The 144,179-nt window shown below is 36.7% G+C and overlaps 3 protein-coding genes and 1 long non-coding RNA gene across 16 annotated transcripts; 1 reads left to right on the top strand and 3 right to left on the bottom strand.

Annotated features, from left to right (window-relative positions):
- Positions 1-63,777: 63,777 nt before the first annotated feature.
- LOC117664434 (uncharacterized) lies at positions 63,778-68,701 on the bottom strand. The gene is made up of 2 exons (XR_004591053.3): positions 65,145-68,701; positions 63,778-63,989 (listed from the first exon to the last, which is right to left on the bottom strand). It is a non-coding gene; the product is annotated as an uncharacterized LOC117664434 (long non-coding RNA).
- Positions 68,702-71,277: 2,576 nt separating this feature from the next.
- NSUN3 (NOP2/Sun RNA methyltransferase 3) lies at positions 71,278-95,428 on the bottom strand. The gene is made up of 6 exons (XM_034413641.3): positions 95,243-95,428; positions 94,258-94,367; positions 88,584-88,927; positions 87,904-88,058; positions 82,394-82,515; positions 71,278-71,548 (listed from the first exon to the last, which is right to left on the bottom strand). The coding sequence occupies exons 1-6, from the start codon at positions 95,333-95,335 to the stop codon at positions 71,287-71,289; spliced, it is 1,086 nt and encodes a 361-aa protein (XP_034269532.2). The 5' UTR covers positions 95,336-95,428; the 3' UTR covers positions 71,278-71,286.
- A 1,939-nt stretch (positions 95,429-97,367) lies between these two features.
- Positions 97,368-141,387, bottom strand: ARL13B (ARF like GTPase 13B). 12 transcript variants are annotated; one of them, XM_087894952.1, is made up of 13 exons: positions 141,184-141,387; positions 139,887-139,995; positions 139,116-139,279; positions 135,451-135,521; positions 133,915-134,164; positions 116,090-116,195; positions 113,094-113,296; positions 110,576-110,690; positions 106,153-106,408; positions 105,445-105,561; positions 104,182-104,250; positions 102,835-102,877; positions 97,368-99,655 (listed from the first exon to the last, which is right to left on the bottom strand). In XM_087894952.1, the coding sequence occupies exons 3-12, from the start codon at positions 139,172-139,174 to the stop codon at positions 102,870-102,872; spliced, it is 1,254 nt and encodes a 417-aa protein (XP_087751078.1). In that variant the 5' UTR covers positions 139,175-139,279; positions 139,887-139,995; positions 141,184-141,387; the 3' UTR covers positions 97,368-99,655; positions 102,835-102,869. The 12 variants fall into 12 exon arrangements, with proteins under 12 accessions (XP_087751078.1, XP_034269484.1, XP_087751077.1 ...); XM_034413593.3 differs by lacking the exon at positions 102,835-102,877; XM_087894951.1 differs by lacking the exon at positions 139,887-139,995 and having other exon boundaries at positions 141,184-141,323.
- STX19 (syntaxin 19) lies at positions 118,383-128,857 on the top strand. Of its 2 annotated transcripts, none has more exons than XM_034413620.2 (2): positions 118,383-118,673; positions 124,906-128,857. In XM_034413620.2, exon 2 carries the CDS (start codon positions 124,962-124,964, stop codon positions 125,841-125,843), a length of 882 nt encoding a protein of 293 aa, XP_034269511.1. In that variant the 5' UTR covers positions 118,383-118,673; positions 124,906-124,961; the 3' UTR covers positions 125,844-128,857. The 2 variants fall into 2 exon arrangements, with proteins under 2 accessions (XP_034269511.1, XP_034269520.1); XM_034413629.2 differs by having other exon boundaries at positions 118,450-118,673; positions 124,959-127,594.
- Positions 141,388-144,179: the final 2,792 nt, after the last annotated feature.

Here is a 144,179-nt window from a genome sequence, read left to right as displayed (position 1 = left end):
AATATTAGAATTATTTTTGTTAGAATAAGTTTCAACAAGTTGCAGATTCATATAGAGTGGACATTCTGGTCTTGGCCCTCACAAGACTTCTTATTTCATTCCCATATACTCTCCTGAGAGTACAGAAAAGCATGACAAATCATCTAAAAATAAAGGCTTAAGGTTTGTTTGTTTGTTTTTTCAATACATCAGTATAGAAACTGCCAGAACAGGCCTTCTGCACAAATCCAAAAATCAATGTTTAGTATTAATGTAGTGCCAGCATCACTGCTCCTTGTATTAATCTGCTAGAAAGGGCTGTCAGAAGACCACATCTAGTAGGAGAAGCCCTCAAGCCATAAAACTGTGTTCTACTACGGTTATGTTTTTGTCATCTGCCTGTTTCCCAGCTGACTACATTGTAGAAGCAAGACTGACAACACGATTATTAAAGAGACTGGCTTGATATAGCTACACATAGATTTTGATTGCCTTCCAATCACAGTTTGCCATTTCTCACATAAATAGAAATGTAAGCATACAAGGCTAATTAATGTTTGTTTAAATAACTATCTAGGGGTTTTTAAAATAAATCACGACCATGTTTAACAAGAAATTATTAATTTATTACAACAAGCCCTTCCTTAAACTTTTATATTCTCATCAATCCAAATTCTAAAATTTCTCCTCCAAGATGGCATTATCATGTATGCAGCAGAGGTGGTATTCAGCAGGTTCTGACCAGTTCTGGAGAACCGTTAGTGGAAATTTTGAATAGTTTGGAGAACCGGTAAATACCTCTTCTGACTGGCCTTGCCCCCATCTATTCTCTGCCTCCCGAATCCCAGGTGATCGGGAGGAAATGAGGATTTTGCAATAACCTTCTTCTGGAGTATGGTGGGAATGGAGATTTTACAGTATCCTTCCCCTGCCAGCCCACCAATCCATGCCATGCCCACCAAACCCAACCCACAGAACCGGTAGTAAAAAAATTTGAAACCCACCACTGGTGTGCAGGTGAAGTTTTCCGTCTACTACCCAACATCAAAGGAAACTTATTCATTTTGTGGGAACAAGACACAATGAGTGCTACTAGCTATGATATATAATCAGAATAGGAGCAAAGACTCAAGGCCAGCTCAGAGATGTACATTATCACCTCCATTCTCCAAGACCATCAGATTTTTGGAATAAAAAACTGCTAAACTGTAACATTAATTGGCAGCTATATAACCAAGCCTCCAACAGACCTACTACTATCCTACTACTTTGTAATCTTATTAGGTGTTGTGTCAATCATTCTTTAAGAATCTGTTCCAGCATGGTTTATCATAAAATAGCTCTCCTAGTTTATGTACGAAGCACTAAGCTTTCTGCATTATCTCATGGTTGTTCTTCTCTTAAGTTTTATACCAACTCAGTGTTAACGGCAATGGAATATAAAATCCATAAAATACCAAGACCATAAAAACACGATAAAATATATCAGTAAAATTCATACAACTAATAAAACCAACAATATGTTAATCTCGTTATAGCATGATTACCATATGTGTTAGACCTCAGTTAATGAGAACAAAGATCTGACGGAATAAAAATGATTTGGCTGGGCAAGATGGATTTTCAGGCTGGGCTTTTTGCTATAAAGATGGTCTCAGGTAAAACAAGGCTACAAATTCATTCAGCTATTAAGAGCTACTGATCTTGTTGGCTATCTATGATATCCTTCATCAGAGCAATATATCATAAAAATATAAGCTGCTTGGAAGCATCAACACAAAGTTACCTATGCCATTTGATTGACCACTATACAATAAGATAAAACTTGCTGGACTAAGTGGGCCCTTCACCGTGTGCAGCAGGACAGTTCTTGTATTCAGCATGTCTTTTAGAAAGCCAAATTATTAATACTAATACCAAACTTTTTCTTCCTTTCAAAGTGCATTATACTGCTCAAAGATAAGATATCATAATTATAATCAACAGATCCTTTGCTCAGAAGGAAATTGCTGAACTGCCAAAAGTAAATGAATATTTACTCCCATTCTTGCAATCTGATAGAGGGAAATAAAACTGCAGCAAGACAGAAAATTTTGAGCGAAAATACCAAACCAAGAAAAGAGTTTTGCAGTAACAACTAATTTATTATCACACTAACTAGTATGGTCTACCAGCCACGGTTTGTAAAAGGGAAATGCCATTATCCAGAGTATTGTAGATAATTAATGATATGTTTAAGTGGATTTTGTTGGACTTTGTATGATAATAAGTGATATTCTGTTATATTCACTTCTAGGTCTATCTGAAGATATCTCTTCCAATCTTCCAATAGTTTTTTCCTTCTTCACATTAGATGTATCAAAAAATGATGCTGCATCTGGACTTCACTTCACACATCTTATTCAATAGATTGAAATGTGTCAAAGAGGATTATCATAACATAATTATTATTTTTAAAAAAACGATAGGGCTAAGGTCCTAGGACAGGCTTGTTTCTACAGGTTTTCTCTTCATTTTTCTCTTCAATTTTAAAAAGAATTTCCAAATAATTTTATATTTTAAAAAAATAAATGGATACCAAACTAAATTCTGATACAAGCTGTGATTTGTTATTATTTTTGCCTTCAGTTGGTTGCATCACCAATGCAAAATTTTGCCTAATTAAACAGAACATTTTTATTTTCTGTAGTGCTAAAAACCAGACACCTTTATTAGCTGGTGGAAAGTTGTGCATGCCAGTTTATTTATGGCACTGACTTTGTCCCTGCTGATAGTTATTGTGAAGACTGAAAGGTTAACAAGAGATGGCTGGAATCAAGCCATTTGCCAGGTGTTATTCTCTGTGATGGATGGAGTGAAGCCAGCTGAAAATTATCTCTGTAATACAACTCTTCTTTTCAGCACAATGACATTATTTGTGACAATAAAGTTCTCCCACCACCCAATTTCCCCTATTGTAACTACAATTATTTAGAATAACTGCAGCAATAGCTACCCACAAATTACTATACCTTCCTGACAACTAGAAGCAGCATTCTTTCTAATGGTCTTATATAGACAACATTTAGAGAAACACTTTTTTAAAAAATTCCGTTGGTTGTTTTGGATAGCAAAACAGAAAGTTTTATATTTCCAGTGGAGATTTAAATGAACATATCTGAGTGTATCAGTGGTGGGTTCCTCCCGGTTTGGCCCGGTTCAGCCGAGCCGATAGCAGTGACGATATGACATCACCGAACCGGTTCTGTTTGTTTGGGAGCTGGCCCTCACACCCCCCTGCGTTATTCTTACCTTTTATTTGGCCCCGCCTCCAATCTATTGCTGCTTCCCGAGTCCCAGCTGATCGGCTAGAAGGAAAAATCTGTTTAAACTCTTGCCGCGGGGCTTCAAAGGGCCGCCCTACAGCTGATCAGTGTTAAAAGGCAGTGTGAGGTAGACCAGTGCCCCAAAAACAAATGAGTAGACTGGTGCCTCCAAAAACAAATGAGTAGACCGGTACAGCTCTGCAAGCGGTTAAAATCCTGCCAGACCAGTACCTCTGCTAAACCCTAAAGAATTGTCACATGACCATCAAGCCACACCCACAAAATAAGCCATGCCCACAGAACTGGTAGTAAAAAAAATTAGAACCCACCCCTGGAGTGTATGTGTAAATAAGTGCACATAAAGTAACAAAGGCTGTTCTGGAGCCTAAGATGGGTCTCCAGCAGGGGTGAAATGCTCCCGGATCGAACCGATCCAGTAGCGATCTTGGCTGGTGGTTCAGCAATCCGGTAGCGATGGCAGAGCAAAGCTCTGCCCACCTGCCTGGGTGTTTTTTAATTTCTGCGCATGCGCAAAAGGTCTACCTGTGCATATGTTGCACACGCACGCCGCGTGTGCTTCCGAATCGGTAAGGATGGTAAGTAGATTTCACCCCTGGTGTCCAGGGTGGGCTTTATTTAGAATTGGAATGTATTGATTCAGCATCCTAGATCCTTCTGCTACAATAGCTTCTGCATACTGATGAAAAATACAATAGGATAGATGTTTGGAGATAAACAACAATTTTTCTACTAATTTTTCTTCTTCCAAGCACACAGCATTTCTCAGATTTGGATACAAAGATGTCCTTATGAATGCATGAATTTAAAAGACTGGTAGCTGGCCTTGTCTGCTCCCATGCTGTGATATTTTTAAGACTAAGGGAAAGTATCATATAAGTGGAAAAGCATCCAGTGACCTTTGTTGCTTATTATGTTCACTTACAGAATAATTGAGGATTATCCTGGATTAACATTCATTCAAGAAATTCACTCACTTCACATATCTTCCTATTTTAAACCTGTTTCTTTTTGTCTTATTCTTCCAAAACTATTTCAAAGTAATTTTAATATTTTTCCAATAACTCTTACTTTGTAGAAGTTCCTTCAGTATTTTCTTTGTTTTTCTATAGGTCATCTTCAACCTACGACCACAACTGAGCCCAAATTTTCCTTTGCTAAGCAAGGCAGCTATTAACTGAGTTTTGCCCCATTTTACGACCTTTTTGTCACAGTTAAATGAACCATATGGCCATTAAGCGAATCTGGCTTGCCTCATTGGCTTTGCTTGTCAGAAGCTGTCTGGGAAGATTACAAATGATAATCACTTGACTCAGGTAGTGCAACTGTCATAAATACAATTTCTATCCAGTGTTCTCAATTCACAAAAGCTCAGTAAAATGGGACATTGCTAAGTTATGCATGTAGAATTGCAGGTGGGAAATTTTATTCATTTTATAAATGGTCATTGACTAAATATAATGCTGTTAGTTCTTTTTACAGTTCTGTACATCTATCTGTAATTGCAGAATGTAAGATCAGAAATCAATGGAGACATGGCTGCTGTAATCAAATATTTATAAAACAAACACATATAGGTAGTCCTTGAACAATTTATTAAACAATTGCTGCAATGTATACTTTTTCCAATACAGAATTAACTTTGCCAAATTAACTGAAATTTTAACTCCTTCTTAAATTGTAACAACAATATTAAAGAGCCATAATCAGATATTAATAAAATGTATATGTCATCATGCAGATATTGCACTCCCTTGAGGAGAAAAATAAAACTGGATTATGTCTATATCTGTCAACTATCATCTAATATGAAGTTGGTTTATTGATATAGAACAGGGGTGTCAAACTCAAGGCCCACTGGCCGGAACTGGCCCACAGGATGCTTAGATCTGGTCCACAGGGCAACCCTGGAAACAGTGAAGGACTCACCCATGGTGCCTCTGCCAGATAAAACGGAGCTTGGGAGGGCTGTATGCGGCCCTCCCCAACTCCATTTTCAGCTGTGACGGCCTCCTGCAACCCTCTGCCAGCAAAAATGGACGTCTCAAGCTCTGTTTTTGCTGGCACCTATGGTGCCCCCAACATGAGTAATGTTGAACTGGCCAAAACCACCCTGGCCATGCCCACCCAGCCCCCCGAGGTCAAATATAACCCTGATGCGGCCCTCAATGAAATTGAGTTGACACCCCTGATATAGAGTGTAGCAAAACTGTCCACTCTGGTGTAGTGTTTAAGCCATCACACTGGAAACTCGGAGACTGTGAGTTCCAGTCCCACCTGAATGCAAAGTCAGCTCAGTGATTTTGGACCAGTCAGTGTCTCTCAGCTGTAAAAAGGAAACAATGGCAAACTATTTGCAAAATCTAGCCAAAAAATTGCAGAGACTTGTCAGTCACCAGGAATCATGACTTGAAGTCACAAATAAGAATAAAAACATAAACATCCAAAAGTATTTAAACACCAAAGTCCAAGAACCATCAATATCTTTGTTCAAGACTCCTCTCAGCCAGACACTGAGAGTAAAGTACTTCAAATACAATTAAGGCTCCAAACGATTAGGTAAATGTAATAAATCAGTACAAAACAGAAACTATGTTTCTGGAAGTTACATGTTTTATTCATTTGTAAGCTCCCTTGGCAAGATTTTACCCACAAAGATGTCATAATATTTATATTAATACCAATACTAATGTGTTAAAGTCCAATACTGAGTAATACAAATTTAATTAGAAGTAACATTGAGTTTAATAAGCCATAATTCCTGTGTAGAAAGTTGATTAACATTACAGCCAAACCTTTCTGAGTTAGAAGTATGTAAAAAATGCAATGTATAAATAGACTTAATAGTTTGAAAAACAAAACCCCAAATTACCACCAAAATGGGTGATGGGTGAAGTACAAAAACAGATTTCTTCATCCCACTAGGCATTCTCTTTGCTCCTGTAAGACAGATCCCTTCCCTTCCCACCTCCAATATTGTGCCAAATAATCAATTCAATTTAGGAATATAAAACTTTATCAATCTTTTCTGTGAACCATAAATTTCCAGACATGGAAGGAGCTATGAAGGCCATTCATTCCAACTCCTTGCTCAATACAAGAATTCCAATTACATACCGTGTTTCCCGAAAACAAGACCCAGTCTTATTTTCTTTTGGGCTCCAAAATAAGCACTAAGGCATATTTTCAGGGGATGTCTTATTTCTTTTGAATATCACCACCACAAGGTGTGGGAGTGGAGCTGCCCCACATGCCCACATTGGCTTACCTCAGGGCCCCGCAGCCAGGCCATCCTTGCCCTGACACCTGCCTCGCTTTATGGCATCAGCTCTGGCAGCCCTGTCCAGCAGGACCCCACATGGCCACTGGCCCACTTCTTATGGCAAAAGCATGGCACCAGAGGAGGAGGCCGAGCAATGCACCAGTGCCATGGCCATGAGGTGAGGTAGGGGGTGGAGCTGCCCCACACAACCCACACCACCTTACCTCATGACCTCTGCAGCCAGGCCATCCATGCCCTGACACCTGCATTGCCTCACGGCAATGGCACTACTGCGTTGCTCGGCTTCCTGCTCCAGTGCCTCCTGCTCCAGGGCATGGATGGCCTAGCTGTGGGGGCCCTGAGATAAGCTGATACGGGGTGTGTGGGGCAGCTCCCCCCCACCTAGCCTCATGGGTGTGGCACCAGTGCATCGCTCGGCCTCCTGCTCCAGTGCTGTGCCAGTGGCAGAAGATGTGGGCCAGCGGCCACATGGGGTCTTTCCGGATGGGGCTGTCAGAGCCACTGCCAGATGTTGATGCAGTTTTGGGGGCATGGATGGCCTAGCTGTGGGGGCCCTGAGATAAGCTGATATGGGGTGTGTGGGGCAGCTCCATCCCCCCCATCTAGCCTCATGGGGGTGTGGCACCAGCACATCGCTTGGCCTTCTGCTCCAGTGCTGCACTGGTGCCAGAAGAAGAAATGGGCCAATGGCTATATGGGGTCTTATTAGAAGGGGCTGCCAGAGCCGCTGCTGCAAAGCGAGGCAGGTGTTGGGATGTCGATGGCTGGCTGCAGAGGCCCTGAGGTAAGCCGAGGTGCACGTGGGCCAGTTCCACCCCCTCACCTCACCTTGCCTCATGTCAGCAGCACTGCGAGCAACCAGACAGAATAGGCAGGTGGCCAGCTTCGTAGGGCTTATTTTGGAGTAAAGCTTATATTGGGTGCACACGCTTAAGTAGGGTTTATTTTTGGGATAAGTTTAGATACCGTGTTTCGGGAAAACACGGTATCTAGCAAAGAAACCCACCACTCTCAAGGCAATTATTTAGCTGCTCTTAACCAAATATTTGCAATCTGCCTTCCTGTAAGTTAACTCTGTTATCCCACATTTTGCCTTTTGCATGATAAATAAAATGTGTGGCTTTGTTTCATTGTTTCAGATATTTGATGAATGTTTTCATATACACACACAATATTTTATTTTCTCACGGCTAAACTTTCACAATTCTTTCCATCTCTCTACATAGGGGCTAATTACTAGTCCCTAAATCATCCTGGGTTTTGCTTTGTCCCAAAATAGTTATTTTTAAATGTCATCATAGGTGGATACAGAGCAATGCCAAATAAGGAAAATTATTTTTTCACTTGATTTGGCAATTAAATTTCTTTTATGCAGACATGTCACAGACATATCTAGGTTTTGATCAGATACAATATCAACCTATTTTTCCACAAATGCTGTTGCATCGCTAAATAACTTTTGTATACTCATGCACTTTACTTCTCTTCCCTAAAGATGTATATGTATATACACACACACGTACACAAATCTATCTATCTATCTATCTATCTATCTATCTATCTATCTATCTATCTATCTATCTATCTATTTATCTATCTATCTATCATCTATCTATCGCATTCACAGTAGATATTTAAATTATGTGTTAAGGGACCATTTGTACCTATCACGTTGAATTATAGCAGTTTAGTGGGTAATTCCTGCTAGAAGAGACACTCCAAAACCACTCCAGCTGTTTAATTTCCAATGAGCTGAACATACTATGGAGAATTTGGCTGCTGTAATTACAGTTTGGATAAATTGCTGTAATTTGAGAATATTTATTTTTATTTTATTTATTCAATTTTATGCTACGTATCTCCCTATAAAAGTGACTCTGGGTGGCTGAAGTATAGATATAAATGCACTTGGATAGAAAGGAGGCCCAAGAAACAAAGTCCAAATGCCATTTTTAAAATTCTTTATTGTTGGAAAATCTCCATTTAAACATTTGCCATATGACAGATTTTAGAGCATTTGGCAATCGTTCTCTCACTGTGTGTCCTCTAGCTAATGCTACATTTTAAAAAATAATCAGTTCATTCAAAGGACATTTTTATTTTGCATTCCTTGTAAAGCAAGATCTCTCCTCTCCTCTCCTCTCCTCTCCTCTCCTCTCCTCTTCTCTCCTCTCCTCTCCCCTTTCCTTCCCTTCCCTTCTCGTATCAGTACCATCAGCAATCTCTCCCTACAGTAAAATGTTTTCATAACTGTCTAATTGCTGCACTTGCTTTCTAGTTGCCTTCACTTAAGAAAGTGCCATGTTTGAGCACTCAACAGTCCATGAACTTGGGCTTTTCTTTTCTTTTTTTGTACTGCGTGACTAGATACCCAAGGGCATGAAGGCAGCTCTCTTCAATGCAAAACAAATGCACTCATCTTGAAAGAGACATGGATGTTGTCATTGGCCTCTGAAATCAGCTTGTCAAATACAAGGAGGGGAGAGAAGCAAAAGAGAGTGCCTGTGTCATAGAAGATGTGACTGCTGTAGGTTTACTAACAATGCCAAATGCAGCTGGAAGATCTTGATTGTTTCATATTCACTCCACTGATCGGAATGCTTTGCATCAAACACTGAGAACAGACTGCTGGATGTTATTTCAGTTTACACTTCACTTGCTTACACTTAGAAATGGAAAGTGCTGTGAAAGTCCATCGCCAGACCCATTAGAAATCATTTTGCTCCACGGGAAAGCACCAAGTCCAAGTGAATTTTTAAGAGTAATCATAAGACCTCTTGCTTAAAGTAATTAAAATAGCTATCTTATGCAGAAGTGCCAGGAGAAATATCTTGAGAAGTAGTACACATCAAAGCTGAAAACAAATTTCTATCTAATTTGTGGGCCGAGAAACAAAGTGGAAGATTTCGCTCAGTTATGCTATAATGGTTTTTAATCTTTAATCTTTGTATACTGCTCAGAAGCACTGTTGTGGGGCTGGTGGCTTTTATAAATCATATATAAGAGATTGTTAAATTATACTGTAAAGATTTTGGAATACCCTCTCTGTAATGTTTCCAAGTATCAGAAAGCTTTTTATGAGAAGCTGACATGCCCAATAGACATACCAAGTACTTGTATCTATTTTCCCTAGATAAAATCATCCATCCTGGAACTTCAGTTATACAATGTCAAAGGTGTAGAGTACATTTTAAACTAGTGCCCAGTTTGTAGCAGTACAAGTATTAGCACACTGCTGGGATTCAAAGTGATACTTCCAAAAGACCAAGACTTAAAAAAAGTCTTCAAACCTAGGTAATGTGAAGAGGTAGTTGTGATGCTGAGGCAAGCATCCCTGCAGATAATACCTGATGGTAAAACAAACTTTCTGTGGTACAAGTGGGCCATTTTGTTGCCAACACAACCATAGGGTTGTGTTGGCAACCAAAGAGAAGTGGAGGAGTCTCTGTCCTTTTTTGCTACTTCCGTCAGATCCTAGAAATCACAGATACGATAGCAAAATATGCTCTTGTTCTTCTGAGGAGCGAAGTTAGTCTGTTTGGTGCCAGGAAAATAGGCATACATACCTTCCTCTCCTTTTCTTCTTGCTTTTCCTGCAACTATAGTTGAAATGGGAGATGGGGTTTTGGCAACGGATAAGTTATTTCTGTCAAAAGATAAGTAATCCAGTGGTTAGTGATTCAGTCTCAGATAGCTAACAATAACAAGTCAGGGCCCCGCTATCATATCACTCCAGCCCTTCTTTGTAGTTCTCTCTTTGCTGTAGTTCAATCAGCCTGAAATATGATTACTTCAATCAATTGCCATGCTTTGCCTTACAGTTGGAATTATATGTCCCCCATTTAATCTTTTAGAACTTGCATACATAATATCACCTTGACTCAATGACTTACGTCTTGTTGTGCAGATATACCTAGCCAAACTTGCTTGGGCCTGGAAACTAGGGAGGCCTGTTCCTGGCTAGGCCTTTTAATGAAAGGCCATTGGGAATTCCAACACTAAAAGTGGACTGATAATGACAAGCCATCTCCATACAATTGATAAGAAAACTGCATGCGGATATCCTTGCAGGCATGAAGGAGTCAAATTCAACTTGATGGAAATTTTAACCTGTTCTTATATTGTCCCTAACAATTTATAGAGATATCAATCAATGGACCCACAGTGAGATGCTTACAAATGTTATAGTAAGGAGGGCTGAAAAATTGAGAACTTTAAGTAACAATGCAATGATGTCAAGTCATTAAATGGGATGGAGATGTTTAGATTCCGTCTTCATTCCTCATCTTATAGTTTTCTCAATTTTAGATATTCTTCCTTCCATATCTATGGTTTAACTATGTTTCAAATTGAAACTGCAGTTAAAAATAGAACAAATTCTTCTTTCCACAGAGAAAAGCTAATTTTTCAGCATTTTCTCACTAATATTTGTAATTACTTGTTTGCTTTGTGATGGATGCCACCCTGTGGCTGAGCCAGGTAGCATTTGGCTAGGTTCGATGAACACCTACGAAATTAGTAAATACCTTCTGATGGTGGCAACAGTTTTTAGGATGGACTAGAAATCTCAGACCTTTAACTCCATGAGGACTTCCTACTCCACTGGCAATAATAGCTCCTATTTGACTTTAAAGTTACTATATGCTTAATAATGGGCATCGTGCCCAAAATAGAAGCCTGAATATTTCCACAATATTTTTAAGCCAATTTGTTCCCCTTTGCAAAAACAAGGCAGCAGTATATCCACATGAGCCAGGGAAGGAACTCATTTCTGTTTAAAATTGCAGACAATAAAAAAAAGGAGGGGGGAACTTACTGTCAGTGTTGCCAAATGAATTGTCCTATTAGCTGTCAAGAATAGAACTCTGAGGGCCTAGCATGGAGTGGTCATCTTTACATATACCAACACAGGAAAATCACAATTTCAATAACATTTAGACACTTACACCAAAGAAGCTAATCCGGTCATTTTTCTGAGTCTTGCTTAACACAATTTCATGCTCTCCCAGGCTAGCTGAACCGTATTATCTGTTCCTGTCTCTTGACAAAGCCAAAGTAAGCAATTATAGCTGGCAGAAAACTTCACTGAATGAGAGCTACAAATAGCACAGATAGACTGCTGGGAAGTCTGAGTCACTGGTGGAATAACCACTGGAATAAACATACGTACAACTTGGTTTCAAAATCAAGAATGGTAATAGGATGTTCATATTCATATCTTGTTTCAATAGTCAGTGTTATTTTACTATTCAGTGTATGGTTCATTTACTATTGTAAAAATGCTTCTTTTTCTTACCACGCTTAAAAATTAACATCCTGGTATTGCTTGAAAGCTATTTTGAGAGCTGTGATGGCAGAGTAGTTAAAATGCAGTACTGCAGACTATTTCCGCTGACTGCTGGCTGCCTGCAGTTCGGCAGTTCAAGTCTCACTGGTTCAAGGTTGACTCAGTCTTCAGTCCTTCCGAAGTGGGTTAAATGAGGACCCACATTGTTAGGTGCAATATGCTGACACTGCAAATTGATTAGAGAGTGGGGTAAAGAACTGTGAAGTGGTATATAAATCTAAGTGCTATTGCTATTTTGCATCCATAGCATTGTGGGCTGACCTTAAAAAGCCAGGTCTATATTTTCCCGACCAGTTTTACTTTCAAATTTGGGAAACTGGTTGGATTTCAACCTGTGATCTTTCAGAAAAAAAAAATTATGATTCAATATTAATGAATCCCATTAAAGGAGAATATTTGTAGCTCAGGGGTGAAATGAAGGGTCCTTGGTGCTCTTTGAACTTGATTGTTTTCTTGCAGTTGTTGCATTACCCAAACTAGTTAACATCATCAGTGCTAGTATTGCTAATCATGTTATCTTATTTGGGTAATGAACCATCTGCAAGAAAACAACCAAGCTCAGAGAGCACCAAGGACCCCTCAATTTTAATGAATTTCTAGTCTGCTGAACTACTACACTTAATAAATGCAATACTATTTTTCTAAGTCAATAGGTCCTTCAACACTGAAACTTATCATTTAAAAGTAATTGTGATTAGAGAAGCATCACTACAAATAGAAGGAAGAAAACAGGATAACAGAGTTGAAAGGGACCTTGGAGGTCTTCTAGTCTAACTCCCTACTTAGGCAGGAAACCCTACACCACTTCAGACAAATGGTTATCCAATCTCTTCTTAAAAACTTCCAGTGTTGGAGCATTCACAACTTCTGGAGGCAAGTTGTTCCACTGATTAATTGTTCTAATTAACAGGAAAGTTCTCCTTAGTTCTAAGTTGCTTCTCTCCTTGATTAGTTTTCATCCATTGCTTCTTGTTCTACCCTCAGGTGCTTTGGAGAATAGCTTGACTCCCTCTTCTTTGAGGCAGCCCCTGAGATATTGCAACACTGCTATCATGTCACCCCTAGTCCTTCTTTTCATTAAACTACACATACCCAGTTCCTGCAGCCGTTCTTCATACTGTATGTTTTAGCCTCCAAGATGCAAACAAAATTAATTGTTTTCTTTTCTGAGAGCTGTTACCACTTTTTCAATTAACATGCACAACCTGGTACCATTTAAGAAATGTCAGGAGTCCTAAACATGGCTAACTTTCGAAATATTAATGATCTACAGCAGCCATGGCCAGTATGTCGAAGTTTGAGACATAATATGTTATGCAGTTAGGAGTACTGCATAACTAAAGGTTCTCCAACCTTGATTTAAGGCCATCAGTTTGCCTTAAAAGAGGCTCATGCAAGTTTTAATAGATACTTATCTAACGTTTATTGCAGATTACTTCACCAAATATAGCTGCTTATTGTCCTTAAACCATCTGTCTGGTATGGGAGCTTCCTTTCTGAAATATTTTAATGAAAGATACATAGAACTTATGAAATGTGATCCCAGGTCCTTTCTTAATACATCAGCAGATTCAAGCAGGATCATTAGCATGACAATTAAAATATCCTAGGCCAGTGATGGTTAACCTTTTTGGTGTTGAGTGCCCAAGGTGTGTATGCGCGTGCGTGTATGCATGCACAAGTATGCAAACCCCCAAAATGCAATGTGCGCGCATGTACCCCGCCCCCCACCCATGTGCAACAGAGACCCAAAGACAAGCTGGCCAGCGGGAGGCATGCACACCCAGTGGTGGAGTGGGCTGGGGCAACGGCTGGTGTGCCCGCTCTTAATGTTGTAAATATAGCGCAATCTAATACATGAAGCAAATGTATCAAGAAGAACCTAACAACACGGATGGACCTCTATTCCCTCCCTCCCTCCCTCCCTCCCTCCCTCCCTCTCTCTCTTCCATTCATCTATCCATTCAGAAATTACAATCTGACAATTAATTATGATCATATTTTGAGAGCTGTTTTGAGACAGAATGAGCTACATAAGGAAATAAATAATTGATGCCACAATGCCTATAAGAATAAAAACTGAAAATCAAGAACTTTTTTCGTACTCACATCTGTCTCAGAGATTTTGGAACTAATCAAAACTGTTATAATTCAACTAAATACTAAAACAAAATGATGACTGAAAACCAATTATCTTTTCATATAGAGATCAGAGTAATCAGCTACAAAGATACTCTTGAATTAGCTATAATTAATTCAATTTTTATGGTTATAGATGACAGTCCATGAATAACTACTTTATGACCATATTATAGCTGTGTCACAGGCACATTATGCATAAAAAGTGAGAAGGAAAAGAAAGAAGGAAGGAAGGAAGGAAGGAAGGAAGGAAGGAAGGAAGGAAGGAAGGAAGGATTCAATAGAAATGAGGAAAGAGGATAGATAGGTGGATTACCAATATTATACAAAATAATCCAATATTTCTATTTGGGGCTAAAATTACATTTTTGACATAGAAAGTTTAAAAGTTCTTTTGGTTTCTCAGAAACCAGAAGAAAAAGAAAAGAGATCCTTGGGTGTGAGGTACTTTATGAAAATTTATTTTTATCCCAAAAATCTAACAACTTGGTTAGCTATCCTATAAAATGAACAAATAAGGTTAATCAGTTATTACAAATGTCATTTCTAACAAGAAAATTAATGCTTAGGGTGGAAAATGTAATCGTATAATGGCCTCAGCCACACAGGCTATAATGTCATTCAAATAATATTTGGAGTAATTTGCTTTGCCATTACCCAAAATGTGTTTGAGTAATTAGCTAACAGCAGGAGTATGTATGTATGCATGCATGCATGTATGTATGTATGTATGTATGTATGTATGTATGTATGTATGTATTTTACTAGCAAGCCCAGTAATGAATGACTAATATTAAAATTTTAAAAAGTTATTTGTAATGATAAAAAATAATCTTATGAACTAACTACCAGGCATATTTCTGCTGAAATTAGTTGTATATTGTTTATACGTGAATTGAATATGTGTATGTATGTGTATTAGGTCTGCACTATTATAAAACTATTGAGCCTATTTTTTTTAACACTATCAGTGAGATATACTCTAACTAAATCAACTTTTTTCCCAATGAAAATCCAGTGAGAGGTGTTTTTATATTTACTGTATTTTTCAGAGTATAAGATGCACTTCCCCCTCCCCCCAAAAAAGTGGGTGGAAATGCCTGTGCATCTTATACAGCAAATGTTGCTGAAGCCCCGCTGGCCCCCATCCTTCAGCCTCTGCCTCCCAGCAATTTGCTTCCTTGCAGCAAATAGCAAACAGCCTGGTCAGCTTCAGCACAGCCAAATTTAGCACAAGCCGCTGATTGGCGGTTGGATCTGCCTCCCAGAATACCTCCTATCAGCTGTTCCAGGCTGCGGGGATCACCACTGCCCTTCGGTGTCGTTGCCGCCCATTGCCGCCTCCATGGGCCCTATTTTTGGCCTCCGTGTATCCCATTTTCAGCCCATCCCTGGCGGTGGGGATAGGTGATGGCAGAGATCCCCATCGCCTGGAACGGGCTGAAAATGTGATGCATGGAGGCCAAAAATGGAGTACATGGGGGCCAAAATGGTATGTGCAGAGGCCGAAAATGGGGCGTGTGGAGGTGGTGATAGGCGGTAGTGGTGATGGACGGTGATGGCACTGATGGGCAGTGGCGATCCCCACAGCCTGGAACAGCTAATAGGAAGTATTCCGGGAGGCCAATCCAACCACTAATCACCTGCTTGTGCTAAATCAGACTGTGCTGAAGCTGACCACACTGTTTGCTGTTTGCTGCAAGGAGGCAAATTGCTGGAAGGCAGAGGCAGAGGCAGAGGCAGAGACAGATTTTTTTTTTTTCTTATTTTCTTTCCCAAAAGTTTGGTGCATCTTATACTTTGGAACATTTTATAGTCTGAAAAATATGGCAATTTTTTAAATTACGGGGTTTTTTTCTTGATTGAGCAGTATATGAATGCATTGTTGCTATTTCAAAATACTTATCCTTTTATTGTACTATCTACATTATCCCTTACAGAAATATAAAATATTTTAAAAATGCATAAATACAAAGGCTTATGCATATGTCTTGCAACTACAATGGCCAACTAATATTAATTCATATATATATACCTATATATATATGTACACATACAATAGATGTACGTTCTTTTGGAAGAGGATTGAAATTTGCCATTTTTTTGTCAAATTTTGCAATCTGGTACTATAATCCAACATACTCTCTATGTATGTCGGTTTATATTTTCCATCAGCATAGCATGATCATGACTAATAGACTATAGGTCTATTGCTGACCTATATTTAGTAGGGCACATATTTATGTACCGTAATAAAGGCTTATTGTAATAGAAGTCTTGTCTGATCTACAAAATGAGTCTCATATGCATGAACTGATTCTCATTATAGGGTTCTAGACACTGGTGGGATTCAAAAAAAATTTACTACCGGTTCTGTGGACGTGGCTTGGCTTGGTGGGCGTGGCTTGGTGGACATAGGAGGGTAAGGATACTCTCTACTCCCACCCCACTCCAGGGGAAGGATACTGTAAAATCCACATTTTCTCCTGATCTGTTGGGACTTGGGAGGTAGAGAATAGATGTGGGCGGGGCCAGTCAGAGGTGGTATTTATCGGTTCTCCAAACTACTCAGAATTTCCGCCATTGGTTCTCCAGAACTGGTCAGAACCTGCTGAATACCACCTCTGGTTCTAGAAGATCGTAACACATTATATTGAATGCAGGATTTGTTTTCTCCTCCAAATTCTCAGCTAGCCTTTTGAAAGCCAAATCAACTATCTGTAACATCAGATTTTCTGTGATCTAAATCAATCTTTTAAATTTTTCTTCTTTATAGTTTCAAGTTTTATAACAGAGCAGTTTCAGCAAACAGTCTTTTAATACACAGATACACATATATTGAAGCAAATTTCACAGTATAATTGCTTATAAATTAAATGAAGTACTTCCATTGACTAGCTTACCTAGCTAATGTTGCAGAATAGTGTAATCTATAGTATATTTTCCCTGAAATTTACTGATAAGTCCTCTATTTTTCAATAAATCTATTTTATCCAATAGAGTAACTGGATTTTATCTTTTATGTAGTATATTATCTTTCTACCTTTTTATATTATCGTTATGCATTATTTCACGGTCCATCCTGCTTCAGAAAATGATAATTTATTCCTCCATTGCTTTTAACATGAAACAGTAGGCCCATTAAGCAGCCATCTATTAGCTGATGCTTTTCTACAGCTCATTTCCAGACTGCATTTAAAAATAAAAACAAAAATAGCACAGTGCATTAATTTAAATAATTCCAGAAATGTTTTCCCAATAGCTTATCAACATGTATATTCGTAGAGGCACTTTTGTCACTGAGGTCAAAAACACAGCAAAATATTAAAGCAACTTTATTTCTAGCAAATAAAATGGCTTTGCAAGCTGTTTTAATGATTCAGAGGGGTGTGTTTTTATAGTACATGCTTCCAAGGGTACTGAAGCACCTTTTTTGAAGTCCAATACTCTGATGTTTTATGAGGTGGGAGTATTCAAAAATATAATTTCACTGCAGTTTTAAATGGTCTACTTCACTGTAAGGGTAGGTAACCAGAAGCTCTTTAGATGTGTTTGAATTTCTTGAATATCACATCTTGCTGATTTAAAACAAAACAAAAATCAAACCTTAGCAATCCTAAACATTTTGTAAGAAAAATGTGTGAGGGTAAGTTGATGAAGCACATTTTTACTATGTTTTTTAAAATATTCTGACACACATGATTTGTTTTCTCAAGAGCAAAAGACTACATGCTAAACTGGCTGTACTACATGAGAACTAAGCCAGATTAATGTGGGTAGGTTTGGATTGTAGGGTCTATTGCCATTTTGCTCAACAAAAAGCTTTGGTTTCCTCCATAAATGATGAACATGGCCTACAGAATTAGAACTCTGATCCCAATGGAGCCCTGAATTATTACAACATAAAAATAGTTATTAAGATGTCAAAAGATTAATAATTTCATCTTAATAACAATGATAAATGGTGCACATTTTTCTAAAGCTCTAAAGTCCCACAATGAGATTTAAAATCTATTTTCTATTGGCTGCTTTTTATTTCCCCAGGAAATGGAAAGAGAACATTTCAAGCTAATAAATAAAATTCTTGTGTAACAGATGCCTTTCTTGCTGCACATTCTTTGTTGAGTCTGGCTGAATAATTGATCTTATTTTATTAATAAAATTATGTGATTTTTTTTTATAAACTCATTTAAAGAGGCTGTGGTGAGACCACAAAACCAACAGTTCTACTATATAGTCTACGATATTATTTTGGAAGTGGATTCCTTTAGTAAACAAGGAAAATAAAATGTAAGACAGAAGACATATTCTAACTAAATTATCAATTATAAAGAATTTTAGAAAGATAAATGAAATCACCATACTTATGATAAGGCATTTACAAAGGTATGGAGATAAAGGGGTTCTAATAGTGCACTTTATCTTACAAGTAATAAGTGCCATACTTTTTGGGGGAACAGTGATTTTTTTAAAAAAACATTTTATATGGTAGTGGTGCATTTTGTAGCTTCCTAGCATATGAAGGAATCAAGCTGCCCTGTAAAAATAAGTACCATAAAGTAAAATAACTTGGATGGTAAAGGATGTAAAGGGTTCAAAAACTATGAGCTGGGAGTTAGAAAGGCCAAAAGGAACATGGTTATTCAAGACTTCTGTCAAAAAAGGTCAATTTCACAGTTGGAGAGCGTCATTATAAATGATGAGTTAGGGAGTTATTTTGGCTGCAGGAACGCAGCTCAAAGCTGCAAGAGAAGAAAGGCTTACACTGACAAATCACGCTAAAAAAAGACCAAGAGATCAAAGAAAAAGTCTAAGATGCCAAGGACAAGCCTGCTGAAGTGAGATGTTTCAAACAGACAACAGAGCACCTGATGGAAAATTTTAGAGAAATGCTCGACAAAAAGAAACATTTAAAAAAAAAAAACATTATTTTTGAAGACTGAGACAATAAACAGGTTGAAAGCAAATGAAAGCTACTGTATATGAATTTGTTTTGCTTGAAAAGTGTTCTTATAATCTACTTCCTCTTGATTGCTCTGAAGCTAAATCTCTACCATTCTCAACTTTTCTTTATCCCAAGAAGGAAAAGTTGGAGATTGGACAATAGTTGTGGAATGGTGATGCATATATAGAAATCTATTAAAGAGGGGGGCTTTCCCCTTAGCTTCTTTAGTGCTGGATTATAGAAATCTCTTAATATCCCCCTCTGCATTCCTTAATCAAATGAATTTTGAAGAAAGGTATTCATTTAATTTTTTAATATGATGAAAATTATTTAATTTCAGGGACTTAAAGTTAGAAACCAAGAAAAAATAAAAACAGGTCATAAAAATCTATACTGTTTCAGAAGGCTGATGCTGCCATAAATGACATTAATGCACATTTACATTTATCCTTTGTCAATATGCACACACTTGAATTATTGTAAATTCACTGTATGTTAAGCTTATGTAGCAATTAGCAGCACTGTAATCTTTTACCTTTCTCTCACTCTTTGATTTCATTTCTATGCATTCCCATCCTCCAACACAAATAATGGTTATTCAAAGTGTTACAGCCCAGTTCTAGTCCTGCTTAGCCTTAGTTTTTCAAATAATTACACAATTGCCCCACAAGACACTTGTTGGGAATAGGACTTATTGATCTCAGTTGTGTATCACATGTTTGTAAGATTCAAAATACTGAATATAATCATAATATTTAGGTAATGATCAATTATATCATTTAACAGAAGTCTGTAACTCAAAGAAAGTGAGCTCCTGTATGTACGCAATCTGTCAAATAGTATTTCTCTCCCTTCCTCTATTCTACTAGATCAGCATTCCCTAATGTGGCATCCTCCAGATGTGTTGGAATTTCAACTCTCCTAAATGAATTTGCAATACACCTGATAGTCATCAGATTGGGAAAAAATGGCAGATGGTGCTGAACTTCCAATTCCAAAATACTGCATTTGCAAGACAATTAGGAGAAAATTTCAGACATTGTATCTGAATGGGTAGAAAGCTGAACTAAAGCAGCCTTTATATTATAGCTATAGGAACTTTAATTCTAACAGCGTTGCCTTTGATCAAACAATGGATATGATCAAGCAATAATGAAGACAATCCAAATAATTCATGAACAATATTATATAATATATCTTGAAATATAACCATAAATTTATTGAACAGATTATTTAAATCCCAAAATGCCTATTAAGTTATTATATATCTTTGATGATATTTTGTAGCATTATCTCCTGAACTGGGCCACAAATATTTGGTCATCTTAGCCTATAAAGCAGCCTATTGTTATTTCTTAATAGCTGCAAAACAAAGTTGATAAACAATGACAAAATATTTATTTAACTATAAATAAAACAAAGTTACAAGCTGTTAATTGATTATATTTCCAAAGTTACACGACTGTGAGGAATGATCATATTTCAAGTATTTATTAAACTCTTTTGTTTTCATAGCCTAATTGGATAATTTCAATTATCCATGTGATAATGAATGAAAAGCAGCAGAAAAATGTATATTGCACCAAAGCTGGGATGTGTCATTTTCTAGTTCTTGGTACATAATAGAAAGCATGTTGTCAAACATTTAGTTTATTTATTCATTTATTTAAAATGGTAACATTGTGGAACAATTTGAGAGCTACATCTCAAGGAACTGACTGAATGTCTCGCCTCTAATATGTAGACAATATAACATTGTAGGTATGTTGCTGCTGAAAAGATTTTCATAAAGGGGACATGCTTTGATTATTAATTTAGAAAGGAATGTTTGCTTAATTAGCTTTCAGTGTTACATATTAATATCACTGATCCATCAAATACATATCTACTGGATAACCATGGCATTTCTGGTCCCCAATTAGATTTCTTCAGGAAGCTTCTACTTCTTCAAAGCAAATGTATTGATTGGAAGTGTGAAAGTGAGGTGCATGCTTTTTGATTATTTAGGAAATAGCTAGCAACACATACCATGGCAAAGTAAAAGCTCCTTTCTTTTGCTTTGGCAGGCTATTTCCAAAATGTCTATTAAAGTGTAGCCCAAGAATTAAAAGGGTCCTTCAGTATTAAATTTTTGCTAAGCCTTGGTCTTCCCTGCTGAGCTTTCCAATAATGAACCAATTAGTAGAATCTAGGTCTGAATAGAGTACTGTGAGCTGGACAATTGTTTCATACGATCTTGGAGCAAAGTGATAATGTCAATTAGCCCCAGTGTTAGACTACTAAGCAAACTGTTATAACTAAAGTAACTAGACTAAAGGACACCATTTCTTATTAGATTTCCTTTCCCACTATTTATGACATACGGAAACATTCCGGAGTGGCATTAAATATGTCTCTATATAATTTCTATATCTTTTAAAAATAGCACAAGATAAAAGGTGGGAACAGTATAATCAGCCAATGGCGAAGATGAAAACACCTAATTGAAACCATTTTCAACATCTGGGGGAAGACAATTGGTTTGCAGGTCAGATTGTGAAACATGGTACAGTTACCAAGTTTTGTCAATCTTTCAAAACTATTGCTAATTGGGTGAAAATTCAACAGTGTTTTATTTGAATTTGATCAAATCATTCTATCAAAACAGTATTCTGATTCAAAATAGACATTTGCTTTGAATCAGCAAATGAAATCTGGAGGCTTTAGAGAGATTTCTAATCTCTGTGAAGCTTTTCATAGATAGTATTTAGTGTTGCTGTTGCTGTTGCTGCTACTGTTACAGTTGGTCTTGATGAATGGCAAAGCTTTGGTCTTCATACACCATCTACTGTACTTCTCAACTTTTCATTGTCCAAGGTTAGCACTGTACTTATTTTTATTTTGCCTGCCAACATGAGAATTATTTTTTTTTAAATTTGATTTATATGCCGCTCTTCTCCGGAGACTCAAGGCGGCTTACAATGCGTTAAGCAATAGCCTTCATACTTTTTGTATATTTATACAAAGTCAGTTTATTGCCCCCACAAACTGGATCCTCATTTTACCTAACTTAGAAAGGATGGAAGGCTGAGCCTGGCAAGATTCAAACTTACAGTAATTGCAGACAGCTGGTGTTAATCACAATGCTTTTTTTAGTCTGCTGAGCCACCAGACTCAGATTCAGCTTATCTTTCAACAGGCTGAATATAAACTCAAGGCTGACTAGTTCAGTAAACATTTTTAGGTCAAACCTTTCTTTTACTTTTCTTTATGATTGGGTTAAACATAGGCAACAATGAATTCATAGGTGGCAAGCTCTCACATATAAGCTTGGCCCAAATGTTAAGAAAAGGGGGTTAAAATGCCTCTGTTTCTGTGGACCATTTAATCGTGTTATCAAGGAACTCATGGAAGCAAATATGAAAGTATGGGCTTGGTTTTTGAAGGTACCTAATGGAATATTTTCTGCATTGGTTGGAATTTGAAAGCTGCTGTGCTTCCTTTTCCTCATTCCTGCTATATATAAAGGAGAAACAGGAGGATATTTTTAATATTCAATGGCTCTCAGTAAGTGGGATTGGACTTCTTTTTGGGAGAAGACTGGTGGACTAAATAGTACATGATTCTTCAGATATTGGCCCTATTTCATGGCCTATGACATAGTTTTTGTGTGTTTTTCCTTACAGAAAGGCAGGAAATTATATAATTAATTGTTGTCTGTTGGGGGTCATGGGGTGCTCAGGAGGGCCAAAAAGTTTGCAGCCCACCTGCAGCTCTAAGGACTAAAGTTATTTATCTTACCTTTGAGGTTTCACAGTTCAGCAAAAACTGGTATTTGTAATTAGCACTAAATATAAGAGACAAATTTGGTTATTTGCAGGATTACTTCTTCCCATTTGTTTTTACCAGCCACAACAGATCTTAGATGAGAGGCACAACTAAATTCTTGGATTTTCACTGGACATTAAGGTTGGGAAATTAGCCAAACTCATAAGATGCTAATAACTGTTGATTGGTGCAGTTCTTGGTTGCTATTGATGAGATGAGATGAGATGAGATGAGATGAGATGAGATGAGATGAGATGAGATGAGATGAGATGAGATGAGATGAGATAGATAGATAGATAGATAGATAGATAGATAGATAGATAGATAGATAGATGTGTTTATTTTGCATTTTTATGCTATGTTAAGTACCAAGAGTTGTTTTTTTTTTAATTTGATTTATATGCCGCCCTTGTCCGGAGACTCAGGGCAGCTTACAATGCGTTAAGCAATAGCCTTCATACTTTTGTATATTTATACAAAGTCAGCTTATTGCCCCCACAACCTGGGTCGTCAATTTACCTACCTTAGAAAGGATGGAAGGCTGAGTCAACCTTGAGCCTGGGGAGATTCGAACTTGCAGTAATTGCAGGCAACTGAATGTTAATAACAGGCTATTAGTCTGCTGCGCCATCAGTTGTTGCAAGATGGATGGCCATATAAATCTAAATGAATAAATTTTGTAGACTAATTGTGATAAGAAGACATCAACTTCTGTTCATCAGTATTCCAAAATGTAAGAAGTCTCTAACTACTTGGGATGACCCAACGAGATGAGAATGAATTTACTAAAGGACCAAGCTACCTTTAATTTGTTTTCATTTGCACAATTAAATTCTGCATGCAGTGCTTGTTTACCCACCAGGTCCAGTACAGTCCAACAGAACATTTTGGTCTTTTTGCTTGAGGCTGAAGAATCAGAGAAATAAAATACAGGTAATCCTCAACTTTCAACTACAACTGAGCCTAGAGTTATGATTATAGGTTGTGGTGGTGGTCAGGTGTCCTGATTCAGTTTTACATTCTGGCTTTCCAAGTTGAGTTTGTAATAGATGAAGAGAAAGAACTGAAGTGGGGGGGGGGAGGGACCAGGGAACTCCGCTCTGTAAGCAGAAGGGAATTGCAGCACTGGACTAGAAAAAATATTTTTATGATCTGAGGTTCTTTTCTCCAACACAGTGCTGCAGTTCCTCTCCTGACTGCCAGGAAAACCCGGCCCCACATAAAACAAAATCTCTCTAGCAGAAAGGATTTTTCCTGTCAAGGAGGCTGCTAAAAAAGGTCTGCCCAAAATCCAAGATGGACCTTTTGCAACCATCTCCCAGGAACCAGTCAGGAGGTAGCAGTTTGTGATTTTCTCTGCTGGCTTCCCTGTTGATTTTCTGGAGAAGCCATCAGGGAAGATTGCAAATGGTAATCATATGATCATGGGGTGCTTGGCAACATGTTGTAAGGACAAATGGGTTGCCAAGCACCCAGATAACAATCATGTGACCCCCCCAAGGATGGCTGTTATATGACTGTAAGTTTCAGCACTAGTCATAAGTCCATAATTCATCACTATTGTAATTTTGAACAGAGTTTGAACTAATGGCCATTAAGTCGGGACTATTTGTAGTTAAAACCAGGGGTGAAATCTAAAAATTTTTGCTACCGGTTCTGCGGGCATGGCTTAATTAGTGGGCAGGGCTTGGTGGTAAGGTGACTGGGAAGGTGTGGCTTGTTGGTTAGGTGGGCGTGGCCAAGTCAATGTCAATTCTTTGCCCTTTTTTAACCTACAAAACACAACACAACTGGCTCACCCACAATATAAAAGCAGCTGTGCTAGACCCCAAATGGCCCCTGCAACAAGCAGGAACTTCACATAGCCACAAAAAGCCCAAAAAACCAACTTTCACACTTTACACACACACAACACAACACAACACACCACAACTGGCTCACCCACAATGTAAAAGCAGCTGTGCTAGATCCAAAATGGCCCCTGCAACAAGCAGGAACCTCACACAGCCACAAAAAGCCCCAAAAAACAACTTTCCCACTTTACGCACACAAAATTCCACATTCAGCTTTGTGAGATTTTGTGTGTTTGTGTAGTTAGAGTTAAACACTACATAAACACACTAAATCTCAGAAAGCTGCACAAATATTATTTTATTTTTATTTATTTTTATTTTTATATAAAAGCAGCTAAATTTAAAACTTCCTAAACTTTAAATGGCTAGCTCTAAAAGAAGAACCACTAAAAAAAAACCCGGTTAACTATTTTTTTAAAGCTCCCAAAGGGGGAAAAAACTTACCCAATAGAACAGGGGTCTCCAACCTTGGCAACTTTAAGACTTGTAGACTTCAACTCCCAGAATTCCTCAGCCAGCTTTGCTTTGCTTGATTGCAGGCAGGGAGATTCAGTTGCTTGCTGATGTAATCGATTGCAGGGATTACAGCAAGGCATTGCGACCAGCAGCTAAGGTAAGCAAGCTGAGGGGGGGAGGGGAGGGATTTTTGCTACCGATTAGCAGGCAACTCAGCTGGGGTCGTCAGAGCTATTTAAAATAAAAAAAAGGCTCTGATGATCGCGCGGCTCAGCTGGGCATGGGAGGCGGGGGCAGGGAATTTTGCTACCAGTTCTCTGAACTGCCCGCCGCCATCGCTACCTACTTGCCCAAGCCGGTCCGAACCGGGAGCATTTCACCCCTGGTTAAAACCCTATAGCAGTGATAGCTAACCTTTTTGCCATTGTGTGCCATGAGGGGAGACGGGGGAGGTGCGTGTGCATGCCCACACCCGTAATTCTATGCTCCCTGCCCTGCGCATGTGTGCACAACCCCCCTTCCCCCCCGCTCCTGGCACGCGATGGTCCAGTAGGCCCATTTTTCTTTCTCCCCTGACTCCAGATCCTCTCTATGCATCTGGGGAGGATGAAAACAGCCTTCCCACCCTCTTGGAGGCCCTCCGGAGGCCTGAAACGGCCCATTTCCCAACTCCTGGTTGGACAGGAAGTGACAATTTTTGCTGTCCCCAATCTCCAGAGCCTCTCTAGGAGTCTTCAGCCCTGACATATTTCCTTCTGTGGCAAATTGGGAGGGGGGATTGTATGGAACATGGGTGATATATAGTTATAATAACATTCTTTTCTCAGAGAGTCAAGGATATCTTGCCCTGCACCTGGAGGGCTGGAACTGAGAGGCCTCTCCAGTTGGGATGGTGCTGTGATTGGACCATGTGATGGACTTGTGGGTACTGGGCAAGGACTTGGACTTTCACTTGGGTGGCGAAAACCTGGAAGCTTTCAGATTCGGGTTTTCCCAGATGTGCCAATATGACATCTCTAATAAAATGGAACTTTGAGGAACTTCTAGCCTTGGAGTCTTCTTTCGTTAGGGGTGTTACTTGGAACCCTGACACAGTCCTTTAATTCACCTTCCTTTTTCAGAAATTTCATTTCATTTGTACCTATTGACATAATCAGCCCATCTTTTCATTTTCTACAATAGCTTCATGTAAAATATGGTACCATATTATGGTCTATTGCTATTGAAGTGACCTTAAAATTCATACAAATTTGATAGAAATATGGTTCCTTCCTTTGATGTCTGATTATTTTAATTTTGTGATTTTTTTAAATGCAGCTATTGAAGAGGACTTCTCAATTGTTATACTATCTAAAGTTTTCCAGTGTCGGGCAATTATAATTTTAGCTGCCAAAATTAAATACATAATAAGTTCCTTATTTTTAGTTCTGTTTTTATATATTTAAGTATCACAGTCTTATTCACTAGAAACCAGATGTGGCATTGTATTATCTTACTATTTTGCACAGGAATTCAAGCAAGGAATAGCAATGTGACAATCCCTTATTTTATGTTTTATTCCAAATAAATGGAGGAATATTGGCATGGAAATGAAGGGTCTATAATCATAAAATTGACACCTTGGAGTCCAACCACTTTCTAGAATATCTCAAGGTCTATCTGTAAGCTGGGAATAGTAGGGATTGAGTATGACTGGTGTTAAACTAAGCCCAAAAATGACATGGAATAATTCAGTCAGAGTTCAATTTTTTTATTTGCTTAAACATAACAGACAGAATATTTCCAGACTCAATCCCAACTACTCCCAGTCTGCAGATGTACCCTGGGAGATTCTAGGGAGTGGCTACTCTCTTTTTTTGTCCCCTATCCAGCTCTGGGCTCAACTGCCTCTTGTCTCATTCCCTTGTCTGAAATGTATTTCTTCTTTCTTAACCTGTATTTTGCTGTTGTCCAACCCGACCCAAACCCCCACCCCACCCCCGTCTCCAGCTCTCCCTTCATGAGCATCATTTCTCACAGGGTCAGGAGACACTATGATGCAGTTTTCATGTGATAGTGTCAATAATGAGAATGAATACTAATAGCGATAATGCTGAGCCTTGGTGCCCCATAACTTTCACAGGAAAGGTGTTGGAAAAGCCAGTGGTGCAACTCACTTAACTGTTGCTATTAATGTAGAACATCTGGACCCATTTTATGAGTCGATAAGTGTGATCTGACCAATGTAGCATAAAGCAAAGTGATCACATCCTTTTATCTCAATTAGGATAGTGCACTTTAAGCAAAAGTTCAATAATGGGGTCATACTGTGCTTCTAATAGTTCCAGTCTCAATCCTGGATCTTGCGAATATTTTTAGATGAACACACAATGCACATATACATGCATGTGTGTTAATATATTCTCTCTATGTACGAATGCAGTTCCCAACAGTTGCACAGCATGAAATGATGCCATATAAAATAACCAGAGAGCCTTCTCACGTAAGGACAAATGTTTTTAGCAGACACTTTTCTCTTCGTTGCAGAACTTACTTTTTTTTTTTTTTTGGCCTCTGAAATATTTCAAATAAAAAAGTTGAAAAGTGGGCCAGTGGAGAATAACTAAACCGAACAGTATGATACTGGACATTATCAGCAGGAAAAGAATAAAATTAGCAATGCTTTCCCAAGAAACACTTTACAATCAACTCAAAGCAGTCTGTTTCCTAAATAAATAAATACATAAAACCTCAGAGGCATTCTTGGATCGGCTCCATAGCACCTGAAAATGATGGCCTCAACAGAGGGATGTGATGAATTAACATCTTCTTGCTTTGGCTTTGCATATTTCTTCAATTCAGCCATACAATATTATCAGCTCTTCATTTTCACTCATAATAAGCAACTAATAACAGGTTTCTAAAAATGAATAAAACATCATTTTTGTTCCTTCCAACCCCCATGTGGAATAGAGAGGGAAATAATTAGAGAATGGACAATAATAACCATGTCAGACCTCTCTAGAGGTAGCTGATAGATGATTGGAAGATGAAAGGTACTGACCTGAGGTAAACTATGGTGAAACAACAGGCCCAGACTTTGTACTGCATTCTTCAGAGGAAAAAAAATGTAATGGGTGCTTGGTTGAAAATCAACTGATTTTCAATATTTCAAGATATTAGGCATGGAATCTATTTTTATATGTAGGAGAAAGAATTAACGTTTTAATGGAAAGTTAGAGAGTTAGGAAACCGGTAAGATTTTTTCTAAAACTAATTGTCCGTCAGTTCCCATCACTCAGTTATCAGCCAGAAGCAAGCACGGATTGGCCGATAGCTCCCAGCATGTAAACATGCCTAATAATCCTGATAATTCCAGATTTAGGGAGTCTTTGCTGCTCTCAGAGCTGGATAGTTTTCTTGCAGATGTTTCATAACCTAGTTTGGTACTGAAACATCTGCAAGAAAAGCTCAGAGAGCACCAAGGATCCCACACTTCAACTCTGACCTACAAATATTCTCTTCTATCAATTTCAGAATAATCTAAAATGGTCAGAGCAGCACAAAATGGGCTGTAGGATAAAATTGGAAGTGTTCGTGGGTGGGAAAGCTGGTTGTCTAACAGCATTACAACTTCAATCATTGCTGTTTTCAAATATAACATTGTTGCAAGGATCTAAATAGTTGTGGGTTTCAAAAAATTTTACTACCGGTTCTGTGAGTGTGGCTTGGTACCGCTACCAGTTTGCCTGAGCCGGGGCGAACCGGTAGCAACCCACCACTGATGTGGGCCACCTCCAAAAATATTTGTCTGTTCCCTTCTCCTTAGAAATTTAACAGAATGTGTAGTTGAAAATGATTTCCACTTACAATTTACAACCAATAAATGCTTCATGTTGGGGAGTGGCTAAAATAACCAGGTTGAGAAATTGAAAATTATTCCAGATATCAAGGAATAGTGTGATAGAAATGTGTGACTTGTCTGTTTCAGAAAAGACATTATTTTTATTACTACTAATTAAAGGATGCAGCAATGTATTATAATGGCAAAGATTTTGTGATACAGTAATATTTTATACAGGTAGTCCTTGACAATTGAGTTGGAAGCCGGATGGGAAGGTAATGGGGATGGTGATCACATGACCCTGGGACAATGCAATTGTCATAAATACATGCTAGTTGCCAAGTACCTGAATTTTGATCATGTGACCATGGGGATGCTGCAATGATTGTAAGTGTGAAAAATGATCCTAGGTCACTTTTCTCTGTGCTCTGGTAACTTCAAAGGGTCAGTAAGTACATGATTGTAAGTCAACTACTTGTACCTAGCATACGATGATAGTAGTATGATATGGATAGGATAGGATAGGATAGGATAGTAGTATAGTATGATTAGTAAAACCAGTGATTATTGATAAGTATAAACTATACATGTAGTCCTCAACTTGCAATCTTTTATTTAACAATGTTTCAAAGTTATGGCAGCCATGGAAAAGTGACTTACGACCTGTCCTCAAAATTACAACTGTCACACCACCCCATGTTCATAATGATCATAATTCAGGCTCTTGGCAACCAGCTCGCATTTACAACGGTTATAGCATCTTGTAGTCAACTGATTAAAATTTGCAATTTTCCCAGGTAGCTTCCAACAAGCAATGTAAATTGGAGAAGCTAGATTATGTTAACAAGCATATGATTCACTAAGCAACGTTGATAAAAATGGTCAAAAATTGGGTCTGGTCACATGATGACTCATTTAATGATTGCATTGCCTCTAGTAACTGAAATTCCCAATTGTACTTTTAAGTAGAAGACTTCTTGTATGGTAGACTTCTTTGTCCCTTCCCCCTATTCTTTTAGCTCTTAATTAATATTTTTAGTTTGCATGCTTGTTAATTATGGTTTATCTAACAAGCCACAAAAGTATACTTTATTCTATATGGTTGAAAACATTTGAGAAAAATCATTTCAGAAATGCTTCAGAACATGTGGGATTATAAACTACATGGAAGGAGCATTTCCATTCACAGAAATTGGGATGTTATTATATGAACTTTCTTTCTCAGAAGAAGATGACTATCCAAACTAATCTTACTAAAAATGAAGAAAATAGTATGGCATGTTGAAAAGTTTTCTTTCCCTCCCTCCACTTCAACCTTAGACATTCACTGCATTTTCTGGCTATGTTGTATTTATAACCATGTTAAGGATCATATACCTTTTTGTGCGCTGCAACCCAAACAACATTCCCAATGTATCTTACTAAACAAGGATGCATAGCTACAAACATTTGCACCATAGGAGGCCAGAAGAAAATAAATGTGACACTTACAAAAGTGCTAAGCAAAGCGTGCTCCTGCAAAGCTTTTCCTATCAATGTAAATCGCACTATATATTGCTCAAATTCTTTTTGCTATTAAAGAGCCAGAGGGACATAGAAAACTTGTGAGTTGCTGCAAATAAATACAGTATTAAAGAAAAAAAAATACCCTGGGCTCTTGGAGAAATGGGAAAATGAGAAGAAGAGTTTGAACTAATAATTTGGCTGGAAGTATAACCAGCATACAAGAGTAATGAAAGGCCTGGCCTGGAACAGAAACTGATTCAGACATTATTAATTCTGTCTATAATAACAAGTGTTATTTTTATGGATGATTCTCTTTATAGATTATGCTAGAAACTAGGTACTGTAGATACATTCACTACATCTGAAGAATTGTAGTACAAAGAACTACAATTCTATGTTTAATTCTATGTTCAAATGACATGACTGGAAATAAAGAAATCATTCTGGAGACAGAATTGTCAGTCATATTATGTTTTCCCTCCCATTCTAGTACTGAATGATTTCTGAAGATTCAAAACAAAACAGAGGTTCAGTTGAAGATAGTTCAGAAGACATCTATTTAACTTCTGTATTCCACTCAAACTGTAGGATTTTCTTGGGATTTTTCAGGAGAAAGCAGTTCTTTCTAGTTTTATGATCAAAATCTTTTCTTAGCCCAAAAGGAAAAACAGATGAGGAGGAAGTGGGGAAATTGTCAAATTCAAATGTCAATTTTTGTAATGTTTTTAGAAGTGGGCCTCACTTTTATCTCCAATGGAACTAAGCCTTTTAGGAAAATCTACAGCACAGACTCCAATTTTGCTTAGATACCTCTCAATTCTTGGGAGAGAGACATCAAGCATGGCAGCAACAGTTTGAGCAATCCATGGCTCCATGGTAGCACCCACCTCAGTGGTCGTTTTCAAAAACTTTTACTACTGTGGGTGTGGCTTGATGGGCGTGGCATGGCTTGGCGGGACACGGCTTGGGAAGGATACTGTAAAATCTTCTTTCCCTCCCCGGGAAAGGATACTGTAAAATATCCATTCCCTCCCCAACCCAGGGGAAGATTACTGCAAAATCCCCATTTCTTCCCAATCAGCTGGGATTTGGGAGGCAGAGAATAGATGGGGGCAGGACCATTCAGAATTTTTACTACCGGTTCTCCAGAACCGGTCAGAACCTGCTGAAACCTACCTCTGACCCACCCCTTCCTAGAAAAATGAAAGATTTTGAGGAATATTTTTTAAAAGCAGAATATTATATTTCCCTTGATGAGAAATGGAGAAACATGCTCTTGGACAGCAGCCCCCACCTTCCTTAATGGCCCACAGCAGATGTCAGCACTTGAGAGATAAAGAAATAGCTAGCTCTATTCATAAGCAAATACCCTCACCCAAGATCCAACAAAGGTAGGATTAGCCCACAGCCACAATAGGAATTGCCCAACACCCCTTCATTGCATCAGCAGTCCAAACCTCACACTTATGACTGTATGACTGTAACCTTGTTGCTGGTATCCTTACAATTTATATTGACTGTTTCCTAATGTGATTTGATTGCTTATTTGTTCCCTATGACTATCATTAAGTATTGTACTTTATGATTCTTGAAGAATGTATCTTTTCTTTTATGTACACTGAGAGCATATGCACCAAGACAATTAACTTGTGCGTCCAATCACACTTGGCCAATAAAGAATTCTATTCTGTTCTATTCTATTCTATTGTTCTGTTCTGTTCTGTTCTGTTCTGTTCTGTTCTGTTCTGTTCAACCAGGGGTGAAATCTAAAAATTTTTGCTACCGGTTCTGTGGGCATGGCTTAATTAGTGGGAGGGGCTTGGTGGTAAGGTGACTGAGAGGGTGTGGCCAAGTCAATGTCACTTCTTTGCCCTTTTTTAACCTACAAAACGCAACACAACACAACTGGCTCACCCACAATATAAAAGCAGCTGTGCTAGACCCAAAATGGCCCCTACAACAAGCAGGAACCTCACACAGCCACAAGAAGCCCAAAAAACCAACTTTCACACTTTACATACACAAAATTCCACAAAATACAGCTTTGTGAGATTTTGTGTGTTTGTGTAGTTAGAGTGAAACACTACAAAAACACACTAAATCTCAGAAAGCTGCACAAATATTATTTTATTTTATTTTTATTTTTATATAAAAGCAGCTAAATTTAAAACTTCCTAAACTTTAAATGGCTAGGTCTAAAAATAGAACAACTAAAAAAACCCCAATTAACTATTTTTTTAAAGTTCCCAAAGGGCAAAAAAAACTTACCCAATAGAACAGGGGTCTCCAAAGCTTTGCTTTGCTGGCTGAGGAATTCTGGGAGTTGAAGTCCACAACTCCCTGCCTGCTTGATTGCAGGCAGGGAGATTCAGTTGCTTGCTGATGCAATCGATTTGCAATGGGATTACAGCAAGGCGTTGTGACCAGAAGCTAAGGTAAGCAAGCTGGGGGTGGGGGAGAGGGATTTTTGCTACGAGCCATTTAAAAGAAAAAATGTTTTTTTTTCTTTTACATGGCTCTGGCGATCCAAGCTGAGTTACCTGATTAGCAGGCAACTCAGCTGGGACCGTCAGAGCTTGGCTGGTCAGAGCCATTTAAAAGGAAAAAAAGGCTCTGATGATCGCGCGGCTCAGCTGGGCATGGGCAGGGATTTTTGCTACTAGTTCTCTGAACTGCCCGCCGCCATCACTACCTAGTCACCCGAGCTGGTCCAAACTGGGAGCATTTCACCTCTGTATTCAACTAAACGTAGCTCAAACAAACTCCGAGGATTTGTACATGGCCCCATGGGAGGGGCCTGACAACAGTCAATAGAATACATGTTCTTGCACAGGAACAGGAAGTTCAAGTGAAAAGCCCAAGAGAAGGTATAAATATCCCCAACTCTCAACTCCATGTGGTCAGCTGCCCAGCACCACTCATATGCTTCTGCTTCATCAATAAATGGACCCTCTTTCCAATCAGCCTCCAGCCTCCATTTTGCCTCCAGTGTCTTTCTCCCGGTGTGAAACGGAACCAGATGGATATTTTTTCCAGCAGTAGTATGTGAACCAAAAAACCCCTTTTTTGCAACTCTCAGAGATCTCTCTGAAAATCATGATAAAAATCTGAAGTCATAGCCTTCTTTTTACAGCCTTTTTATCTTTTGGAGGCAAGAAAGCCATAAATATAAGTGAGTGCAAAATGCTTCAAGTTCACAATGAATCAGATCCAAAATATTTTGTGTATAAAAATATACATAAATCTAGGTATAAATCTGAAAACAGATGTATTAAAGTAAAAGAAGTAATCAACCCATCTCCCCCTTCAATTTGTTCAAATTCAGAGTTGCACGTACCAGCTTTCTGCAACCATTAGGGGCAATAGAAGTAGGGAAGTTATAAGAGGGACTCTACATTTTTAAAATAATTCCTTCCTCTAAAAATACTACTCCAAGAGTTTTTGCATAATATATTCTAGGATAGAAGATATTATCCCATTGCTTAGACCAGCACACTCCCAGGGCTCATTATTTCTACTTCCTTTTCAGTTATTCAATTTTGATCAATTCAGGTTTTCTCCTAACTTACTTTCTCTCCAGCACAATGCAGGCTTTATACAAGGACAGACTTGAGGAACTTAGTCTTTTTATTGCTATATTATTTTTGAAATACCTTTTATTTTCATTATTTTCATTCACATAAGCATCAGCTTCCAAGATATTTCTACGACAGTCATTTTCTTAATGTTACTATTTCTCTACTCACACACACACAGTTTGTCTGTTAGATATTAACTAACAAAAACTCTCTGGGTCAGAAAATCTAACCTTCCCAAACGTATGATTTGGAACCATATATATTTTATGGCATTCAGACACCCCCAAAATTGTTATGTGAAACTCCAACCATAAAAAGAGCTGGTTTCTGTTGCCCAAATTAATGTTACAATACCACCAAGTAAACAAAGCAATATTTCCTTGGTAGTGCAGTGGTTAAAATGCAGTATTGCAACTTTACCCACAGCCTGGAGTTCAATCCTGATGGGGCTCAAGTTGATTCAGCCTCCCATCCTTCTGAGATCAGTAAAATGAGAACCCAGATTGTTGGGGGCAATACGCTGACATCTGTAAATCTCTCAGAAAGTGCTATAGAGCACTATGTGGCGGTATATAAGTGCTGTAGTGCTATTCCTATTTCTCTGGGAGATTTGCCAACTTCTGTTATATATGTTTAGAATGAAATAAATACAGTAGCTTCTTCATTTTCTGTGCCAGATCATTTTAGATGCTGCTTCATATGGGCCATGTGTTCTACTTCATAAGTGTGTGTGAATTTACATCACCTTTTATCATTCTCAGCTGAGTTTAATCTCTTTAGAATCACAAAATGATCAGTTCCTTATGCAACACTGAAGCACTGCAAACTAGCAAATGGCCTTTTCTCCCATTTGTCTCCTTCCACCTCTTGGTTCCTGAGTTCAAGCCAGCCTCTCTCCCATTTTCACAGAGATTCAACTATAAAATCCCACAGAAGGATAGTGTTTTGTTTTGTGTTGTGTTGTGTTGTGTTGTGTTGTGTTGTGTTGTGTTGTTTTGTTTTGTTTTGTTGTGTTGTGACTTTGCATCCCCCCCGCTCATAAAAGGCAACTGGTCATTTTGCATTGGGGAAAATCATTAGGCAAATGCACGGTTTGATCCAAGCAGGTGCCTCAGGAGAAGGAAACTGAACAAGGACCATTTTTTTTACATTGTTCTACTAGACAGAATGGTAAAGGATTGAGAATAAAGAATAAAGAATAGGGTATTGTTAGAGCTTTGGATTAGTCACAGTAAAAATGCTCATAGTTTGTTTTCAAATAAATGTTCGGTAGTTTGAAATTAGTAACTCTGTGGAATTGTTAATACCCCAATTAAATATATTTTAATGCATTTTATAGGATTTTGCAGATTAGTAACAGTAAAAAGAAAAATATCAATAAAAAACAGGGCAAATTCAGCTGACTGCAGTGAACTTCATATCTCCCCTTTTCATTTATCCTGTACTCTTTTATAACAAAACAGCAGTGGAATAAACACCAGTGAATGGATACAAACAATCCCTTTTTCATACTAATAATATTTACTGAGAATATTTTCTAAAGCCTATGAGAACTGGTCACTTTGTGATGCAAATGAGCTAGCACAAATATTTAGGACGTGAACGTCCGTCCTTGTTTAGCCTTTACTGAGGAGGCTTTGCAGGCTCTGTAGGCAAACAGTACAGCAATTGCTCCAGGCAAGATCTAGCTTCTCCAGCATCTATTTCCAAAGGGATCCAGACAGATGCTTCTGAGAAATATTCATCTTGTTCTTTGTCCAGCAGCATCAGCTGACAACAGTGCTGTGACTTAGAGGGTTTTTTTTTAATTTTGATCTTAACAGTCTTTTAGCCCACATCCTATTCCACTGAGAGCCAGTTTGGTGTAGTAGTTAAGGCATCATGCTAGTAAGCCAGAGACTGTGAGTTCTAGTCTCATCTTAAGCACAAAGCCAGTTGGGTGACCTTCACACAGTCATTCTCCCGTCCCTAAAAAAGAAGCAATTGCAAACCACTTCCAACCTCTTACCAAAAATCTTGCAGGGACTAGTTCAGGACACACATACACACACACTTATTTCACTGCCTTTAGATGTCAGTGCCAGGGTTCTTCTGGATTCCTGCAGACAATGTTTTCCAGCTGTCAAACAAGTTAAAAATATCATTAATAAGGAAATCTAGCCTCTGTTATATATAAAATGCAAGCCATGTTTCTAATGGGAAAAAGTTTCAAATCTTGTTACTCTTTCTCCACTAGCATGGTAAAATATGCTGAGGGCCTTCTTAGGGCAGAGAGGAGGTGATTTGTGTGTTGCTACTGTAATGAACGCATTTGGTCTCATTGGTAAGTGGGAGTTAGTGGGAGGCATTGTGCTATGGTGGATCTCCTGCTTCCTCCATGGCAAGTTCCAATCATTATTGCTGGGAGAAGAGAAGTTGAGCCCTAGGCCCTGTAATGCAGGTATACAGGACTCAAGCCTTTTGCTGCTCCTTTTTAACATCTACATGATACCACTAGGGGATACCACTAGGGGAGGTCCTCTCTTGGTATGGGATCTGGAATCATAAGTATGCTGATGATATCTAACTGTATATCTCAACCCCTCACCAGACAGGTGAGGCTGTGGCAGTGCTGGCTGAATGTCTGAAGGCTGTAAGGCAGGGGTGGGTTCTACTTACCTTTACTACCGGTTCGCAACGGGGCCGCACACGCATGCACAGAAGTTTCCTGATGACGTCGGGTTCAGTGGATGGAGCCTCCCACCGGTTTTACTACCAGTTCTGTAGAACCGGTCCAAACCAGGGGCAACCCACCACTGCTGTAAGGGTCTGGATGGAAAGAAACTGACTTTGATTCAATCCTGACAAGACAGAATGGCTTCAGGTTTTGGCCCCTCATAATGTTTCTTCTTTGTCTCTAGATGGGATGGCACTCTCCTATGCACAATTTGGAGGTCTCCCTACACTCAAGGATCTTGCTCAAGGAGCAGGTGGCAGCCATGGCTAAAGGAACTTTTGCATAGATTCATCTGATATACCAATTGCACCTTTGATTGGACCAGAAAGCCTTGGTCACATTCATTCATGTCTTGGTCTCTTCTCATTTGCATTACTGCAATGTGTTCTATATGGAGCCCAGAATCTGGCCCAGAAAGCAACAGCACACACTTTCATGATTGACTCTAGATTTTCCCATTTAACACCTATACTGGCTTCCAATTTCTTTCTGGATGCAATTCAAAGTACCGATTGTCACTTTTAAAGTCCTATATAGCACAGGACCAGATTATCTGCAGGACCACCTTTCCCGAAGAACATATGCATGCCATAATGTGTCCTATGTAATAGCCATACAAAGATATTATTTCCATGAAATTGTTGTTATACTTACTTGGTTAAACAGCTTTCTGAATAAATTATGTATTGTCATAATACATTGCTTAACAATCTTACTAATAGGCAATTTCATTATGTTTTTGTGAGTATCAGTATCTGCAGTATATATCAAGAAACCTTTGTCTCTGTTCCCCAAAGACTTTGGTTTTCTAAACTAAAAATACTCTTTAAACTGACAACAGAAAGTGGCTTCAAATGATATTTTCATGCTTTTTTAGAAACTGGCTGGAAATAATTATAATCTATCTATCTATCGCACTGTAGAATGAAGTTGTGCTGAATGTAGGAATAAGGACATCAAGGAACAGAAGTCAGGTTCAAAACCAGCAGGCTATGAAAATCTGTCAAGCACCATGCTCTTCTCATGCCTCAGCTACTTAATGCTAGACATGGCATCAAGTCACTATTCTGAGCTGAATGCCTCTGATTAATTCCTGATAGACAAGATAAAGAGAAAGAAAACCTCTGAAGCATGTACATTCCATTGTTTTAAAACACAATCAATTTTAACCCTCTATACTCTTGCCAAATCTTTGAGGAATGTTCTTCCAGTTCATGAATGTCAAATAGTATTATCGGTTGTGAAGGTTATCATTGTACTTTTTCTGAAGTGATCAGAATTTGGGGAGCAAATATTAACGGATCATGGGCAAACAAAGACTGTTGTTTGCCAAACTAAACAAAGCAAGATACTAATTATACAACAAGCAATTTTAAATTATGAGATGAGATACTGGATAATGTAGACTGCTTCTACCAATAAACAATGCCCTGTTCTTTTTTATCTCTTTATTAGAAGGGGAGGCTGTCTTTTAATTGATGGCGTTAATTAAGTCAATCAGTAGAATAAGGCTCACTGGTGTTACAAGACCTATTGCTTTCTCATAATTCTTTCCAGACAAAGATAACCTCACAACAATGATTCATTCTCTGGTAATTTCCTGGTTGAATTATTGAAATTTATTTATTTTATTAAAAACATTTATATAGCAACCCATTTTCTAACCAACTCTGGACAGCTCTAAATCAAAAATGTGTTGTACATGAGGTTATCTTTGAAATGGCCTGGAAACTTGAATTAGCTCAAAACAGAATACCTAGACTACTCACTGGGTCTGGCCAATATGAATGTATTATGCCAATACCCAATATTTAAATTGACTACTAGTCTATTTCAGGACCCAAGTCAAAGGGTTAATTTTGGCCTTTAAAGTTCTATTCTGGTTTACTGTCAGGTTATCTGATGGAGTATCTTCTCCTGCATGGACCTACCCAGACCCTTAGTTTATCTAATAAGGTTTTCCTCCAGGCACCCCAAAAGGAGGTGAGGTGGACTTCAATGTGGGAGAGAACATTTTCTTGGGCAGCATCCATTTATAGAATTTTCTGTTTGTGGAGATTTGATGGCACCCATAATAGTTCTATTTTGGGATCAAAATGAACACGTATTTCCCAAGTTTTTAAATTATATTTTAATTACATTTTACTTTTATTATTTTACATTTTGAAAGACTGCCTTGTGGCTACCAAGGATTTTTTTTTTTTTTTGGCTTTTTTGGGGGGGGCATTTTATTGTATACATTTTTTTTCAAAGAACTTTGCTATTGGGTTATTTTAAATAATTCATTCATTATTCATTACAGTGTTAATTTAATGAAACCTGTCCTGCTACATGCTCTAACAAGAATGCAATTTGTACTAAAAACAAAATTGCACGCATACTTCTAGACATATGATACACCTTACATTTATATCAGAAAATCATATGCAAGTTGCAACCTATTTTTGGTTACTTTATAAATGGAATGGAATGGTATATTCATTACATTTTTTGATATCTCTCTAGATGTTTATTCAGTGATATATAACCATGACTCAAACTGTATATATAATAAATACCTCTAATCCAAGAATTTAGGTTCTAGCACAATGGAATGGTAAGAATTAAAATAAGTAACAAGGAAATATTACTTCTCAGGAACATTGGAATACCAAGCATTTATGAAGTGATTTTAAAGTCATTGGAAAGGAATCAAGCATAGAATATATAAAGATTCATAGCCAAATGAGAACAATTTTGGTTTGAATGTAAACTTTCTTAACCCAATTATTAAATGTGTTGTATGAAGAAGTGCACATGCATAACTGAGTTGTGTGCTATTTTGTTTACTGACTTAATGTAGGGTTCTTATTTAAAACATTACAGCTGACAACTATTAACATCAGGTCTGGTGTAAATCATTTTCCTGTACTTTCTATGGTGAAATTATATTTTAAAGCAGACTACATGCCTCTCCACTGGTTAAGGGTGATCTTTGATAGTGGCAAGGCAGAAATAGCAATCATGTACAATGAACTAAGATTTAGTACAAGATCACACTATTACATTATTTGAAATAGCAGAGAATTCCCTAAACTAATATTGATTTATTGCAAATGGCAGCAGAGCTGAGGAAGATTAATTTAGTAAAGCCAAGTTTTATTTTATGCCAAGGGGACAGAGGAAGAATTTTCAACAAATCTGACAAGTTATTTTGATCAAGCTAAAATTCAGGAGTAGCTGCACACATGTACATGCACACCCTTTCTTGCCTATTTAAAAACTTTTCTTGTTCCAACATTGAACTTTACGCGAGAACAACAGTTCAGAGGATTACATGACTGTGACTAACAATGTCTAACCTCTTCTGCCTTTATGTTGCTCACTCATTAGTTTGTCTGGTTTCACCTTCTGCTTTGTAGAGAACCTCTCAGCAGGAGACAGAGAAAATTAATTGCTGAGAGTAGTTACAATGCTGAGTAACTGCCCTGTCACCTTTACCACTGTATTATTGACCATGTTTGCAGGAAACTACATTCCAAAATCTGTTCACCTGCATATTGATTTGGCATGTTATATAGAGGAACTGTTTTATAACTGTACACCTGCAAGATGACATATGTTCCCCAGCCTACAATTTGCTGTGGATGCACATTAGCTGTTGCTTCCCACAGAGCACTTAGAAGGCAGAGACCTAGTTTCCATGCAAGGACCAGGGGCAACCCAATCACCATCAAAGAGACATACTGATAAACAAAGAACCAAGATATAATAGAAAATAAAAAGCCTCAGAGACTGTCATGACTGGAGATTAGACTTGCAGTGGGAATAATTCAACCTTAGACATCCTGTTTGAGACCAGGATAACAATAAGGACATGAACTGTGAACCTAAATATTGTGTGACCCACACTGTCTCATTTATTGTCTATTTTGTATAGTGAATATTATTTTTTGTCCATGTCTTTTTCAAACGGTCCATCTTAGTAACTACTGCTAGTTTGAAGAAATTTGGCGGCTGATTGAGAAGTTAAAAACTAGTGTGGACTTGCTAGAAGACAGTTATTTGTAACCATAGAATTTGTATCCGTAAATAAGAATAAGAGGTAAATTTATTATCGTAGTTATAACTGCTGCAACAAATATTGGAAACTACTCCTTTGTTGGAGTAGTTGAATGATTATGAAAGAAACTAAAAAAAGAGAGAGAGAGAGTACTTTTTATTAGATATTCAGTCTTGGAACTACTGTTCTAATGTTTCCCAGCTAATATCAATCTCTGTTCAAAAAATAAATTCAGTATTTGCCTACCTACATGCTAAATCATTGCTAAGAATTAAGCAATGTTTCTTTAAGGAGCAGCTTTCTGTGATCTCACACACACACACCTTTCTTTACAAACACAGAGGAGATTCTAACACAGGAAGAAGCAAATTCCTCAGAGCTATGGATTACCAAACAAAAAACAAAGGAAACGGAGACAAGGTAAAAGGGCGGGAATTTTGAACAGGCTAAGGAATAGGGAAAATAAAACCCCTGTGCCTTCAATCTTCCTGACCAATTTACATTCACTTGCTAATAAGATGGATGAAATACTCCTTTTAAACGGATGTAATTCTGATTTTCACAGCGCAGCTGCCCTATGCTTTTGTTCTGCCCCAGCTATGGACCCCAAAGAACACAGCACACACAAAGTCCGTACAAACCTTAGTTTACTAAATTAAATCAGTCTATTCCAAACTAAGGCTGTTAATTTAAATTCATTAACAGCCTACAAGAAATCCAAACAATAATAACTGTGAACTTACTGTGGTTGGCAGAATGCACAGAAGCAATTTGTAGGAAACTGATAAGAGAAACAAAATCCAAACACGAAGGAACGTGAACAAGTTGTCTCCTGCAAATTGCCTCAGTCATCGTCCTTCCTTAAATAGGCTAGAGGAGTGGCCAATTAGCCCAAAGCCTTACTCTTGAGGAGATGTCCTCCTGAGTAGCCACTCCTGCCTTTTGGCAGTTCTGCATGCTCGTGCATCGAGAAGAGGCTCCTCCTCTTTTTCCTCTTCACTTATAGGAGCTTCTGGAAGTTCTGAAGGCCCTGGCTGAATTCCTGCCTCTGGCACCACATCTTCTCCAGCCTCCTCATTGACTGACTCGAGTGCCAGTTGCACAGGCTGCTGGCACAGCACCACACCAGCCTCCTCCCTGTCGGAATCAGCTACTAGCTGCACAGGCCGCTGATGGGCCACAACAGCTTTATTGAAACCTGGCTACATAAGGATATTGATGACAACAGCATGCAAATTCCAGGGTTTCAGATACATAGAACAGACAGAATTGCAGAATCATCAGGTAAAAAGAAGGGAGGATGATTATGCTTATATATCAACAACAGTTGGTCTCAGGATGTAACTATAATATATAAATTCTGTGATGAAAATTTAGAATCTTTATTTATCAACTGTAAACCATTTTACTCTCCACACGAGTTCTCCTCATTTCTACTACTCCACACGAGTTCTCCTCATTTCTAATAATTGCTGTGTATGTCCCTCCACAAGCCTGTGTAAACAAGGCATTATGAACTCTAGTTGACCAGATTATGGAGCTGAAGCCAAATACCCTGATTCACTGGCCATTATTTTGGGAAATCTAAATAAAGCAAACTTAAGGAAAGAACTACCAAAATACTTTCAACATGTCAATTGTCCCACTAGAGGCAAGAATACTTTAGACCATTGCTTCACAACACTAAAAGATGCTTATCGGTCTTTACCATGAGCAGCTGTGGGACACTCTTATCATTGCATGATTCACCTTGTACCTGCCTACAGACAAAGACTTAAAACCATGAAACCAACAATTAAATCAGTGAGGACCTGGACTGAAGAGGCGAAGTTAAAACTACAGGCCTCATTTGACTGCACTGATTGGAATATTTTTGAAGATACTGCTGCAGACTTGGATGAACTCACAGATACTGTAACATCATATGTCAGCTTTTGTGAAGACCTATGTGTACCAACCAGGAACTTGAGAATATGCAGTAACAATAAATCTTGGTTCACAGCTAAACTTAAGCAACTATGTTGTTCCAAAAAGGGAGCTTACAGAAAAGATGATAAAATGCTGTACAATCAGGCCAGAAATGTATTAACAAGGGAGATCCTAGCAGCAAAAAGAAGCTACTCTGAAAAGCTAAAGAATCAGTTCTCAATAAATGAACTAGCAAACATGTGGAAAACTCTTATAAATATCACCGTTTACGGCAAACCTCCTTCCCAGGCTGAAGGAAATCAACAACTGGCAGATGATCTGAATGTGTTTTACTGCAGGTTTGAAAGGAAACTACAGCCACCTATCTCCACAGACACACCAACAACAGCCAAACCTCCTACAACTGACCCCATCCCATTGGGTTCACAACCCTAGTGATCACTGAAAAGGAAGTGCAAGACCTATTTCACAGACAAAAGCCAGGAAAAGCTCCAGGCCCAGACAAGATAACTCCTTCTTGCTTAAAATTCTGGCCTGACCAATTGGCCCCCATCTTCACCCAAATCTTCAATAAATCGCTAGAGATGTGCTATGTTCCTTCTTGCTTCAAACACTCTACTATCGTCCCAGTGCCAAAGAAGCCCACCATCAAGGAACTGAATGACTACAAACCAGTTGCTCTAACATTTGTAGTTATGAAAACCTTTGAAAGGCTAGTGCTGTCCCACTTGAAAAACCATCATGGATCCACTGTTAGACTCCCTGCAATTTGCATACTGAGCAAATAGATCAATAGCTGTTAATATGGTTCTGCACTGCATACTACAACATCTTGAATCTCTAAAGACCTACGCAAAGGTGCTCTTTGTAGAAATTAGTTCAGCATTCAATATCATCATTCCAGACATTCTTCTAACTAAGCTAAAACAGCTAGTGGTTCCAGAACATACTTGTAAGTGGATCATAAGCTTCCTAACAGACAGGAAGCAGTAGGTGAAACTAAGCAGAATCACATCAGATACCTGTACAATAAGCACACAGGCCCCATAAGGCTATGTCTCTCTCCACTTCTCTTCTCTCTATATACCAATCACTGCATCTTAAATGATCCATTTGTTAAACTATTGAAGTTCACAGATGACACAACAGTGATATGTCTCATTCGAGACAATGATAAATCTGCATACAAACAGGAGATTGAACAACTAGCCTCGTGATATAACCAGAACAATCTGGTACTGAACACACTCAAAACCATAGAAATGGTGGTAGACTTTAGGAGAAACTCTCCCATACTACCACCACTTACAATACTAGACAATACAGTATCAACAGTAGAGACCTTCAAATTTCTAGATTCTACCATATCTCAAGTTCTAAAATGGACACCTAACATCAAAAACGTCATCAAAAAAGGACAACAAAGAATGTTCTTTCTGCATCAACTCAGAAACTGTCCAAGGAGCTGCTGATACAGTTCTACAGAGGAATTATTGAGTCTGTCATCTGCACTTCTGTAACTGTCTGATTTGGTTCTGCAACCCAACAAGACAAACACAGACTTCACAGGGTAATTAGAACTGCAGAAAAAAACAGTTACTACCAACCTGCCTTCCATAGAGGACCTGTATACTGCAAGAGTCAAAAAGAGAGCTGTGAAAATATTTAGACCCCTCACATCCTGGACATAAACTGTTTCAACTCCTACCCTCAAAACGACGCTATAGAGCACTGCACACCAGAACAACTAGACACAAAAACAGTTTTTTCCCAAATGCCATCACTCTGATAAACAAATAATTCCCTCAACACTGTCAAACTATTTACTAAGTCTGTGCTACTATTAATCTTTTCATCATTCCTATCACCCATCTCCTCCCACTTATAACTGTATGACTATAATCTTGTTGCTTGTATCCTTACAATTTATATTGACTGTTTCCTAATATGATTTGATTGCTTATTTGTACCCTATGACTATCATTAAGTGTTGTAGCTTATGATTCTTGATGAATGTATCTTTTCTTTATGTACACTGAGAGCATATGCACCAAGACAAATTCTTTGTGTGTCCAATTACACTTGGCCAATAAAGAATTCTATTCTATTCTATTCTATTCTATTCTATTCTATTCTATTCTATTCTATTCTATTCTATTCTATTCTATTCTATTCTATTCTATTCTAAACATACTATTCTCCATTATTATAACCACAAGTGTCTTGCAAAACATAGGGGGATAAAAAAATAGTAAGTAAAAGAAATTAAAGGCATAAGATAAAGAAAATGCATTTAACTCTAGCTTTAGCACCTACAGTATATTTCTAGAATATCTTTGCATTATGGCCTAATATTTGGCTGTTTTTTAATTTTTTTGGTCTTCTGAAAATCACAACAACATCAAGTAAAGATAATCTTAGTTTTTCTATTCTTGTGGATTCCAAAAAAAAAAAATCAGTTTTTTTATTTTTTTAGTGACTCACTAGGATTGCCTACAAGTCATAGGTCTGTGTCATCCAAGAATTTGAAGAATAATCTGAAATTAATTCACATTATTCATAGTGAAGTAACAAACCCCCAAAATATCTATTTTGCTGTATTGAACCATAAAATTAATGTGCACCATTGCTGAGTGCAGTCAACATTCTCAGAGTGTTAGGTTATCTCAAATAGCATTACAGGGTTTTCCCCATCTGTGGTAGATAACGACAAGAGACAGAGAAATTCCTGAAGTTGAGCTTAACTCAGGATTTCCTCATAAAAGTCCATGCAATATTATGAGATAATTTGCTATTATATTTCCCCCCAATTTCCAGTCTAGCCTAAAGCTGTGAAAATTTCTGATGATCTCTCTCCAACTTTTTAAAGGTCAGCTAAGGTCAGCTATGTGCGGCAAATGTATTTGAAATGTAATAAATATAAAAGCCTCTGTGCAAACCGAGCAAGGTAACAACAAAAATCAATGCACAAAGAAGCGGAAATTGAACATCAGGAAGAAAGGTGCATCATTTATTTACTTCCTAACCAAACCCTCTTGATATCCTGTTCATTTTATTACAAAACAAATCTGCTACCCAATGGTTCATTTCAGTTTACGGAATAAACCACAGTTTGTTGATTGGACAGAAAATCATAAGTCATGGTTAACAAAGCACAGTCTGGGTTCACGTAATATAGTTTGCCAAGATCAGACTAATCACATTCTGACTCAACACAGTGCGGGAATACAGCTATAGAATGTATAAATTAGTTAAGACAGTAACTTTTATGATAGTAACATCTTAAACAGGAATTATTAGGATGATGCAGTTAGCTTTCTATTACATTTCCATCTTTTTGCTAATTGTTATTGAATTTTACCTTCACCAATTTGTGTCCTGAAATTAGTAAAAATATAAAAGTGCTATTTGCGCACATCATTTCCAACTTTGCATGAAGCAGATTCATTCTTGATTATTCATAAAATTGAATTTTAAAAATCATTTCTAAGACTAATATTTTGCATCCCTACTATAAGGGATATACAAAAGAAGTGAAATGAGGTTTAGAATTATCAGTTTTAAAATATAACATAATTCATTAACATTTGTAACATTTCATTTAAGATTAATACTATACAATTTCTAGGATTCTCTGAGGTCTCTGAAAAGGAATAAACAATCCAACTTTGAAGAGTGAATTAAAGTTTGGATGCTTCTGCTCCATTTTCACTCTGATTCTGACTTTTGATACTTCAGGAATTCTCAAGCCAAAATCCTGTTCTCTCAGATAAGTTCTCTCTTGTCATCTTGTATAGAAAACTGACATTTTAGGCAGTTTGCCAATTCCTAAAAAAAGTAAGTAATGCAGGATCCAATCTGGGTGGGTCACGGCGACCAGAGATTTAATCTTAATAGCTGGCCATTAACATCCTGATCAACAACCAAGCACCACATAAATTGTATGCATAAAGGTAAAGGTTTCCCTCACACATATGTGCTAGTCATTCCCAATTCTAGGGGGCGATGCTCATCTCTGTTTCAAAGCTAAAGAGCCAGCGCTGTCTGAAGATATCTCCGTGGTCATGTGGCCGGCATGACTAAACACCAAAGGTGCATGGAACGCTATTACCTTCCCACCAAAGGTGGTCCCTATTTTTCTACTTGCATTTTTTATGTGCTTTCGAACTGCTAGGTTGGCAGAAGCTGGGACAAGTAACAGAAGCTCAGCCCATTATGTGGCACTATAGATTCGAACTGCTGAACTGCCGACCTTTCGATCGACAAGCTCAACATCTTAGCCACTGAGCCACCGCATCCCTAAAATTGTATGCATAGAATAGCCCAAAGCACACATTCTGGTAGAAAGAAGTTCCCTAAGGATAGGCTCCAGCATGAGTTCCAGTGACCAATTGCAACATTATCTTGAGGCACATATATTTGCCTTCATCATGACTTTAAGTGTTATATGGCTGGTTGCTTTAGGGCATTTCCACTACCTTTTAAGCCTTCTGAATTTTTAATTTTGACTTTTACTTCTAACTTGTAAGTTTTAAATTGTTTTAAACTCTGCTTTTACCTGTGATTTTATTCAAGGGTTTAGATTGTTATATTAAATAAAATAATAAAATAAAATATAAAATAAAATAATAAAATATAAAATAAAATAAAATAATAAAATATAAAATATAAAATAAATCAGGCATATGATAAACAGGATTTAATATAATTATCTAGAAACTCAAACTGTGGTATAAATGTTCTTTTAAAAAATCAAACAAGCTATCTGAGATAAATTCAAAATTAGACACTGGAGTGACATTTAGATAATGAGACTATAAGGAAGAAAATATAAAACCTCACTCCAACCTTTGGTATCTTCTGACTGCATTGCCAAATTTGGGTGGTCTGATTGCTGAAAATTTATGACAGAGGTCATTGTAAGAAATTGTGGGGAAGTTGCAAAAGGGATAGAAAGGCAAGTAAATAATCAAGAGATAGAAGCCAAGTCATTATGAAGCTCATCCCACAAGCAACAATTTAGCTCAGGTATCGAGAAAGCTGGAAGGGCACATTTCATATCATTTGAAGAGACTTTGCTTTAATAAATTCACCATAAATAGGGATGACATGGCATTTTGTCATTTTTGTCTTAGTTTCCAGAATTCTGTATTTATCACAGATTAGAATTACGATTATCTTAATTGTGTGCAATTCTTTTTTCTTGCCCATCTACAAGTACTCCTAGACTTACAATCACAATTTGAGACCAAAATTTCTCTTCCTAAGCAAGATTTGAGAAGGTTTTTTACAGGATTACTAACTGTAAGTTAGTAAGTACAGTCCCTTCCAACTGTATGATTGTATACAATTTACAAAATCAAATATAGCCATTTACACACACACACACACACAAAGCATCATCCTTCCAACCCTCCCCCCCCTCAAAAAAAACACCCTTAATTGAAGGTCAATTTAGATAGAAATCTTTTCTGGTTCTGCATGAACTGATTTGAAATTATGATTTCATGAAACAACCAGATTGCAGCAGACCATGTCAGTTTAGTTTCCATATAAGACTTTGCGTTGCTGTCTAAAAATATATTTAGCCACAAAAAGGTGAAGCAAAGAACTGTTGAGAAGAAGTGTGTTCATTAAATACGCTTACAGGAGTCAAGTTTCAGGATTCTGCCAAAAGTTATAGATAGCAGGTGATAAAAGTTGTTTCATGCAGATCCTAACTGCATAAGGGGATTGGACTAGATCAGTGGTCACCAACTGGTGGTCCGTAGACCACTGGTGGTCCATGAGAAAATTTTGGTGGTCCACAGAAAAATTATTTGCATTTTTAATATTGCACTAAATCAGGGATCCTCAAACTATGGTCCCTGGGATATATACATGCAGTGAACATTTGTGTTACTGCAGAGAGTCTCCCCCTTCTGGGTCTTTTTGTGTGGGTTGGAGGGGGACAGAAATTCCAACTTGGGGTCTGCTTTGGCTCCTGGTGCAGAGGCTTTGGGCGAAGGCTGGAGGGAAGTGCTGCTGGTGGCGAAGAGCTGGAGGACCTTGTTTCAGTGGGACTGCATCATGGCCTGGAACTGACTGACCATCTCAGCCCGCTGAGCTTCCAAGTGCTGGTACCTGGCCTTGCACTCCCACAGGTCTTCCCTCTGCTTGAAAACCTATGATCATAGTCCTCAGTGAGGTGCTTCTGCTGAGCCTCCTTCTCGGTCAGATCCAAATTGAACTGAGCTGTTTTGCCAGCTCTTTCTCGTGGTGGCTGCTTAGCTCCAACAACTGCTTCCTGTTGGGGCCCTAAGGAGCCCAGGCGGTCAGGCAAGGAGTTGGCCATGCCCACCCAGTCACATGCCCACCTAGCCACACCCACCCAGCTGGTCATTAGGCAGATCATATTAGTGGTCCATGGGATTTAAAATTATAAATTTAGTGGTCCCTGAGGTCTGAAACTAGATGACCTTTGGACTAGATGACCTTTGCTGTATCTTCCAATTCTGTTTCTGTGACTTATTTAAAAATCTAGTATTTGTTAAATGTGAAAGAAAAATCTACAAACCACAGCAAAATAAACAGGCTGTTATCTTTCATAATGAAATGAATAATTACTCTTCCCTTTCAAAATTCCACACATCTATCTTCTTTATCCTTTTTTATTGAAAATCCATACATTCTGGCATACTGTAACTAATCTATGAATCTCTGGACCTTTCAAAAGTCACTAATTAGTGCCTTTTTGTACCAATCAATACTATAAGTTTCAGAAACTTAATGGGAGCACAGTTAATCTCTGAAAACATTCCACATCAAGAAAATACAGCTGCATCGAATATTTATATGAGAGTGCAAAGGTTAATTCATGCTGTACTAATGTTACACTGTTCTAATTATCATCTGAAAGAATCAGAAGATGTATATTGTCAATTGTACAGGATGGGTTCAATGAAGCGAAACTCAGTTGCATAGCTTTTTAAAAAGCCTAATGAAAAAGAAAAGAAAATCAAGTTTTAATATTTATTTTAGAAAAAAGAGGAGAGGGGAGGAGAGGAAAGGAGAGGAGAGTTCAGTAAAATTTTATAAATACAACAAGTTATGACAAAAGTAATACCAGATCTATATACATTTGGTGAAAAAGATACATCAAAAGAATAAACAGTATTTAAAAACATTGCTAATTCCCAGAATACATATTTATGAAAATTATTAGATTTATGAAAATATTTAGATTTAAATATACTAGTAGCATTGTACAGTGAATATTTTAGTACTAAAAAAAGAATAGAGTAGAGTAGAGTAGAGTAGAGTAGAGTAGAGTAGAGTAGAGTAGAGTAGAGTAGAGTAGAACAGAACAGAACAGAACAGAACAGAACAGAATAGAATAACAGAGTTTGAAGGGACCTTGGAGATCTTCTAGTCCAACCCCCTGCTTAGGCAGGAAACCCTACACCACTTCAGACAAATGGTTATCCAACATCTTCTTAAAAATTTCCAATGTTGAACCATCCACAACTTCTGGAGAAAAGTTGTTCCACTGATTAATTGTTCTAACTGTCGGGAAATTTCTCCTTAGTTCTAAGTTGCTTCTCTCCTTGATTAGTTTCCACCCATTGCTTCTTGTCCTACCCTCAGGTGCTTTGGAGAATAGCTTGACTCCCTCTTCTTTGTATATTTATACTTCTTTGTATACGTATACGTATACTTATACACATACATACACATATACATACACATACATACATACATGTTTTTTTCATTATGCATGTTTTTCTCATCATGAGACATGTATTAAATAAAGTTTTTAGAACTTTAAAGCATAAAGCAAAAATGAAGTTTTTAGAATTTTAAAGTTAAAGCATCGTGTTTTATATTAAATTTAAAAAACAAGAAAGTTTCAGTGACTAAAGTAATAGCAATTGCTACAATAAATGTCACATACTGTATATGCTTTTCTTTTTGAGCTCCAAAATATTTTACCAGCCAATCCTATTTTTTCAGAATTTAAGTAAAATCTGCTGTATTTGATATAAAACAATTTATATAACAAGCTCATTTCCAGAAATGGATGAATACGCAGCAAAAATCAGTCATAATTTATGAACTGATTTTCAAAGGCTACATTATGCTACAAAACTTGGTCTGCAGATAAATTTATGAAGTTGAGGTACCAGTTCCAACCGGTATTATGAAGTGAGGACTAACAGAGAAGTAGAATTTAGAAATAGGAGGCAAAAAAATAATTAAAATATATAGGCAAAATGCAGGTGAAAATTAAAAGAACATTATAAGATAAAATTATATCTAATAAAATAAATCAAATCCTCTTAAATAGTAATGAACCATTCACACACTAGTAGATATTAAACTCATTTATAAAAAAATAGATATGCATATTTTCAACCCAGGGTTGTCCGGAAAATTTATGAATATTAAAGTAGAAGTATATTAGAGTATTTACATGATCCCCTTTCTTCTGGTACAGTATTTGCTGAATGTAATGAGATCTGAATTGCTCAAATAAAATGCAAACTTCTTGCTGACATATCCAAATCTAATAGTACATATTTTTCAAAAACCTTTTAAAAGCGCACAACGTACATTTTATGCATCTAATATTGAAAGTTAATATTGATACTAGTCTACATTAATGTAACAGATTCTTGTGAATAAATTAGCAAAATTTTCTAGTGGACATATGTGTAGATTATATCTTCCGGATCAAAAATCTATGGGATTAGGATAAGACTTTGCCATTCTAATTTCATGTGCATGATTCATATTTATTTTGAAAGCGCACAGTGTTCCAGAAAAAAATCTGCAAAGATATAGAGTGATAAGCCTACTTTATTTATAGATATGCCAAGTTAAAATATAGTTTCTTGCCTCAAAAACTTCAGGTAATAGTTGATGGGTCTGCAGGATGCTTTAAGATTTTATTTGTTTTAATGTTTGTATCATGTAGAAGTTGATTTAGCTTCTGGTCACTTACACATTTATTCAAACATTCAATTTGATCAGGGTTGCCTATACTTTCCTATATGTGTGTAAATCATTTTAAACCTTAGATTAATTAGTCATATGTAGGGGGAGAGTGGGCTTTTATATGGCCCTATGTCTTCCTTAGAAATCCAGAAATCCAAACTTTTGTTGTTAAATTGCAATAAACATGAATCTCTCCCTCTCTCTTACTCACACAGAGAGAAATGAAGGGGGGGGAGAGAGAGGGGGGGGAGAGAGAGAGATTCTTATTTATGAAGAAATAATATTGTAATAAGCACCATCCAATGTGATGGAAGCTAGCATATCCTTGCTGGATCATGTTACGATTTTGTGTCTGTTTGCCAGTGTCCCCATTGTCTATTGCTTTATGTGGTCATTTGGGATTCTTCATTGGCTGTAACTTTGCAATTTTGATCCAAGACCAAATCCTATCTAAATTTAACACAACATATTAATAGAACAATCTGATTTTACATCACAATTTATTGAACATGTGGCATGTTCCCAAGTATTATGGAACATGTTATTCCCAGTCTATAATAAATCCATGTGCACTAAGAGAAAAAGTTTATCTACTCATTGTAAAAAGTTCAGTTTTTTTTTTATTTGGATTCCATTTTTGTAGTCTGTATATATATCATGTTCATTATTATCTAATTTTCTCTCTCTTTCTCATACCATCTGTATGTCACTTTTTTTTTTCCTAGCTATGTTCTAAATTTTATTGAATATGTTCTGCTCATTTGGACGATTCTTTCCAGAACTATTCTGGAGGAGGTGGAGAAGCATTAACAGCTACTGTATAGGGCAAAGCAAGGAACTTAAGCCCATGTGTTTCCTTACCCAAAGACCCTCGGATGAGAACAGTATTGGACCCCATTCCTCCAAACTCTATGGATTCTGTTGTTCAAAGCCCTAGTTCTAAAGTCACATTTCATCCTCTGAGTCTTGAGGAGTCTCATTGTCACCGAATGGCAGTGGTGGGTTGCTCCCGGTTCGCAACAGTTCGCAAGAACCAGTAGTAAAAATTTGTAGTAGCTCAGAGAACCGGTAATAACATTGGCTGGCCACGGCCCTGAACTGGTCCTGGCCCGGTCGCCGCTCACTTACCCTGCCCACCGCATCAGAGGCTTTTTTTTTTCTTTTAAAAGCATTTTTTCTACAACATCTTTGGCCAAAAAAATGCTTTTAAAAGTAAAAAAAAAAAAGCCTCTGATGATCGTGTGGCTCAGCTGGGATTGTCAGAGGCTTTTAAAAGCATTTTTTCTACAACCTCTTCAGCTGAAGAGGTTATAGAAAAAAAAATGCCTTTAAAAGCCTCTGGCGATCCCAGCTGAGTTGCCTGATCTTCAGAGGCTTTTAAAAGCATTTTTTTCTGCAACCTCTTATGGTTGTAGAAAAAATGCTTTTAAAAGTTTTTTTTAAAAGTTGGCCACGCCCACTCAGTCACATTACCCCCCCACTAAGCCACGCCCACAAAATAAGCCACACCCACAGAACCAGTAGTAAAAAAATTTAGAACCCACTCCTGCTGAATGGAGTTGAATGGCACCAGAATGAGCTGAATGGCACGAGAAACCTAGAGTAGAAGGCAGAGTTTTTTAATTTTTCTCAGGAGCTGTTTTAAGACAAAAGCTATTGAGCATCAGCTGATTCCAGGAAGAACTGAAAACAATAGTTGCAATAGCTCTGAACCTTATTTTTCTCATTTGGACTTTTCAGCCATAATTTATATATTGATCATGCCCTTTCCTCTTCAATTTGCTATTGACTTGCTATTTTAGGCTCATCACTGAAATTGATTATTCCTCTACAGAGCTAACTGTGTTCTTAGACATCAGCTGGCTTCACCTCTTTCCTGATTTTGCAGGAAATAACAATTTCTTTTTTTTTTTAATTTTTTATTGAAAATTATTAAAAAATACAGAAAAAAATATAATAATATGGATAGAATTGCAGAGAGTAATATAATACATATAGAGTTTTAAAGTATCAATTTTCGCCTGGAGAAAGTACAAACTTCCATTAAGCTAACTCATCAAAAGAAAGAAAAGTTTAACCAGAAAAAAAAATTCTCAATTGTCATGCAATACTCCTGGAAATATTTACCCACATTCACATTAAGGTTAATATTTTCATTCTTCTTAAGATTTCTTTTTTTGCAGCCAAGCATACCATCTGTCCCAGCTCCTATATAACTCCGATTCTTGTCTATCTCGCAAAAGTCCAGTAAGCTTGTCTGCTTCTGCACAGTCCATGATCTTTGCAATTAACGTAGCCTCCGATGGGATATTTTTGGATTTCCATTCTTGCGCGAATGAGATCCTGGTTGCAATGATGATGTGGAGAGCGAGATACCAATTAGATTTGTTTAAGTTCTCTGGTTTCATGCCTAGTAAAAACGTTTCCGGGTTCAAATCTATTCTACATCCTATGATTTCTAAAATCCATTTTTGAATTCTAGCCCAATATTCTTTTGCTCGGGGACAGGTCCACCAACTATGAAAGTAATTTCCCATAGCGGCGTTGCATTTCCAGCAAACCGGATAGGTCCCCGGGAACATCTTCGATAATCTAGCCGGGGGCAGGTGCCATCTATACAGCATTTTGTATATATTTTCCTTATAGGAAACTGACATTGTTAATTTTAAGGTTGTCCCCCAGATTTCTTCCCATTTTTCAAGTTCAATCGAGTATCCCAAATTTCTCCCCCAGGCAATCATTGAGTCCTTGATGACCTCCTCTCCAATCCAATCCATTAAGAGGAATTGATACAGTTTGGATAATACCTTCTCATCCTTCCCCAACAAGATCTTATCAAGTTCCTGTAGAGAATTATAGATTCTTCCTTTATTTTTATCCTGAGCTGTCCTAGATTGGATCTGATTGTATGACCACCAATCTAGCTCATAGCCTAATTCCACCAGCATATTTCGAGATTTTACTTTACCTGAAGGATCCAACAGAGCTTGGTAAATTAATGGTTTATTTCTGTTGTAAAGAGTCGGGTGTGTCATTGCCTCTAAAGGGGAAAGCCAAATCGGAGTCATCAGGTAAAATTTATTTCTTATTCGATCCCATATGGTCATCAAAACCTTTCGAATAAAGTGGTCCATAAAATATTTATGTTTTTTGTGCCTTTCCTGACTCAGATAATAGTGCCACCCCTGTTGCAAATTGTGGCCTTCCAAGCTAAGGATTCTGGAAATAACAATTTCTTAAGGTAGTTGTCATGACAAACAAAAAATCCAAAGCTCTCATTGATTGGAAATCATGGGATCCCTCTAAACTTACATTTTTTGTTGTTTTTAATGTTACCTATATTAGCAACAGTCCTAAAGACTAATGAGCTTGAGTCATGGACTCAAACATGGACTAATGAGTCCATGTTTTTTTTATCTGAAGTTGTCCAATAAAATAGAATAAAGATAAACTTAAGGTTTAATAACTTGAATGCCATTAAAACAGGCTTGGATCCAAATTTAATAGAACTTAGAATCATACCCATAATGATGTTCCAATCTAATCCATAATACAGTACTGTATGTAGTGTCTTGAAAGGTAGACAGAATAAAAACTGCATTCCGGGAACCAAATTTTGAAGATTGTACTGTTATTATCTCTCAACCCATCATCTCTAAAATATGAGAACTATGCATTTGTCTCCAGAGCTTTGGAGGATAAATAGAACAGATCCTCATTGTTATCTCTTACAACTTATTCCATCCATTAATTGATTCTTTTGCATAGATCTCTTTAAATATTTGGATCTTCTCATGAATATGGAAAAACAGAGGAATCTTTGATAAAGTAATTAAGGCACTACTTTTTGTAGAGTTACATTTGAAGCGAGAGTTCTCAGAGCAAAAATATCTATTATGTTAACAACCAACATTTGCCTTTTTTTAAGGCTGAGAAGCACAAGACTATGTACCATTAAATCACGGAAAAGTGGGGAAAATAAATGCTGCAATTAAATCACTTTGGGAATAAAAAGCATCTCCATATAGGGAGACGGAAATCAACTGCTCAAAGAGCACAATAATCAACTGCTCAAAGAGCACAAAAGAAGTATAATAATGGTTATTATTTAGCTATGCCAAAAACCAAATATTTGGTTAGAATCTGCCAGGTTTAAACCGGGAAGTCTGACAGCTTTCACACCACTAAGGTTTTGATTTATTTTTGCCTACTACTACCAATATTTTAATGTAATTTATTCTGCAGCAAAACCTATCAAGAGGTTGGTTTATTTTCATCACATAAAATAGTCTCTAGGTAATTTTTAAAAACACTTTTCAAGTACAGTACTATACCTGCCAACCTTGATAATGGAAATATGAGGGGCACAATTCAATAAATCTTCAGTGAAAACAACAGGGAATAGAAAGATCTCCTGGGCCAGAAAAGTGATAATGTTTTATCATTCTTTGGCACTAGGTTTGCAACAATTCTGTAGCTTCAGGCAGGCCATCCAGCAGATCTATTAAAATCAAAGGTTTCCAGTAGGTAAAGGTTTACCACGCTACACCGCAAGACTATAGGACTTCAGGCAACAGATGAAAATTATACTTTATGGAATCTCCAAAGCTGCAGGCTAGTTCATATTTCTAATAACATATATGCCACATTTTAAAAGGTTTGAGAGTTTCAGTAAAAAAAATATATTTATTGGGATAAAAAAATATATGAATTGCTTATAATTCTTCGATCTCTTTTTCTACTGTATACTGTGCACATTATCAGTTTATGTTCATCCCAATATGCAGATTGTCCAATTGAAATAGTAGAAAGCTAATTTCTCAGAAAACAGCTCCTTTTTCTTTTCTATCCAGGGCTCCAGTTCACTGTGTGAGGTATCAATTGGTTTTTCGCCAGAGTTTAGAAGCACATTTGATTATAATCTCTTCTCATTTGCCACAAATTCTTTCTGTGTGTACAGATGGAATGCTGTACAAACTGGCCCTCATCAGGATTCTGATGAAGATGGGGGGAGTGCATCCCCAAATGCCCAGAATTTCACTAGAATCTTTAATTAGAAGCAACCTAATTTCCCCTCACAAATGACCTAGTCTTTTCCCCACGCTAATCTCCTTGATTTTTAACCCTGATTCTTTTTCTTGATAAAAAATATGAAATTCTGGCCTTTGCTTTTAATTCCTTTTTTTACTATGGCAGGAAGGTCAATGTTAGTTTTGTTGTGAGAATATCATAACACAGGAACTATATACACTTACATGTATATACATCTCAATAATGCATCCTGTATTGCTGGTATCCCCAAATTTGTGCCTTGTATATATGTTCATCCAGGTCACAGAATTTCTAACCAGTATGGGACCTGAAACCCATCATATCTGAACACTGTGCTGATGAAACTATATTATTCATCTACCACTATAGTTTCCTCTGATACTTTTAAATTTAAAATTAATATTGTCTAGAAATGAAAAATGTCACTGGGCAAGCTAAGGTTCACTTCTCTTTCAAAAAGCTAATGTAGCAAAAGTTTTTTAAATCGATTTTACTTAAATTGTGCATGTACAGAAGAAAAAAATATATGAGATTTTACAAATATGTTCACTTGCCATTTTTGGAAGTCAGAGCGAAAAAGGAGATGCTTATGTTTGCCCTGTAAATGCACTCCTTAGCACAGAACAACTGACATCTAAACAAACAACAATTGAGAAAGGAAATATTGAAGTATCTGCATAATTGAAAAAAATCAATCAATCAAAATGTTTTGATGTACACTTGAAAATTAGAACGAAATGCTGTTAGTGAAATACCATTGCTTAAAAATGTGGATTGGTAAAACAATCAGCCTTTTTCAATGAGATTGGTATTTTATTTTAAAATCATGCCTAATAATCCAATCTGTGTGACATGAGAAGAAAACACAGCAGCAAGGCTGTTATCAACAGTCATTTGAATTTTGACTTAAGAAAAAAATCTGCCCTGAGGTCATAAAAGGCTTCTTAGAAATTTTGCTTTCAGCCATATTCCCCAACATAAAAAAGCTCATATCAGTTGTGTGATGAAAATATGATGAGTAGAAAGCACCCTCGCTATCAGCACTGTTTATTCTACTATTTCATAACCTGTTCTTTAGAATTGTTCTTTTAGCTTCTGTGTTTGACAGTCACCTTACAATAGTAACCTTTTTAATATACCAGCAGCAAACACCACACCAAAAGAAATGTTTCGAGGCATTCGACATAGTGACTACCTTTTAATTTCAGGATGCAAAGCATCAAGCAAAGCAAAATGTAAAAGATCACATAAAATACTTCCTCCTGAATTCTCCAGTCTGTAGAAAATATAGCCTCATCTTGACACTAAATCAAATTAAATGAAGTAGTTTGCTTAAAGCAAATTAAATGTAATGGTCCAGCACATATGCATATAAAGCTGTGGTTCTTTATATGAGAAGAAACTTTTTGGGAACTAAGTGATTTCTGCTCCTATTTATCTAGTTACAGTTTGTTTCATAGATACTTTTCTTTGATTGGTTCTTTTCCTTGAAATGAAGTTTGCTGGAACTACCATGTTTCTCCGAAAATAAGAGACCTGTCTTATAATATAACCTGTTTTATATTTCTTTGAACCCCAAAATAAGTGCTTGGCCTTATTTTCGGGGATGTCTTATTATTTTGGGGCATGTGGAGCAAGACAGGGCTCCTCTTGCCATTTTACCTGATTTCCAGCTCTGTCTCCTAACCCTAACCAGAGGAAATGGCGGGGATCAGCTGCGCATGCGGTTAAATATTTTTGGGGAGGGCTTATTTTTTGGGGGGGGCTTATTTTAGTGCATGTGCTCAAAAGCCAATTGGTCTTATTATCAGGGGATGTCTTACTTTAGGGGAAACAGGGTATTACCTGAAGAATATTACCAAAGAAGTGGAACAGATAAATTAAGTAGGTCATGTGTCAGGGTTTTGTTTTCTTTTGTTTTTTAAAAAACATTTTGCATGCGTATATTTTATTTCATCATCATAATCATCATCAACATCATCATCATCATCATTTTAGCCATTGTCTGCAGGATGAAGGCTTCTTCCACATGCTTCCAACAAATACAGTCTTGAGCTTTCTTTTGCCATATTTTATATATGTTCTAATTGATCAATAGAAATGTTTTATCTTCATTCATTATAAATGGACAAGTACATGGCTAAAATAGCCTGACTTCATCACCAGGATAGATTGTATTCCCACCTCTCTTTTCCCCCCATCTCTCTTTGGTTGTTTTTTTTTTGGGGGGGGGGATAGTTCCTTGAGTTGCTATGCCCAGAACTGTATTATATTTTTTTGATATAACAGAAGGTGAAAACATTAATTGTGACCATTTTATTAAATCTATCTAATAATCCGATATAAAAATATAAGTATTTTAGCTGTTTCCTGGTGCCAACTGATACGGATACTCTAAAATCCAAATCCTTGATCCAGACCAAGTTGTGCCCTCCTGCTGTGAACTTTCATCATACACAGTCAGTATATTATCGGCAGTACCTTTCTTAAATTGGTTTTCATCCTCCTAATTTGTGAAAGTATCTTAATTGATTGGATAGAATTGTTTGTAATTACTGTCTGTTGGGATAGTAAATTAGGATGAAATCAAATTAAGCAAATATTTAATAGGAAGACTGCATCCCTAGCTATCTTCCATCACATTAAATCAGTCCTTTGCAAGCAATGGCTCCCAGATGATACGCCATCATTTCCACCATTATGCAAACTCTTAATAATTATGGGGACTTTACAACAACTAGGAAGATTTAGGAGGGAGAGATTGGTATAATTTCTGCTTACCAGCTATGCATCTGTAACTGCCCCTTGAATAGGATAACTCAACTAAGTCTAAAATTAAGCTGCTGCTTCTATGACCATATTCAGCATGGAAGCCACCATATAGCCAGATCCACTGTTTCACTTCCTGGTGGCAGCAATAACCTGGTTTGTTTTTTAGATCTTTCTTCCAATTATGAATTTTCAACTTAGAAATGTTTATTTATTTTTATTTAACTTATTTGTTTGTCAAACATGTACAAGATAACAAGTATAGGTATGAACATAAACATGAACAAAGGAAGTAAATACAGATAAATGGGGACAGTAAGACAGGGACGGTAGGCACACTGGTGCGCTTATGCACGCCCTCTTTACAGACCTCTTAAGAAGGGAGTGAGGTCCACGGTAGACAGTTTGAGATTGAAGCTGTGAAGGTTTGAGGCTGTAACAACAGAGTTGGGTAGAGCATTCCAGGCGTTGACTACTCTGTTGCTGAATTTTCTGTAATCAAGTTTGAAGCAGTTTACCTTGAGTTTCTATTGTTTGTTTGCCCATGTATTATTGTCTTGAATACTATCCCACTGTTGTTTGTGGGATACTGAACCAGTGTTCAGTATTTAAGATCAAATATTTATCAAATATTAATAATAATATTTAATATATTATATATTAAATATATATTTAATAATATATAATAAGGGACATGGTGGCTCAGTGGCTAAGATGCTGAGCTTGTCGATCTAAAGGTCGGCAGTTCAGTGGTTTGAATCCCTAGTGCCACCTAATGGGGTGAGCGCCTGTTACTTGTCCCAGCTTCTGTCAACCTAGCAGTTCGAAAGTATGTATAAAATGTAAGTGGAAAAATAGGGGCCACCTTTGGTGGGAAGGTAACAGCATTCCGTGTGCCTTTGGCATTTAGTCATGCCAGCCACATGACATGGAGATGTCTTCAGACAGCGCTGGCTCTTCGGCTTTGAAACAGAGATGAGCACTACCCCCTACAGTCGGGAATGACTAGCACATATGTGCGAGGGGAACCTTTATCTTTACCTTTTTAAATAATAAATACCTAATTGAATCATATGTTCTGAATAAATCTATAATTATTTTTTCCTCTTTGTTGCATGCTAATATTATGTGCTGGAATATGTGCTTTTTTCTTGCTACTGACCTAGCTGAACCTTTGTGTACAATTTTTGGAGTATCGTTTCGAACTAGTTCTCTGCCTGATCTATGGCCATCAGCTATAGTTATATCTTTAAAAAGGGTAACACTAGTTTAGTAAAAAACTATAGGTCAATCTCTTTGTGCTGTGTTACATACAAAGTTATGGAATCAATTATAAACCAATCCGTTGTTCACCATTTAGAAACAACTTGCTATCTGACAGTTTGGCTTTAGGAAAAACTTGTCCTGTAATTTACAACTTTTGCACTGTAAAACATCTGAACTACATGTCTTGATCAAGGTAATGCTGTAGATGCAATTTACATAGATTTTTGTAAGCCTTTTGATACAGTAGTACATGACAAACTGCTGTTGAAGTTAAACTCTTATGGCATCTCTGGACCTTTGCCCAAGTGGATTGCTGCTTTTCTGTCGAATAGATTGCAGAAAGTCAAAATAGGGAACTCGCTGTCTAATCCTGCATCAGTTAACAGGGGTGTTAACAGTGGTGTTCTGCTTTAGGTTCCACGATTTTCTTGCTCTATATCAACAATTAGTGTGATCAGCTTAAAAGCAATTGCGTCCTTTTTGCCGATGACGTAAAATTATTTAATACTACAGATAATTCTGTAAATTTGCAAAGTGATCTTGACTATGTATCTATAGGTCATCTATTTGGCAACTCCAAATTTCGATTAATAAATGCTCTGTCTTACATATTGGTAAATGTAATCAGAATGTCAAGTATAAGCTATGTGGTATTGATCTAGCAGATGACCCTCACTTTGTCAAGGATCTAGGTGTACTTATTTCTGACAACCTATGTTCCAAAGTTCATTGTAACATTGTTGCTGAAAAAGCATTAAGAGTTGTAAATTTAATTTTGCAAAGCTTTTTTTCTGGAAACATCATATTACTAATTAGAGCTTATAAAACTTATGCTAGACCAATCTTAGAGTATTGTTCAACTGTTTGGAATCCCTACCATATATCTGACATCAGTATAATTGAGCAGGTTCAGAAGTACTTCATGAGAAAAGTCTTGCACTCTTCTATACACAATAGAATTTCCTATGCTACTAGGCTCGAAATTCTCGGTTTGGATAACTTAGAACTGTGTCGCTTGCGTTCAGACCTAGGTATTGCATACAGAATTATACGTAGTAATGCTTTACCTGTAAATGACTTTTTTTTTTTGTTTGTTTTAATCGCAATAATACACACAAGCAACCTCTTTAATGTATATCGTTCTAAACTTGACTGTAAAAAATATGATTTCTGTAATAGAGTTGTCAAAGTCTGGAATGCTCTACCTGATCCAGTTGTCTCAGCTACAAATTTTCATAGTTTCAATCGCAAATTGATTTCCGTGGAACTTACTTCCTACTTAAGTAGTCAGTAGAGGGGGCGTGCATAAGTGAACTAACTTGCCTACCATCCCTGTCATTGTATTTTTCTTTTATTCTTGTTCTCATTTTTGTTTGACAAATTCTAATAAGTAAAATAAAATCAATAAATAAGACTATGATGCAGAGTTTGTGCGTTTGTATTTCTCATTGGATTTAACACTGGATCCTTGCCCTGAAAATAGTTTCATAGAATAGCTTATCCATGAGAAAACATTATGACATTTTTGTTGATGTAGTGAGTTGTTTTATTTTAGTTTCTGCCTATATTGCATTCTAAATAGGACCCTCTGAGCTATGGGGTTTCTGGAACATGGCATGAGGCTCTGTAATGTATGAGTGTAGGTGTGTATGATGCAGAGCCCACTGTATTATTCTCCCCTTCCCCGCAAGGACTCAACAGGCAGGTGGGAAGGCTGTTTTTGACAGATGTCTCTCGACTGTAATGAAAGAGCTTATGCAAAATTATCTCCAGTCAGTATTAAGTATGGGAGGCACCCAGTACTTTGAAAGGTGAGAGAAATGAGTGTGTCATTCCCATGCTTGCCATCTCGGTTTGATAACCTGATTACTGAACAAGTAAATAAATTTCACATTTACTTGCATTTATATTTAACAGTAGGGTGCTGTCAGAAACTTGAGTAGCCCTGCTGCAAGCAAGATATGGGATATTAGGCTGACTATTAGGCTAGCTGTCAGGAATGCATTGATGAGTTGCAATGAGCCACAACATGACTAGATTTTTCTCCCTCTATTTTTAATGTATTAAATGCTATGACTGGCCAAAATCCAGTCATAGCATTTAATCCTCCCAGATGACAAATGTATTCGAAGCATCCATAATAGTATTTAAAGCCATGCATATATACCCATAACACTTTTAGTTTTTACAATAAATATTGTTATAGAGGGATAAACAATAAATGGAAAGTCAAGGAGATTGAAGATATGATATGAGACAAAGAAAATGCTAAAATTGGTATAAACCAATAGCATAGAAATAGCAATAGGACATAGACTTATATACCACCCATAGGGCTTTATAGCACACTCTGGGCTAGTTTACAATGTCAGCATATTATCCCCAACTATCAGGTTTCCTCATTTTACTGACCTCGGAAGGATGAAAGGCTGAGTCAGGATCGAACTCCTGGTTGTGGGTAGAGTTAAACTATAATACTGCATTTCAACTTCTGCACCACAACTCATCCATTCATTATATTTCTATCCTTGCTTTCACATCAGCCGAACACATCACACAGTGCTGTTTATTTTATTTTATTTCTCGTTTTGATTTCATTAGCTCTACCAATCCTCTCCTCTCATTCAATTTTTCTTCCGTCATAGAATTGTTCTGCAGTTCACTTTTTTATTGAACATTGGTTCTTCCCCCTTGGATTAGGATGGGAGTTAGCACAGCAAATGTGGATTTGATGGATGTTATAACACTGGTAGGAAGCATGACATTTCTTTGTGTAGTGTGACATTACTGTTTTATCTTTTGTTTTATTAGCTGTTGTGAGCTGCCTAAGATGATTGTGTATAAGATAAGCAACCATTTAGTTATATATATATATATATACATATACATATACATATATGTGTGTGTGTGTGTATGTATATATATATATGTGTGTGTATATATATGTATACACACACACACACACACAACCACACTGACTCAACAAACTTCTTCATATTGGCATTTATTTTTGCATTAAATACATGTTTATTATGCTAACATATTCACTCTTGATCCTAACTTTTTTTTTTACCCATTTAGTACACAATAAAAAGATGAAAACAAGATAAATCGATGACATCAGCAAGTATTGCAAGTCCAATTGGCAAAAGAAAGCTGAGGTCTGTATTGGTTGGAAACATGCAGAAGAGTTCTTCATCCTGCAGTGGATAGACAATGGCTAAAATGATGATGATGATGATGAAACATATTTCCTGATTGCTTATTTGTACTCTACGACTATCATTAAGTGTATGATTCTTGATGAACGTATCTTTTCTTTTATGTACACTGAGAGCATATGCACCAAGACAAATTCCTTGTGTGTCCAATCACACTTGGCCAATAAAAAATTCTTTTCTATTCTATATGAAATCTCGCTTGGACTTTATGTGTGTATGTATACGTGTATATATATGTTTTCTGAACAATGCTAAGATAAATGTTTTTTTATTGCCATCACTTTTTATGGTTTCCCAGTCTAGCCTTACAGCCCAGGAAATTTCTGATTTCCTTTCCTTTTTCCTTTCTTTTTCTTTTTATTTTTAGCCAGATTGTACTAATATACCTGTGATGGCGACCTATGGCACGTGGCACGCACGTGGCACGCAGTGGCATGCGTGGCGGAGCCATCCTCCCAGTTCAGCTCCGTCACGCATGTGTGCACGCCTCCTACCGGACAGCTGATCTTCGGGTCTCTGCAGCGTATGTGTGGGGGCGGGGTGTGTGTGTGGGGTGTGTGCGCATGCATGGAGCCGGGGCACATGCACCAGGGCCAGTGTGCATTTTGGGAGTTAGGGCACTTTGGGCACTTGGTCCGGAAAAGGTTAGCCATCACTGTAATATACTAATTTAAAGAAAATGAAGAATTTATTATATGGTGAATTAGGGACTGTAGGCCTGCTGCCTATGGGAATCAATAAATATGCAGACAAAAACTTTAATGTTCCCAAGCTTTCTGTCACATTTCCTGTACTTTTAAAATAAACAAGTGGGAACATACATATTCCAAAGCCTAGACTATAACATTAGCTTTATTCCAAGAATGCCTTTGGAATATGCAGACTCCATAGGTAGCCCTGACTGAAAGTTAGGAAAGCAGAAGGTTTTGTTAAAAGTGTGACTGCCTGACAAGGATATCTGGACAGCAAGAAGATAGTGTACTTGCTCTGTGGTAAAAATTTTGTGTCATGCCATGCCAACTGGAGCAACCATTTTGTAATAGCACCTACAACATGCAAATGCACTCAGCTTGGCTGACATTGTCATTTCTTAAAAGATATAAAAACCATCTGACAGCTTTCTTTTACACTTACTTGAGGGAAAATGACTGTAGCTCAGTTAAAGAAAGCACACTTTGCATCAAAAGATCTCAGCTTCAATTTTTGTCATCTTTAGTTCTGGATAAGAAGCCCCAGAGAGCTGTTGCCAGTCAGCCCAACATAGCAGAAGGCAGCTTTCCTATGTGCTTAAATTGATTCTCTGAGTGATAAAATTTAGACAACTGTCCTTGAAACCTGAAGAAAAACCATATAAAGGAAGATGCTTATTAATACATTCAGATAACAATCTGAAAATAGATAACACCAGTAATACCCCCCAATACTGCATGTAATACAGTATTTGGAATGACCTCAAGTTAAAAATTCAGTTGAGCAACATTGCAGAAAAATGTTCCATCAGTATTTACTACTGAAACTAGCAAACAACCAGGAATATATATATTTCAGCACATGGATCAAACATTGGTAGCTGAAAATAACTTGAAGTAATACAATCTATTTTTTTCTTTAAGAAAAGCAATTTTAGCCAAAGATTTTTGGAAAGAAGTACTAGTGAACAGGATTTACTTCTATGTAGGCCTATTCTGTGGAAATACACTTCCTATCATATAAACAGCAGCATTTGTCCCATGACTAAACATCTGTTGGTGCCTGAGACTATATTGCACTTTCAAGGTATTTAAAAAGTTAATCAAGGTTGGGGAAATATGTCTTTTAAATGCTTCGGAAGTTGCAAGATGTTTATACCTTGTTTTTCTTTATTCCATATTATAGAAGGTACATACATTAAGATTAGATTAGATAGATGATAGATAGATAGATAGATAGATAGATAGATAGATAGATAGATAGATAGATAGATAGATAGATAGATAGATGAGAGAGAGGGGGGGAGAGAGGGGGGGAGAGAGAGAGACATGGAGAGAGACATGGAGAGAGACAGACAGATAAGAGACACTTGTTAATAATTTTCAGTATTTCAAAGGCTGAGAGAATTATTAAAATGTGCAATGGCACTCAGCTGAAAGGATTCTCAGCTGGAAACAAAAAAAACACACTCTTTTGCATTAGAGAAGGGCAATTTTCATTCAGTACATTCAGCCCCACAAGTTTTTATATGTTCCTCAGAGCTTTTCTTGACACCTGTTGTTGAAAATCAGTAGTCACTGTTCTGAAGTACAAAATAAATCAAAATGAAAATTATAATCCTCTAACTTTTAATGAGTTTAGGATCAGCACCAAAGATTTGGAAGGACTGAAAGAGATAAATTGAAGGTAGGATTCGGTAAAAACTTTCTCAAATCCAGATTATCCCCCCCCAAAAAAAGACAGTACATTATAATAGAGAATCAAACAATGATCCTTCTTTGCTTACACAAATGTATATAAACCAAAATATTTCATTACATTTTTTTTTTTACCCAGTTGGAGATATAGCATATTTTAGAGCCCAACATTGGATTCAGAACAGGAAGTTAAAATGTTAGAGTTAAAATGTTATAATAGAAAAAGAAAAGATACTTGACTTCATTTTAAAGGAAGATGTGATATTGATTCAAAGCAAAATAATTCTACATAAGAATTATGCTTCCATACACTATCAGTATTTTAGGTTATATGCCGGAAAGAAATCAACTACACAAACATTTCTTTGATTCCATTTACAGAATATATTGCTTGGATAAAAATATTACTGAAGCTATTCCGTTGTGCTCAATGCAAGAGTTGGTGTTGACCTATAAAATTCTTTATTGTTGGATGCCTAGTTATCTACAGGACAATCTTCTACCTGAATCAGCCCATTCAGTACATTTTCCTAGGGTGTTTTTGGTTCTATGCCATTTTTATATAGAGAATGATGGCCAGGAGGTCCTGTTTCTCTTTTGTTACTTCAGCTTTGGAATATTTGGAATAGTCTTGAGAATGTTATCTGGAAGGAGTTTGACGCTGTGACTCCCGATGATGTGGACAGGATTTTGGGGAGACTTAGTGTGGCCACATGTTTACTGGACCCGTGTCCCTCCTGGTTGGTACTGGCTTCCCGGGAGGTTACACGAGGCTGGCTCCAGGGTGTTATCAACGCTTCGCTGAGTGAGGGCCACTTCCCCGCTGCCTTGAAGGAGGCGGTGGTGAGGCCTCTCCTCAAGAAGCCGTCCCTGGATCCGGCAATATTGGCCAACTACCATCCTGTCTCCAATCTTCGCTTCATGGCGAAGGTTGTGGAGAGTGTGGTCGCGCGACAGTTCCCACAATTCCTGGAGGAAACATCTTATCTAGATCCGTTCCAGTCAGGTTTCAGGTCTGGGCACAGCACGGAAACGGCATTGGTCGCGTTGGTTGATGATCTCTGGAGGGCTTGGGACAGGGGTTGCTCCTCTGTTCTGGTCCTGTTAGATCTCTCAGCGGCTTTTGATACCATCGACCATGGTATCATGCTGCACCGGCTGGAAGAGTTGGGGGTGGGAGGCACCGTGTTGCGGTGGTTCTCCTCCTTTCTCTCCGACCGGTCGCAGTTTGTGTTGGCAGGGGGGCAGAGGTCGACCTCGAGGCCTCTCATCTGTGGAGTGCCGCAGGGATAGGTCCTCTCGCCCCTTCTGTTCAACATTTATGTAAAGCTGCTGGGCGAGATCATCTGTGGCTTCAGGGTGAGATACCACCAGTACGCTGATGACACCCAGCTGTACATCTCCACCCCAGGCTACCCCAACGATGCCCTTGAAGTGATGTCCCAGTGCCTGGAGGCTGTGCGGATCTGGATGGGGAGGAACAGGCTCAAGCTCAACCCTTCCAAGACTGAGTGGCTGTGGCTCCCGGCATCCCGATATAGTCAGTTGACTCCATCACTGACTATTGGGGGCGAGTCTTTGACCCCCACAGAAAGGGCTCACAATCTGGGAGTCCTCCTGGATATGCAGCTGTCCTTGGAGGAACATCTGACAGCTGTAACCAGGGGGACCTTTTGTCAGGTTCGCCTGATTCGCCAGTTGAGGCCCTTTCTTGATCGGGATTCCCTATGCACAGTCACTCATGCCCTCGTCACCTCTCGCCTTGACTACTGCAACGCTCTCTACATGGGGCTCCCCTTGAAGAGCACCCGGAGGCTCCAACTGGTCCAGAATGCAGCAGCGCGGGTAGTGACGGGAGCAGCATGGTGCTCCCATGTAACACCGCTCCTGCGCGAGCTGCACTGGCTCCCAGTGGTCTTCCGGGTGCGCTTCAAGGTGCTGGTTATCACCTTTAAAGCGCTCCATGGCATCGGGCCTAGCTATTTTTGAGACCGCCTGCTGCTACTGACGACCTCCCATCGTCCCGTGCGCTCCCACAGAGAGGGCCTCCTCAGGGTGCCATCAGCCAATCAATGTAGGCTGGTGACCCCCAGGGGGAGGGCCTTCTCTGTGGGGGCACCTACCCTCTGGAATCAGTTGCCCCCAGAGATAAGGAGAATCCAAGACCTTAGTGCTTTCCGCCGTGCCCTTAAAACCCACTTTTTCCAGCAAGGCTGGCTTAAGAAGAAATTTTAAATGTTTTAATTGGTTTGTATTTTTAATTTTGGGCCAAATTTATACATATTTTAATTGTTTTTTAATATTTGTATTTTATGTTTTTTAATTCTGGCTGTACACCACCCTGAGTCCTCAGGGAGAAGGGCGGTATATAAATTTAAAATAAATAAATAAATAAATAAATAAATAAATAAATAAATAAATATATATTTTGGAATACTTTTCTCTTAGAATTAAGGTTTGATGCATTCCTTCTAACATTACGGAAGCTATTGATGATGCTGGATCTTTTCTTGAGAGTGGTTATTCAAAGTCTGCTTTCACCATCTTCAATTCTTTGTCCTTTGAATTATCTAAACTGTTTCAATTGTTTAAATAATTTTACTTGGCTTTGTTATGATGTTATGTCTTATTGCTGTTAACAGGGTGGATTTGATTTAAATCGAGTTGATTTAAATCACAATTTAAATCATGATTTAAATCACTAGTAAAAAGGCTTGATTTAAATCAACTCAATTTAAATCATAATTTTTAAAGAGCAACTGTCATCTCTGCTACTCCTTTGACCCACTGTTGACTCACCAATAGTCCCAGTGTTGCAGAATATACAGCCTCATGCTACATAACTAAGCTCCATTTCATGCTGAATAAACTAAATTATTTATGTATCTTAAATAGAAAACTATCTTATGATAGATTTTTACCCCAAAAGTTTTTTATTAAAATAAATTCAATAAAAATAAAAAAAAATCCGATTTAAATAAAAAAAATCCGATTTAAATAAAAAAAATCTGATTTTTTTGATTTTTTTAAAAAAATCATTGATTTTTACCTACCCTGGCTGTTAATATAAGTCTCCTTGAATTTTATTTCGTTAGATGTTGGCTGTGAACACTTTGACTGTGGACATTTTTGTGTTATTTCAGCAGAATGAGAACAAAATAAATGAATAAATAAGCAGTTAGTGTAAGCATACAAAGGCAACCCTATTGTTCGCATTCCCTAGCTATTTCTGCAACTTTCTTAGCATTCACCAAGAGGATATGCAAGTTTATGAATGACTTAGTTTCCGTACTTTCTATTTGAAAGGGAATACATTTTAGAATTAAGAGTTGATACAAACAAATGTATCACAATATGGTATACACAGTGTAACAGAGAACAGCGAAAAATATAGTCTTGTGTAAAAAGACTGGCTATACACTTCCTATACAACAGTCCATTTTTGAAAGAAGTCTGCTTTGGAACAATTATTCAGGAAAAAAAACCTAACATGATTTTGAATAAACTCTTTGTTCAGTTTGCTTACTTCAGTAATTACAGTGGTAGTTATATAGAAATGCCCTTGCAATACTGTGTTGAATATAGCTATTCCTCATCCTAGATTTGAAGTCGCTTTGTCAATGCTAGGTATACTACATTTATCTCCAAAGATGCAAACCAAAGTACATTTGCTGGTGATCAGCTCTTGAAAGGTGTTTTCAATAGAATTCCCCTATTGTACATTCTGGCAGTAGAAGTGGTAGCACCAATTAAAATTGTTTCAATATAATCTGTGATTTTCAGTGGCAAAAACAATCACTTGCAGGAAGAACCTGCTAGCTCAGAATGATTTTGCATGAAGCTAGAATAGCTTCATTATAAAAGGGTCATTTATTTATTCATTTATATATTAACTGTTTTTCTTGATTTTTGAAAAGAAACCATTTGATACTATATCCAGGAATGCTGAGTTGCCATATATTATTATTTAGTTAGAGAAACTAGCTTTGTGACATGCAATCTGGGAAACTAGAAAAGTTAGCCTGTACTTCTCATATGTAAAATAAAAGTATCAGATTATGTCAGATGGTTACATTTTATTAACTGTTTATAAATAATGGTTAAGTTGGTTTCTAGATCTACCTGAAATTGTCTAAGGTTTTTTTTTTTCTCATCCTCTTTACCTCCATTACAACATACATATTGCAACTGCGAAAAACCCCCTAAAGAAATGGAACAAGAGCTGCGAATTCACAAGACAAACAGCCAATGTATGTTGTCAACTGTCTGAACAGGTCTTGAAGATAAATTGGAAGTTCTGAGTGGTTTCTTTCTGAGGTATTTCTTTAGGCCGGAAGGGCAAATCATGCTGGTTTAAAGAGAAGTGCTGTTTGCTTTCTCTCTGGCTATCAGGAAGAACCTACATACTAAACACTGAATATGGTTTAATTGGAAATCAGTGTTTTTCAACATAATCCATTATACATTCCAGACAGGTTATCATTCAGAGCTTTTCTCTGAATACTCCATCTAACCATTGGGAACAAAAATTAGGAGAAAATGTAAGAGTTACTTCCAATACCTAGAAACTGAAATTAACTTCAGAATAGTTTTGCTTTATGGTGTTTTAAACTATACCACTTTTTCTTTGGAAGCAATAGACCTATACCAAATAGTTCCAATTTTTGTATCCACAGTTACTGCTGCAATATGGTTATAGGATTTAATAGAAATCTCTCCTCTTCATGAAACATGTAATTTCTCAAATATTTTAAGTAGTTTAGTTCAAAAAGAAAATACAAAGATTATTAAAATTGATTTTGTCAGTGGTGTATGAATCACAAGATATTCATTACTCTTGTCAAACCCTGTCATTATGATTCACAAGAATTACACAAGCATTTCATGAATCATACTTTCTTTAATTTAGATATATACATTGGTCCCCATGCTTTCCCTCTTTCTGGAAGTACCAAAAGTTCATGCTGTTGGACATTGGCAGCCAAACTGAATTCTTTGGATAGTGAAGTCACCAGGGTGTGCAAATCCACTGGCAAAACATTGCTGCAGGAATCAAGGATGTGATTTATGACATCATTATTCTCTGACTTAGAAAGAGTACACGTAGAATAAACCAGATATCCTCCAGGACGCAATGCTTTAATTGCAGATCTGTTAAATAATAAAAGCAAAACAAAGCAAAAAAGAGTAAATATATTGGGTTAAATTGGATTCATCAGCATACATATTTACACTTGGAATCTTCAGCTGCCAGAAAAGCGTGCATACTTATGTGGATTAAGCTTAACATTTCAGTAATGGCATGTGATTATTATTGCTCAGCCAATACATACAATAGAATCCATTACTAAAACGTTGGAAGGATATACTACATTTTGCCCATAGGAGATAACTAGCTCATTCTGTTTCAAACTTTGACAAAATGTTAAACTGACAATCAATTTTGGAGAAAAGAATGACTAAGAGAAAAGAAGGGAGAAAATACATTAACCTAAATAATTGGTTTACTGAACTAGCTATAAGGAATATTCTACTAATCCTGATTTACAAAAAAATACCTGAGCCTTGCACCACACTAACCGAAAACTAAATGTACAATATGAGGTACAATATAAGTAACAGAAGTTTATAGGATTTAAACTATAGAAATCAACTGGACATTTCTTATTTCAGAGGAGCTATCAAATAAACAGCAGTCTTATGAAGTGACTCAGGTATCACCTTACCATATTATCTGGGTTCCTTTTGTGTTACTTCTGAGTAAGTGGATTATGAGTTCTCTAAGATGTTGTTGATTATGTGCAGGCTGCCTGTTCCTTCTGGAAAGGGGCAGGATGGGGAATTGCTCCCTGGATTCAGGAAATTACAAATACCTTGGTATGGGAGGGACCACTATTAAAATAAGGTAGTTTCATACCCTTCTTAAGAGGCCCTCCTTGGAGCCAGAGGTACTGAACAATGGCTTGGCCTCCATACTCCCTTGATGAAACAATAGATTGGAATCAATTAGAGTGCTCTGGGTGGAGTAGGTATCTTAGACCTTGGTCAGGGTTCAAGCCCGGGGACAGGACAGAAATAGTAAAATTTGGTTTTTTTCTTGTGTGTGTGTGAGAGAGAGAGAGAGATTATTCAGTGGGTTGAATGGTAACTGGTAATATATTGCAAGCCCAGGTCACACTGGAGGTGCTATCTAAGTATCATTCTGGTGCGTGAAGACTTTTAACGTCTGTATGTGTAATGCTCTGTGGGAATACCCTTGAAAGATAGGAAGAGCAGCAGTAGGGCAATGGTTAGATAAGAGACATCTCAACTCACTGAAGGAACAGAGGTATAGAAAACATGTCAGAAGGGGCCCTTCCTAGTCCCTAGAAAGTAAAGACAAGGGAAGAGAGATGCATTTTCAGACTCGCACGACTTTTACCTTACAATAAAGGCAGTTAAAATTCATGGAACTGGTTTGTCATCTGGATTATTCTGGAGAACAGAATACCTTAATCACACCAAACTTCCTCTTGTTTCTAATATATAAAGCACTAGAGTGGGGCAAAAAAGTAGGTATAGTGAGTCCCTGCTCTAGAGGAGATCTGCATGGAGGAATGGGCCAACATACCAGCAACAGTGTGTGCCAACCTTGTGAAGACTTACAGAAAACATTTGACCTCTGTCATTGCCAACAAAGGATATATAACAAAGTATTGAGATGAACTTTTGATATGGACCAAATACTTATTTTCCACCATAATTTGCAAATAAATTCTTTCCAAATCAGACAATGTGATTATCTGGATTTGTTTTCTCATTTTGTCTCTCATAGTTGAGGTCTACCTATGATGACAATTACAGGCCTCTCTCATCTTTTTAAGTGGGAGAACTTGCACAATTGGTGGCTGACTAAATACTTTTTTGCCCCACTGTATATAAATTGGCACCAAATTACTTCTAGGATTGAATCTTTCCTTTGAGTTGGCATGACCACTTTGGGAGAAACAGCTAGTTTCATTTCTGGGACATGAGAGTCCAGATATAAGAGTTTTTCTATGACGGATCCAATTCTCTGGAATAGCATCCTATTGACTGGTTCTAAAATTATCTGCCCTCCAGAATCAGTTAAAAATAACTTTTCTGGAGGGCATTTCAAGGTTGAGCTGAAGTATTGTGTTTTAGTTACTATTTTGTATTGTATTTCTTTATCATTTATGATTACATTAGTTTTCCTATTTTTGAGCAGCCAAGAGTCTCTGGATAAAATTCTGAATAATAAATTAAAGAATAAAACTGTTGTAAATTTTAATTAATTTTAACTGCTAAAAAGATGTACTTTAAAAAGGAAGAAATATATACCGTATTTTTGGGTGTATAAGACGCACCTTTTTACCCCCCAAAAGGGGGTGAAAATCTGGGTGCGTCTTATACGCCGAATGTAGCCCCGCCTACCCACCGGACCCCACTCTTCAGCCATTTTCGGCCAGTTCCAGGTGGCAGAGATCTGGGTCAGGGCACAACCTGAGGAACAACCCTCCCTGTTCGGGACAGTGGAGGGGGGGAGGAATCTGCCCAGCAGCTTTGGGGAACAAGGGGAGTGCCACGATTTGCGGCTGGTCACCCCTCTCGCCGCGCTGACTTCACTCCCCAGCAATGTGAGAAGCCGCCGCTGCCGCTGCCTAACCCTCTGCGCCCAGGAGCCAAGCCAAGCCAAACTGAATGGGAGCCCCTAAAGGGAAACGTTCCTCCTTTCCAGCCATCGCTGCCCGGATTCCAAAATGCAAACCTCAAGAGTCGCGCTTCAGGTGGCAGCCATTTCCCCTGCAATGTGCAGCGGGGAACTGGGAAGTGCTTTGGATTTGGGGAGGAGATTGTAGCGCTGACGCCTAAAAGTGTTTTTCTGCACATTGCAGAACCGTGCGCCCCCGTCCTCCTTCTCAGCAGACTCTTCTCTTTCCTCCTGGCCAGATCCGCCGCCTGAAACATGATACACTTTTTTTTGTCTCTGCACACACCCCATGTTTGGAATCGGGAAGGGGATCGCGGGTTCGGGCGGCAGACCCGGCTTAGGCAGCGGCGGCTCCTCACATTGCTGGAGAGTGAAGTCAGCGCGGCCAGAGGGGTGACCAGCCGCAAATCGTGGCTCCCGCCTTGTTCCCCAAAGCTGCTGGGCAGATTTCCCCTCCCCCACACTGTCCCGAAGAGGGAGGGTTGTTCCTCAGGTTGTGCTCTGTTCCTCCCCCCAGAGCATGCTAGGGGTCTCTTTGGGGGAAAGCAAGTAGTCCCTGCACCTCTCGCTTGCAGGAGGAAGAGGAGGGCGGTGCCACCTTAAATGCTGGTAGGCAGAGGTAAAATACTTTTTTCCTTGTTTTCCTCCCCCAAGATTAAGGTGCATCTTATACTCTGGTGCGTCTTATACACTGAAAAATACGGTATATCACTTCAAAATTTTAGCAATTGTGAAAAACTCAAAACATTCACAGCTTTCCCTCAAATACTGTTCACTGCAAAATGCCAAGAACCAAATACAATTTTCTGATTGGTTGCCATATTGCATTTAGACAGTTTTATCTTTGGGTCACCTGTTCACACTTAAATGTAAAAGGATGCAGGTATACATCAGAAAAGAGAAATGATATAGCAATTCATATTACAAACTTCACTCTCTCAGCCCACTCCTTAGTAATTACATGTTCTGCATTCTACTAGAATGGTCAAGATTAACTCTGTCATTAATTGATCTATTCTCCATATTAAAAAAGGAAAAAAAATCAGGGCAGATAGTAAGGACAGTGTCATATTTCAATGCTGCCATCTTGTGTTCATTAGCAGAAACTATTTTCTGAGACTGCAGAGATGGATCTGATCAGCAGGAAAAAAATTTGCTCCAAACCATTCAAACCACAGAAATAACATTGACATTCTTCCCTATATTCCTTCTTTATAAAAAAGGAATTCTGTTTCCCTCTTCCTACTTTTATTGATCAACGTGGCATCTTCACATTACAGTAATTTGATTTCAATTTCTTCTTGCAATGGCCTGCTATTCTTCCTTACAAATTCATTGGAAGTTGCAAGAAACTGTTATCTGTATCCTCAACATACAATTCATCATGGGGTACAGTACTGAGATAATGCAAATGAAGTCCCAGAAAGCTTTGCTTATATCAAGTCTCCAGCATTTCTCTCTCTAATATCATAGTCATAAGTTTCCCCTCAATTCCAGACTGATGGTAACTTCTCTTCAGCGTTGAGTGTTCCTTCAATTATGGGGAGTCTTATACAAAGACTTTTGAAACTTTTTACAATTTATAGTCATAACCACATGTAGAAGCAGCTGCTGGAAGATTTGCCAGACATTCCAAGAGTAATTTCTTAGAAGGCCTTGATAGATCCTTGCCATTTTTTAAACTGCTTTGCCTGGCATTCTAAAGAACCATTGACAAATGTTGTGCTGTAATCTCTACGGGCCCGGCCAAGCCAAGCTCCAAAGCAGTATAATAGAATTCAGATTAAAGTGCAATGGCAATTTATTAAAGGATAATGTTGCCTCTGCACAGCATTATATACCTTTTGTTACACAATCACTAGAAGAATATTAGTTATTAGACAGCTAGAGCAAAATCTCTTGGTCTTGAATGCCAAAAGTCAAGCAAAATAAAAGAAAAGCTGTCCAAGTAAAATTGTTTAAAAAGCTATTTAAGTTTTTTAAAATTCAAACTGAAATTGTACAGCACAATTAGACTTTATTAAAGGGCAACTGAAAAAGGTGTGTTTTTAAAGCTGGAGTAACAGCCTGAGTAAAAGGCAACTCTAGCGCTTCACTGAGAAGTTCCACATTGATGGCCCCACTAAGAAGAAAACCTGGCCTCAGTTTGTCAAAAGAGAAAGTTTTCCATCCTCTTTAGCACTTCTGAAAGCTATTCTTAAATTTGGATGAGCAATGTGAAATTCATAGAGTGTCAGAAAGGATGCAATTTTTTTCCAATGGAAGTCTCTATTGGATCAAAAGGATCTTTTTAAAAATTATTATTTGTTGATTGAGGAGAAACCAGTTTCAAATGCTGTATTTGTTTTCAGGTGATTCGTAGATTTTTATAGCAATGGGATCACCATTATAACTGAAAGGTCCTGAGAGCTAGTATAAATGTCATTGGTCAATTTTAGCTGTTTGCTTTGCTTTTTCTTATGTCATTAATACCTTCAGTTTACCCAAAAGAGAAAAGTACGAGAGCTTTGTAGTATACTATATAACAATGAAATATATTGATAAGTGAAATGTGGTATGAGTCCAGCAAATACTGAATTACAGAGACACATTCAGTCTCTAACCAGAATCTACTTATTTGTTTCTATGTCTTCTGGAAGTGCTCAGGAAACAATTGGTTGAATAAATAGTAAATAGTTAAGAGTGCATCAACATGTGACAGGTAATGGTTTAGAATGTGTTTGAAAGAAAGAATGCAAAAAACATATTTTACTTGTATTTTAACATGAGTCCAAAAAAACCCATCTCAAAATCCTTTTAAAAATGTATTCCTTAATCTTAATATATCATAACATTTCCATTGTGTGATTTATGACATGGCGGGGCTGGTTATGATAATTTTCATCCCCTCTAAATCCTAAACTTGGAGCTCTCTAGTAAATTTTGTGTGCAATTTTAGCTAGGAAGCTAATGTTAGTATTCCCCCCCCCCATTTCAAGATTAAACTCTGAAATATGCTCTTGGTGAATTTCATTTGCATAATAGTAGTGTAGCAAAGCTTCCTGGTTGCACTCTTCTACTGCATCCTAGAGGAAAATTGTATGAAATTATACAGGAGAATGGAAAATGATTTTGTAATCAAGGGCTGACATGTGGACATTTTAAAGCTTTTTGGCCTTTGAAGTACACAGGTACAGTAAGTCACCAGAAGAAGAAAGTGAAAATTAGCCACTGCTGTATTGTCACTTAGCTAGGTACCATTTTATCAAGCCCCAATTTCTTTTTCTTCAAGAAAACAGGCTCCAATTTGATTAAATATGCTTAGGGGAATTGGGCAATTTTGGGCAATGCTAGTATCTTTTTTCTACCAACAAGATTCTTGTTGTCAAAAATGTTCCATTTTAGAGACATAATTTAGAATGATTTATACAAATTTGCAAAAATTTCACTGAATGATGTATGTTTCCTACAGCCAGAAGTCCACAAATTGGATTCTATATGTCAAATACTGGAAAAAGAAAACTGAAGGAGGTCAATGTTTTTAAATGTGATTGATTTCTCCAAAGGAAATGGGTGACATGATGCATTACTGCAATAAGACACTCATATTTTGGTTATAAATCAAAGGCTTCCATTTTAGGTAGGAAGTCACTCCCTCTTAAAACAAAGGAGTAGGAAAACACAAACCTCCCAACCCTTTTTGTGATGCTGTTATGACAGATTTCCATAAAAAGCTCTACTTCCTTGAAAATAAACTATTTTATTTCTCTCTCAATTATGCTGACGAGTATGTATGATCAATAGCTGGAGATAATGTACAATAAATTACTGAAGAAGAAAAAAAAAGAGAAAAACCCTGGTTTATTAATCTCCTTGCTAGTAATATGTATTAACATTTCACCTAAATTAGTAAAACACAATAAAATATAAATGTTAAGAAGATCTATGTTCAAATGCCAATGTCTAGGCCATCTAACCATTGAAGCACAGTATCGTTTATATTATTTAAAAAATCAGATACTGGACTGGTATATGCCCTCAGTTTACAGCCCGGTCACTTTATAATCTACAATTTGACTTGGGACCCCGCAATCACACTGAGGGGAGGATACTATACCCCATTTATACAGACAGTTTTGGCAGATGCCACGTGAGATGTGAAATCTATAGTAAACTGAGTGTTCTTCTTTCAAAATTTTGAATATTCTTAACAGGTTTAAAATGGAAACTATTTAGACCAGGGCTGTCAAACTCACGGCCCATTGGCTGGATGTGTCACACAATGGCCACGCCCACGCCCGGTTTAGCGAAGGGGAAAAAAGTCCCGATACCTCACGTGACGCTGCCGTGAGGTCACGAGTTTGACACCCCTGATTTAGACTATATATTGCAGAATGCAGAGATGGTTAGCAATGACCAAACAATGTTTTCCAAAACTGCAGTGCTAATTAATTAAGAATAGGCCTACTTTTAAAATTAAGATGGATTTCTATGCAAACCTGCCTGAAAAGACAGGCAGCTCTTAAACAATACCCACCGGCCCTCTTAGCATAAAATAAATGATTCTGCCTGGCCTGATGACTCCTCTGTACACACCAAAAATACATAAGATGGCCCAGTCTTTCAACTGCAATGTTAGCATTGCAGTATGGCCAGGTCAGATTTTTTTGGGGGGGAGGAGGAGGAAGACTTTTACCTAGGAGCCATGGTGGCACAGTGGTTAGAGTGTAGTATTGCATACTAATTCCGCTAATTCAGATCACTGCCAGGAATTTGATCCTCACTGGCTCAAGGTTGACTCAGGGTTCCATCCTTTTGAGATCGGTAAAATGAGGACCCAGATTGTTGAGGGCAATATGCTGACTCTGTAAACTGCTTAGAGAGGGCTGTACAGTACCGTGAAGCAGTATATAAGTCTAAGTGCTATTACTATCACCTTACTAATTTCTAAGTGTATCTCACTGCTGTCTCCCAACAAGTGTTGCCATGGAGAAGTAGAAAAAAGAATGGCAACAGAGACAATGATTTTAGAAAGGCCTTGTTTCTATGGATCTATCACAGAAAAGGTAAGTACTAGTTAACCTTTCAATATCAGTTCACATAAATGAATGGAATAAGCTACTTTAATCTAAATCAGCTCTATGCCTGCTTAAGCTAAATTTAACATTTATTAGTCTAGGACAATGTATACTTTTTCCCACTTTTTGCATAGCTGATTCACTGCCTCTCTCGTGTCCGTCAAGCTTATTGTGTGAAGAGGACAATAGTGCTGGATCCAAAAAAGTGAATTTGTTAAAACCTATGGTTGAAAATGTTCCAACAAATAAAAGAAATCAAGTCAAAGGAGGGGTACAAAATGTTGTGCATGTGTGTCTGTGTTTTGCAAAAGACCGGACTGACCCCTTGGATAGCTTACTGAAGTAACCTACTCCAAAAAGTAATCAGAGCAAAGGAGTGGATCTAGAAAAAAAGGAAACTTTAATTTTAATTCACTGGCTTCTATATTTGATTCCTTCAAGTCAGTGTTGATTCTTTGCAACTGCCTATACAAGTCCCTGCATTTATTTATTTGTTTGTTTGTTTATTTAGCAAAATTTCAGAAGTGGCTTACCATTGTAGCGCCCTCTTCCTAGGCCTGAGAGAGTGACCTCTCCCCCCCAGTTGGCTTTGTGCCTGAAGTGGGACTAGAAGTCAGTTCCCTGGTTTTGAGCCTGGTGCCTTAACCACTACACCAAACTGGCTATCTTAATTAATAATTATATATTTTAATTCACTAATAGGCATCAAATAATTCAATAATATTAATCTTTATAATTTGGTGGTTCCTTTGAAGATATTAAGGAAACATCATCCAAGGCCCCTGAGAAATTACATCTCTGTTCTATCATTTTCACTGCCCCGAGGTATTCATTCCTCTTGAATTGTCCTTCCTTTGAATTCTATTCTGATATGTAGCTAGACTTTTTCCCAGTAAGGTGTTTAAAAACCTAAGTCATGTAACAGCTGGGCAACCTTCAGGGATGCTATGACTATTACATTGGTTTCAACTGGCTGTTCTTTAGAGACAAGGGATTAGTTTATATAAAACTAACATACTCTTGGACTTTACAACACAGCTAATAATTTGAACCAAAGGACAGAAAAAAATTAATCTTTATTTGATAAATTAAGTTGTAATCAGGACTCAGACTATAGTTAAAAAGAACTATGGTTGGCTTAAATAGAAATGGAAAATGAAATCTTGAATTTTATATTTAAGATAGGGATAAAACATTTTTCCAATTAGGATGGGGAAGAGAATAGAGACTAAGTCAAACAACTGACTCTTTATATATGAAGTTTATAAATAATAATTAGCTTTATGCACCAAGACAAATTCCTTGTGTGTCCAATCACACTTGGCCAATAAAAAATTCTATTATACATACTGTATACATACTGTATGTATACATACTGTATACAGTATGTATACATACTGTACATTTAAAAATATGTCTCCAAGAGATTGCCCATCACATAATACTATGAAGAAAAAGAAAATTCTGATAACAATAATGTGCATTGTCCATGTATCTCTCTCTCTTTCTCTCTCTCTCTCTCTCTGTGTGTGTGTATGTGCTTCTCTGCTAGCAAATGTAATTTGTTATGATTCATTTTTATTTGCTTATGGATTGCATCCCCTCAATAAACTAACCCTCCAAGTAAAGTATAACACTCAAACTAAATCACCAATTTGGCCTGAGGTAGAAATATATAACTGGGTTTATATTTATAACATCTCAACTTGAATTGGGAGATGACCTCTCTCAGCAGCTTTATCTTAAACAGAACCAAAGAATCTTGAGACAACCTCTTTCCTTTTGTTAAACTGACTGAATTGACTTGCATAGGTAGGAAAGTGCCTCGAATTTCTAATCCTTGCAGACCATTCAGAAAAAATATTGTGGTTGACAATATTGAAGGCTGATGAGATTAAGATAAGGAAGGTTGTGCTGTCACTATTTAAGTTCCATCACAGAATATCCATGAGTGGCCAGCGCTGCTTCCATCTCATGCCAATATCTAAATCCACATTGTCTACCAGATGGTACTGGACTTTTAATTCCCTGACTGTATTGCTCACTAGGAGTTTTGAGAATTGTAATACAATAAATAGGAAAAGAAGTCGGTTAGGGACAAAGGCTGGCCTAGATCCTTGTTACAGGTACTCAATTTATGACAGCAACTGAGACTAGAATTTCTCTTGTTAAATAATGCAGTCATAAAGTGCAACTGTATTGCTTAGCGACTATAATCCTTGAACTCCTAGTTGTCACAAAATCCCACGATCACGTGATTGTGAGGCAAGGCAACTTCCCGTTGACTTCCCACAACCAAAATCAGTGTGGAAGTCAGCAGGAAGTTGCAAGTCTCCAGGATGCAGGCAGGTAAGTGGCTGCTGCCAAATGGGAACCTAGGCGAGGGGGTATGCAAGGGGAAGGTCAGAGAAGGTACTGCGAAGGTAGCCAATGATGATCATGTGGCATTTGACAACTAGTCGTAACAGTAGTGGGTTTCAATTTTGGCCGCTACCAGTTCACTTGTGGGTGCGTGTGCATGCGCAGAGACATCCGGGCAGGTAGGAGGAACCTCCTGCCACCGCCGCCGGATCGCTTGATCCGGGGCGAACCGGTAGCAACCCACCACTGAGTCATAAGTGTGAGCAGGTAGCCCAGTATCGAGGCTGTGATCATGTGACCCATGGGAGTCCTGGGACAACTGGAACTCTGAGGACTGGTCATAGCTACCATTGGTTCAGTGTTGAGTAACTTGTAATGATCACAAGTTCACAGATCATAGGTCCAGGATTATCTGTATAGCTTTCTTCACCTGAATTTATAGACTAAAGGACACTTGGTACTCACAACTTTTACTTATTTACTTCAATTTAAGAATTGCATTTTTTTTTTTTTTTGCTTAAGGTGTTTTTAAAAAGATTACCAGGCATTGATCTGTTGCTGTTGTTCAAGTACATTAAAACTCAGATATGGATGCCTGATGTTTTCCCTTCCTCCACCCTTTGGGAATGTCCTAGTTACAATTGCGAAAGAACTCAGCAGGAAAACTTGAATGGTGCTCTCTATACACTATGGCAATTACCAGGAGAAAGCAGTGTAGCTCTATGCTTTTTGGAACAATGACTGGCTCAGTGTGACTACATATGGAGAGGATAATACATAGGTCAAGGAGACGTAGAGTTTCAGAATATGATTTAGCACGTCCTTCATTCTGGGAATGAGCAGTCCTTTTTTCTTTTCAATTTTTACCTGAGCAATTGTATCTGTACAGCAGATAATAGCTTCCTTTGTGCTAAACGCAGAGTAGCCTGCTGGGTATCAGAAGAGAATAACCAACTTCTATCATTTGAGCAAGGAGCATCCACTAGGATCTGAATAATCAACGACAACAACAACAACAAAAGGTTTAGTAGAATTACAAAACAATCACAGAGTTAAAGCATACTAGTCTGTTTAACCAAACTAAGACATTTCTTACAAATGGCTAACCAGCATTTGAATAAGTCTGAGTAATTGGTCCTATTGTTGTTAGAAAGCTTTTAACGTTCAGTAAGATATTGTCTTTCTGGAACTTAAATCCATTAAGACCTGCATCCTGGAATAATAAACAGATCTTAAACTTTGTCTATGACATAGAGTATTTCAAAAATATATAAATGTTATAAAATTCCTCCATTAATGTTTCCTTAATTTTCCCTTATCAAGGCTAAATTTTTCCAGAGGTAGCAAAAGGTTATGAAAAAATTATATCTGTTATAACATGCTTTCTAACAAAGACCCCAGTTTATACATTAAAAAAACAACCTTTTGTATTCCATGCCATATGTATAATTTGTATAAAAGCAAGATGGCATTAACTTCTTCTTGAGCAAATAATTATGAAAGTGTAAAATAGTTTAGAAATACTTCTTACTACATTATAGTCTACAACACAAGACCTTCCAAAAGAGTCTACTGTAATGGGTAAAAAAAATGGAGGACTAAACTTAGTGCACTTTATAAGTACATGCTTCTTTCTTAATTAGCAAATTACTACTTTTTTGGTATAAATTTATTAAAGATTTTAAGAAGATTAAAAACAATCCGAAATTAATAACAAGTATAGAAAGAAAAGGGAAAAAGAAAAAGACTAAAGTACAAAAAGATAAAACAGAAATCCTTTGCAGCAAATACAAATATGATTATAAAATCTTAACTATATTCTTACAATAAAAAGCTCTGTGCTTTCTATAGTCTGAAGTGCAGAAAAGAGCAACAAAGATGATTAGGAGACTGGAGGCTAAAACATATAAAGAACAGTTGCTGGAATTGGGTGTGCCTAGTTTAATGAAAAGAAGGATCAGGGGTGACATGATAGCAGTCTACTAATATCTCATGGGTTGCCACCAAGAAGAAATCAAGCTATTCTCCAAAGCACCTGAAGGCAGGACAAGAAGCAATGGATGGAAACTAATCAAGGAGAGAAACAACTTATGACTAAGAAGAAATTTCCTGACAGTTAGAACAATTAATTAGTGGAACAACTTCCCTATAGAAGTTGTGAATGCTTCAACACTGGAAGTTTTTAAGAAGAGATTGGACAACCATTTGTCTGAAATGGTAGAGGATTTCCTGCCTGAGCAGGGGGTTGACCTCCAAGGTCCCTTCCAACTCTGTTACTCTACTCTATAAATCAAAAGTTCATTTTTTTCCCTGCTTCATGCAAGAAATCTATAAAGGGTTTCCAGTCAGCAACAAATACAGATATTGTGTTTTTCTGTATTTCTCTGTCAAAGAAGTCCATTTAATCATCTCTGCAAATTCCATCATCTTCATCAGCCATTCCTCCATTGCAGGCAGTACATTTACACTTACATGCACTTTTGAGTATATAATAATTTGACTGCAATCAGTTATCATATATAAAATTAAGTAGAAAATTAATACTGATAATCTTTGTTTTAAATTGCTGGGTTGAATTATGTGTATATGTGTTTTTCACTGATATTATATATTGCTTATATTGCTTTATGGGATTTTTATTTATTATTTTTCACATTTCTGAACTGCCCTTCCTCCTAGAGGATCCAGTTAAGATCCCAAAGCTCCTGAGATTTAATGCCCTGTTGCAAATTGTCACAGGAAAACATACATATATGTATGACTTGTAATTATACACACCATTTTCCTTGTCAAATACAGCCACCCTGGTGTATGATATATTCATTATCAGACCAGGAACCTTTGATACGTTATACAGTCTAACAATTTCTAGGAGTCTGGAATTACTTTTTCTAACTAATACATTTTATTGAAAGGATACACTTTCATGAGCTGCAGTTTTTAATAAATTTTGTTAGCTGGAACAGATTCTACCATCTTTACGTGTCTTCTGCTATTAATCTGAATCTGATATTTGGTATCATAGACTCTCTTCCTACAATGTCTACTATTCAATACTAATCATTTGAATTCTTAGCCAACCACACAGCATCATCTGTACCAAAAGTATACTACACCTGTAACATCACAAGCCTGCTTATGCATTTTGTCCGTAAATATATAAACAACTAATGAGAATCATACAGGCACGTTCCTAACTCAAGATCAAACCATTCACTAAGGATTTCATTTATTCTCATACATGTTTTCATTCCATTGTTGGAAGAAACATCCTTCTAGGTTCTGCTCCAAGTGGGGAAAACAGACACTGGAAACATGGAGACTGCTTGGAAAGATGGTTTAATGGTGGACAGGATCACATGGCTTGAGTTCCTGAACAGAAAAAGGGACAGATACAGTAAATCCTCGGGTTTTTATGCTCTCTCTGGCTCTGCATTTCTTGGGGCCCCAAAAGAGTATCCTGATTGGTTGTCAGACTCCCAGGGGGTGGGGGCCTTGCTGGCTGATGGTCACATGTGCTTCCCAGGTCACATGTGGTGAGTTTCTGCTGCTATTGTGTAGAGGGCTAATCCTATCTTTGGCAATTCCTACTATGGCTCTGCCTGAAGGAGGCAGATCTTTGTTATGTAGAATAGACTGGCCCAGGCCTTAATGGCCCATTGACAAAAGGTGGGGGGCAGGAAGGTGGGAGCTGCTTTGTCTGTAAAATATGCTTCTCATATTTCTCATACAGGGAAATATAATATTCTGCCTTTTTCATATTTCCTAAAATATTTCACTCTTCCAGGAAAGGGGTGGGTGCTAACTTCCTACACCATCATACATTAATAATTAGCAACCAATTTTCAATTTACACAAAACACTTCACTGTTCAAGCTGACAGCATTTATGATTTTATATTTCATTTGATTAAGAAGTGTTATGTGGCTACCCAGCTTTTGCACCATAGCCTTAGATAGCTGTCAGAAAATTAAGAATCCAAATTTTTAATAAAGTTTATAACAAAACTTCCTGGCACTCAAAAGAAAAATCTCCTACATTTATCAACATTTAAGTTTTTCTAGGCACCAGTCCCATTCTACCCCAACACTGCGGGAAAAGGTTCCTCTTGGTTTCCAGCAGTCTAGGAGAGTAGCAGCCTGCCAGATCTTAGATGGAAGGGTGTTCCACGATCAAGGGCATTAATTTTTAGACTATTCATTTCAATTCTACATTCAATACATCACTGTCATTCCTCTATAAATCTCTAAAACACTCTTTCAGCATTTCTTCACTTTGACTTCATCCCAAATGATTTCATCACTTTTACTTTTAATTCAGTTCTCCCTGTTGAAGGTTCCTCATTCAAACCTTTTTATCCATTTCCAATTTTATTTCCACTGTAATCACTCTGCATTTTCTCTCCTTTAACCTTTCCTTGCTTGTTCTTAAATCTTTTCAGCTGTTTTTCTCTATACAGACTTTATTTTTCAAATTGATGTAGCTACCCATCTCATAAACAAATGACTTTGGGCAGCATACAAAAAAATAAAAAAAACTATTTACAAATAACAATCATTATTAAAAACATTAAGAACTATAAAACACAGCTAAATAGGCGAAGGTATGTTAATACAGAGCTACCTCACTAGTTCACCAATTCCCACGAGTCCCTAGGCTTAATGCATAACCATACATTATATATTTTTTTCCATATTTTTTTTCATTAATCATTCTCTTATATGCAATTTTCTCATAGATTCGTCATTTATTTCATTATGCTATTAAGGATGTTTCTCATGCATGCATTCATAATGTCTCCACACTTATCACTGGCATTCTGTAACAATTTCCACTTACTCTGTTGGGATACTAATCTATCTTTTAACACAGTTTCATACTTTCCCTTCTGGCAATTATTTAACTTTGATTCTACTTTCTTTCACTTATTTCTACATTTACGTTTTTTAAAGTTAACTGCAAAATTCCCTGCTAATGGAAGGAATATGCCTGACAATACGAATACATTTCGTTATATTACAAAGGCCAATTTTATCCCAAGCATGCTCACACAATTCTAGGTCAGTGACTTACTCACAATCCACCACCTAGAAAGTGCATATGCAGTGTATTCTGCACACCTGAACTGTAAGGATACTATATGGATGTAGTTATGTCTCCCACTCCAGGCACAAACATATGTACATACATTCATAGACACACTCTTTGGCTATTCTTAAAAGTTTTTATAATTACATTTTTAATTGCTAGTCCTACCTTAGGCAGGAATCTGGACAATGGGACCTCCAAGCCACTAAATCCTCCAAGTACCAGCCTTGACTGCCCCAGCTCTCTGGAACCAGTTACCTCCTGAGGTCTGGATTACCCCCACCCTATTGGCCTTCCGGAAAGCGGTGAAGACCTGGCTTTTCCGGCAGGCCTGGGGCCGTTGATCTCACTGTTCAATCTTGCGAAATCTGGCCATGGATAGTGTACATGTGTTTTTAATGTTTTTAAAATGCTTTTACAATGTTTTTTTTATTATTATTTTTATGTTCACTGTATTATTTCTGTTGTAAACCGCGCAAAGTCCCTTGGGAGTTGGGCGACATAGAAATATGATTAATATGATTAATTAAATTAAATTAATTAAATTAAATTGAACAATTCTGTTATATTATTATCTGTAACTGCAAAAAAGCCAATGCATTCCTAAGCAGCAAGAACAGAATGATAGTATCAAGATAATGAGTAGTGATAATACAATTTTATACTGAACATGTAAGACTATACTTGGAATACTGTGTCCAGTTCTTGTCACCACAAGATAAAAAAGATGTTGAGACTCTAGAAAGAGTGCAGAGAAGAGCACTCTTGATAGGTGGTATAGTGGCTAAACCCTATGCTAAACGGTTGAAGGAATTAGGTATGTCTAGTCTAATGACTTCTCCACAGCACTTGATCACAGAACAAGAAGCAAAGGGTAGATTATTAAAGATATCCAACCTAAAATTAAGGAGAAATTCCTGACAGTGAGAACAATTAAATAGTGGAATGGCTTGCCTCCAGAAGTTGGGTTGCTCCATCTGTGAAGGTTTTCAAGAAGAGATTGGACAAGTATTTGTACGAAATAGTATAGGGTCTCCTCAAGCAGAGGTTGGACTAGAAGACATCCAAGGTCTCTTCCAACCCTGTTATTCTATGTTCTGCTATTATTCTTGGAGAGGAGACCCAAAAGAAACCAATGCTATATTTCTGAACGAAAAATAAAAATGTATTTTTTTCTGTATTCTGTACAAAGAAAGAGCTATCACTATAATTTATTTTAATTAGATAAGTTAACAAGAGATAAGAGAAAAACTTAGCCTCCATAAAATTATTAGCCAATATAGACAAACCTTATCAAACTTTTCAGGCTGAAGATTTCCTATTTCTCTTCCATCGTTCGTAGAAACAGTAATTAGGCTCATCAAAGATTCTGGAATGAAGGATTCTAGTGTCTGCTTCAACCAATGGAATCTCAAGTTATCATATTCATTTGACTGTAAAAGTCCTATGCAAGAAAGTTAAGATTTAAAAAAATACATAGCCAAGCCAGTTTTCTCAAGCCATTTAGACTATATTTGGATATACCGCAAATTAATTCCTAAATTTTAAAAAAAGAATGCCATGAGAGCATCCTTTATCAATGTCTTTGAATAAACTTAAATATGTTTTGGGGAACAAACTTGCTAACAATGTATCATTGAGTTTACTAATGGAGTGGTTTATCTGGGACGGTACGGTGGCTCAGTGGTTAAGACGCTGGGCTTGTTGGCTGGAAAGCCAACAATCCAAGTTCGAGACTGGTAAACTCCCGTCTTCACCTACTTTAACAGTTCGAAAGCATCCAAAGAGTACATAAAAATGTACCAGGTAGGAAACAGTGCTCTGTGACGTCATGCTGGCCACATGAACCTGGAAATATCTTCGAACAGGGCTATCTCAACAACCCTTGAAACAAAGATGAGCACCACCCCCTATAATCGGTTACGACTACAAAGTAAAATCCACAGGAACTCCTTTCCTTCCTTCTTACCTGGGCAAGCATACTGCAGTGTGGCTACTGATTTACCCCCTGGAGCAGCACACATATCCAACACTTTTTCTCCATCTTTTACTTCCAGAGCCAGTACTGCCAGCAGAGAGGCAGCATTTAGCAAGTAATACTGCTTTAATTGTCCATCTCTGTGTTTCTGAGCAGGGAATTTTCCGGGGGCATCACTGATGTAACATTTCAATGATTGTGGAAAATAGGATGAAGGTCTTGTGAAAAGGAGGCGATAGTTCTTTAAACACAAATAAGACTCTATTTCAGAAGAGCATCTGAATTTATTAAGGAGGACTGCATATTGCCAGTACTGCGGTGTTGTAAGAACTTCCCTGCATATGAAAGAAAAAAAATCCAGGTATGCAGTGATATGTAAGAATTCAACAATTTGTTAATATGTATAGTTGTATCTGAAAGGTTAGAGAGGTTAAACTGATGGTCATTAATTTCTAGATTCAGTTACACAGGAAGGCAATTAAAACAGGACAGAAAATTGCACATCTTTTAATCTAAAAAAAGCCACTCTGAATGTGTATGCACAAGGTGAAAGTGCAGGAATTGAGTTGCAAAATGTGGCCTTGAAGTCAGGAAAAATTCATGTCTTTTATCACTTGCTACCCAATTTATTTTTTTATCATTAAGTCCGTATAAGAAAGGCATTGTAGTGGCATTGTGGTTATGCTGTTGTTTTAAGGGTCAAATGATCAAGATTCAATGCTCCTGGAATTTGCTGTCTGTTTTTATATGACTTACTTAAGTCATATAATTGAGTTAATTCATTTTCTGTATTCAAACAGTGAGTAAATTAATTTAATGACCTGGGATTGCTGGGATTGCATAATAGAAAGCCAAAGTTAAAACTTTATATGTATATAATATATGTATAATATATACGTTTGTTTATTTATTTATTTATTTATTTATTTATTTATTTATTTATTTAATTCAATTCAATTCAATTCAATTCAATTCAATTCAATTCAATTCAATTCAATTCAATTCAATTCAATTCAATTCAATTCAATTCAATTTATATCCCGCCCTTCTCCTAGTGGACTCAGGGCGGTGCACAGCCAGAACTAAAACACATATCAATACAAAATTTAAAATTATTAAAAAAATTAAATAACTGTGGCCCAAAAAATTTAAAACATTGAAAACTAAAATCCATTTAACAATTTAAAAGCTAAAAAAGACTAAAAAGGGGGGGGGTTTCACGCCAGCCCCGCTTGATGGAAAAGAAAAGTTTTTAGGGCACGGCGAAAAACCCGGAGATCCGGAATCCTTCGTATCTCCGGGGGCAAATCGTTCCAGAGGGCAGGAGCTGCCACAGAGAAGGCCCTCACCCTGGGGGTCGCCAGCCGACATTGCCTGGCTGTCGGCACCCTGAGGAGTCCCTCTCTGTGGGAGTGTACTGGTCGGTGGGAGGCTATCGGCGGCAGAAGGCGGTCCTGCAAATACCGAGGTCCCATGCCATGGAGCACTTTAAAGGTGGTAACCAACACCTTGAAGCGCACCCGGAAGACCACTAGAAGCCAATGCAGCTCACGCAGGAGAAGTGTCACATGGGAGCGCCCCGTCGCTCTTATAAACCCCCGCGCGGCCGCATTCTGCACAAGTTGGAGCCTCCGGGTGCCCCTCAAGGGGAGCCCCATGTAGAGAGCATTGCAGTAATCCAGGCGGGAAGTGACGAGTGCCTGAGTGATTGTGCGTAAGGAGTCCCGATCCAGAAAGGGATGCAACTGGCGAATCAGGTGGACCTGATAAAAGCCCCCCTGGCCACGGCCGTCATATGCTCTTCTAAAGACAGCCGTGCATCCAGGAGGACACCCAAGTTGCGAGCCCAATCCGTGGGGGCCAATAATTCGCCCCCAATAGCCAGCGATGACATCAGCTGGCTATATCGGGACGCCGGAAGCCACAGCCACTCGGTCTTGGAAGGGTTGAGTCGAAGCCTGTTACTCCCCATCCAGGTCCGCACGGCCTCCAGGCACCGGGACATCACTTCAAGGGCATCGTTGGGATGGCCTGGGGTGAAGATGTACAGCTGAGTATCATCAGCGTACTGATGGAACTCCACCCCAAAGCCACGGATGATCTCGCCCAGCGGCTTCACATGAATGTTGAACAGAAGGGGCGAGAGGACCGATCCCTGCGGCACCCCACAAACAAGGCGCCTCGGGGTCGACCACTGCCCCCCTGCCATCACTGACTGCGACCATTCGGAGAGATAGGAGAACCATCGCAAAACGGTGCCCCCCACTCCCAACCCCTCCAACAGGCACAGCAGGATACCATGGTCGATGGTAGCAAAAGCCGCTGAGAGATCTAACAGGACCAGGATAGACGAGCAACCCCTATCCCGAGCCCTCCAGAGATCATCCACCGATGCGACCAATGCCATTTCCATGCTGTGCCCAGGCCTGAAGCCGGACTGGATCGGATCCAGATAGACAGCTTCATCCGGGTACCCAGGAAGCTGTTGCGCCACCACACTCTCAACAACCTTCGCCAAGAAGGGAAGGTTGGAGACCGGACGGTAGTTAGCCAAAACAGCCGGATCCAGAGTAGGCTTCTTGAGGAGGGGCCTCACCACCGCCTCTTTCAAGGCGGATGGCAAGACACCCTCACTCAAGGAAGCATTGGTAATCCCCTGGAGCCAGCCTCGCGTAACTTCCCAGGAAGCCAGCACCAACCAGGAGGGACACGGGTCCAATAAACATGTGGTAGTGTTCAGCCGCCCCAGTATCCTGTCCACGTCCTCGGGAGCAACAGGGTCGAACTCCTCCCAAATGGCAGTCCCAAGACCGGCACCCATCATCCCGTCAGTACCTACCCAGTCAGAGACCAAGCCTTCCTGAATCTGAAGGATTTTATCGTCCAGATACTGAACAAATTCCTCGGCACGATCCTGCAAGGGATCCTCCCGTGCTGCCAGATGGAGGGGGGGTGACCCTAAACAGGGCAGCAGGGCAGTTATCTGCTGATGCGATAAGAGAGGAAAAATAGTTACATTTTGCCGCTTTTATCGCCACTAGGTAGGTCTTAATATGAGAACTTATCAGTGTTTGGTCGGATTTGTAGCGACTAGATCTCCAACTGCTCTCTAGGCGTCTTTTCTGGCGCTTCATCTCCCTCAGCTCCTCGGAGAACCAAGGAGCCAGGTAGACTCGGCAATGGGTCAGAGGCCTCACAGGCACGACTCGGTCCAAAGCGTCAGCAGCCGCCCTATCCCAGGTGGCCACCAGCTCCTCAGCCAAGCCGTGAGTCAGAGCCTCAGGAAGTGGCCCAAGCTCCATCTGGAACCTATCAGGATCCGCACCTGGGGCGGAACCATCTGGTCTGTCCCGCCTCCCTGCGGTGGGGTGTGGCGGTTAGAAAGTCAAGCCTAAGAAGGGAATGATCCGACCATGACAAGGGCTCAGTCACTAACTCCCCTATCTCGAGATCATTCATCCACTGTCCAGAGACAAAAATCAAGTCCAGAGTGTGTCCTCCCATGTGAGTGGGTCCATGAATTAATTGGGTCAGGTCTATGGCCATCATGGAAGCCATGAACTCCTGGGCCACCTCAGATGTATATGCACATATCATATGACCTGATATGAACAAGAAGCAATGGGTGGAAACTAATCAAGGAGAGAAGCAACTTAGAACTAAGGAAAAATTTCCTGACAGTTAGAACAATTAATCAGAAGAATAACTTGCCTCCAGAAGTTGTGAATGCTCCAACACTGGAAGTTTTTAAGAAGAGATTAGATAACCATTTGTTTGAAGCGGTGTAGGGTTTCCTGCCTAAGCAGGAAGTTAGACTAGAAGACCTCCAAGGTCCCTTCCAACTCTGGTATTCTATGTCAAATTAATATTCCAGCTTTGTTCAGAATCTTAAGGCAGCACACATTTGAATATTAGGCAACTGCAACTACAAGGTCACCTGGTTAAATAAATAGTGCAAATTCAACCAATGGCTGAATTTGGATCAGTCATTGTATAGCCAGGTTGGGTGAACAAAAATAAGGCAGGATATAAATGCTAACTATTGTACAACATTTATGCTATCTTCCTAAAATCTTGGGTGCAGCCCATTAAGAAGAGGAAAATCACACAAAGACGCTGATCTTATTTTGTACGTTTAATACCTCTAATTGTGGTTAAAATTGAATTTAATTGAATCACATTTATGTAACATTTGTGCAGGTTCTGCCTAACCCATTTAAAAGCTAAATATGGATGCCATTTCAAAGCTAAATATGGATTTTGGTATGAAAACGTATCTAATTATATCTAATTGATATAATTAGATAGACCGCATCATACTGGGTCAGTAGAACAAAATAGTATCACCAAGAGACTGTTTACCAAAATCATATAATTTTCAAGCCACTATTCTTTAATCACCATACTGACTGGGGTTTTCTAGGATTTGAAGTCCATTTCTGTTCGAGTTGTCAAGGTTGCGAAACACTGGTTTATAGGATACCTCTTTTCTTTTCTGTCACATTGTAATTATGTGACAGAGTAGTGTTGTGATTATAGCATTGAAGCACAATTCAAACTGAGAAATATGTATATAAACCCATGCAATTTTCTAAAATTAAACTTAGGAAAATCTAAAGGAGATACACAAATTGATGTGTCTAATTCATAAGCAAAGGAAAAATATTTGCAGATATTCAACTATATACGGTACTATTAAGAGGAAGCACTAGCATTGAAATCAGAAGATTTAGCTTGAGTTGAATCTGTGGAACCAATCCAGAAAATTATTAAGCCTGATTTTTAAAATATAGATTTCTATGTCAAAGATACTGTATCTTATGATGGGAAAGTAAATCCCAAAATTTTACTTCTCTTCAAAACATACACAACAATCTCATAGGAGGAAACAGCTTCCTTACTCTTTTCAAGAATTCTGAATATAATGGTCTCCAATATGGGGACTCTTGACATCTGCAATAAGCAAAAGGAAGCGGATCTGTGGTAGGCTGGGAAAGGACTGCAGAAAGACCAGATCTATGGTTCTCTTTTCTAATTGGTGTACAACCTACATCAGTTCTAGAATTGAAACCATCTGAAAAATAAAATACAAAAATACTGCTTTTGCAACATCTATTGTGGAAAGTTGGACATTACACTTTTTAGCTATTCTGACCTTCTGTTTCATTCAATTAGATTGTCTTTTCAGTTTTTCACATCAGACAGAATTAGCTAGAAAATTGTAGATTTTCTGCAGGAGCAATTCTTCTGCCTCTTGCTGCACGTTTGTCAAAAACCATCAAAGCATTTATTTTGAAATTCCCATCACCCAATTTTGTCATTCATAAGGTCTGCATATGTGTCAAATGACTCCAGTATGGAATGCTGACGTCTGCCTTTCATAAACCATCCCATCCCAGGGATTGATGGGAGCTATATTCCTAAATATTATCAGAAATATTGAATTAAGAGCAGGGTCATTAAGGAGGAGGATTTTGCTATAAATATATATTTATAGTGATCGATATACCACCAGTTCAGCTTTGGCTCCGTTTTATAAGAAAAAAAATCTAACATAAAAAAGTTTTGGCATTTGGAAGACAAGTACAATTTTAATTATTAAAAAAGGATGGATTGGGGTCAGGAGGAAAGAGTAGGAAGAAAACAAAACAAAACAGAAATTAACCTGACTGAATTCCATGCTCCTCCCAACTCTTCAGAGTATTGTTTCTCGAAGTGATTGAGAACAACCTGACATATCTGCTTCTGAAGCTTTCTTTCTGATGTTGGTTCTTTCTGTGTGAGAGAAAGAAAGAGAGAGAGAGAGGGAGGGAGGGAGGGAGGGAGGGAGAGGGAGTGGGAGAGAGAGAGAGAGAGAGAGAGAGGGCATAAATTCCCTGTATGCAAGTTACATTTAACCAGTAAATATTTCTCTAAGACAGGCCAATTTCGGGGACAGATTATTTGCAGTAGGGATCATTCACATCGCTTACACCTTTTGAACGTAAAAGTGAGAAGAAAACGCCTAAAGCTCAAGCATCTGCACTATTGTTTTTTGCAAAAAATTGTAGAACCCCCTTCTATCCCAACGAGAGAGAAAAAAGAAAAGAAAAAATGCACCTTTCCATTAACACCGGAAATGAGATCTAAACCTTTCTCCCAAAACTTTAACCTTAAACTGTCTACTGTTGACTTCACCCCATTCCTAAGAGGTCTGTAAGGGGCGTGCATAAGTGCACCAGCGTGCCTACCGTCCCTGTCCTAATATTCTTTTTTACGTACTCTTTTCATTTATTCAAATTAGGTTTATACTTTTACCTGTTGTCTTATATATGCTTGACAAATAAACTTATGATTATTATGATTATGATTGTACTGGCGAAGCAAAGCTAGCCGAGATCCCCATCTCTAAATAGATAGGATATAATTTCACTTTATACCAGAGGTCTTCAAACTCGGCAGCTTTAAGACTTGTGGACTTCAACTCCCAGAATTCTCCAGCCAGCTATGCTGGCTGGAGAATTCTGGGAGTTGAAGTCCACAAGTCTTAAAGCTGCCGAGTTTGAAGACCTCTGCTTTATACCCACTTAAAGTCGACTTTGGGCATTCTGGGAAAACCACCGAAACGCGGCGAAGCGAAAGTGGGGTCTTCTCAACCGGTTCGCGCTCACCTGGCTCCTCGCCGAAGAATACCGCTCCTTTCTGTGTCGCCGAGCGGCAACCAAATTCGCCCGAACCATCCCCCGCGAGAACACGGTCAACATTGGAAGCGGCGCGCACGTTGTCCTTTGCAGCCCTAGTCCGGCCGGCGGAAGCGCCTCAGAAAACCGAGTCGCGGATGGAGAGGGCACGGAGGGGAGCGCAATTTAGCGCCCCCTGCCGGGGAGGAGCTGACAACGACTCGTAGCACAGCAGCAGCAGCAGCATCAGACTAGGCTGGATAGAATGTGGGGCTGGAACGTAGCTAGTTCTTCATTTTTAAAAAACTCCTTGGGGGTCGGGAGTGCACTATATAAATAAATGAAAAGCTAGCTTCTAAAAACAGGATCTACTTGAATCTGATCTTTGCTTGCCGGTATTTTTTTCCCCAAACATAATTGATGCTTTATTGAAAAACCAAGGGTCCCTTAATTTCTATTAAGAGGACAGTCTAGAAAATAGTACATTTATCTTCTGCTTTTTGTTTTGAAGTCGTGGCAAATTACATTGTACTCCCGTTTTCCCTCACAACCACCCTGCAACGTAGGCTGGCCCAATGGTACTAGTGGGCTTCTCTAATTGAAGGGAGACAGACCCTGGATTCCCCTGGTGCTTCACTCCTCCTCATTGGCTCCTAATAATTGTTTCTGAATCTTAAAAGCAGAGTGATCAGTGTCAGAAAAATGGGTCTGCATTTTTTATGCCATTTTGAAACAATGAATTCAGATAGACCCAGTGAAAAAACTTGATAGGGTCCAAACCTGAGTTTTACATGTTTGCATCATGAGGGTATCAGAAATCGTTCATTGGTCACAGATAGGTGTTATGTGCAATTTGAAAATGTTAGATGGATCCCATCTAAAATGTACATTTTTTGGGTGACATTAATAGCAAATGTTTATAATTTGATCACTGATTTTGTCAGTTGGTCAGTAATTCTCCATTTGGAGAAATGCCCAAACTGCTTAAGGAATGGGATAAGATGTGGAATACCAGAGACTTACAAAAATGAACCTATGGAAATGACCTCCAAAGGATTTCTTGAAGCAAATCATAGGACAACCAGTTGTAAAACTAGATTCTAAGATTTATTTTATGGTTAATTTTATGCAGATTAATTACATGTGATTGTGGTTTCATTTGAATGGAAATTTCATTGGAATCCATGATCCAGGGCTTTTTGTTCAGGTAACATCAAAACCAGCTGGGACTATATAACTAATGGCTCAGTGAATGCAGATGTCTGATTTGATGATAGGTTCATGTGAATACTATGTAAAAATCAGAATCACGAAGATCTATGCATTATATTCATTTTTATGGCTATGAATTCCCTCATTGCTCCATTTTATCTCTTATGCTCTTTAACGTCTACATTAAACTGCTGGTAGGCTGATGTAGGTTGAGATGCCAAAAATACATGGATGATACCAAGATCTCCCTCTCCATTTTAAAAAGTCTAGCATAGGTGAGACAATTGAAGTAGCACTTAGACAAAGTAGTGAACTGGATGAATCCCAACTAGCTGATGTTTGTGAGTTGTACATCTGCCGTGTCTGCCATTTATCCAAAGAAGCAGGTTTGCAGTTTTTCAAACGGATACATTTTGCTAAGTAAGAATAAGGTATGCTACATCCAGACTCTACAGAAGAGATAAGCAACCTGCTGCTTTGTGGGTATTAAGATGCTGGAGTCCAAAAGCTGTTAAGACTCCAAGTTACTAACTCTTGCTCTACATTAGGGCTGGGCAAGCCTGGAAAAAGTAGTAGCTGCTTTAAAATACATTAACTTCAATGAACTGATTCCTTAAAATTGTTTCGCCTTTTCAGTCTCAACCCTTTAAAGCACTGCTTTTTTCCCCCAGGATCGAATGGAAATGGTTGGTAAAATGAATAATGGAGAAGTGATGTGCTCACACAAGAGCCAAAGTATTTCTTTAAAATAATTTCTGAAACAGAAGCCTTACTCCATCCAACCTTGTGCTCAAATGCGTTGGGGAAATTTGAAAATCTATCACACTTCAACTGGATTCTTTAGCAAGTCATTAATGAAACTTACAATTAAAAGGAATAAAAACTGTGTTCCAGATAAAGTTAATTGTACTATGAACTATTAAATCACATTTCTGTGTATCTTTATTTCAGACATAAAAACATTAAATGTACTATTCAATAAATAAACAAAAGGAAAGTCAACATGTTAAAAACACGTTCCTAGTACTTATGCATCTGGTAACAATAAAAATCCCATGAATATGCTTCATTATTGAATCTATTTCCACTAATAAAATAGAAGGTAAATAATTCTTCCTATGACTTGCAACTTCCCATGAGTTGCAACTTCCCATGAGTTGCCCTCAATATGTTCTCCAGACAGAAAATCTTCGATTTGAAACAGATTTTGAGGACTGGAGGCAGGGAAAAATACAGCATGGGTAAGGAGGAAGTCCTGTTGCATAAGCCTTGAGAGAGGAAAAAATGTTTTTGAGCTTCAAGAAAGTAGGACAGTCCTTAACTAAAAGAGGAAATGAAAAACAAACTTCAATTTTTGTAATCTAAAAATTCAGGAATTCCATATATATGGAAACAATTACATACCATGAATTATGCACCATCTTTTACATTAGCCAGAAAGTAATCTTACAACACCAAGCTCATTCAGCTTGTATGTATGCAACTGACTATGTTTATGAGACTATTTTTATATGACTTTAGGATAGATACAGATCATGTATGAAAGGATTAAAATTGACCAGTTTCATGGCTGTTACTGTTACTGTTACATGGGCGTTACTGTTATGAAGCAGAACAAAAGCATTACTTTAAACTGCAAAGAAACAGAAGCTTCTGAATAAGATATTGCTGGAAGGTGAGAATTTCCAACCCTCATTACATTCACAGATTTTTCAGTTTAGTATTAAGGCTTTATGATATTTGTAAGCCATTCAATTACTTTCACTATCTGAGCATACAGAGAAACCTCTGATCATATGCAAATTTTGATCATTTACCTCTAATATGCAATGAAGAAAAAGGAAGTAAAAATTGGATTGTAATGTTTTTTTAAAGAAATGCATTTACATATTTTTAAAAATGTTCATTGTTAGAATAGTATTTGCAATTATTAACAACTGAAGCAATAAAAAAATCTTCAGGGGAGAAAGATACCTTTTTAAAATAAACATTGTCATTTATTTCAGCATATATGAAACCCCAACGTAATGGAGAAATGTGTCTGCGTGAATAAAATAAAGGTTATGGAGTAATTTGAATTCAAAACCAAGGCTTGGGTTGTGAAGGAACATGAACTTTGCATCCACCTATTACTCTTTAAAACAGATAAGCTTGTCCCATAAGCCTGGGAGAAGATACATTTGTTACATTTGGTATAAGGAGGTATAACTCAATTCTACATTCTACTTCTACTTATTTTAAAGTGACCCATAGCCTGGTTCCCCAATCTATATGTTCACATGTTCCCCAAGATGAAACAAGTACTGCAAGAGAAGTGGCCATGAATACTCTATACAGTAATTGAAGGACATTTCTTTCTATCCTTTGGAAAGTCAAAAGGTTCCCTCTCCCTCTAGCTCCAAGAACACAAAATTAATGGTCTCAATTAACTCCAGAAGTGCTGTTTCCCATCAAGGAAAACATGAATACAGTTTCTTTCCAACACACATTTCTTTCTGGTGGACCAAGAACAAGATAAAATGACATAATTAACAAATAGGCAAACTGTGAAGCAAATCACACACAAGTATATTGCTTTTCCAAAAAAAAATGAAGTAGATACTTATGAATATAGGTAGGCATTTTAGTATGTCAAAATAGTTCTGCTGATCAAATAATTTCTTAAAAACAAATAAAATACTATAAAAATATATCAAATTGTTTAAATGTACAGTTCATATTTTTCCCATTTGAACATGCGTGTACTTTTTAAAAAAATCTTGAAGTGTTGAATATAGAAAAATATTTAGCCAAACTGAAAGCATGTATGTGCATAATCAAGTTGAGTTTGGTCTTGTTTCCAGCAAGGGAAATAAATATCCTGTTGTCATTTCTTTTGTAAGAATTCTGCTTGTATGAGTTTCCTTGTTCCATATCAACTTTGAAGAGCAGCTGGTAAATTGAGGAAGCAGGATTGTTAACATTTAGAAGAAACATCCTTACCAGGAACCCAATGTAACGGTGATGCCCTTGCCCAGCAACTTGTAAGAATACCAGGTATCTCTTCAAAAAAGAAAGCAATGTCTAATGTAATGTTATTTTAGATTCCTCTTGAAAGCTACAAAATGACTGCAAGTTAAGAAATGACACCATGCATATCGCTGTTAGGTCTTTGATGTATAGCAAGTGGCGGTAATGGCTTTCCATAGAAATCTAAAACACAAATTAGAAAAAAAATCAAATTAACAGACAATATACCTCTTATCCAACTATTGTGAATTGAACAGAAAAAAGGGCATGGAATTCTCTGCTTATTTAATATGCATTCAAAAATCTTTAGCTTTCATCTGATAATTCTATCTTGTGCAAAATTTATATACTGAAAGATACAAGTTTGTTATACATGTTTATCAGTTTCACAATCTTTCTTTTACATTTTTGTCATTCCTTCTGGCTATAACTTTTACTTTCAGAACGACTTGTAAAAAGAGAAACACACTCGAAACAATTTTAGAATTACAAATACTCAGCCCACAACTACGCTATCCTAGACATAAAAACAAATATGGAGGAACTTTTTCCAACTGGTACAAATTAATAATGTTAAAACATAAAGGAATTTTTAGTTAAACATAGTAATAATGTTATGTTTATTTAGTTAGACATAACAATCTAAATTAACTGACACCAGATGGCTAGTATTCTTTATTATATATAATTATCTCAAAAATCCCTGTTACTGCCACTCTCAACCCACCTTATGTTTCATAAATAATATATTGATCAAATCAGTCAGAATATAGAAAACAAAAGGAATAATTTCGGAGAATCATTTCTATAAAAAGCATCTTTTCCCCTATTTTCCCAACTAATTCTAAATCAGAAGCAACCAACATTGAAGATTTAAAGGAGATATAAACCTTAGTGATTTGGAGATGTGAACAGCAGATTGCACTCAGTTGCAAAACCAAGTATCCGAGGATTTTTATGACAAATGCATTTTTTTTAATGTAAGCAGAATTTCAAAAAGGAAAACAAGGCAAGTGTCAAATTATTAAACCATGTTAGAACAGAAACATCCATTTTAAAAAAAGAATTAAAAGACAGAATTCATCAGGCAAGCTTAGAATATGCAAAATTATAAAGCTATAGTGGAGGCATTCAGAGAAGGCAGAACAGGACGTTGCATTGGTTATATTCCCCCGTTTTTAGGATTTTTTTTTCTTTTAGTTGTGCTGACTATAGATTTTTAAATCTACCTATTGAAACATCATATTTTGCTTTAGTTTATCAAAACTCCTCCTTCCTCTCCAGATATAAATTGATAATTAATGTTATCTGTTAAAACTGTTTAAACTCTACAACAGAGAAAATCTATGAAATTTCAATCTCTTGCAAGATATTAAGATATGTTTTTATTTATTTTGTATGGCATTAACAGAATGTTAAGTATGTATTTCCTATATATTTTCTACAAATCAAAAATACTTCAAGTGTAGAGTTGGATTATACAATACAACTAATTTGGTTACAAATCCTTACAATAATATTCTAAGATAACAAGATCCTTTTTACAGAAGAGAACTGCTGAATCAGACCCAAGTCTATCTTAGTCCAGTATTTTGCCAACCTATACTCCTGCGGTGTACAGAAGCAGGAGGTAGAGACATTCAATCATCCTGCTGATGTTCTTCTGCAACTTGTATTTGAAGGCATGCACCGCCAGCTGAGAGATAATATTTAGTCTTCAGAGCTAATGGCCCTTAATGGAATTGTCCTTCATGATTGTATCCACTCCCTTTAAAAGCCACCCAAATTACTGGACATCACAACTTGCAATACTGAATTCCAAAAATTGATCGTTGTGTATAGAAGTGCTTTTTCTAAAACCTTCAGTCAGGTTCACAGTATGACTCCTTGGCTTAGGGTTTTAATAAAAGGAGAAAAACTTCCCTTCACTTTCTCCATACCATGCATGATATTATATGCCTCAACTGTTAACTTTGTCCCGTCACTTTTTCTAAGTTAAAGGTGTTCTAGACTTTCTCATAAGGTAGGCATTCAAGACCCTAATAGTTTTGATTTCTGTATTCTTCACTTTTCCCAGAAATATAATAGTCTTTTTAAAAATGTGCCAACAAATTGTCCACAGTATTCCAGATGCTAATATACTAAATTACTATAAAGGAATGACAATGTTTTCAATTTCATTTTCAGTCTCTTTTCTATGGTAATGATTGCTAGCACAAATCTTGCCTTTTTCAAAGCTGACACATACGATTGGAACTTATGGCTGTCATGGCGTATCTGCAGTCAAACTGATGGGCTTTGCCAGTGGCACAGATCTATGATTGTTGCAGTGTCTCATGGTCATAAGATCACCACTGTGACCATCACAGCCAGCTTCTGACAAGCAAAGTTAGCAAGGGAGCTGGCAGCAAGTCGCAATCATGTGACACCACATTTAACCATGAGTGATCTGCTTAATGACTGCAGTAGAGCTAATGTCATAAGTCAGGTGCAGTCATGATGTTTCATTTAACAATCACACTGCTTAGTGATAAAGTTGCATTTTTTAAGGCAGGACTATCTGTATCTAATAATTCTACAGTTTGGAATTGTGGCTTCTCTATTCTGTTCCTACATTTTCTCTGAAATTTAAGATTCTGGAGGTAAGGGTCATAGTACTCCTTCCCCACTATAGTTTCCTGCCCTGTTTCTTTTGCCCACCATGATCAGAATTTTCCAACTACCTTTCCTTTTTCTAAAGATTGATGACTAAAATTGATCTCTTAGTCAAGAAATGCAGAGTCACTTAGTAGCTGATCTAAACCTAAATACCATTTTATTTAAAAACAACAGAAAGAATAAAACTATAGCAAAATACTAAACAAGGAAGAATAAAATTTGGTGGATATTTGTGTTTTTTTAAGGCCTAAATTATAGAAAAGTTCAATTATAAGGAAGCTAGAAATCTAAAATTCTAGTAATTATTCACAGCTTCTAAAACTGGAGTCAGTGGTATGTAATACTCCCAATAAATCCAGAGTAAATAATACTCAAGTGATGTATCTCTTTCATCTTCTCAAATCAAAGTTGTCATGTTTTCAAGTGAAATACTGACAAGGATTGAAAGGAGTACATGCAAAATTGTAAGTAATTATATTCTTTGAGCGAGTTGAAAATCAAAGCTTATAGGAAATATCTCATCTGTACAGCTTCACAAACTTGATTTATAACTTGCAATCAGAAGTATTTCTTGCATAAGAATAATTCTATCCCATTTTTTAACAAAAATATTGTCCAAGGAATGACAACTTTAACTCCAGATACAATAAGGCTGATAGGGCAAAAAGATTATAATCTAAAAACATGGCCCTTCTCCTCCCTACCTCTTTTTTCTGTCCTTTCTCTCATTTTCTTTTCTTTATACTCCTTAAAAAGAAATATGGATATTAAACAACTATTGAAAATTATACGGTTATCTATTACAAAGGAAATCAATTTATGTACAAAATATAGATTTATGCACATATAAATTTTCCATACATATTTCTAATCTAGAGAAGTAAATTCTGAGACCACAGTGCTGCAAGTAAACCTTGAACATCTTAGTTATCATTTTACAACTCTTCCAAAAGTTGCTACTTCATAAATTTTAATGTGAAAGAAGGGGTGGGGGGGAATTAAATATGTGGGGCTCGCCATATAAACTGCAATTAACTAATTTTAAATGCTTTTAACCATAGATGAAATAAAATTTAGTTTTTGTCTAACAGTGCGCCCTTTTTTTAAAAAAAATATGGCCTTAGGTATTCTATTCAAAGGTAAAATATAGCCCATAGCTAGAGAAAGTTGGATAACCTTGATCTAGTTTAATATTACATGCTCTGAGAAGCAGGTCAAACCAGCACGCCAGGCATTAGTCTTTTTATTGCTCAAGATCATTTTAGAGGTCCTGAGATTGAACACTAACTATACATATAAGACATACGTTTTATCACTGCAGAATGCCATCTTGTCAAAACAGAAAATATTTCCAATCAGTTTTTCAAGTTTTTACATAAAATGATACAAATACTTTCAACCTTTCACATGCTATTAATAAAATTAACAGCAAAATTATATTTTTTAGAAAACCATATGCTAATAAAAACTGCACTGTACTTACAAATGGTTTCTAGATAGTCAGATAAGTAACCATAAGTTAGGCACACAGTGTCTTCCTGCCTAATTAACTCATAACAATTCCGCTCCCCTCTTCTGCTGCCCCTTATAGAATTTAGCACGTGATTAATCTATGTTTAAGGTTCAATATTTATAGGTGTTGAGAAGAGAAAGAATGAAGTTTGTGTGAATGCTTGTCTGCTCAGAAGATATTTTTTTCCTATTTCAATATTTCTTAAGATTTAATTATAGCAATTCATAGCAGACCTTCTTTGGGTGAATAGTTAAGAATGGATATGGTCCTTTACACTTTAATGGTTCTATTTTTTTTCCCTTTGAGCAATATACAACTAATTACATGATCCCCTCAATAAGCAACAGATTTGTCCTGAAGCAAAGAGAATGAAATAAAATTATTAACTAAATGCCATTTACATATAGTTTGAAGAGAAAAACAAGGAGTGAAAATTATGGATTGTTCTTAAAGAAGCGCCAAATTAGTCAAAATGAAAGAAATAAGCCAATATGCAAAATAAAATATATCTTGCCGAGGACAATTCCTCTGAAATTACCATTATGATGAGTTTCACCAAGAGGCTCAAGTTTTCGAATTCTGTTAACTTTTGGTGTTTCCCATCCAACTGCCAAAAAAAAAACAAAAAAAAAAACCAGCAATTATATAACTAAATAATTCTGTTACAGCAAATATTCATCCATGCACATAGAGAAAATCTCAAGCTACTAATAAAACCAGAACTACTGGTTTACTACTGATGAGCATGGTAGACATATCGGGGTAGAAGTTAATTTGCATAGGATTAAGACTGATATTGAAAATTTATTCCTTGGATGCAGATAAAGGCATAACATTTAATAAACAAACAAACAAAGCAATATTCTATAAAGGTTTTACAACACTATTTTTCACAACCCCGATCCCCCCCCCCAAAAAAACAAAATGAGGCAAAAATATATTTAGTTTCCAATAAAAGTAAAAGTTTTATTTTGTTGTGCTCTTTCTCTCTCTAATTCAATTGAAGAAGAAGGCATTATTCCTTTTTATACAGCCAAGCTTTTTTTCACTTGCCACGTAAATTTCTGGGATGGAATATTTAACAGACCTTGGGAGCACAAGGGTACCACAGAACAAAGCAGAAAATAAACAGTGTCACTTCTAACAGATAAGAGTCCAGGAAATAGAGGAAAGCATGACAAAGAGACTCAGAGTAAAGCTGCCTTAACCATGTATGTTATGTGGGAGAATTATTTAGTAAGCTTTCAAGATTCTGTAATATTATTCTATTAGCAATAAATATGTTTCCATAAATTCACATGGTTCTTGTTTTATGAGTTTGTAAGTTTGTGAGCTGGAAAGATCTTTATTGTGACTTGGGTAATATAACAGAATCATGAACCATAAAAATAACTTTCCCACACAAGTTATACCTAGTATAATTACGGCAGAGTTACTCTAAATCTCTTTCTCATGCTTTTCTTTTCGCCTGGACTTTCTTCTACATTACCCTTACCTCTCCTTAGTTCTCTTGCTGCCTCCTTTATGTTCCCAAGATCATTTAACAGTGCCATATATTTAATCTACATATCTTTTCTTTTGAAATATTTCATGTGAGGTTGTGTTATTCATATGTTGAAGACCAGGGTTCTCCAACCTTGGCAACTTTATGACCTGTGGACTTCAACTTCCAGAATTCCTCAGCCAGTGCAGGCTGGCTAAGGAATTCTGGGAGTTGAAGTCCACAAGTCGTAAAGTTGCCAAGGTTGGAGACCCCTGTTCAAGAACTCAACTTTTAAATACTGATGCACATTGTACTCACCTGGTGTATGAGTTGCAATTGGAGTAGGAAGTGGGGAAACAATTTCTTCTGTATTGACTGGTTCAACTCGATGATTTCTTTTTAATTTTAGTTTCTTTGCTTTCTTTTTACTGTTTTCTAAATTAAATATAAATAAAACCACTGATGTTACATAAAGAATTTGAACTGCAATTAGAAAACATCTGTGCTTACATAGATAAAGACAGATTTTAATCAGAGCGTAACACAACTTTATTTGGTAATAAACACACGGTTCTTAATTATGTAGACATAATGTTCAGTTAAGATTATATATTCATGAAAGACTATAAGAATTTAAGTTTGTCACCTAATAAAAGAAATCTATCAATTGCTTGGCAGCTCATTAGTCCTTTGTAAAAAGGTTGCCTAGCAGCTATATTCTCCTTTCTCTCAAGTTCAAATGTTGAACTAAACTTTTGAAAAGTTAACTGGAATCATATGAGGTATTTTATCTTCTGCAAACCTCATTTACTTATTTACTAAGTTCAGTCTTTCTTGCTCAAGATTCTTGTAATCAAAAAATGTGAAAGGATACTAAATAATTTTCTGGTTTTTTTTTTCCAGAGTAAATGAAAAGGTAATTCATCAGTTCTTACTAAATTATTCTGAGAAATCAGAAGGAGCATATGCTAAGATCTAAGAGAAATTGGCTGGTAACACAGCATTTACAAATTCTTATCAGTCTACCTGTTCCTGGATTCAAAGTTGGATTATCACCAGAGTCAAGACTTTCTGAGATCTGCTGGTCATTCTCATCTTCGTGTTCCATTTGTTGTGTTAGTGCAGATTTATAGTTTTCTATCAGTCTCTGTTCGTTGGATTGTTCACTGTTCAGACTCTGAACATCTATTATCTCCTGATTTGTTTTAGGTTTCAAGGCAATAGCAATCTTTTCATTCTCTTCCCTTTGCCTCTTCTTCTCTTTTTCAATTTTCTTTTCATTCTAACAAAATACAGAAGAAAATGCCATTCATTATAGCAGCATTTCAAATGTTAGTTGGGGAGAAGTTAATGTCAACAACAAATCAGAGGATACTTTAAAAGAATGACTGAAATACATTTCATATATTAAATTTACAAAACTGTTTTTTATACATTATTATGGATTTACACCAGGCACTAAATCAAGTTTTTTTCTAACTGCCCTTTCAGATTCTTAAGATGCTTTGGTGTTTTCCACAATAACTTTGCAGATAGTGTAACAAACACACATACAAACACAAAAATCACAGCCAGCTTAAGATCTATATTTGTGTCTTTATACTAGCCTTTCCTACTGGATTACAAATCATCAATAATATAAAATAATCTTCAATTTCATATAATGGAACCTCTAATTAATATTCAGCTCTCCTAAGAAAACTGCTTATATAACTTTACATTTTAATTGCTTTGAATTTCAGGTATTTGAATTTTTACTGTGCAAATATTCTCCATAGCCCTAGTTCAGTTCTTTACATGAGCCTATGGATTTCTATGCAATTTTATTGACATATTGCTATGGATAATGGATTTAAAATATTAAGTAAAGCTTTTTTCCCATGTGGAGAATACTAAGCCTTAAATTACTTATACTGATTCTGATATCATGGCAGCTTTTTTTCATATTCTGAACTATTATTTCAAGAAATTAATTAAAAAGACACCGATTATAAAATTTGGTATCTTTTAAAATTGCTATCGTTTGACTGATTAAGTGATCAAGTTTGTATTGACTCTTCACAATCACATAAATAGATTTTCTCCAAGACAACTGTCTCTAATCTGATCCTTCAGGTCTTTCAACCATGTTCTGCCCACACTACTGAAATTGAGTTCAACCACCTTACTGCTGACGGTCCCCTTCTCTTTCTTTTCACCATTTCCAGCATTATAGACATCTCCAGAGAAGTAGCTCATTTGCATGAAATGGCCAAAGTATTATACCCTGTTTTCCCCAAAATAAGACATCCCCTGATAATAAGCTCAATCGGGCTTTTGAGCGCATGGCAATAAGGCCAAGCGCTTATTTCAGGGTTCAAAAAAAATATAAGACAGGGTCTTATTTTCGAGGAAACACAGTAATTTGAGTCTGAACATTTTTGCTTTAAATGAGAAACTCTTCTATTCTATTATCCATTTGTTTGGTTTCATGGCTATCCATTACATTGTAAGAAATCGTTCCCAATATTAAAGTTGAAAAACAGCAATACTTTCTCTTCTGATTTTTTTCAAAGTCCAACTTTAACTTCCACACAATGGCACAAGGGGGAAAAAAAACCCCAATGCCTGTACCATTCTGATTGTTGTATTATAAGCAGATCCTGGCATCTAAATATATTTTCCAAGGCTTTCGAAGCTACTCTACCAAGTGTTAGTCTGTGGCATATTTCTTGACTATTGACTCCTTTACTGTTCATAGTTTAATTATTTTATGCTATGTATAGTTGTATTTTCAGCTATCAGAATAGTGCCATTAGATTGCATAGATTGATAGATTATTGATGTTTCTTCAGTCAGTTTTAAAAACACACTCATATTCGTCAAATCCAGTTTGCCTTAATATAAACTCTGCATATACACTGATTTATTAAAAGGGAAAAGCATACATGCTTTTCTCACTCCTTTGACAGCCTGGAACCAATCTGCTTTGCCATGTGGCTTTCTGACCCTTTCATAAATTTTACATCAAGAAAATAAAATGTTCTGGTGTTCCTATTTTTATAAACACATTCCACGGCTTGAAGTGATCAATACAATCAAAAGCCTTTATATAATCAATGAAAAATATATTTATGTGGGGGGCGGGGATTTTGGTGTTCTTTGGCTTTCTTAATTATCCAGCATTAATTAGCAATAATGACTTATTTCACTTAGGTTTTTTTTTTTCTAAAGTCAACTTGAACATCTGGCATCCTTTCATAAATGAAAGAGTACCAAATTTAATGCAAATCTTTTCTGAATATTGATCCATTGATGCTATTTTATGATTTATTTATTTATTTTGCTTTATTGACTACTAATAATGTTTAGGAATCTGATTGCCATTATACGAGACAAATTGGCAAGAAAAGGAGTTCTGCTTTGTATTTCCTTATAAGCAGTTGGAGCTGTTGTTCATGTCAGCAAAGAATTAAGAGATCAAAGATATGAAGAGAGACATTGAAAGAAGAGGTCAGCAAAGAAATAGATATGTGCAGTAGGAAACATCAGCAATAGCAAGTAGAACCTAGAAAAAAAGATTTGGAGTGACCTTGTTGATAAAACAACTGGATGGCAGGGATGACGGAATCCTTATAGGAGAAACAGCTCAAGAACTGTAACAGAGTAGGAAAGCAAATAAGGTACCAAAATCCTAGGAGAACTTTGAAATATATATATATATATATATTTAAATATTTAAATATAGATAGATAGATAGATAGATAGATAGATAGATAGATAGATAGATAGATAGATAGAATCTCGGGTGTTTTCCCGCATCATTATAAATTTGTTAGTTAAAATGTTTAAAATCCTGGCTAAGATCCCAGCTCAGAATGTATTTTGCTTCCAGGAAAGAGATCCTTAGGAAAAGACAGAAATGGGTACACATATAGCAGGCAGCGGTTAATGTAAAATAAAAGTAATTTGATGAAATAAATTTTAAAAATTGGCCTTACCACTACAAAAATTAGTTAAGTATTTAATCCTTCCTCAATAGTGTCTGGGACCAAACACATCTGTTCATATCTAGTAGCAGCACAGAAACAAGAAACCACTGAAAATATGGAAGGCACTGAGAGTGGTGAGAATTTCCCTGTTATGAGAGAAATAAAGTTCTTGGGGGTGGGGAAGTATTTAAGTTAGGTCAAAGGATAGGACAGACATTGGACAAAAAAAGAGACAAGACAGACTAGAGCAGGAATAATCAGAAAGATGGATTCATTTGGGGAAACTGAAAGAAATAATAGTAGTATATAACTATGGCTATAACTACTCCAGGAATGGGAATAAGATCTTCTTCCTAATAAGATCTTCTTCCTCATCTCATAATAAAGGTATCAAAATATTAAAATCCCAGAATTAACAAAAGGAAAAATATAGACGAATTTTTAGAATACATGATAGAGAACAACATTTATAAAGCCCAAGCAGGAACTGGCAGCTGGGTTAGAATCCAGCTTTATAGGAAACGTCCAAAGAACTTACACAACTATAATAGACTAAAATAAAAGAAAAGTGACATTACACTGATACAATGTAACAAAACATGCATATTAGATATGCATATTCAGTATGCAGTGTTAGAATAGTTCTTACCAATCCTATCCAACCCAGATAAAAAATACCACCTAATGTTCAGAGAAGGCTGAACATTATTTGGCTACCTACAGAATTAAGGAAGCATAGAAAAAGTAGGTAGTTGTTGAAAAAAGGCTGTGGAAACAAGAAGCCAAAATAAAAGGAAGCGTAAAAACTTACAGAGAAAACAATTAGAGGAGGTCAGTATTAGAAAACACAACAGAAAGCCATTATTGAAATATAAAACAATTACACATCTGACAAAGTTTATGGCCTGAACCTGCATAAGAGAAGCTCAGAAAAGTTTAATGGCTCTTAATCTCTATGACCTATCAAAGGTAGAAGGAATAGTCCTAACATAGGACTGAAATAAATCCCTCTGGTCTTCTAGATTTAAGTAGCAACCTAACATAGCACAGCCTTATCTTACATGATGCATCCCCAGAACAGGAACACAAGTTCTCCTGTGTTTTGGAAAAATACAAATTACTTTGGTATAGTCAGATAAGAAGGATCTCAAAAGAAATTTTAATAGAGATTTATCAAAAATACTCTATTATATAGCAATGGGATCAAATTTTCCCAATACATCATAATTAGTTATCAATCAAGCAAAAGGGGCTGATAGAGAAGCAAACATAGTTATTAATAACAAAGGTAAGAGAAACAAGAAAAATAAAATAGAAAGTAAAGGAAAAATAAATAAATAACCAGATAACACAGAGAAAAGGAAAAAAGGGCCAAAAAAGGATTTGAATTTGTTTCAAAAATACAATACTGGCTAAAGCATTCATGAACAATGAACTGATTTGTTACAAATGTTTTCCATGGGTGATTGCTCCAATACCTTAGTGATTACAGTTGATATAGGCTGAAATGGGTTTCCAGTTACAAGCTCAGTGTCTTCTTCATCCAAAATGCTCCTTCCTTCTCGTTCATTTTCTTCTTTCTCTTTCTGTTCTCTGATGATTTTTTTAAAGAAAAAAAGATATTTTGAATCAACTAAAATTAAAAATTCTTAGAATATTACAAACTTTGAAAACAGTTCATATGCATTACATCAAAATGCAGTAAAGTGTTATTGATGAACTTGTAAAAGATGGATATGAAGTTGAAAGAACTGACCTAAAGTCAATCAATGTGAAACCTTGTTTACAATTCTTCTATTAGAATAACCTACCTTTCATTAATTTACTGAAATACTGTATATATTCTGTCTGCCCTTAAAGCAAAGGGTTAAAATCAAAACTGAATTCAACCAAAAAAAATTGTTATAAGCCAAATAGATTTCCTATACCAAGATAATAAAAGTATGCATTATTTGCCTGATTAAGTTTGACTTGAATTTGTATACTTTTAAATTTTATTATATGAATTTCTGTATAACTGAAAAGATAGAAATACCAAGGAATTATCAATTCTACATATTTGGTAAATGTAAAATAAATAATTAAATGATTACAGGTTTTAAAATGTTGAAGTTAGTGAGTGTTCTTTTCAGGAATAAGGTATATTTCCACCATAATTTGGTATGCTGGCTAAAAGCATATCTCACTATTTTTCTAGTTAGCTAAAAGAAAACTTAAAATATAATGAAGAGTCACTAAGAAATCCCTATCAGATTCCATTTATCTGAATGATAAAAGTGGTCCAATTTTGCATTCTGAGATTTTAAGCCATTTTATCTGTTGGTTGTTTGGTTAGAACTGAAAACCATTGTTATGATTCATGTCCTACTTACTCCTCTGTTATGGAATATGCGTCTTCTCACATACTGCCAATTCTGACGACATTTGGTTCTCTTACCACCATTCTAGCAATGGGCAGATTTGTTATACTTAGTTTTGGTCTGCAGCTGGAAGATTTGAACACTTCTGTGCTTTTATCAGCCTCTATGTATGCTAGCTGTCAGAGGGCTGCTGATGGTGCTGACTGTTCTCAGGTCTGTCTGCCATTGCTATTATCATAGAGTGTCTGTGAGAGGTCAAGATCACCACAGTTGCCTATGTTTGTTAGATGTTCCTTAGAGAGAAACTGCTAAGGTATCCCTAGCTTGGCCTGGTCCATATCAGCCCGACTCTAATGTCATTCATTCTGTCTTTTAAAGATCAACCTGTTTTGGCATAATAAGTAGCTGATGTCAGATGCTAGAGTCATCTACATAATTTCATACTTCTTTTGCAGTCTTTTCAATTATATATCTCCATTTTTATGTTTTTTTATTTTATTGGTTATTCTTGGCTTTTAAGATGGAGCATAAAGAAAGTCACTACTTCCTTATAAAAGGCAAAGCTAAAGAGTGGGTGGGTGGGGGAGCAGAATTCCACTCACTGGCCAGAAAGAAGTATTAAGTTTTCCTCCTTACTAGAAGTGGCAGACCTAGTTTTTTTTTAAATTCCATATTCAGTGAACAAGTTAATACATGTATTAAATTGTTAAAAACAAACACTTGTAACTGTTTCCATCAGACGTTGAATGTATGGATGATAAGTTGCTTTCTTTTTTGGCTATAATTCAAATATAATATCAAATTATGACAAATTCTGCATCTGGGACTCTGTCAGAATCTGAGACATATTGCCCAGAAAATGGGAAAATACTAATAATGGGAAAATACTAATAAAGATTAACTATTAGTATACAACATAAGAAAGAGCCTTGATAGTACAGTGGTTTAGTGCACCCTGTTATTAACACAGCTGCCTGCAATTTCTGCTGGTTCGAATCTCTCCAAGGCTCAAGGTTGACTCAGCCTTCCATCCTTTCTAAGGTAGGTGAAATGAGGACCCAGTTTGTGGGGGCAATAAGCTGACTTTGTATAAAATATACAAAAGAATGAAGGCTATTGCTTAACGCATTGTAAGCCGCCCTGAGTCTCCAGAGAAGGGCGGCATATAAATCAAATTAAAAAAAAAAAAAAAAAAACTACAATAGCTATACTATAGGGGAAAATGCATTTTTCTGTTCCACCAGTCTGAAGTATTACCCACTTTTGCAAATCTTTCAGAGCATCTAAATGAATTTTCCCCAACCAGGCATCCACCAGGTATAGTGATAAAGCCCATAATTTCTAGCCAAGGACAAAACTGTCTTAGAATTCAATAAATATGATGAGCACCAGTAGGATTCTGGACCTTATTGCTTGTCTTGAATAAATAATGGTCAGACTGGAAATGTCATTCTTAGGTGATCACTATTAACACCTTTGACAATGTCATATCATGTGTCATGTCTGATATGAAAACACAGTTACTGAGTGTATTACATGTTAGATCTACATATTCTGGTCTTTGCTGTACAGTACCTTGAAATCCAATCTGTAATGTACTATAAAATGTTTCACAAAGATGACTTACTCTACCTACCTTTCTTTCCTTATCTTCTTCACTCTTTCTGCTCGGTCTCGTTTCTCTTGCTCTTCAATGGCTTTTTGCTCTGTGATGTCTTTCTGAATTCTTTCATATAAGACATCAAAATCTTTTGCTATAGTGTGTAACAGCCAAAGTAAACCTTTCTTTATCGATTTGTCAATTTTTCTTCCATAGCCCACAATAGCAGAACAAGGCTCCTATAACCAACGGAAAAATCAGCACTATCTCATATTGTTACAGCAATATGTAATTGAACAATGTTATGGACTCACTAACAATTTCTGAAAATGATTGTGCAGCACACTTGTCAATAATAACTTGTTCATATTTTGATCCATCCAATTATTCCATCTCACCTCTTATGACACAGCTTTCCAGAGGGATATAGATTCAGATTTGCCTATATGCTCTGAAAATTACTTTTCAAAAACTGTTGCTGCTCCCAATAAATTCCCACAAGAATTTCTTATCTTCAAATTCTAACTTTTTAAGACTAGAATGATTAAATCAAAATTTTATTTTCCAAGAATGAAACAAATATTCTGCCACAAAACATTACACTCTGCAGTAGTCCATCTCTGAAACCTTTGTTACTTTGTTCTATTTCATTTCTACAATGATTTAAAATCTTCCTTTTGGTTATTTCATTCTATTCCTTCTTGGGCTACTTCTGCAGATATTTAGCATCCTGTATCCATTGAACTAGCTAGAGCAGTGATGGCGAACCTTTTTTTCCTTGGGTGCCGAAAGTGCGTGTATGTGCATGACAGCGCACATGCATGCCCACACCCATAATGCAACGCCCCCAACAGGCCCTGCCCCCGCACATGCAATCCCTTGTGCGCCCCCCATGCATGTGCACATGACCCCCATTTTTGTAGTAGCAGGCCTCCCTGAAGCCTCCTGGGACCAAAAATGGAGCGAGGGAGGGCGCCACCCCCCCATCCCCACCCATGCATGCACAACCCCTATCCCCCCACACATCCCAAAAATCAGCTGGCAAGACCCGAAAATCAGCTGGCTGGGGGAAGTGCGCAGTGGAGCTGACCTGGGTGTCGGCTCGTGTGCTCGCAGAGATGGCTCCGTGTGCTACAGGTGGCACGCGTGCCATAGGTTCGCCATCACGGAGCTAGAGTATCTACTTTTTATCTCCATAAGTCTCCCTATCCCTTCATCCATCTCTCTCTCTCCCACTCCAGAGAGAGAGAGAGAGAGAGAGAGAGAGAGAGAGAGAGAGAGAGAGAGAGAGAGAGAGAGAAGAGGGAAGAGAGATAGATGATAGATAGATAGATTTGTAGCTATACCAGTAGATATAAAAGCTTTGTCTATTGTATTTCATTACTGCCAGATTCAACAAAAGTGCATCATTGGTACTTTACAATAATAAAAACAGAGAATGTATTAAGTGTATTCTTGTGCATTCTGATTATTCCTTGGTTTTTAGCAGCATTCTTTCTGCCACCATAACTCACTTAGTTTTAATATTAATCTAACTGAATAAAACGTATATTTAGAACTGAAATGAATATTTTAAATTGCATAAATAAACTGAAACAAGAACAAACTACAATATCATTTATTAAACCGGATGTATCTGCAAATCCCAATTCTGTAGTAAAACAAATTTTGAAAATAACCACAATCTGTAATTTATTTGTTAATTATTCATTCATTCATTCAAATATTAGCTATTTCAACTGTTGAAGCAGCTCAAGTTAATACTTCAATTTACATACTGCTCTATTTTCAGAAAGCCTACTCCATTTTCAGAAACTCCTGCATAAAATTATTAAAGTAATATTAACAACGAAACAATTAATATAACTCTACTCTATCAATCCCATATACCACTATTGACAGAATAGTATAATTGACATCTGCATCTTTCAAGAATACCATATGAAAAAAAGAGCAACCAATCATAGGTTCAAGGGATATTTGGGAGGGCTTGCACTGTTAAAATTCAGTTGTGCCTGGCAGCCCTACGCCTATAATTTCAACACAAGTGAAATGATATTCGATGCTTATAGAAAACATTCATATGGGGAAGGAACATTTGTATGGAAAATGTTGGCATGCCAGTAAAGAACAATCTTCCTTCCCCTGTCAATGTATGAGTTTTCATTGTACAGGTAGTCCTCGACTTACAACAGTTCATTTAGTGGCTGAAGTTACAATGGCACTGAAAAAAGTGAGTTATGACCATTTTTCATACCTACGACCGTTGCAGCATCCCCATGGTCATGTGATCAAAATTCAGATGCTTGACAACAGGTTCATATTTATGATGGTTGCATTATCCCGGGGTCATGTGATCACCTTTTGTGGCCTTCTGACAAGCAAAGTCAATGGGAAAACCAAATTCACTTAACAACGTTAGTAATTTAAGAACTGTAGTGATTCACTTGATAAATGTGACAAGAAAAATCGTAAAATGGGCCAAAACCCACTTAACAAATTTCTCACTTAGAACATAAATATTGTGCTCAATTGTGCTCGTAAGTCGAGGACTACCTGTATTAGTGAATTGTGGAAAATATAACTGTTAACCGAAACCTGGTAGCTCCTGGTGACTATATGGATATTTCCATGCAATTTTTGATAACTTATAGGAAGTTGTGGTTCCATAACAGACCAGACAATTTTAAAAAGACTGAACTGATTAGCCTTCTCAGTTTAGGAACCAACAATACAAATAGTAGTACCTTAATATTATGCTTCATCAGGAAATTAAATGCTTTCAAAAAAAATAAACTGATATTACAGAGACTGATATTCCATTAAGCACTTTTCTGAGAAATGACAACCTGAAATTTGCTTATCATCCAGGTAATAAGCAACAAAATCATCTTTCTCACGGCCATCACTAATCAGACATAAAGAGGCATATGATATAGAGAAAAATAAAGTGATAGAATTGCATAATTTTATTTCAAAATTCTGCCAAGCAACATGTCTAAGGAAATTAATCTTATTTAAAATGCACTTACAATCTGACAGAGGCATTTGTGCTCATTGACAAGCTTTTCAAGAGATAAATATTCAATCACATCTGCTTCTGCCAAGGCACCTTCTTTGTCTTGTTTATTTGCTAATCTAAGAGGAAAAAAGATCAAATAAAAATATGGTAATGCTACCTCCCATGGTTAAAAGTCAATGCAAATCAATATGGATAAGCAGAATCTATTCTAATAATAGGAAAGACACAAAACATTGTTCTATAGCCAAACATAAATATTGCTGTTGCCTATTTATTAACCATTTCTTCTCAGTGGAATAAATACAAATGTTTAATTTATTTTCTCATTACTCTTAAAATGTTAGAAAGCCTATATCTTGATCGAACACATCCTGGGTGAACTGAACTTAAATAATTTTTGGTAGAAGGCAGTTAAAGCTTTATTTTCCTATTATACTTTCTACAACCTACACCTCCTGAAAATGCTGCCCTTTTTAGAATGATCCTCTGAAAAGCAAATATATTTGAAAATCTTTTATGTGAAAATGCCTAAGTCTGACTCTGATGATCATACGATGATAATAGGATTACAATGTTATGTTGTAAGAAAGCAACCTTATGAGAGGTTTATGGGAGAAAGTTTATGGGAGAAAGTTTCACTGGGTTCACTTCACTTCAAAATAAATAGCCTTAGGATTGTGGTAGAAGTTTAGATATTTTGATATCAAAAGTTAAATTCAAAAGAAAAACCATAAATGATTGTTCTTGCAAGTTTGAAACTTCCAAACTGTTCTTAGAAGCAGCTGTAAAGTTTACTTGTAATGGATGGACTTTTCCAGGTTTGTGATCTACCTGTTTGATATGGTTCCAAGCTGCCCTTATTTATACTCAGGTTGGTAACTCAATGGAGGAGATATGTTTGAAAAAACATGTGATTTAAAATATAGAAAAGCATACACACAATGTAGTTGATAAAATCGATCTTCCTCTTTTTGTTCTTCCAAAGAAAAATATCAATTTTCATTAGTCACAGCAAAGTTATTAAAAAGTTCAGAAAAGTATTTTCATTTCTTAGAGATGAACTACAAACCAGCATATTTAGGCAAACATTCTTCCCACTTGTAGGTTGAAAATGTCTAGATAAATAGTACTGACAAGAACTGTATTAAAACCTTTGATTTGGAACCAAGAGCATGCTTAGTAAAAAGAAAGTGCTCTCCTTGTACTTCATTTATTTTGTTAAGTTTCTCTAAAATAGCCTTTCTCAACTCAGTGCTTTTCCAAATACGTTGGACCACAAATGGAGAATACCATGATGTAGAATAGTACCAAGAAGCATAAGAAAAGTGAAATTATACTTAGAGATACATAAACAACAGAAGAGAAGCAGCTTTCTGTAAATTTTTCCCTAAACATAAGTTTGCAAATTTACTTATTTTGGCACCGGGCATCTGTTATACCAGAATCATACAAGGGAACTAAGTAGAGTATGCACTGTTCTTCCCCCAGCTGATCTGTATAATTACTCTATGAAGTGTAATGGACTGAGAGTACAAGTTCAGATTATTCAGAAAGTGTAATGTCAAAGAGGTAGAGAGAGAGAAGTAGAGAGAGAGGGAGGGAGGGAGGGAGGAGAAAGAGAGAGAGAGGAACAAAATAGATTTGTCCACTTTATTACAATCCACTATCTTCAATGGTTTTCGCAATTGTTTATTTCCTCATTAATTTTAATAATGGTTCAATAATGGAATTTATATATGGAGTTCAACACCATATAAGAATTGCTCTTCCCCTCCACTACCACTTTATATATTGGATGAATGAATAAAATGATTTCAGTTGTCATGTATTGGTTCAGCTATATAATCATAATTTGAAAATACAAACAGCTAGCAAAATGGGTAAAACTTAGTTTGCAAATAGACCAAGTCCATAATTCTCTTCAATTCTCAGCAATAATTTTAAAGAAGTTTTTCTCTGTTAACAATATATTCCTTTCATTTAAAAAAACCCTTTTTTATTGCTTATGCTTTGATAGTTTATATCAAAATTGCAAAAGAATAAAAATACAAAGCTAAACAGAAGTTAACAACTACTAATAAAACATTACTAAAACATAAGCAAACTTTTGGTAATACATTCTTCCCTTCCTCAATGTTTTCCTAGTTTTCATTATAAGTATTTGATGTTCAGGGACTTCATTTTTAGGAAAGCACTAGTATTAAGCAACAGGTATTTTCACTGTAAGCTGGAAATTACAGTAAGGAGAGTGTTACACAAAACACTTCCTGGTATTGGCTCATTAGAATAAAATGGCCCGCCTTGGAAGAAAGGTTGTACAGTATCTCTAACAGGCAGAACCAGATTCTCTAGGAGTAAAGTAACTAATTTGCTTTTCTACTACAGGGCAATATAACCGACTAAGACTCTCTCGATCCATGGTTTTTCAAGGCACACTTCCTAAGTAATTAAGTTCTAGAGAGATTAAGCAAGCAGAAACTTTTAAAACGGGAATCACATTCCAGATCTATTAAGTATGCACACATGGATAATCCAAGTGTCCTATCCTTAAGTACAGAACGATACTGAAAAACAGGATTTTTAAAAGGAAGAAGGTAAGTGTATTCTGTTTATCATATTCCAAATAATCTTAATTAAAAATATGTAATATTTAATGTGTGTAAAATAGTGTTTGTCCTCTGCTAAGTATGAGTTTATTTCTGTTGTACATGTTTGAAGAAATATATCGCTTTAATACAGAAATGCTAATTTGTTAAAAAGTATTTAATGCATTAAATGTAATTTCTTTTGAAAGCATGTCAGGAAATACATTCTTCCTTCGCACAAATTCCTTTTTTAAAATGGAGTTACTAAAAAATAAAGGTAGAATAGAGTTTGTGGCCTAGACAATGGATTGATTGACACTCTTATAGACCACAGAAAGATCTTGTTGTGAGGTTAACAACATCACACACAACGCTAAGTGAACAATTGTGTGTGTCTGTGTGTGTAAATAAATCACATTTTGATTTGGGAATAATAATATGTTTATTACACATGTTTGAAAATGAATTAAAGAAACAGAAAAAATCCTGGACAATGTCTAAATAGGCAGTTGAGGAACTTCAACATTTTTATTTCAGGAATCATGAAAAGGGGAGTGTATGTGTACATTTGCTAACAATGACATCATCTGCTATGCATGAAAATACTGAATATAGAAACTCAGCAGTTCGGTTCAGCTATAACAAAGGATTCTAAGAGTGTTAACATGCAAATTTACTTTAGGATCTCCATAATTCTGAATTATGTATATTATCTGAACAAAATTTATTAAAGAAGTAATATTACTTCGTCTGTTAAGATATATTTTCATCAGCATGCTGCTAGCTAAATATAGTGCAATGTATTATTATTCCTCCTATACCAATGTAAAAACTATTTTGAAATTGGTTGTGAATTATTTTGGTATTTGATTCATCTAAGGCAGCACAAAGAGATTTATAACAAGTTTATTGTTGCACTTTGATTTTTGTGTTAATATGCGTGAGTTTAAAACTTTTGATTTTAGAAAGTTCCTTTAGATTGAGTTGTGAATCCCATCAAGCCTGCCAAAGAACCTTGGTATATTATTTAAGAAATATACTATATACTATACTATACTATACTATACTATACTAAAGTACTCACTCTTATTTAGATAAGTCATATTTGACCCAGTTTGATGTAATGGTTGAGGGTGCTAGCCTAAAAACCAGAAGACTTTGAGTTCTAGTTCTGTCTTATGCATGAAAGCCAGCTAGGTGACCTTGGACCAGTCACTTTTTCTCTGCCCAACCCACCTCACAGGGCTATTGCTGTTGAGAAAATAGGGCAAGGAAAGAATATTATATAAGTTCCCCACCATGAGATATTTATAAAAATAATAAAGGCAGGATAAAAATAAATTATAGTTACAAATGATCTCTCTTTGGCTTTGCCATCAATATGTGTAAATATGTGTAAATAGTTAAAATAGCAGGGAAGGGAGAATCCATACAATAAATTTAGCCTGAAGAATTTACAATTATTGCTCTAACATTCGCATAATAGTATTTCCCCAATAGTATTTATCACAAGAAATGGCAGGAAACAAGTTGTTTCTAATGTCATATTCTGCTTTTGTTTTCTTTTTCTTTCATTGAAGAGTAGGTGAATGGGGATGCTGTAAATAATTTTAGATTTCCCTAGAATGTCATTTGGAAAAAATCATTTTGCATAAACACTGCAATCAACACAGTTTAACATTTTTTGGAGTACTTTCAACCAGAAATTACCTCTCTTTGCTTCTGAAATGCTCAGTAAGATTCTCATCATTAATGGTTTACTCAATTGCTGAGGTCTCTGAGGCAGTGCTATCCAAGATATTGTAATGTTAATTATGTACAGGAAGTCCTCGACTTACAACAGTTAATTTAGTGACCCTTCAGTTACACTGGCACTGAAAAAAAGGGACTTACAACTGTTTTTCACCCCTACGCCTGTGGCAACATCTCCACGGTCATGTGATCAAAACTCATGCTTGGCAACTGGTTCATATTTATGACACTTGCATTTATGACACTTGTGGTGTCCCAGGTTCATGTAATCACCTTTTGCGACCTTCTGACAAGCAAAGTCAACAGGAACGCTGGATTACTAGCTTAACAACTGCAATGATTCACTTAGCAACCGTGTGGCAAGAAAGGCATAAAATGGGTCAAAACTCACTTAACAAAATAGCAAAATAAAATTGGGCTCAATTGTAAGTTGAGGATTACCTGTAATGGAGAAAGATTGCATTTGCCTTTTGAATTTACAGCATAAAGTCATCAAGAACAGCAGACAAAATATTTATAGAGAAACGACCCCTCCAACCCTGGTAATGGGAATTCAGATAGTACTTTTAATATTGCTCAAAAAATATCACATTACAATTTTACTTCTTGAAGGACTCTTACTTTCTTACTCCCAGTAGCATTAATATACATAGGTCACAGATCTATGTGATACAGTAGTGATGCAGTACTCAAAACTCAGGTTTGTTGTTGCAGATTGATCTAGATTGTTCTAGTTTCATTACAAGCCATTGTATACAATAACTCCACCCCATTTCTTAACCATGCTGTCTTTCTCTGGGAGTGTTAACTTAATTATCTCCACCTTGTATCATTAGGACCATACATAGTATTTGCAATAAACATCAACAAGGACTTTCCAAATTAAAAGTTTTGGAAAGAATAATATTTGAGCTAACTCAGGCAGAACATCCTTGTATATATTTTTTTTCTTTTAGAGTACATAACATAAGGACAACGAGGTACTTAGGTACAACAAGATACTCCAAAGCTTCAGCTCTGGACATCACAGTCCCTCTAGAAGTTGCTGCAAAATTGTATTGATATTTTTTACATGAAAAGCAGATTAAATTATAAATAAATTCTAATTTAATGTGACAGTAAACAAAAATGATGGGTGTGTTTTAAATTAAATTTAGTGTGTCCCACCCTCCACCTACATTTTTTCTTCTTACTGTTTTGGTATTCAGACCCCACTATGTCTTTCAAAACCCAAGGTAATGTTTGATCCAAATTATTTATACATTTCTGATCTACCATATATACTGCTTAGATACAATGACTGTATAAGAAAAAAGAAAAATATGGCAGTATTATTCCAGAAAGCACTTTTTAGAGTTATCACACACCCAGAAAAACTATTCAAGGACTTATAGACCATTTTTTAATGGCAACCCCCACCCCAAAAAAGCAAAGAAGCAATTATAATTTGCCCTTCCATTACAAAGCAATATACTATAGAGTTAAACATAAATAGTACCTTTAAAATAAGTAAGAGTACTTACTTTCTTGCTAGCATGAAATAGCACAGGAAAAAAAAGATTTTTTAAAAAAATGGGAGCTTGAAGGGTACTTAGGATATTGATGGCATATTTTTTAAAAAATTTGATTTATATGCCGCCCTTCTCTGAAGACTCAGGGCGGCTTACAATGCATTAAGCAATAGCCTTCCTACTTTTGTATATTTTTTACAAAGTCACCTTATTGCCCCCACAATCTGGGTCCTCATTTTACCTACCTTGGAAAGGATGGAAGGCTGAGTCAACCTTGAGCCTGGTGAGATTTGAACTTGCAGTAATTGACGCAGCTGATGTTAATAACAATGCTTTAGTCTGCTATGCTACCAGGGCTCTTGGTTTTGGTCTATTCTTTTTTGCCATCGTACTCCAAAAAACTGTTGATTCCTTACATTAATGCTAAAGTTTGGTGTGTGTGTGTATGTGTGTGTGTAAAGTTATAAAGGTAGTCCTCATTTAGTTATCTTGGACAGGGACCATTTGCAGTTACAATAGTAATGAAAAAGTAACTTTGTAATCAATATTAATATTTACAATCTTCATAGCATCTCTTGCTCTCCCCCCTGTGTGTGTATGTGTGTGTGTGTTCACCACTACGTTTTTAGTACCTTTTGCCATGTTTTTTCCTCCTCCCCCCACTCCCAGAGTAGAGATATTGCTTTAAAAAAGCCATCTCTTGCTGAGCTGCTTTTCTTCAGAGCATGCCCCTAAAAGTGCTAACTGCAAGGTAAAAAGCTCAAATGAGTTGATTAGAACCTGCTGCAGGCTGGCGGCTGCTGCCTGAAATTGACAAGACCTTAATCAGTTACACGCTGAAGGCTTCTGTTTGCCTCACAACTGCAATAGGAAAACAGCTGGTGTTAGCTCTCTTTACAATGTATATCTGCTTACTTCCTTCGTCTCCAATGAATGTAAGTACAAACATCAATTCTCTTCTTGCTAACTATCCCAGCACTAGGGGAACATACCAAAGGGTGGAGAAGTGGGGGAAAAAAGAGCTACAATATTTGCACTTTTATCTGGCTTCCTCAAGAGTTTTGGAACCCTTCCCCACTGTTTGGATTCCCCCAGATTTTTGGAGTCATATATTTCTGACTCTGTAAAGCAAAACAAACTGAAATAAAACTGTAAAAGCACAGTTGCAATCAGATTATTTTTACTTAGAAACCATTTCTCTTAATGACTGAGTTGCTGATCACAACTGTGGTTGTTAAACAAGGACGAGCAGTAAGAAGTTACATTGGATTTGTACTGCTGGATCTCTGGACACCCAGAGACACTTTGCTCTAATAGTACTCTCTCCATGGCACTCTTCCACTGGTAACCTCAAACTAGTGCTAAGCATCTTTTACGTTTGCCCTTTGACAGTGAAGTGTCATTTGAGATATCAACTGACTTTCATTGGGAAAGACAGAGATTTCTGGGAAATGCTTCCTACCACATTCTAGGGAAGCAATATTATCTATTGTGATGGAAATGGAAGCAGTCCTGCAGATATTTAAACAGTTTAAATAGTGATGTTTAAGTATGTGATCATCATGAGTCTTTCTAGTATTAATACTTCCAGGACTAATTAATTTTTGCAGGAATCGCTTTACTCCTTCAGTAAGGAAATCTGTCCTTTCTTTCTATCCAAAAAAGTTCCAGTATTGCAATCTGCACAATGGAATCAACTATTTATTTTGATAATTGGGAAGCTAAGTTTTTGAAAGTTTGGGAGTACTGATTGCATTTTTTTCTCCCTTTAGTGGAAAGGAGAACAAACAGATATGAATAGATAGATGTGTGACTTCTTCAATTTGCAGTGGGCCTCTATGGCTACCATCATCTAAATCAGGGGTGTCAACTCAAGGCCCGGGGGCCAGATCTGGCCCACAGGGCTGCCCTGGAAACAGTGAAGGTCTGGCCCGCGGTGCCTCTGCCAGTGAAAATGAAGCTGGCAAGGACCATGGGCAGCCCTCCTGAGTTCCGTTTTTTGCTGGCAGAGGGTTGCAGAAAGCCGTCGCAGGCGGAAATGGAATTGGAGAGCCCGTTTTTGCTGGCAGAGCACTTGGGCCGCCACAGGCACCCCGAACATGAGTGATGTAAGAATTGAAAATAAAAAGAAAAGAATGGTGAAAGGATGAAATCAAAAAAGGACTTGATGGCAATGTGGCTACGATACTCATAATGAGCTCCTCCTAAAACCTTTCATTTTATCTGCATTTTAATTAACTTATTTTTAAATTATTTGATTTTTCTTAATGATCATAACTTACTTAAAATAATATACTACTGGAGCTTATTTTATATAAAGTACACTTGCAATTATGGAGGAAAGGAAGAAGTGACAGAGATGAAAATAAGGGCATATGGATATGAAAGGTTTTTGCAGAGCCTTTGTACTGGAGCAACACAGGGCTAGATCAAGGCACAACCAATTTCTCTTTCAGGAAAGAAGTTAAAGTACTTATTTCTAGAATGTATGGAAGAGCTTTTCAGGTCTTTGTATTAAAAACGAGAAAGGTGCTATGAACATAAGCATAGCATCTGTTTCCAATAACCAACTGACCTAGAACAGCAGACAAAAACTTGATTCCAATAACAAATACATCCACTTTAAAAAGCTGTACATAAGTACAATATTTGCAACTCACCCATTCTGAAAAACTCTATAGACCTCATACACGTGTATTAAAATACTAGTTTATATGCTGATCATTTTAATTTGCCAAAAATGTATAAAATGCAGGAAAGAAGTAACATATCAGTATTAAGATGTGAAAAATAGTGTGTATTTCAGTTTCCATATAGCTTTCGAAACAGCTTTCTAAAATGGATACAGAGAGTCTACAGGAAGTTGTTTGCTACACTATGTGGCAAATTTCTGCAACTTTTTCTTTATAACATTTTCTGCTATGGTCTAATACGATTGTGGATTAATAAATGCTAATGAAAGTGATTTTAATTCTTAGGTATACACTGCTGCCTTGGGTTTAATACTTCTGAACCTTAATATATTCAACAGAAGATGAAAGACCGCCTTCAAGAGCTTAAACTGAGAGCAAAGGAACTACAATTATTTGAAGAGAACAATCGTGTTGTTAATGCTATTAGAGAGGAACAAGGAGAATTTGAACAAGCAGCTGTTATTTTTGAAAAGGAACCCATAACTGAAAGGTACTTGCATGAAATACAACAACTTCATAATGATATTAATCATTTGGCAACGGATGTTCAAAAGTTTAGTCGGCAGCAGAAAAGTTTGATGGCTTCCATGAGAAGATTCAGTGTGCTTAAAAAAGAAAGCAGCAATACAAAAGCAATTAAAGCTCAAGCAGAGCACATTAATAAGGGCTTGGATGATCTTTCAAAAATAGTGAAGAGAGAAGAAAAAGAACATAGCTCATCACCTGCCCTTAGAAGGGTCCTCAGTTCTCAGCGTGCAGTCCTCTTCCATCGTTTTCAAAATATAATGATTATGTACAATAATGCCATAACAACCAAACAAGAAAAATGTAAGGATTTCATTATGCGTCAGTTGGAAGTGGCAGGAAAAGAAGTATCAGAGGAAGAACTAAATAATATGGTTGAACAAGGGAAATGGGAAATCTTCAATGAAAATCTGCTTACAGAGGTCAAGATTACTAAAGGCCAGTTATCTGAGATTGAACAAAGACACCGAGAACTAGTCAGTCTGGAAAATCAAGTGAAAGACTTAAAAGGCCTTTTTTTTCAAATCTCACTTTTGGTAGATGAACAAGGTGAAATGATCAACAGCATTGAAATGGAAATCATTAATACTCAGGATTATGTCCAAATGTCAAGAGAAAAGTTCAGGCTAGCAGCTAAGTATCGAAAAAAGAATCCATGCAAAGCACTGTGCTGTTGGTGCTGCTCTTGTTGCAAATGATTTGTCTTCTGGGCAATTAAAACTGAAGAGCTGATCCATAAAATACTGAATAGGACTAAACATATCACAGAGAAAGTGGATTTGCTGTACTACTAAGAATATATACATTTTTTTTCACATGATATTTGCTTTCCTTAGTTACATGTCTCTAATGCAGAATGTGCTGAAGAATTTCAGAAGAAATCACTACACCTTGAAAATAAGAAAAAGGATCAAATGCAAGGATCTTGCCAATGTTCGCCATGGACCATTATACCTTGGTAGCTGAGTAATTCCTTGTTACACTGTGAAGAGGGGAATAGTCTTGTCCTTTCCACATGCTGCTTTAAAAACATGAATGTGACACAAAGGAGTATTATTATCAATTCATTATGATGTTACAGGTACCAGTGAAGCATCTGTTTGAGACACAACTGTACTGTCATATTTAATTTTAGCCAACTTCCCTGGAATTAAATGGATCTTCCTAGCAATTTTGTTTAACTAGTTTGGATAAAGAAAAACTGCAAACCTACTGTAACATAAGTTACGGTGTACAGGAAGTCTTCAGCTTACATCCATTTGTTCAGCAACTGTTCAAATTTATGTCCTCCAGCCTCCAGCCATCTCAGTACCCGAGGTCATGTGTTTACAATCCAAGCAGGCACTTGGATGTCCGGCTTATGATTATATGTCATGTGATCACATTTGTGAGCTTCCTTGCTGGTTTCCCACAAGCAATATCAATGGGAAAGCTGGCAGAGAAGATTGCAAGTCGCTCCAGTAAGATCCCCCAGTTCACCTGCATCTATGCGGCACGTTCTAAGATTTTCCTGCAGTCATAAAGGGCTACATCCTGTGACTGCGTCACTTAGAGATGGCAATTTCAGTTGAAATCATAACCCCAAGACATGCAGGTCATTAAACAGGAAGTGGTGGGAATCCCAAGGGGGGAAGTCAGGAGAGAGCTTGGGAGACCCAATGCAGGAGTGCTATGAGAGGCTGGGGGAAGCTGAAGATGTCTTGAGGGTTCCAGCATAAGCTGAGCATGAATTGAGGGGGGCACAGTGGGGGTTCAGTGCAAGCTACATATGAGTTAGGACAGGGTTTAGGAAACCCAGTGTAGGCTACAAATGAGCTGGAGGATGAGGGGGTAATGGCAAAGGCTGCACATGTGTAGGGCGGCTTACCCAAGTGACTTGCTATCTTCCCTGCTGCATTCCCAATGGATTTTGCTTATCAGAACCTGCATGAAATATCATAAATGGCAATCACACGACTATAGATCCCTGTGACATCATAATTGTGAGCCTGGTTCCTTAGCACCTAATGGCGATCATGAGACTGTAATGGTGCTGTAATGGCTATGGTAAAAAGCATTGTAGACTTCCCTGTCTATGTATGCCATACCCTTAAAAAAAAAAAAAAACTGGCACTGCATGCAAAGGTTTAAAAAAATATAAATAATAAGATTAATCTCTCTCTGTCTTTATGTATGCAATAGATTTCAGCAAACTCAGGATTCTTTTACTTTTAAAAATCCTTCCTCACAGTTTTTCCATTATGGAAAGTCTCCAAATATTTGAAATATATTTTATTATGGTAATATTGAAAAAGACCTCTTTTAAGAAATAATCATTTTGTATTAATGATATTATACTCCTTGAGTACCAGCTATTCATTGTAAAAATTAAGCACAACTGTGGAGCACAAACCAAAGCCTTGTATGAATGGCCATGTCATTATAAAATTATTTTATTCAGTTTGGAAAATATACTCTGTCTCTAAGTAAGTCACAACAGAATAATCTGGGCAAGCATACAAATATCCCCAAAAAAACCAGTAAGTGTGTTAACAGTATGTACTAAAAAGGAAGAGGAGAAGAGGAAATTAGGCATAATTACAAGTAGTCTTGAGAAATGACAGGCCACTTAACAACAGTTCATAGTTAAGGCTCACACTCCAAAACTATATATGACCTGTTTCAAAGTTATACAGTTTGCAGTGCCACCGTAGTCATGCACTTTATGACAGACCACAGGGATCCTGCAGTCCTTCCACCTCTCTTCCCCCCCCCCCTACACCACCACGACCATCCTGCCCGATGGGACCTACAGCATTTGGGCCTGCTCCCCAAGCCTCCTGGAAGTAGTCACCATTTTTAGGGCCCCGACAATTCCTTGGCAGCTGCTTTCAGAGCTTTGTGTTCCAATCAGCTGGCCAGCGGAAGGCTGCAAAGCCCTCCTGTCTCTTGCTTGGCTTTGGAAGCTGGCCTTTGCCTGAAAGGCAGCTTCAGGATAAGGTTCCCAAAAACCTTTCTCTTGCTTCACCCTCTCCCCCACCCACCCCAGAAAGCCACATTTCTTCAATATAAAACAGAAAAAGATGGAAGGAATGGACTTGCTGATCTTCCCTCCTCACTAAATGCTCTCTCTACTCTCCAATCTCTAACCCTTTTAAAAATCTAATCTTGACTCCAGCTAAAGAATAGAGGAACAAAGTGACCAAGAAAAGAAAATCTTTCAGCAGCTTTCTCTATTGAACTGAAAAAAAAGTCCTCTCACAGTTGTGCAATGAAATGGAGGATACTGGATCCTTGCAAGCTTTAGCTGTCATTCTGAGCTGTAGAGCTCAGGTAGGAATTAAAAGATAGATTATAGACTGTCCTATATAGGCAGTCATGTGGACAGCTAAAGCTTATAAAGACCCAGTGTCCTCCAGTTTGTTGCACAACTTTTAGAGATGGTTTTTTTTTTTTTTAAGTTTCATGGCTGGCCATTACTTGAGGTAGTTCATTTACCGTTGCTAAGCTCCGTTAAAGCCATAACTCAGACTATCTGTATTCAAGAAGTTCTCTTTTGCAAGGAAGTTAACTTTCATGCTATCAGTCACCTCTGCTGTTGGTTGTCAATCGTATTTCACAAATGCATATTTAGTTTGTATAAAATATTGTTTTTCCTGAAGGCAATTATATATGTGTGTGTGAAACAGTAAAATAAACTACATCAATCCACATGTTAGAGAACAGGAAGAAATTGTTTTGTGTTATGATTACAAGGAATGTAGAAAAATATCTGAAATATAGAATTAAAAACAAAACTAAAACTGAAGCCTAAATATTGGTTAAATTAAAACTGGACAACCACAAGATATTTAAACAGTAAACAGTGAACAAGCTTTCCATTTTTCTCTGTAACTAACATTGATAATTATTTCACAGATTTGAAAATTATACTAAGACACTTTTATTAATCTATCTTTTATTTGGTTTTAAATTAATCCACCTTAAATTCACTACATGCAAGGCAAAGGAGGCTTAACTACTCAAACATCCCTTCCTTCTAAAAAATCCAAAAGGAAATTTAATCATGTTTACACACTGATTAAACATAATGCTGTTACAAGCTTAGATAAAATTTTGAAATAGCTACAGATATGCAACTTTGCTCCAAAAAAAAAAATAAAAAATAGAATTCTTCAATGGATTACTGCAATGAAACAAAAATATCAATTTTGGGGAAATATATAATCCAGTTTTAGCCTTATGTAAATCAGGTTGTAAACAGGTTGAAAACAGAAACAGAAGAAAACTACGAAATGTTATTAACAGCACTGAAGACAATTACTATTTAAATGGGATCTATTTTTATTGTTGTGCAAGATAATTAAAAATGTTAATAATAGCCAAATATACAACTATTACAAACATTACGTTTCTAACTGCAGAGTTTATTTGTATTTCATATGGTTTACTAAGGAAAACGCTTTGAAAAAAAGTGACAAAGCTCCAGTATACTTTTAACTCAGTTTAAGTTTTCATTTTGACCTCAGAATAAACAAACAAATAAAAATTTTGAGTAAGGCATATGTTTTTACCATATAGGAACAGAATTCAAGGAAGGATAATTTCCACTTAAAGGATAAATTTGGTCAGTCTTACTCAGTTTATAAACAATTAACTATAAAATCTGGAATAAACATTAGAGTAGCTAAATTAATATTTCTTCCCCAACATATCACTTACAGTAGTAGCTGTTATCTTCACTTGTTTAAATGGAAATTCTTGTTTTGCTTACAATAGTTTACAATATATTATCCCTGTCATCACTAAATTCCAAAAAATAAAATAACCTAGGCTATTTTTTAACTGAGATTAAGTCACAGATTCCCAATTATGAGACTAAAAGAATTCTGACTTTATACAAGCCATGAATAAAGTCTGAAGAGAAAGAACCTTTAGAAGGTAGGAGAATAATTTAAAATAATCCATTCATGACACATTTTGGCATTTAAACTTGAAACCTGGCACAAAGAGCTTAAAAAAAATAAAACATGCAATAATCCCCAGCAGTTGGAGATGTTTTTTGATTCTAAGGTTTGTTTTTTCACCCCAAAAACTCATTTTTTTAAAAAAAAAAAGAGTTACTTCCTGCACATAAAAGTCAATACCAACTAGACAGGTTTGTCAGACCAACATAGCCAATAAAATTCATATTAATGTTTTTTTTCAAACAATACCTTCGTCAGGTTAATGCAACCTTCTAATTTAGGACCAGTAATGGCAACAGTGTAGTGGAAAGAACTGTGTGCTATTCAGGAAAATTTCTATGTTTAAAACAAAGGGGCATTATTTAATTGTGCCTGGGGGGAAAAATTCGGTCTACAGATATATATTAGAAAAAATAGGAAGAAAAAAAGATGCTGCAATCATACATCTGGGGGCATTTTACTGCAAAACAATTTCTTCCATATAAACTGTGTTTGTCTTTCTCAAATGACACAGAAAGTAATGTGCTGATAGGTGATAGAAATAATCCAAATATTGGCCTATGAAAAATACTAGCAAGTTCTTGTGATTCTGTTTCCCCAAAAATAAGACCCTGTCTTATATTTTTTTTTGAACCCTAAAATAAGCGCTTGGCCTTATTGCCATGTGCTCAAAAGCCCGATTGGGCTTATTATCAGGGGACGTCTTATTTTGGGAGAAACAGGTTACTATGTGTGATTATTGATAGTTATTTGCTATATTTTCTTCTCTAACACATAATACAACTAATTTGGTATACTGCTTAAAGACCAAAAATTGAGAGAACAGAATTTTAGCCTTGCTTTAGAAATAAGCCAATTGGATGACTTTATCACAATATTTCTTTCAGCCCAAGGAAGAAGGCAATGACAAATTACTTGTCAAAAAGTTGCCAAGTCACCAATTATTAAGACTCATAAAAGCCCCACCCACCCAAAAAATCCTCCACCAAGATGAAGAAATAAATGCAACAATGAACAATAAAGTTGTATATAACGATCATAGTCAAAAGCACAAGAAGAAGCCATTTTTAACCAACTGTAAAAGAAATAAAGCTGTGCTCTTTCTATGGTTTGTAGCATAAATAAATCTGAGTGGACATACTTTGAAGGGAGCAGCATAAGAAAAACCAGTTAAACAAGGCTCAGCATTCATGACGGAATGCTAGATAGAGAGAGAAAAAAGATAAGGAGCATAACATAATGCTAGTCTAGGAAAGAGAAGTCTGTCTTTTCTGTCATGGCTCTGCTTCATTCCACCAGTTACACTTCACTGTTTTCTTTCAAGCAGACAATATTGCTACTACAACATGTCTTATTTGAAACATAGCTGTACCTGCTGTTTTCTAGTACAGTGTAAAAAGCTTTTAACCTTTGTATTATACAAAAATGAGACTTGTTTTAACTCAATAGAAAAATTAAGTGTCAGTAAGCCCACCATCACATACTTTTTTTCTTTTAGCAATGGTTTGTAAAGTATGTCACAAAAACTGGATTGACACTTAATACTAAACTATAATAAGGTAATTCTCAGATTATGATGGTAATCGGAACTGGAATTTCCATTGCTAACAATGCAACTGTAAAGCACAATGCCATATGGCTACACTGTTTGGCACCTGCAATCCTGGCTACTGTCAGGATCCCAGGACCGTGTGGGTCATGAAATGGAAACAGGTGGAGTCCCAAGCAAGGAGCATGGGGGAAAGGGGGTGTAAAATGGGAGCTATTGGGTGTGTCGATGTTGTGGGCGGCATTACAGACTGTGGGTGGGCTTATAAATTGTGAGATATAATTCACCTGAACAGTAACTAACCATGATTTCCTGGTAATAAATACTGGGAATGTTAAAGATTGTAATTTTTTAACAGTTATAAAATAACCCAGCCCTAGTTCTATGTCTAGTATCTGTATTTATATACAAGCAATTTGTGAGTAATCATTGTTCTAAAACGAGTCTTTTCATCTATCTAAAATGATAGCATTTCTTCTTTTTCTGATAGTCTTTCATGTACTAATTAAATCTCAACTTCCTACCCTAACATAATATAAAAAGCCCTAAAGTCATTTCAACATTGATCTGGCATGAATGCTTATCAGGGTTCAATAATACTTAAAGATATAGCAACAAAAGTGGGAAGTCAGTCATGTTTACTTATTATCAAATCTCAATGAGCAGCTAACATATTTTTTAACATATTTTTAAATTTTTTAATTGGTTTGTTATCTTAAATTGGGGCCAAATTAATATATATTCTTTTAATTGTTTTTAATGTTTGTATTGTATGTTTTTATCTGGCTGTACACCGCCCTGAGTCCCTCAGGAGAAGGTGCGGTATATAAATTCGAAATAAAATAAAATAAATAAATGCATGTTGAACATTCTATAATGGGCCTACGGTTGACTTTAATCACAACCATGGCACAAAGATACTTTACCATTTCTGAAAAAAGGTCTATACACCAAGTATACAGCTAAAGTACACTTCAGTTTAGGAATTAGTCCACTAACAAATTACTGTTTAGTTTGTTTTAGTTTAAAAAGACAAGATACCTTTGATGAATATCTACTGCTTTTAGCATTCTGGAATTACTGAGGTAGTAAACAAAAATCTAGAGTGGTATAAGGAAAATGCAGTTAATTTATATTATGAGAGAGGGCTTGAAATCCTTCTTCATATTGCTGAATTAATTTTTAGCAACATGGCTAGCATGACTGCTTTCCTGAATAATTACAGTCAACATAAATAGTTTTCACAGCAAGTCATTCAAATATTTATAAATTCTGCTTCATTATTTAAAACCACAAATAACCATATATTTAAATATTTTCAAACTAAAAATGTTTCTCAGAATTAGATTCAAACGCGTAGACACAGATTATTAACAATAAGGAATGTCAGTGCCAGGAATGCCAACCAAAACATTTCAGATAGGAAGTACCTATTTGTACATGTAAAAGACTAGATTTATTTTTATGGATACAATGGGTACAAATTTTCTATTGTAAATAATGAGAGTTCTTCTGGGATACAAATATTCTCCGGAGCAATTGAGTATTTGCAAATAAATTCTTCAGCAACATGAACTAAAGAGCTTATATCTTAATGTTAATATATAACCCAAATTTTCTGCCGTATTACATCCAAGAATGAAAGATGAAAAAAATGGAATCTGTAAATATATAGCAAAATACAGAAGATACTGTTTTTAAAAATGTCTTTTTTTCACAAATGCATAGAAAAATTGAAAATATTGCAATCTTATAAGGGCTTTTCTACTAAGAACATTTATGAAAGAATGTTATGCATCATAATATTTTTTTATTTATTTATTTTTATTTGATTTATATGCTGCCCTTCTCCGGAGACTCAGGGCGGCTTACAATGTGCTAAGCAATAATATTTCTTTGAAAATTCTATCCGATGAGAACCATCTTAACATTTGATTAATTTTTTTAGTTTGTTTGATGATGTCAGTTCTCAGAAGTTAGCAATATGCAGAATGCATCAATTGCACCCTCTTGTGTTGGGCATGCATATCTCTTTAATGATATTTTTAATGAACCATTTATATTTTAATACTGAATCAATCATCAATAGTCAAAAATCAAACAGTTATAATAATCATAATAGTCAAATATTTACTATCATAGAAAAGACTAGCGTATAAAAGAGTATATAGCTTTATTTATGTAACACAATTTCCCCATTATTTCTAATTATTTAACAGTAGCACACTCATTTTCAATATAATATTTAAATATCTTTAAATTTATGTTACTTACACTAATACAGGTTTCCCTGATATCTTGGGATGTCTTAGAACTTCTGAAATTGTTTCTTTTGTCTCTTCCATTCTTTCCACATCACTTGAATCCACAACAAATATTACTCCATAGGATTCAGCATAGTAATTTTTCCAAATGCCTCGGATACGTTTTCCACCTCCTAAGTCAAAAATCGTGACTTCAAACCATCGTTGTTTAAGATCAATTTTAGAAAATCCAACTGTTGGAGCCACATCTTCAGGGGATTCTGACAAAATTAAAATATACTATGAGAGATAGTTCAATGAAACTTGAATAAGAATTTTGATTTATTCTAATAATCTAATAATGTACTGGATTGTTTGGGTCTCTCACAGGTACAGTTCACAGAATAGGCAGTATTGAGTTACTTGTAAAAATAATAAAGGCAAGCTACAAATAAATAAATAAAATAAATATATTCCCAACATTTTATATTTTCCTCAAAACAATATGGAGAGGCAAACAGAACTGAGGGTCAGCAATTATCTGGAGCTGGGAAGAAATTACAGGGTTTCATAGTTGCAGAATAAGAATAAAGAAAAGAAGCATGGGGGTTACTCCTTTAGTACACTACTCATAAATTATACAGACATCAAATTGTTATGTAATGGTTACATACAAATTACAAACTGCCTATATATAAGAATATCTAAGCAGCAGTTAAATATATTTCTATATGAAAATAAACAATTATTATGACTTGACCGTTTATGAATTCTGATATGACCAATTACCCCACATTAATTCCAAACTATAATAGAGACCTATACTAATGCTAAATATTTTATTTTACTGTATAAGTAAAAAATAATATTATTAATCATTAGCTTAAGAGCATATCAAAGTTAATTCTTATTTCAGAGCAACAGTAATATTACAATGAAGCATGCTTTTACTGAAAATGTATTTTAGACCTTATCTGTACAAAAAGAAGTTGAATGAAACTTATTAGCCAGGTTCTACAGAATTCCATATGCAGTGTTGATATACTGAGGGAAGTGAATTTTCTTTTATGATTATCCTGCATGAAGTGGAATTCCCTAACATACAGAGATAGACTTTCCTGACTTTAGAGAATAGCCACTTAATTAATGGGGCACCTTAGAGAATAGCACTTAATTAATGGGGCATTAGTGTACATGAGCTCTTTTTAGTCAGAGGAAATGTTCAGTAGATTCAGTAGATATTCTAAGGTATCTAAAATATGCATAACAAGAAACCAATCGACAAGCATACAGTTATGCATATTTCCACCAACCAAAGAAGTGCCAAATAAAAGATGTAAGTTAAAATATGAAATCTGTATTATTTTCAGAGATGTTTCTTGTCTTTAAATTCTATGGATGGGGGTGGTGGTATATACTTTCTTTCTCCCAAAACAATGAGACATTATTTGATTTAACAGAGTAAAATATTATAGTGTATCAGATCCTGATTACAAGTTTAAACATGGAAAAAAATTTAACAGTATTATTTTGAAAATTATAGGTTAAAATACAATATCCAACATACCGCCTTGGATTCCTTTTACTGTTGCAGTTTTCCCAGCATTATCAAGACCCACCATGATCAATGTCACCTTCCTTTGAAATACCAACAAAAAGAAATTAGAATGTTGTCTTTAAAAAGAGCACATAATATTTTACAACAAATAAATATACTTTCAATATTACCACCCAAAACCACATGGCAAAGATTCAACAAAGATTTCATCTATTTTACAAAGTGCAGGTAAAGTAAGTGGTCTCTAACAAATTCTAAAACACATGGAAAAATATAGGGAGCAACAGAAAGAGACTTAACTCTTATTTCAGTTCTACGGTATGAGAACATGGTACTAAAACCATCAAGGGGATGATTTAATATATTAAGATACACATTGAAGAACATTTGTAGAATATTTCTATTGTGAAGAAAAAAACTATCTAGCCTCTAGATAAAAATTTGATACACTTCAATGAGCACAGAATCTCTAAATGTTCAAAGCAGACAAATAAAAAAAAATGGGTAGAATGTGAAGGAAGAGGAAAAACAGAAGAAGCCAGCAGAAGGATGGAAGGGAGAAGAGAAGAGAAGTGAAATATTTTAGAACTAAGAACAGTATTTTTTAGAAAAAGAAATTTTAAAAGGATTGTCTCATGAGGAACAAAGATTCTCATTGTTGAGGCCAAATGCTGAGTAGACAGAAATCAGAAAATTGACAGATAAACGTATAGTAAAAGATTTAGAATAATTAAAATGAGGTAAAATCAGACTATGAATGAAAGTCTTTACCAGTGTTACCCAAGACAAAAGTTTATATTTTCAAATCTTGTAAAAGAAAAAGAAACATAGTTTAAAAATGGATTAAATAAAAAGTGGCATGTCAAAAAAGTAAGGAATTCATGGAAATTGATACATTTCTTAGTTCACATATCTCAGATGCCATAATGTTCATTTGATCTTGGCAAAGCATATTATGTGTATTAGCCATTGTAGTTTATAAACTATATTTTATGGATCAGCATGCAGTATAAACTTATCCACCATAAATAAAATGGATAACAGAAGCCAAGAAAGAAAGGAAAATTTAAAGATGACAAGTTCAGTACTCACAGCATTGAACTATATGAAGTGGAAATTTCAAGAATTATATTTATATATATACATAAAATACAGTATAGCCTTTGGAAATTAAGGAATGAAAAGTAATCCATAATGTCAGGATAATTAGATCTTAAGTTTTTCCATTTTTTCCTTGGGATTATGTATTTTTAAAATGTATCTATACAGTCCTCCACTTTTGACAACTAAGCTCAAAATTTATGTTGCTAAGTGATAAATTTGTTAAGTGAGTTTTGCCCATTTTATGACTTTTCTTGCCACATTTGTTAAGGGAATCACTGCAGTTGTTAAATTAGACACATGGTTGTTAAGTGAATCTGGTTTCCTCGCTAACTTTGCTTGTCAGAACTTTGCAAAAGGTGACCACACGACCCTGGGACCCTGCAACTATCAGTTGTCAAGCTACTGAATGTAAATCACATGACCACGGGGATGCTGCAACGGTTGTTAAATGTGAAAATTTGTTGTAAGTAACTTTTTTCAGTGGTGTTGTAACTTCAAACAGTCACTAAGTGAACTGTTGTAAGGAATAGCTGTATATAAGCAATTAGGTTATGTGCTGTGTGGGATGTTGGGTAAATAATTTGAACTGATCAATCTGCAAGACTAAATATTGACCATGAAAAAAGAATTTTTAAAAAATACATGGTAAAAATCAAGATGTAAATTTATTAGACATCATTACTTATAATTAATATTATCTTTTTGCCCAATCCATAAACATAGGTGTTACAATTCTTGATTTTTACAGCATAGTTTTATAACTCAAACTTGCACATTATTATTTTATCATTAGAAATTGATTAACCGCTGTTTATATATATTTTAAGCATTTTAACTAACAGACTTTTAATACAGAATTTAAACAGTAATTTACACATATCCAAATATCAAAAGATAATTTAAATTGACTATAAGCAATTCCTAATGAATTCAGTAAGCCTTATTTCCAATTAACCATAATAAGATTAGAGTTCAAAAAATTATTTTATACCATTTTAGCAACTCATATGCACCAGGAAGAACATTTTTACTTCCTGATTCTATTATTCCAAGAGAAGACAGAGATAGTATGCAAAGAACAAATTTTTAAATAAATTCTGAGTTGCTCAAAAATTTTAAAAAAGAAACTTAGTTTCAAACAAAGAACCCTTGATTTCTAAATAGTTTAGTTGCTCACTTACCAATAGCATAGCGATATGTACAAATAACATTTTCCTTTTCTGCTTTCTCCCTGTACAAATCTTTATTTCAGCAGAAAACAGAAAAGGGAAAGGTTTTTTTACATATCCTATGTAAATCATATGCTACTGAGAAGGGAGCAACTATTCAGAAATCATCAGAGATGTTTTGTTTGAAATTTAAGTTTCCTTTTTGAATGGATGATACTTTTCCAAAAACATAAAAAAATCTGCTGCTGAAAATTATTATTGATTTTTTTTAATTTATTTATTAATTTATTAATTAATTTATTTATATGCCGCCCTTCTCCAGAGACTCAGGGCGGCTTACAATGCGTTAAGCAATAGCCTTCATACTCTTGTATATTTTATACAAAGTCAGCTTATTGCCCCCACAAACCGGGTCCTCATTTTACCTACCTTAGAAAGGATGTAAGGCTGAGTCAACCTTGAGCCTGGTGAGAATTGAACTTGCAGTAACTGCAGGCAGCTGGAAGCTAAATACTACCTTTAACAGTAGCATTAGCATTTTTGACAGTACAATCGCAGTACTCTGGGTCTCAATTAATCCAAAAATGATTTATTAATCCTTATGTTAGCAGAGGACTCAAAGGAGTCAACTAGAGACTATGAGGCTAATCTGCTTCTAAACAATGATGTAGAATTCTTTTAACTGTCTAGATCCACAAACTTTAGAAAAATCAAAGCTTGGATTACAGAAACTTCAGTAAAGTATCTTTAAGGCTAGTTGCGGAGTAAATAAAGTACTACTGAAACTGCAAAATAAATTTCTCATCCTAATATATAGTGAATTCATTAAGATGAAATCCCTTTAAATGATTTGAAATGCTTATTAGCCATCTAGGCTAAGTTGTCTTTTACAGGATGAGCTATCAACAGACTCACCTGCTATCTTTTAACTGTTTATGGCTATTTTCCTTTCCATTACTTTTTCAGTCTCCTCAAAAATTTCTCATATAAGCCTTGTTCTCTGTAAACAGGGCCAATGGATAACTGAAGTATGCCTAATGTGAGATCTTTGCAGCATGGCCAACAGAATAGGCAAAAAGCACACAAGAATATGTCATAACCTTAAAACGGACAACATATTTATGTTTTGTTTCCCTCTGATCTTAATATGAACTCCCACCATTCTCATTTCCTATGTATCAATAACACTCCATGCATCCAACTACACTTTTAAAAATATATATGACATAATTAATTTAAATTACAGAAAATCTTCCTTATAATATTCCAGATAATATTTTGCCTTGGTCTGTTCTATGTGAAAATGAGTTAACTACAGGTCTACATACCTTCATAGCTGCTGTACCATCTATAATCTTCAAAGTTACTAAAAAATGAGTATTTTAAAGCCTGGTCATTTACCTGACGGGTTCTCGCCACCGCTTTAGCCAGCTACAGCAATTGGCCATCAGACTGTACATCCCTTTCCAACAGCCATTCAGAGCACCAAATAAACTGCAGGTATGGTATATTGACTAATTCCAGAATATTCAATCAAGGGTTGAAGAGATCAATTTGAATATTGCCTTATTACCAAAATAAAGGGGAGAGTAAGAATACACAATAAGTTCTTGGCAACTGTAGTCTTTCAAACCAATCTCACTAAAGAACTACTTCTATAACATAGCAAGCACTCTCCTTTATTTTGTGGGGCCACATTTATTTAAAATGTTATAGTTACAGTCAGAGTGCAGCATCCTTATCTTTTATCCAAGAAAAGCAGTTTTTAGATAATCATGCATATGAAACAATATAGCCATAGTTTTCTACCCCATTCTTTAATCAGGAAAGAGTTGACTGAATAGCCAATCAAAAACTGGATTTATAAAAGCTACATTCAGCAAAAACACAATATTCCCAGAACCTATTTTTACAAAAAATGTTAAAAATAAACAAATCAAAGGAAAAGGTTGAACAACTAACATAGATTGAATAAATGAAAATAGAATAAAAATAAAAAAATTATTTGACAAAAATTATTGTCAAATGGATAGAAAAGTGGGCCATAAATTCAAAGTATATTACTTTTTTAAAAATAATTTACTCTACTCAAAGCAGGTGGGAAAGAATTAACAGTAATTTAAATACAAAAAATACAATATTTCCTAGAATTTTAATATTACAGGCACACACCTGAGCAAGCACTGGTTTGTTACACTAAACAACCACTATCAGAAAGATAGTAGAAAGATTGGTAACAAGGCAGAATCACCTTACAATCTCCATAATACAGTAGGACATTCTGTAATAAATGAATTTAAAAAGGAGAGGCACATCATAAAATTGTTAATAGTATTATTTCTAAAAAGGAATGAAAGCTTTACGCATCCAATTGTGACATGCATTATTTGTAAGACATGTATGAAATATGATTTCATTATTATTCAATGAAATCAGGTATAAGATCTGCTGTAGGCTGATTTGTAGAATGTATCCAAAACTTCTAATGGAGCATAAGTATGTGGTTTTTAAAAATGCAGTTAAAGATGTTAACTTTAACAGTTAACAGCACTGGAAGTAGAACCAGTAATTATAAAAGCAATGGATTTATTTATTTATGATTAAGGAATACGGCGAAGTCAGAAAGCTTCATGGATCAAGGATGGCTTTTAAATCGTAACTAAAGTTCAAACTAAAGCTTATTGTCAGATTGAGCCACCTCATTTTTCAATCCTGCTTCAAATAGGCATGAGTGTTTCATGATACCTTATGTATCATGTATTATCATGTATGATACCTTATGTATCATGTATTACATCAAATGTAAACAATACAACTGTGATTAATGCACAGATAATTCTGATTCATGCCGCCGTCTCCTCTCAAATGCTTCTCTACAGGCAAATTCAGCTTTCCTCCTTGATAGTCTATTAAACAGTTCAAATAATTAAAAACAAAACAAAACACGGCAATGCCTTATAGACGAAATATGCACACTCCCAAAAAGTGTATTTTGTGAGCTGACTATTATACAAACTTACAAACAATTGTAAGCTTTGGTCCTACATTAGAAAGGCACTGCTTCGGCTTTTATATTCTGCGATGTGCTGTACTCAAAAAGCCGAATAAATATGAATTGCATTCCATCGTTCATTTTAAATTCCGGTGTCATAAGCCCGAGACATGAGCGTGTTCACGCGCGAGAAACGCACGGACGGGGGCAGTTATTCAACGCCACCAAATCTTTGGACCCGGGAATGACTGTCGTACCAGAGCACTAACAACGGTGGCCAGCAGCCCAGTAGTGAACGAATCGTTCCGAGCTATGAGAACTGTTCTGTTACAATGATTTATTAGGATGGCCGGGGGGGGGGGGGGAATAAAGGAATGCGGCAAGCCTTCGGCCTCTAAACAAGCAGCCCAGGCGCCTCCCTCGCCCCCACGTTAAATTAGATTCACAAAGCTCTCCCGCCCCCGAGGGCCTCCTGACCGTCTTCTCGTCTCCCCGTCGCTGAGAAATCCTATAGTAGCCATAGGTTCTCGGGGCGGCCCTTCTACAAAGTCACGTGACCGCGCCTCTTTCGCAGGTTTAGCTAGACGTCTTCACGTGATGCTCCTGGAGTATGCTTATTGGCTAAGTCTCCGATAGCAACCGGGCGCAGGAAGGACGCGTAACTACGTCGGTCTCCCTTAGCTACGAGAGAGGGAGGGGGAAGAGGGGGAGAGAATGAGAGAAATAGAGACAAGACCGCAAATGAGGAAAGGAAACAGCCAATGAAGGATTCCTTGACTGATGGCACCCACCAATCATTGGTCCCGCGAGGAGGCAGGATTTAGTTTCCAGAATGACGGACGGGTGCCTGGAATTCTTGAATTGGATTGCTGCTTTATTCCCTGTGCGCGTGCGCTCCTGGAAAGTGACTGAGGGGCGGGGGAAGGGGGGATCTGAAGATTTTTACAAAACTGTATGGACAGCCAGATTCAATATAATCTCATTCTTAAATAGTGACCGCCAAATAAAATAAAATAAAAATACTGGTAGTCTATCACAGATCTGGAGAAGTTTTAACATTTCCACATGTTTCCTGCTTAGGAGAACAGACAGAGTAGGAGCTGCAGGAAATATTGATCCTTCCTTGACTGCCTACCAGATGTGGAGCATCTTGTAATTCAATAAGACTTTAATCACTTATTCTTGATCCAGTATTAATAAGTGTTCCAGAACAGCACTCTGCTACTTCTACTCTGAAGGAGTCTCACCTAGCAACATTTTTGTTATTATTATTTTTAATGTTTCTGAGGTCTTAACTTTAACCAATGTGGGGTTACAAAAAGAAGACAGATTCTGAAGTGGTTCAAGATGTCATTTGAAAAACTCTTCTGATTCTGTTTTGAGCACCTTAAAGTTTTGATTGAGGGCAAGATTTGTTCTTTTGAATCAGGCAACAAAAATAACTTTGGCTACCCTAGCAGTTAGGCATGCTTTATTCCACTCACACCCCCCCAAAAAAAGCTATCTTGATAAGCCATAATTTACTATATTAGAAATGATAAATTTAATTATTTATTTATTGAATTTATATTGCTGCCTATTCCCCCATGGTGACTCAAGGTGGCTTACAGAATATAAAACCACATTGAAAACAATAAAAACTAACAAAAAGAATCAAATCAATTAATATAGTACAATATAACAAAATCACCCCCCACCTCCCATCCCCCCATCATGGCAACAACAGATCACACAAACCATTTAATGCCTCCATCCTGCTCTGGGTTCCCCAGGTCCACTGGCAAAACCAGGTCTTCAGCGCCTTCAGGGAGAGAATTAGAGTGGGGGCCATTCTAATCTCTGGGGAAATGATGTTCCAGAGAGACAGAATCATGGAGAAGGTCCTTCTTCTGGGTCCCACTAGGTGTATCTCCTTCAGGGATGGGACCCGCAACATTCCCTACTTCCCCACTCTGATGGGTCAGGTAGATGTGACCCGCAAGAGATAGTTCCTCAGATAACCTGATCCCAAGCCACGAAGGGCTTTAAAGGTGACAATCATCACCTTGAATTGCACCTAGAAGCAAATCGACAACCAATGCAGCTCCCTCAGGAGACGACTAGAGTCTGCACAAAACCATGTGGCCCGTTGCATTTTACACCAACTGGAGTTTCCGGGTGCTCTTCAAGGGCAGCCTCATGTATGTTCCAAAAATGTATGAATTTTACTTGTTTTGCTTTCTTCATTTATTTTAGCTATCCTAATTTGAAATGTATCCCACCACCAATACCTAGCTTGTTGAGGAGTTATGACTACTGCATTCTATATGCACTATATTTGATTTATCTTAAATTTAATTAGAATGTTGTAATTCACAATGGAATTATTTACAATCATTTACATAGTAGCCTTCATAGTAAACAAGGATTTGGAATGTATAAAATATTGACCAAATGTGTGTTTTTGTAAAGTAAACCTTGTATATTTATCCCTTTTTCACAACCTTTATCTCCGGTTTTGTTTTAATAACTTTATTGTCATTGTATGTATATACACAGTATACCCATACAACAAAATTCACTTAACATCAAAGACCAGGTCCAACACACATAACAATCCCCAAACACACCCCCACCCACCACAAATTCCCCATCCCTAAACCACCTAAACATCCACACAACAGACCAAGTAATACTAAGTTGCCTGTATTGAGATCAGAAACGCTTGTATATATATTGTGACCTCAAGTTTGAATTCATGGATTTTCCTGTGTGGACTGAGGTTTTTTGTTGCTGTTGTTAAATGACCTTTGTAAAAACAAGCTATACATTGACAATTATCAGACAAATATCTCCTATTACAGGAAGTAATTTTTAAAAAATTGTGAGTATATCTGGACACTTATCTTGGCAAGCTTTTTTTTCAACTTCCTGGTGTAACCAACAGCTTTGGAACTCCCTGTAGCTTCAGGCATCAGCCAAGCTGCTACTCTTGCTGAGGCTTTTTGTCAGGTGCCAAGAATCAGGTATACACATTAAGTTCCAGTTTTATTGCCCATGAATATAGTCAGTTAACAGCCAACATCATATTCATACCAGATGAGAGTGAATGGAATTGAAGAAAAATTGAACTTAAATCTTTTATGGGAATGTAAAAACTCCAGGCTGATAATTTTAGACTCTGCTCCCTGGCTCTGCCTGTCCTTTTTCTATACTTTTCTAGAATGATCAAACTCTTAAAGAGGCAAAATGATTCCAATACATGAAAGTGTATATCAAGAGCCTTGGTGGCGCAGCAGACTAAAGTGCTGTTAAGTAACACCAGCTGCCTGCAATTACTGCAAGTTCAAATCTCACCAGGCTCAAGATTGACTCAGCCTTCCATCCTTTCGAGGTAGGTAAAATGAGGACCCGGATTGTGCGGGCAACAAGCTGACTTTGTATAAAAAAGAAGACCGCTGAGGGGAGGCCGAAAGCCCTACTAAGCAGGTATA

This window comes from Pantherophis guttatus, chromosome 5 (assembly GCF_059756535.1).
Source record: "Pantherophis guttatus breed Tessera chromosome 5, ASM5975653v1, whole genome shotgun sequence".
Classification (NCBI taxonomy): Eukaryota; Metazoa; Chordata; class Lepidosauria; order Squamata; family Colubridae; genus Pantherophis; species Pantherophis guttatus.
This window is presented reverse-complemented; position numbering and strand designations above follow the sequence as displayed.

What these genes read in the sequence shown, in the direction of transcription:
- NSUN3 (XM_034413641.3), bottom strand. Translation starts at nt 95,335, where the DNA reads ATGTTGACCGTGTTCTCGCGGGGGATGGTTCGGGCGAATTTGGTTGCC. An exon ending in ATTCTTCGGCGAGGAGCCAG is followed by an intron (nt 94,368 to 95,242) that starts GTGAGCGCGAAC and finishes TCTCTCACACAG; the next exon opens with AAAGAACCAACATCAGAAAG. An exon ending in ACTGCAGTATGCTTGCCCAG is followed by an intron (nt 88,059 to 88,583) that starts GTAAGAAGGAAG and finishes TTTCTTGCATAG; the next exon opens with GACTTTTACAGTCAAATGAA.
- STX19 (XM_034413620.2), top strand. Translation starts at nt 124,962, where the DNA reads ATGAAAGACCGCCTTCAAGAGCTTAAACTGAGAGCAAAGGAACTACAA.
- ARL13B (XM_034413593.3), bottom strand. Translation starts at nt 139,174, where the DNA reads ATGTACAGTCTGATGGCCAATTGCTGTAGCTGGCTAAAGCGGTGGCGA. An exon ending in AAGAAGATAAGGAAAGAAAG is followed by an intron (nt 110,691 to 113,093) that starts GTAGGTAGAGTA and finishes AAAAATCATCAG; the next exon opens with AGAACAGAAAGAGAAAGAAG. An exon ending in AACTTTGAATCCAGGAACAG is followed by an intron (nt 105,562 to 106,152) that starts GTAGACTGATAA and finishes TATTTAATTTAG; the next exon opens with AAAACAGTAAAAAGAAAGCA.